General features: G+C 35.3%; 2 protein-coding genes across 3 annotated transcripts; both read left to right on the forward strand.

Annotated features, from left to right (window-relative positions):
* The first annotated feature begins 6,781 nt into the window (after positions 1 to 6,781).
* Positions 6,782 to 67,750, forward strand: LOC144436142 (ubiquitin carboxyl-terminal hydrolase 24-like). The gene is made up of 51 exons (XM_078124844.1): positions 6,782 to 7,135; positions 8,389 to 8,578; positions 12,726 to 12,937; positions 13,733 to 13,894; positions 16,061 to 16,132; positions 16,352 to 16,492; positions 17,144 to 17,302; positions 18,210 to 18,324; positions 20,618 to 20,721; positions 21,680 to 21,787; positions 24,033 to 24,290; positions 24,743 to 24,823; positions 25,279 to 25,434; positions 26,015 to 26,146; positions 26,423 to 26,614; positions 27,127 to 27,267; positions 28,015 to 28,181; positions 29,682 to 29,859; positions 30,781 to 30,879; positions 31,593 to 31,706; positions 32,231 to 32,385; positions 33,194 to 33,278; positions 37,381 to 37,515; positions 38,407 to 38,597; positions 39,261 to 39,480; positions 39,780 to 39,960; positions 40,358 to 40,516; positions 41,810 to 42,044; positions 42,730 to 42,791; positions 43,263 to 43,448; positions 43,860 to 43,971; positions 44,708 to 44,852; positions 45,423 to 45,542; positions 48,298 to 48,519; positions 49,256 to 49,338; positions 49,458 to 49,596; positions 49,940 to 50,059; positions 50,899 to 51,110; positions 51,416 to 51,555; positions 52,066 to 52,228; positions 52,623 to 52,851; positions 53,391 to 53,494; positions 54,936 to 55,049; positions 55,834 to 56,053; positions 56,229 to 56,333; positions 57,376 to 57,487; positions 58,261 to 58,388; positions 59,634 to 59,747; positions 60,356 to 60,494; positions 60,797 to 60,951; positions 62,386 to 67,750. Exons 1-51 carry the CDS (start codon positions 6,866 to 6,868, stop codon positions 62,665 to 62,667), a joined length of 7,818 nt encoding a protein of 2,605 aa, XP_077980970.1. The 5' UTR covers positions 6,782 to 6,865; the 3' UTR covers positions 62,668 to 67,750.
* Positions 67,751 to 92,577: 24,827 nt separating this feature from the next.
* On the forward strand, positions 92,578 to 128,176 carry LOC144436308 (GTP-binding protein Di-Ras2-like). 2 transcript variants are annotated; one of them, XM_078125061.1, is made up of 2 exons: positions 92,578 to 93,845; positions 126,456 to 128,176. In XM_078125061.1, the coding sequence occupies exons 1-2, from the start codon at positions 93,771 to 93,773 to the stop codon at positions 127,083 to 127,085; spliced, it is 705 nt and encodes a 234-aa protein (XP_077981187.1). In that variant the 5' UTR covers positions 92,578 to 93,770; the 3' UTR covers positions 127,086 to 128,176. The 2 variants fall into 2 exon arrangements, with proteins under 2 accessions (XP_077981187.1, XP_077981189.1); XM_078125063.1 differs by lacking the exon at positions 92,578 to 93,845 and adding an exon at positions 122,834 to 122,947.
* Positions 128,177 to 144,179: the final 16,003 nt, after the last annotated feature.

Genomic DNA, 144,179 nt, shown 5'->3' on the forward strand with positions numbered 1-144,179 from the left:
CTTCCATACATATTTTTCAAACATATGTCTTAATAAGGTTACGTCATCCAGTATTTATGATTTCTCTTTAATGTATTCAAAGAACTTGTTGAAAACTAAACGCAAAAGAAACTAATTTAAAACGTAAGCTTACTGAATTTATTCTTCTATATAGGTTATTTTTTTCTTAAAAACAAACGAAATATAATTAACCTCCACAGATGGCGCTAAGCTGCTTAACATTGATACTACAAAATATCTACACACGCATACAGTCAAGGTTATGGCAAAAAATGTCGACCGTTGAGGATATGTTCTAACCCACAGGCTGACCCTTACAAACAAATAACAAAATGATTTAGATAAATTGGTGGCAACAAATAAAGACACATATCCCTTTACTTCTATGTGACTGAATGGAGACATGATTTAGATAAATTGGTGGCAACAACTAAAGACACATATCCCTTTACTTCTACGTGGCTTTCTTCAATATTACTTGTAAACAGGATTTAAACGAAATTGGCAATATAAACACTACAATGTGTCTGTGATAGGCAGGAATTGGCTTGATTTTGATAAATGACCCTGAAGGTCAAGGTCAAAGATCGATGTCTCAAAAGCTAGCTTGCGCCTGATAATTTGGGGCAGACACTTGAATTTAGTCTCTATGTATTATAGTTTTCGAGTTATACTGTAAATATTGGTTTTTAACTACAAATATGGCCACCATTTGGTCAAATTTGCATATACCAAAAACAAATTAACGTGCACATGTCCCATATGATATGTCACCCTTGTGCCAAGTTTGAAAGAAATCGGAGAAGGACGGACGGAGCCCAGAGTAATAACCCTGGGGCTATTAAGGCCAGGGGAGAGGAAATGGAAAGGGGCGGTGGATAAGGGGAAAGCGAGATTGCAGAAAGACCATGATAGGAGAGCATTCACTCACAAAGTACGTGGTCAAAATTGGTCATCATAGCATTTTTTAGGTGTCCCACATTACGAAATGTAATTATTTACAGAAACATGCAAATTCATCCATAAAAGCTCCTTTCACGATTATAAAGCTGCACTTGACTGTGAAATATTTCTTTTGCAGCCTTATAGATTTCAACGTCGAAATACAGAGCCCTTTTCACGTCCGGGTCTAACTTCAATTCGTCGACCATTCGACGTGCTTTCACAACGTCATATTTGAAGCTTTCTTTGGGGCTTTTACATTTACTGTAAAATGGTAACTGGTAAACGTGCTCAAATAATTGGAAAGATAGATCGTAACTTTCAGTGATACCAATAACGGAAAACCAAGACTTTAAATTAGCAATAATGTACTTTAAGATGTCTTGCTTTTTCTTAGCGTCGACAAGATTCTTCAAAATTAAGCGATTTTCCATCCACGCAAAATTGTGCGTTCCTTCTTCTGCATTACCAAGAACTTGCCGACTCACGTTCAAATACTGCGGCTTGTCCCAAAAAAACTCAGGATTTAGCAAGAGCTGGTCAAATGTCAAACTATCTAGGAAGATGGCCCATTCCTTCACTGTCATCTGGTCGGCTTCTTTCAATCTGCAGATATGCGGTTTTTGTTTGCGACTACGGCACATGTCATAAGAAGCCACGACACGGTCGTACGGATCTCGTAAAATTGTGAAATACGAGCAAGGTTTGTCTATATACTCGCAAACGCCCATAGCCAAATCTCCCCAGTACATATCATTTGTGTAAACAATGTCACTGGAATTCAGCATATTTTTGTAGAAATTTCTCAACTGTTGTGGAACAGCACTATATAGACCAGTCGGTGTGGTTTTGTTCCAAGGTTCACGAAGACCTTTGATGCACTGTCTCATAGCTGTTCCGCCTGCTTTGGTATTGTGCACGAATACAATTGTGCCGTTCCTGTAATCATTGTTCGGTGGCCATTTCCGACCATTGGTTGATATCTCCCTCATGTAAAAATTCGGAAGTGTATTGCGTTTGGAGACCCATGGAACATCAGAATGCCATGGAAACCCCTGTTGACTGAATAAGAAATAAAACATACATGAAATGTGTTGTATAACAAATTGTGTGACACTACACCTTAGCTCTTAATAGCCAAGGCAAAGATATGATCCGGGATTCTTCGGCCTCAAGCCTTCACACAATGATTCGTCATTTTCACATTCTTGTTTACATTTCCCCATAGAGTACAGCTGTACAACGCAATGTCACCCTGCTAGTTCCGCAATTTGAGATAAAATTATTCATTTTGACGCTGAGGGCGTATGTTATTCGAATCACAATCGTATAACCTTTTATTTATTTGTGGTTTAAATGACCCCTAGGCCCTGTATATTACAAGGGAACGAGCAGAATTAACGGCAGCTGAGAAATGACGAGAAAATATGTGGGCCATGGAAAAAAATGGAGAGCAGGGGGGGGGGGGGGTTAAAATTCTGATGGTTTGAAGGGGGACATGAAATATTTTGCTCATAGTTTGAACCAAATTAAACCTTAAGAGCCGTCATTTTCCCTTGTACATTTTCAAAATTTCGATTACTATGGTTACTGTAATCTTCAAACACCATATAAATAATTGTTACATCTCCATAATGCAAGAGCGCGTTTTCCTTCGGTCTAACTGCTAATATAAATAACAATCTCAGCAGTGTTACCTTCGATGGGAGGGGGAGGGGGCTAAAAAAACTTTGACTAAAATAGTTTCTCCACGGGCACCTTAGCGTGCCCTTATTTGTTGACGTTTTATACATCAGATCTTAATTAAATTGTTTGTTACATTGCAAGTAACCAGATCAAGAATATAATTTTCATTCAAGAAAGACAAGTACCTCAGTGATCAAGGCATTATTTCAATTCTGGTGTTAATAATTGATGGGTTGGTTGGTTGGTTGGTTGGTTGGTTGGTTGGTTGGTTGAATCCGTGACATTAAGTGGCAAAGTGATATGCGATTTGATTTGTCATATTCAAAATCAATTTTTGCTTGGCCACTTAATGTCACGGATTGGTTGGTTGGTTGGTTGGTTGGTTGGTTGGTTGGTTGGTTAGTTGGTTGGTTGTTTGGTTGGTTGGTTGGTTGGTTGGTTGGTTGATTGGTTGGTTGGTTGGTTGGTTGGTTGATTTGATGATTGATTGATTGATTGATTGATTGATTGACTGATTGATTGGTTGGTTTATTGATTGATTGATTGATTGATTGATTGATTGATTGATTGATTGATTGATTGATTGATTGATTGATTGATTGATTGATTGATCGATCGATTGATTGATTGATTGATTGATTGATTGATTGATTGATTGATTGATTGATTGATTGATTGATCAACTTTTCATTCTTTCCATCACTATAGGCTGCTAAGGTGTCCTCTGTGTTTTCTTACTCTGAACGTATTGTGAATAGATACCTTTGCTGGAAATTACATATTGTTTTAGACATTTTTTGGATGTCTTTGTAATATTTAGTATACACAGATATGTACAGAGGGGCTGTAGCAGACACTAGGAGGATTATGATACCAGCTGACACCATTACATATTATACCCAGGATGTGTAACCTCTGACACCAAATATTACCAGAAGTTATAGCCGTTGTTTTTCGAACCAATATTAACTTGAACTTTTGACTCGGTCCGTTTGTGTTACTACAATGTACCGCGAGATAATATGGCTGTTTTTCTGAATCGCGTTCAGGGGGAGAAGGGACAGATTCTTCTTTTGCAACCCGTAATCTACTACGACAGTAAAAAAAGAAATGAAGCTTATATAATAAGCGCTTAAGCTTATAATGCCGTGAAAAGAGAGGGTGGGAGGCGGGGGGGGGGGGGAAGCATCGCCAGATTACATCTCATGAATGCCAAAACTCTTTCTTGATTTTTTGAAAAGTGAATTGCATGTGTACTGTAATTCTCATCTCGCGTGCCACTTTATATAAATATTGACATTCTGGATCAACGAAATAGCATAATTTTCCCCTCCTAGTACGTGTATCTAATACATATTTATTTACTTCCTCGTTTCCTAAAATCGCGTGTGTTTTGTAACTTCATATAGACCTGTAAGATAGTAATTATCGTCTGATATACAATAAACATTGCTACTCAAGGTCTGCTAATCTTATTGCTTTATATGTTGATATATTATAGACAGACAATATAGATTTGTTTCATATCGGCGAATTAGTTCCACGTCTGTGCGGCCTTCAGAATATTAACCGTCACATGGCACAATTCCAGATTAAAGCATATTCACAAATTTAAATTAACCATCTTTTGTGATCACCTACCTTTTTGCATCGATGTCCTCTTTGTGAAGTTTAGAGTGGGCAAGTGACAGAAGACTAACGTATGCACATACTCCTAAAAAAGCAAACACAGTAACGATAACAAGTTTGCAAGAGCTTGCTATCGTGTACATCGGTATAGTCCGTATGTGGATAAATTGTTCCATCATCCTGACTGCTCACAACAGGTGGCGGCTATACCATAAAGGTCATAAAATGGAGAACTGAGATTGGTAATTGTCAATGATCTGCCAGTTCATTCACTGTGTCCCAGTGTCTACACAGTATCTATGTAGATAAGTTTCACTTTTAAGAGTGAATGTCGTCTTCTCTCACCATCATAATTAACTATGCTCGCTATATAGCTAATGGTGTTTTTGTAAAGTGAAAACCACTCTATAGTCAGACGTTTTGCATCCCCATATAGATCACTTCCGGGGAAATATACACCCAATACGTTCATTGAAATACTCATGCAGCTGTTACATTGTCGGATGGGATTATTGCAATAAACACATATTCAACGTAGATTTTAAAACACAAAGTAAAAATACAAGTGATTGTTGAATATACCAGTCTTCATTTACATGATGTCGATTGCAGTGACCTATTTCTAGATTGATACCATCAATCCAGAGTCACTATACACGTCGAATTTATTTATTTATTTATTTATTTATTTATTTATTTATTTATTTATTTATTTATTTATTTATTTATTTATTTATTTATTTATTTATTTGAGATGTCTACAGGATTACCCCATTTACAGACACTCTGAAATTGGAAAGACTAAAATACATACAATATTTACAAAACTAGTAAAAATAGAAATAAAATAAATTAAAAGATGATCAAAATTGCCGAAATTGCGTTAAGTTCACACACCAACTATTTCATTTAGGACATCTTTTCTAAAAGTACTGAGACTTGAAAATATGTCAGTGTTTTGCAAGGTGTTGATAAAATTGAAGGTCCTAGGTAAAAACGAGTTTTTCCTTTGAATAAAATTAAAACGTGCCATTTTAACTGTGTATTGGGAAAGGAGATTCCTGGATGGTACATGAAACAGCCATTTAAGCATTTATATTAAAAAGACTGCATCCAGCAATTTCCTACGAGATTGAAGACTTTGAATATTAAAATACTGACAAAGATTACTGCAATCGAGGTTTACTCCTTTACCAGGGAACGATTTTCCAAAATAAAGGTAGTTGAGGAATTTATGCTGGACCCTTTCAATTTTAGTGATTAAATACTTCTGATGGGGTGACCAAACTTGTGGACAATACTCTAGTTGACTCCGTATAAGCGATTTATATAAATTAATGATACAAGAACTGTCATGGAAATGCTTGCAGGTACACTTTATCAAACCAACTAGCCTGTAAGCCTTTAGGACGATGTTCTGAATGTGTAACTCCCAGCTTAAATTAGTTGAATTAGGCAGCACGATGTTTTGCATGTCTCATACGGTACATCTTGTTATACATTACATATACAGACTAAGACAGCGTGCAGACATTTAGAATAATTTATCATATCTCAAGGAACACAAATCAACATCTCTGTCTGATATGATGAAACCAGGAAGGTTCAAACATATACTGTTTATTTGTGTTCACAGTGAGATAAAATGTAATTTGTGTATTTCATGACAAAAACGTCGTACCGCCTAATCATTGAAACAAATAGATGACAAATACTGTTGTTGTTGTTGTTGTTGTTGTTGTTGTTGTTGTTGTTGTTGTTGTTGTTGTTGTTGTTGTGGTTGTTGTTTTGTTTTGTTTTGTTTGTTTTTTTGTTTTGGGGGTTATCAAAACCTTGTATAAGCTTCATATAGCTTTACTTTAAGAAAAACAAAACATAGTACAAGTCCGTGTTTTATTGCAACTTGATAAATTGAAAAATATGTATACACTAGTCATCACTACGTCATGTCCGGTCTTCGCTGCATCTGTCGCCTTTCCATTCCTCACATATATGTATACATAGTTTGATTATTTGTGTTTACTTCTGATTACAAATAATATAATTTCTTTTATTTAGCTGGTTTACTATCAAACCATTTTCTGTGCGTACGATATCAAACTTTTAAAACCATGTTATGTTGTGTTGCAGTTGTTGTTAATGATGATGTTGTGGTTATTGTTGTTGATATTGTTTTCTATTTATTGAAGTAACAAACATTGCTTGACATTGTGTATAAGTAGAAAAGCCGCATAGTAAAGTTGAAAATAAAATGTCAACATAAATACGTGTTATAATTTGTAAACTCTCTCGACATTACAATAATCTAAAAACTATATTATCATGGGGAAAAGGTTAGAATGAAAATTGACGATAAATTATATAATGTTTCAAATGTTTTGATTTGGAAAGAACACTACCACACACTGAGTGATGACCTTAGATGTCACCTAAAATACCGCGCCACCAACGACAAGAATATGAAATTCTTTCAAAGTTTCCCATGAGTCCCTCTTCCAACATGGCTGAAACAGGAAGAGGGAAGTGTTGAATTTCTGTGAAGTTCGGGAGTTTTCAGAAAGAATTTATTTACCTCTGCTGTCAGTCGGAAAAGACGTGAAAGGAGAAAATGGAGCCGAATGAGGAGCACGTGCAGACCCTTTTAAATATGGGGTTTTCAGATGTTAGTGAGATACGCAAAGCGTTGCGCTTGGGCAGAAACGATGTCAATGAGGCAGTTGCTATTTTAACGAATGAACAACCTGGTTCAAGTTATGACACCTTAGACGATGTAGAAATGAAAGACATGCAAGGGACAAGTTCGACAACACATGGAGGGGGTACAGGTGGAGATCCACCCCCTCCAAGCTACGATGAAGCGGTGGAACCGGTTTCTGAAGTAAGGACATGTTTCATATTGCAAATCAAGTGTGATAATGCCATGTTACAGGTGTGAGTTGCGTGGGCGAGGTGGTTATGTGGGCATTGCCACCTACCCAAAATATAGCATTTAGTATGTTCGTGCGGGTACTGTTTAGCAAATGCAACGACCAGAGCAACAGTAGTTTGGTGATTTATAATAATTTGTATGTTATTGGATATCTCCATCAAACACGTGTTATCTAATTTAGAGGTCTGCAGCGTCACCAGGTTGAACAGAATGGGAGTTACCACGATTCACACAAAACAAACCCTGGCCCCATCTCGTGTATGTAGTTTCGTTTTCAGTGCAGGATCAATTTGACAATTCTTAAAAATCTCAGAGAAAAGTCATAAAATGTCTACTCCTCATACATTTTCTACACACAAATAACTCGTTAAGCAGTATTCATGCTAAAATAAATGGCGAGGTGACATACATCGTTTTGTATTTACACACGTGACTTGGTCAAGTTGGTGTCACCGTTCATGAATAACTCATCACAACAGTGGGGTATCAGCTTTGGAAAGGTTATACTAGTATGCAGATGTAGCTGCAATAATTGTAGCGTTTGATGTGATTTTGAGGGCTTTTTCGTCTGTTTTTGTGGGGGTTTTTTCTGTTCCGATGGTTAACCCGAATCAAACGCTACAATTCCCCTAACGCAAACGCAAATTGCTATTCAGGGTTTGAATTTAAAATTTGGACCATTCATATGTACAAGGAAGACCTGTTTGTGCTCCCCCTCCTATTTGTGTGTTATTTTTCATTTGATGTATATTAACTGCCAATTCAGAAAGGCTATTAGTTTCAATTGGGTGACACACTGTTTTTCACATCTTATTCAATCTTTTTGTTACAAATTATAAAAACAAAATACAGATACTTATATGCACACACATGAAATGTTACATTTTATCTCACTGTAAACACAAATAAACAGTTGTTTTTTTTGTGTTTGAATCTTCCTTGTTTCATCCAACAGTGAAGTTGATTTGTGTTCACATTAAAATAACATGTATCATTTTATATATTTGCACAATGTCTATTCAAAAAGAACCTCAAGACATATCTGTTCTCCAGAGCAATCAAACTATAGTAATACAGTGCCTCTGAACTCTACATCGTATGGAAACTGGTGCTTTATAAATTCACTGATTGATTGATTGATTGATTGATTGATTGATCATTGTGATTTGGTAGTATAACAGTATCTTTGAATTGGTTTTCAGGAAGATCAGGGCCAAAATGGTCATGACAAAGTAGATGAAGAATCCAGTGCAGCTGTATCCAAAGAATTTCCTACAACAAATCTGTATGAACTTGAAGGCAGGGTTTTCACAGAGCAGTGGTCCATTCCGTACAAACGAGAAGAATCCCTTGGCAAATGTCTACTAGGAGCAACAAGACTAGCTAATGAAGGTAAGAATAGAAAATATATGATAATAAGTCTGAACGTAGTCACAGGTCTTCAATTCTGATTAATCAGTGATAATGTGTATTAATAATTTTCCTCCAAAGTTGCATGATATCCCAATGGTACTTAGTTCAAATGTCTAGATCTCTCTTATGGTGGTACAGACGTGATTTGATACCAAGGGTACATCTAGACTATATGGTACTTAGTTCAAATCTTAAGATCTCTCTTATGGTGGTACAGAGATGATTTGATACCAAGGGTAGATCTAGACTATATGGTACGTAGTTCAAATCTTAAGATCTCTTTTATGGTGGTACAGAGATGATTTGATACCAAGGGTAGATCTAGACTATATGGTACTTATTTCAAATCTTAAGATCTCTTTTATGGTGGTACAGAGATGATTTGATACCAAGGGAAGATCTAGACTATATGGTACTTAGTTCAAATCTTAAGATCTCTCTTATGGTGGTACAGAGATGATTTGATACCAAGGGTAGATCTAGACTTAGTTTGATACTAAGGGAAGATCTAGACTATATGGTACTTAGTTCAAATCTTAAGATCTCTCTTATGGTGGTACAGAGATGATTTGATACCAAGGGAAGATCTAGACTTAGTTTGATACCAAGGGAAGATCTAGACTATATGGTACTTAGTTCAAATCTTGAGATCTCTTTTATGGTGGTACAGAGATGATTTGATACCAAGGGAAGATGACATGGATACAGATAGTGATGACAGTACTACAGAAGTGATGACATAGCTACAGATAGTGATGACAGTACTCGTATTCAGAACATCAAAAGTGATGACATGGGAAATTTGCATGACAAAGCTATAGTGTAGTTAGCTATTATACATTGAAACTCACTATACATACAAGTTCACCAATATTAATAAGGCTATTCATCAAATCACCATTTTCATTAATTTTCTAATGAATGCCATGGGCAAGGTTTTCCCCAGAGTCCAGACCTTTATATAGTGGTGGGTTTTAGCTTGAAGTACAATGTATCTTGTGACTTGTCACATTAGAAGTGAATAAACATACTAATGTACATGATGTACCTGTTTGCAGTGTGAATTTGGTAAAACTTGTAGTTGCCCATACATTCAGCATAGTGTTTTTGCTAAGGTTGGGGAACTCTGGTAACAAAGAGCTAGAGAACAGATATAACTGATAAAGTTTCCTTTACACTTCTGAAGTTCACCAAAATTGTATCAATAGGGAACCCCACTCACGTGACTATGAAACTGGGATAGATTTAACCTACTTACTGCCCATAACAACAGTACATGTATTATATACCAGAAGTAATAAAACAAGATATAGTAGTAATAACATCCTTAATAAAGTTAATATTGTGCATAATAATAATGATCATATGACTATAGTAATAATGATAATGATCATATGACTATAGTAATAATGATCTGATCACATGACTATAATAATAATGATCTGATCATGTGACTATAATGATAATGATCATGTGACTATAGTGTACTATTGTAATTCAATTGAGATGAATAAGTCTTATTAGTTTTATCAGAAGGTAATAAACTTGCAGTAAAACAAGAAAGAGGTCATAAACTGTTTTTCATTGAAGCTGTGAAAGATTTATTGATTTAATTGATGTAAAGTATGTATAATTCCTTTGTACTATAAGATGGACATTTTTCTTCTGTCCCATTTTGACAAAAATCATTGATAACTCTTAATTTTGTTTGTGATTTTGATTTTATGCAAAAAAAAAATGAATATACGCAATGTACATTGTAAATGTAACTTTCTTAATTCAAACAGTGAATGATTGAAATAGGTCATGTGTAATGTTACCTGTACAATACTACAGGACATTCACATGTGCCATACATGTACCTTGTACATGTACATGTCAGATGAAATGAAATCTAATTTGAGAAATGTGTACTCAGAAAGCAATGTGAACATAGATACATGTATCCATCCACATCTATTCCTATGTACATGTATAATGCTACTGTCACCTTTTCGTCAAATATAACCATCAGGCTTTGAATTATTTGTACCTGCAGTACAATTATGTCATGCTAGGGAGTCAAAATAGAACATTAAGGTCAGGACTTATTCTCATACATATGATTTATACATGTAGTAATGCGTGTGTAGTACATGTAGCAAAATCCATGGTGTCAACCAAGAAACTAAATGATTGTGATTTTTATGACTTGCACAGGTTGTAAACTTTCATGGTGTCAACCAAGAAACCAAATGACTATGATTTTTATGACAAGCCTAGGTTGTAAAATTCATGGTGTCAACCAAGAAATAATAACTTTATTACTATTTTATAAATGTGAATATTGTATGTGAAAGACCAGCACTGAAGGGTCAGTGATTTATTTGTTTCAAATACAAACACTCAATTCTATACTGTAGTCTGTACCTAACTAGTTTATCAGGATTCACTGCCAGCTGGTGCAATCATTTAGAGTTCACAGATGGGCTATGTAATTTATGTGATCGTGGGGCTAGGATTCAGGGGTCATGAAAGTAATCATATTTTTATTATTAAACAAGTTGCTCATTCCTTGTCATCTGTTATTTGTGAATTGTTGCCTTTCACTTTCTTTTTTGGAGTAAATGTAATGTGTAAATAAGAAATATTTCTAGCAATAAATACATGAAATAAAAATGTAGTTGTTTGACAACCAAGCGAACCGCTGTGTTTATTACAATGTAGAATGTTTTACCTGATGAACATACATTGTATATAAGCCCCTCCCCCCCCCCCCCAAAAAAAAAAAAATGTTTCTGGTCAGCGTGTGCATCACACCAATATACCCATTCGTCGGTCTTTTATTTCGTGCCTGTCCAGCCCACGCAGTCTGCTGATCCAGGGGGAACTGGTGTTGCAGTGCTGGAAATATGAATCAAAATGTTCCAAATTGTCATTATTTTCCCCAAGTTTTCATAACTTATGCTAGAGGAGCTGAGGTATAATTATTCCCCAATATTTTTCTTCATTCAGCCAGAAAATACTCGTGACCTAAGGCTTTGTCACTACTTGTCTCGTGACAAATGACTAGACCCCTTAGGTCACTCATATTTTCCTTGGCTGACCGAAGGAAAATATTTGGGAATACTATCTAAACATGCCGTTGACATATTGTCTAAAAGATTTAGACATTTTATGTGGCACTGATTAACAGCTAGGGTGTGTACATACATAAAACAGTCATATGGTTGACTGTCGGACTCTGGTCTCTACCACTGTGGTCGCCATGTTGTAACTTAGTATATCAACTCATTGTAGAATTTTGATATTACCACACTTAAATCTCTTCATATGAAAAATACACAATATTCATTTGCATTAGAATAGGGGATGTCATACATTGTATACATTAATACATGAATAATTATGATTTCATTTAGATAGACAGCATTCTACATCTTGTTCCTACAATTCAATTTACAATGTGTACTTTTTGTAGTTCAATTTCTCATAGAATTGCAGTGTTCTGTTATCAAATCAACTAAGTCTTTATGATCTAGATACATATGTACATGTATACAGATGTTCAAGTCATTCATCAAGAAAACAACAGGTGCAGATAGCTGTCAAACAGTTAACAGCTTTGTACTAAATTATGAAAGTCTTCTCCATATTTTAATTGTTTTCACAAACAATGTGTGTTAAATGTAAATGGCCAGCTGAGTTAATAGGATTTTTTATTCCTGAGTGGTTTAGGAAATACTAGTATACTGACTTGAAATACTCATGTACAAAAAATAGTGATTACATGTACATATAGAATCATGTATATTGCATAAAATATCATGTTTAAGATCAGCAAATGTACTATATAGCAGTAACGTATGAAAAAACTCAAAAGTTATCAGATACCAGACTTGGCCGCTAGTGTTGGCATTGATTGTTGAATTGGACTTTCCAAAGAGTGTAATTGTTTATATACAAGGGTTTTATCAACTGAGTTTATCTTGAAAATTGCAGTTGTGTCTATTCCTTTCACACATTGGTCATTTGAATTTGATAGTAATAAATCTATCCAATGTCTGTTTTCTAACATTGTGTCTGTTTTAATTGATGTAATTTATACCTTAATGGATTCTATCTAATTGTTTTCTCTATTCTCTAGGTTTGATGGATGCTGATGAAAACTGTATGAGGTTCATTGACAGATGTATGCCTGAAGCTTTCAAGAAGTTGATGACGTCTGGTGCTGTTCATCGGTGGGGAAGTGAAATACAGGATGGAATATATTATATGTTACAGTTGTTAATAGATCTTATAGCAACAAGATTAAAGCATGACCCCATACCTGTTGGTTTGCTTAATATACTAGGAATGGTAAGTGTTGTTATGGTAACATTGGTTGAATTAGTCAAATTGAAAGATACTCATGATAATGATGATGATGATATACGATGATATGATGATGATGAGATGATATACGATGATGATGATGATGATGATGATGAGATGATATACAATGATGATGATGATGATAATGAGATGATATACGAAGATGATGATGATGATAATGAGATGATGTACAATGATGATGATGATGATATGATATACGATGATGATGATGAGATGATATACGATGATGATGATGATGATGATGATGATGATGGTGATGACGACAATGACGATAATGATGATGTTGGTGGTGTTGACAACGTGATGCCATTATTATGTTGATATGTACATGTGATAACGCCAAACAAAATATGTTTGAAAATATTGTGTACAGTGCATAGTTTGATGGAAATTATTGAAATATGTGCAGATCAATCTTTTTCAGACAGCTTGTCCAACATTGTACATTGTATTATGGCTTTGAAATATGTCTAATAATTAATGTTCATAAAAATGAAGATATACACAGTTAACATTAACTTACAGTCATTACCACTCCAGATTTGTGTGATATGTATGTTTTTGTTTTGTTTTGTTTTGTTTTGTTTTGTTTTGCTTTGCTGTTGTTGTTTTTCTCTGAGGACAAAACTCGATTAGTTGTTTCGTCAACTATTTTTGCCCTCATTAAAATAAAGTATTATTATTATTATAAAGTATTATTATAATTACCACTTTACATTGGAAGTGATGATGTTAATCTGTTTTCTATTTGATCCACAGGCATTTGATCCTGAAACAGAGTTCCATTTTAAAAACAGAGCCAAGCGATGGGACAGAATCAAATATGAAGACATCTTTGGTCCTAACCAAAGCTATGCAGTGTGCCCTCCATTTAGTACATACAGAGAACCATATGGTTGGCTTGTTAATCTTATTAACAGGGTAAGGAAATAGCAAATTAACCGAGTTTTAGCATTTAATGTGTATGTGTATTCCCTAATTTATTTCCACTAACGAAAAAAAATGTTTGGTTCTGGTTACCCGACCCCACCTAGTTTTTCACACCAACCCTAAACTTATTTTTATGTATTTGGGATAAAAAATATTAAAGTCATGAAACTGACATCAACTGAAAAAGACAATATAAAAGTGTTCTTCCAATCTGTAATGGCTGTACATTTGATGAGAAGAAACCAATAACACAGAGACCATATGGAAAACAACAGAAAACATAACTAACTGAACTAGACACTCACACATGAAAAAAAAAATCTACCTACCCCACCTATTCTAAAATTGAGCACAATTCGAACCACATAATTTTTTTATTAGGCCTAATAACTAGGATATTACATTTCCTAAAAGTAACTACAGTAGAAAATTACAATGTAGCAGGTAAACAATATGTCTGTTTCTATGAATTCTATTTATTTTGCTGTTACTTATTTATTTATTTATTTATTTATTTATTTATTTATTTATTTACTTTATTTTTTGTGGTTAGATTCTATAAAGTCTCTAAACAAACATTATGTGAAAAGTTTATGAAATAAGTTTATAGACTTCTACAAAAATTCCACCAAAAATTCCTTAGAACTTTTTCGTAAAGGGACAATGGTACTTTTTGTTCGAGTGAAATTTCCCTTTTTCAGTAGCACACTTCCTTGCCCTACACTGTGAAATTTGAGAAGAGAAGTCCTTAGATATGATGAGCAGAAATTGCTCAAAGTAAATAAATAAAGAATTGAATTGAATACATCTGACTGCTTCACAAAGATCAAAAAGCAAGTTTGCAATAACTGCTTTATAATATCCACTATTGCCCGGTATATTATGTCAATTCATACACAAGTTCTCTTCTTCCACTTTTGATTGAGAAACAGGTATGTTTCAAAATCACCTGTCCTTCTTCAGTGTCTAAATGGATCTGACAGAATGATCCAGATCTAATGGAGGTGTTGAGTAACCAGAGGTGTGAAAAGGTTAGCTTCAATATATGTTCAGGTGTGAAAGTACTTGTCAGTTATGTAAATCTCAATCAAAAGTGGAAGAAGAGAACTTGTGTATGAATCTTAATGCTTCCATGATGAATATACATAGTATTATATTATGTAAATGTTGTGAAATTGGTCAGCTATTCACTCAGTAACTGTGACCATAGACCCTCCACCCACATAGACCCTCCATCCATGAGGGTCTATGCTGTGACCAAACTAAATGTAAGAACTATGCAGAAATTGTAAATTGAATAATGTTGATAGTTTCTTTATCTATGAAATCATCAATACTAAAATAATGCCATTGGGATGAAAATGTTTTGTAGAGTGGGGCTTTGCATAATGTCAAAAGAAGATTTTATGCAAAGCTTACATGTACTGTGATAGAGCTGTAGATATAGGTAACAAATAATTGCTTAATCACTTGAAAGCAAGCTACAATTGAAATAATAAAAATTCCAATGAAAGGAAAATTTATAAGAGGACAGATTTTTATATGTCATTGAATGATTTATTCCTGATCACTATAGTGCAAGTCAGTTTACAAGTATAAAAGGCTATAGGAGTGTGAATATCCAGTGTATACTCATATAAGAGGCTATAGGAGTGTGAATATCCAGTGTATACTCATATAAAAGGCTATAGGAGTGTGAATATCCAGTGTATACTCAAATAAAAGGCTATAGGAGTGTGAATATCCAGTGTATACTCATATAAAAGGTGTTCTTCTCTTTCATTTAAAACTGTACTAGGTGTAAGTAGAGGGACAACCAACATTATATTCACTTGAAAATTGTTAAAATACCCATACTAGACATCGTACATGTTAATTTGGTGTTGATTTTATCCATAAGTAGAACAGTAACATGTCAAAATCATTATTGCGTTAGCGGCACTGATTTTTGGGTGATTTATTATGTCTACAGTTACACAAATATGTTTACCTACAGATGATTCAGTATGTTCAACGTTTACTATATTATGAGTAAGTCATTAATCCTAACAATGTCTAATGATAAATATATATCAATATTTAATATCTAACAAAATAGTTTTTAAAAAATTTCTTGTTGACAGCTTTAAATTTTCATTTTTCATTTCTTTTGAACAGTTTGCAGAAAAAGAAGGATTTGAATCCTGCAGTACTAGAATGTTGGAATCAACAGATGAACTAGATGCACCAGTAAGTCAGTTTGAACCTGTATAGTTGTATTTTAGGATACAACTTTAGAGGGAGAGAGGGAGGGAGGGGGAGGGGGAGGAGGAGTGTGAATGACTTAGTGAGTGTGTATTATGGTCTCACAAGTCTGGAAATGGCATTTGATGTCACATTTCTTTGAGTAGTACATGATATAGTTGTGTACCATGAAGTGCTGATACAATCATTGTAATTACATTACAGTTGATGGCAGCATTACTGTATCCATTTGGATTATGTGCTGAATACCTGAATGCACAGAAAGTTTCAACTATACTGCAACCCATGATGGAAAAAGCTATCAAGTATGTACAGGAACTAGAAGAAAATGATCTCAAACACAAGGTAGGTACAAACTGTATAACTACCTAATTGTTCTATCACAGTTAGAGGTGCCACTCTCTCTCCTCAGTACAGTAACCTGTGACATTTCAGCCACATGTGCTTTTTGAAATAGTTAAAAGAAATATTGAGTAATCTCTCCCCCTCCCCCCCCCCTCAGTACAGTAACCTGTGACATTTCAACCATGTGTGCTTTTTGAAATAGTTAAACGAAATATTGAGTAATCTCCCCCCCCCCCCCCCCCCCCCCCTCCTCGGTACAGTAACCTGTGACATTTTTTTGAAATAGTTAAAAGAAATATTGACTAAGCCCGAGCTTCGCCTAACACGTCAACAAAAGGTCAGCCCTATGTGGTCGATGAGGGCGCACAGTACAGGGATACTGGGATACGAGTACAATTATGCAGTAGATACAAACAAAACAACCCAACTTTTAGCTATTTATGCGAAGCTCTGAAGACTGTGAGAGAGTCTAGATTGTTACCATAATTCTTCCCCTTTGTCATCAGGGTTTCTAAAAGTTAAACATCAGCATAAAAACACTAATAGAACACATCAAATAACAATCAAGTTGATAAAGGTTTGATTACAATTACATGATGATGTATATATAGCTTATTAATGTTTACTGGTATTCTCCTTTTATTTTATAAGAAATCTGGCAGTGTGTCTGATCTGCTATCTTCAATGAAGTTATTGTGCATGCATTTATGGACCCAAGATGTGACAGCAATTGATGATCTCAGACTAGATATTGCACTCAGGATGCTGAAATCGCCACATTTTAATGCAAAAATGAATAGTTTAAAAGAGGTGAGTGATGTAGCGTAGTGGTTAGTGCACAGGATTAGCAGGTTCGAATCCCACTGGAAACAGGGGATTTTTCTGTGACCGACCAAACCCAGGGTGAGTGTTCTACAAACTTGAATTACTATTGTCAAGTATGTGTACGGTTTACACCAATGCATGGGTAGCAGTGTTTTTGGAGTCTACAGTCACAGATGCCTACAAAATTTAAAGAGAAGATAACAGCTGAAAGTCCAGTTCTATGTTATATTTATCTGATAATGGTGGTAGAATAAATTTGCTTGACAAGGCAGAATTTAAGATACCATCATGTGATGTCATGAAAACAAACCTGACAGAGATTTTTAGGCCAATGATCTGTTTTATTTTCACCATTTCTTGCAACAAGAGTAGTACTTGACTGAATGCATTTGAGTGACATAAAATGATAGGATAAAACCTTCCCATCATCACTTGTACTTGTCAAGTTACCTAGTTGTCTTAAGAAATATTCAGTCAGCCATGTGAGGCTAAATAACTGGGTAGATTACAACTCACATGGCAAAATTGCTTGACAAATGATAGTGATTTGGACAATACCAAGTCTTGTCAAATTCATCATGATATTTTCTAAACACTAAAGTGACAGCCCTGCGGTGACAGTGTCTAGGATTTCATAGAGATATTTAGCTACTCCAGTAAACTCTAAAAGTAATCTTACTGTGGAACTACATATAGTAGTTTGCCAAGTAATTTAGCAATATTACAGACTATTAGGTATGCCATGCCATTCCACTCTCATCATCATCATCATGACCTCGTTCTGTGAGTGATGGCTGATAGGTAAGGCTCTAAATATCATATCTGATATATGGCTGCCCATTGAAGTCTTAAAAAGAACAGCTGTTCATTCTGTATCATACTTTGCTTACAGGTGACAAAACTCATAGATGATTCATCATCTACAAGGACGGTGAAAAATGCAATTCCTTCAGAGAAAATATTAGATTGGTTGGTTGACCATAAAGTCTTATCAATTGCCTTAGAAGGTAAGTCACAGTCAGAGTTCAGAAGTGTACATGTATGTCCATGATTCACTCCAAGGTTCTCATATTAGTGCTATCTTAGTGGAACTGTGAGGATATAGGTACCTGTTGTATTGTTTTCTTCAGGACCAACTCTATGTAAAACCCCACATTTTGATCTTAATTTGAAATGGGCCGTACAAGGCTAATCAAGATTAAATATGCTGTTAGATGTCTGTACTATGCTGGAGGGAGTTTCATCTCTTCACTACCTCAGGTGGAAGCTGTCCATTGAATATTGATGAAGTTTTGTTTTGTCAGCAAAGTTAGTGGTAACAATGGAACAATTATGAATATGAGTATCACAAAGTGGTAACTTTGGAACAATTATGAATATGAGTATCACAAAGTGGTAACTTTGGAACAATTATGAATATGAGTATCACAAAGTGGTAACTTTGGAACAATTATGAATATGAGTATCACAAAGTGGTAACTTTGGAACAATTATGAATATGAATATCACAAAGTTAGTGGTAACAATGGAATAATTATGAATGAGTATCACAAAGTTAGTGGTAACAATGGAATAATTATGAATGAATATCACAAAGTTAGTGGTAACAATGGAATAATTATGAATGAGTATCACAAAGTTAGTGGTAACAATAGAACAATTATGAATATGAATATCACAAAGTTAGTTGTAACAATAGAACAATTATGAATATGAATATCACAAAGTTAGTTGTAACAATAGAACAATTATGAATATGAATATCACAAAGTTAGTGGTAACAATGGAATAATTATGAATATGAATATCACAAAGTTAGTGGTAACAATGGAACAATTATGAATATGAATATCACAAAGTTAGTGGTAACAATGGAATAATTATGAATATGAATATCACAAAGTTAGTGGTAACAATGGAATAATTATGAATATGAGTATCATAAACTTGGTGGTAACAATGGAATAATTATGAATATGAATATCACAAAGTTAGTGGTAACAATAGAACAATTATGAATATGAATATCACAAAGTTAGTTGTAACAATAGAACAATTATGAATATGAATATCATAAACTTGGTGGTAACAATGGAATAATTATGAATATGAATATCACAAAGTTAGTGGTAACAATAGAACAATTATGAATATGAATATCACAAAGTTAGTTGTAACAATAAAACAATTATGAATATGAGTATCACAAAGTTAGTGGTAACAATGGAATGATTATGAATATGAGTATCACAAAGTTAGTGGTAACAATGGAACAATTATGAATATGCATATCACAAAGTTAGTGGTAACAATGGAACAATTATGAATATGAATATCACAAAGTTAGTGGTAACAATGGAACAATTATGAATATGCATATCACAAAGTTAGTAGTAACAATGGAACAATTATGAATATGAATATCACAAAGTTAGTGGTAACAATGGAATGATTATGAATGAGTATCACAAAGTTAGTGGTAACAATGGAATAATTATGAATGAGTATCACAAAGTTAGTGGTAACAATGGAATAATTATGAATGAGTATCACAAAGTTAGTGGTAACAATGGAATAATTATGAATGAGTATCACAAAGTTAGTGGTAACAATGGAATAATTATGAATGAGTATCACAAAGTTAGTAGTAACAATGGAATAATTATGAATGAGTATCACAAAGTTAGTGGTAACAATGGAATAATTATGAATGAGTATCACAAAGTTAGTGGTAACAATGGAATAATTATGAATGAGTATCACAAAGTTAGTGGTAACAATGGAATAATTATGAATGAGTATCACAAAGTTAGTGGTAACAATGGAATAATTATGAATGAGTATCACAAAGTTAGTGGTAACAATGGAATAATTATGAATGAGTATCACAAAGTTAGTGGTAACAATGGAATAATTATGAATGAGTATCACAAAGTTAGTGGTAACAATGGAATAATTATGAATGAATATCACAAAGTTAGTGGTAACAATGGAATAATTATGAATGAGTATCACAAAGTTAGTGGTAACAATGGAATAATTATGAATGAGTATCACAAAGTTAGTAGTAACAATGGAATAATTATGAATATGTATATCACTTATGTTGTGCAATACATGCAAATAGTATTTATAGAGATGCATGTTTTATTGAATATGATACATTATTGACTAAAACTTTATTGATGACAAACACTAAGAGTTCACCAGGTTGTAAAGATGTCCCTGTAAACATATATATTAAATAAAAGACAGATTTCCCGTGTCTTGACAGTTTTGTTTATCCATTGTAACTTCCAGGGAACATTGACCAATCTCAGTATTGTGATAAAATCAAGGGTATAGTAGAATTCCTAGGATCAAGGTTATCTCTAGAAGAACTTACCAAGATATGGAAAATGCAGGTAATGATGCCATTAGTGGAAAATAAACATCCCTTTGTGTAATGGTGGCTTTGTCTGTGAACTGTTTATTTTATTTATTTATTATATTTATTTATTTATCTTTCATATACAGACTTCATTTCAGTGCATAGCACTGTTCTCGCAATGAGACCTGATGAAATATGACTGTGTTATGTGGGAAAAACAGATCTAGGACACTGGAATATTATGTGATTCAGAAGTACATTTAGATATTATTCCCCAGTATTTTTCTTGATGCAGCCAAGGAAAATACGAGTGACGCTACAAGTCACAAGAAGTGCCAAAACTCTTTTAGTCAGCTGAATAAACAACAATATTGGGAAATAACATAATTATACTTCCTCAAGCACAGTTTTGTAAAAAACAGGAAAAATAATGTCAGTTTGGAACATTTTGACTCGCACCACAAAATCAGTGACATAGACATGAGTTATCACGATATAGAACAACCAGGGTATAAAATCCATATTTCTGTTCAAAGACAACTTGGCTTGAGTATGGTATAATAGATCTTGATAGTCTCCAGAACAATACTGAAAATTGTTTATATTATTATTAGTTTATTGTCAATAAACAGTGACTATACATTAGTTTATTGTCAATAAACAGTGACTATACATTAGTTTATTGTCAATAAACAGTGACTATACATTAGTTTGTTGTCAATAAACAGTGACTATACATTAGTTTGTTGTCAATAAACAGTGACTATACATTAGTTTATTGTCAATAAACAGTGACTATACATTAGTTTATTGTCAATAAACAGTGACTAGACATTAGTTTATTGTCAATAAACAGTGACTAGGCAAACTATATTGTACATGTACTCTGATAAGTAAGGAGACCACAACTTGAGTAATTATGTACCAGTTTTAAGATGAAGAAATAGATCATGGTTCCCAATGTGATTTGTTTTCTCTTATTTGTTTCATAGAATGGTCAGCAAGCCACGGTGGTGGATAATATTCATTCTATAATGGCAGCGGCTGCTGTTAAGTTCAGTGGACAGCAATTAGAACATCTTTTTACTCTCATACAAAAGGTATGTTGTATTTGAAGATGAAAATTGACACTGTGCTGCAATATTTGATAAGTGTTGACCCTAAATATATTAATAATCATGAATATTCATTGTAATTTGATGTGTTTATGTAGTAACAGAATGTAATGTTATGCATCATAATGCAATGTAGTATATGAAATATGTTATGTAATGCAATGTAATGTAATGTAATATAATGTAATGTAATGTAATGTAATGTAATGTAATGTAATGTAATGTAACATGTTCAGTACAGTGTAATACATTATGTCATGTGTCTCAGTCTGTTAGTCAATATTTCTCATGGCAAGTGGTCAGTTTAGCATTCAAGTTTTCCCATCTGCTATTGTATTTAAAGTCTTGTGGTTTATGTTTTTGTTATTTCAGGTTTAATTTCAAAATATCTCAAATCTTGCAGTAATAGAAGTAGAGTTACTGCTTTGTTTTCCTTTCCACATTTTTATTTTACTACAACAAAAAATGGGAAAATATTCTATGAACACATACACAAATATAAGTTTCATTTATAAAAATATTGTCTAAGTGCATGGTAAAAAAAAACAATTTAGAAAGACATTGTTTAGTTAGTATTGATTGAATGTATACATAGGAATCGTATACTCATCTAGTGTAGACACTGTCCTGTTATTAAACAGTCAAGTTGGACAACATCAATTTATGAAATAGTGTAGTACAGATACAAAGACGCACACAAATTTACCAAATACAGAAGTCAGCAATAATTAAATATAAATACAAATAAAATGATGGGACAAGCCACGTCGATAAATGGATTTTGAAATGAAAAATGACCCATGTCATGTTTTTGCTGGTTGGGGAACCAAAGCTGGAAACATGTTATGAGTGTTGCAGTTATATAAATTGTGGTATACATTACTTTCAGTTTAAGGTCAGACGATATTTCTCAGCCATTTCAGTGAGTTCCCGTACAAAATGATGGTACATGTATTAATAACTATGCCAGTTGTACCTCATCTCTTACTCTGTTATCTGGTTTCCTAAGCCATAACAAACTGTACAATGTCAAATTATGGGTATAAAGGAAACATCCATTTTACTCAAGACTGTATGTTCATGCAACCCATATGAGTTCATCTCCAGTACTTCAATGAAAGTGTGCTATTGTCACATTATGGTAGCAACGTTTATACAATATCTGCCTCTGAAAATACTACTTTCTACATCATGCTAACCGATAATCAGTTCAACAAAATTATGCCACACAGCTGTAAAAAGCTGTGGTGTCAACATGACATGCAACTATTTATAGTCAGAGCTTTAAATTTTAAATATACTCAGTCTGAATATGTCTATCATCACCTTTTATTTGCTCTGTAATTAGTCAATCCTAATTGCTTATTTGAAGAAATATTTGTGGAATGTGTACAAAAAGTGATCTCTGCAGTTCTTTGATATAATTATCCCGTTTGGTTGCTGTTTGAAATGACAGATTGACTGTTACAGTACTAACAATTTTTGTTGTTGTATAATTTGGTTTGAAATTTAAAAAAAAAAAAAGTTTTATCATTTGGGAATGTTAGAAATTTGTGATAGCATATTATGTAAAGTACCAGTGAGCATGACTTGGTGGATTCTAGGCGTTATGTTAATCTCTTTATTTATTTATTTATTTATTTATTTATTTATTTATTTATTTATTTATTTATTTATTTATTTATGTTCAAATAGTTTCATTCTCTGTAGAATTCTCAGCAAAACTTAATTTCATCAATCAACAGTGCAACAAAATATCAGAGTGTTCCAATATTTCAATGACTAACAGCCATCTTCATCTGGGAATGAGGCAATGATCTGCAAAGAAAGGTCATGGCCTCAAGCCTAATTATTTATTTATTTATTGTGTGTGTGTGTGTGTGTGTGTGTGTGTGTGTGTGTGTGTGTGTGTGTGTGTGTGTGTGTGTATGTATGTATGTATGTATGTATGTGCGTGTGTCTGTGTGTCTGTGTGTGTATGTATGTATTTATGTATGTGTATATGTATGTATGTATGTATGTATGTATGTATGTGTGTATGTATGTATGTATGTATGTTCATATATGGCTAGTTTGATTGTGTGTGTAATAAACAAAACTAGAGCACATCTACCACCAAAGATATGTTACTCAGCAAAAGTCAGGGCTACAAATTTATTATCATATTAAAGTAAGAAGTCAGAAATTACCACCATTTTTTCAGTAATGGTGTTTCTCATATTCTTTTCAGTCTTGGGAGATTGAGAATGACAGAATGAGGGAGAAATTACTAAGTCTGATAGGTAAAATAGGCCGTGAAGCCAGGGTGGGCAAGACCACTACGAAGGTGCTAGAGTTACTGTGGGATCTGTCTCACCTACCTGCCCTCCCTACACATCTAATAGAACAAGCCCTTGATGAGCACCTGACAATCTTGAGTGATTCCTTCTCTGTTAAAGAACAGGTCAAGAAAAGTTATGTCATCAAGTGTGTTGATGATATCAAGAAGGTGAGTTGAATAAAAAAAAAATCAATAGTATTTTCTCAGAATAGAAATGTATACCAGTTACATTATTTAACAAACAAAGATTTGTTGCAGTGTCTATATATATCCTGACACAATTATTCATTTTAATATCATTTGTATTTAGCACCCTCAGCCCCTCAAAAAAAAAGGAAAATGGGTATAGTACGTTCATATACTTTTTCAAATCTTCACATATTCTCTTGCTCAACCTTGACAAAACTATGCCCCCTTCGAGCAGACAACCAAATTGAACAGAGATAAATGACACTTTAATCCATACATGTATGTCAAATTTTATAAACAGTGCACTTCACTATGTTATCAATATTCCCTTTAAAAAATCATGCCATCCTTCTTGCTAATAGTACTTCCATGAAGTATCTTCAAAAGAATCAACTAAGTTCAAAACATTTTTCTTCATTTCATTCAAACAGGGTTTTTGGGTTGTGCCAGCTTTTAGACAATTACACCATATCACCAGAAGTATTGTAAAACAAACCTATCACAAAGAGAAGGTTAGTATGTACTTTTAAAGCTAAGATTCTATGGTTGAGAAACAAATTCATGCAGTCACCTGTTTATATTACTGCACTTAGTTCAGTGCATGGTTGAGTTTGAACTTAATAACATCTCAATAAAACATGGCCAGATGGAATGACATACATGTACTAGGATAGCAGTGAGTATCAGTGTGTTTAGGTAAAGAGTGGAAATGTTTTATACTGAAGTGAAATATAAGTTACAACAATCTGGCTTGCTTTCAAAGCTTGTTAATATACGAAAGTGTTGGCTATAATTGGGTTGCTGCTTGTAGACAAATGATAAAGATGGGAATAAAACAAAGAGAGAGAAAAAAGGCCATCAACTGACTGAAACTCATACTCCTATCTTTATATTCAGACCTTCATATTATGAGTATTTTGAATTTTGTCGGAAGTGAATGTACATGTGATTGTACTTTCATCTGTAGGGCATACTCCATGAATTGAATAAAAGTTATGAAGTGGTTAAATTGGTGACACAGAGTCTGGTAAGAAGTCACAAGTTAGCCGTAAATGCTGCATCTGCTAATGATTGCCCACTATCTCCTGATACAGTGGTTGACAGTCGCTATACACATTATGAGGTGAGTATATGACAAATTGAAAAATTAACAGCAACTTTATTTTAAAGTGAATTTTAATAGAAGAAAGCGCAAACAGAAAAAAACAAAAACAAGAACTTGTGGTCAAAATTACACTGAATGAACAGTACTTCTGTGCTAGGATACAGCTCAAAACTGCATGCATTAAAATTGCATGTATTGTACAATTGCTTAAATGGTACAATCTATTGCAAGTTAGTATTGACTGGCTGTGTTTGATACGACCACGTAGAGACCAATACAAAACTCCACATGTTGACTGGCTGTGTTTGATACGACCATGTAGAGACCAATATGAAACTCCACATGTTGACTGGCTGTGTTTGATACTACCACGTAGAGACCAATATGAAACTCCACATGTTGACTGGCTATGTTTGATACTACCACGTAGAGACCAATATGAAACTCCACATGTTGACTGGCTATGTTTGATACTACCGCGTAGAGACCAATACATACTCCACATGTTGATTGGCTGTATGCCTGTCTTTAATCATGTGTTTATGGCAGTTCGTATTCTGTACAAAAAATCTGACAGTTGCATGTTCATTTGTTTCAGTTTGTTATCTGTCATCTAAGATTTCTAGCTTTCATTCTACAAGAAGGCATGTTGTATTTACCATGGCACAGAGCAAGAGATATTTGGGACTGTTTAGTTGCCAACCCTGATGCTTGTGAAGTGGATAGGGAGGTAAGTACATTATCCCAGTGAGTGAAATGGAAACAAAAATGTAAAATAGTCAACAATGATCATGAAATGATGTAGGATTCTGGCATGATATGCATTCAGTGTATGCAACATCAACATTATGCTAGATTTAATCAAGGTTTTGTGTAAGAATTTTCACCCAAGTTAGAAAGGTTATAAACTCAGATTGTGTTTCTTACACGTGGAAGGATCTTATTATTCAAACATAATATTTTGTTAGGTGTCAGCTTATGTAATCTCTCTTCTGATTCCTTCTAGACTTGTGTTGATTGGTTCACCAAGGGCCTTTGTGATCTCGAAGCTGAAACACAACAACAAATGTTTTCACAGAAACTTTTGAAACTTGATCCAGCAAAATTGACTATGAGAGGATTTGCTTGCATCAAAGCATTCTTTGAAAATGTCAATTTATATGATCACAGACTTCGAAAGAGTGCAGGGTCATCATTTGTAAGTATAGCGCCCTCAATGTTCAATGGTTGATTTTACTTTATTTTCAAGTACAATGCCCACATTCTTAGGATGATATTCTTTTGAAAATCAATGGCTTGACTGTAAGAAAGCTGGTTAACTTCCTCTTATATTTTGTTGTGGAGGAGGTGGGGGGGTGGGGGGGTGGGGGGGGGTATCATGTGTGGCAGGAGATGGTGTTCCATTAGATTAAATGTCGCTACTATAGACTTTAAGTAAATTTGTTGCTTGGGAAGACTTTTGTGTGAAAAACTTCGGAAAGATTATAGCATTTCATGTGTTAATACCTTCTTTTTTTTTACCTTTTACTACTGACTGAAAATTTAGATTTTTGATTTCTGTTCCCATCTTTCTAATTCCAATTTTCATACCCATAACATTTGAAATAATTTGGCAACCTTTTTGTATTTATACAGTTCACTAATATATGTTTTCTTAATCAAATGCGTTTATTTCTTCTTCTTTTTTTGTCCTTCTACTTGTTCACCTAGGTTGTTGATAAATTAGAGCTATATGGTATAGAATACATGTGGCAGATAGCACTAGAGACACCCAATGAAGAGATTGCTAACATTGCCATTAGACATTTACTACATATGTGTTATAGCAATTTATCACCAAAACTTAAAAAGGTAAATATCAAAGTCTTTGTTTATAGGTGGGTATGGGTGATTTTTTTTTCATTAAATGCAGAGTCCATGGTATTAGTGGTGGGGGGGGGGGGGGGGGGGGGTTTGTTTTGAGTTGGGTTTGGGTGATTTTCTTTTCGTTAGATGCCGATTGTATGGTACTATTAGTGATTCTGTGGGGATGGGGGGAGGGGGTTGTTTAGAGTTGGGGTTGAGTGATTTTCTTTTCATAAAATGCTGATTGTATGGTATTAGTGGGATGGGGGTAAGGGGTTGTTTGTTTAGAGTTGGGTTTGGGTGATTTTCTTTTCATTAGATATCGATTGTATGGTAATAGTATTGCTGTTTGGATGGGTGGGTGGGTGGGTGTCTGGGTGGGTGGGTGGGTGGGTGGGTGGGTGGGTGGGTGGGTGGGTGGGGGGGGGGGTGTTGCACAGTGTTTAACATTTCCTGACTACCAGACTGCAATATGCATACATATGTACATAGACATTACAGAGGGTGGGTCAGTAAGATAATTTACTTCAGTCTGTAAACCAGTAAATATTGCAATCTTTCAAAATTTTTGTTTTTACCTATTACTAAATTTTAAAATGTACAATTTAAATTGGGACAGCTTCCATGCAAATGAAAGACCCCCACTTTTCATGAAAAATTACCACTAGGTAAATTTCTCTTAGATTATTCATTTAAAAGCTGACAAGAGAATACAGTAAGACATTACCCCTGTGTTTGTGTATTGTGTTTTAGGATCCTGTTAGTCTTCATAAAAAATTCATCACAGAATGTTACAAAAAATTAGAAGAGGCTATGATCACATTAGGTGGATCAGCACTGGCAGTTGCTATCAATAGAGCTACTAGAACACTGACTGCTGCAACTATACCAGAAGTGGCTTCCATGGCGAGTCCATCAAGGTGAGGGACACTGGTTTGTTGGCCATTAGTTGATACAACTTCACAGAATTGGATTCTGTTGTACAGACAGTCATCCTCAAGTATGCATAAAGTGATTTCATGTCAACTTGGCAGAAAGGACAATGCATATATTACTGTATAAATACAAATGTATGTTGCTTTCTAGATTGAACATTCAGATCTTTTGTCTTAGTGTGAGCTCCCTTGTGATCATTACATGTGTTCGCAAGTGAGAAACCTGAGCATGCATATAAATGAATAATTTATTCTCCCTTTCTTTCATGATTCAGTCAAATTTGAAAATGACTCAGAAAATTCTACATGTTTGTATTCACTTTCTTTAATTTGAACTGCTAGCTGTAAAACAACCCTGACTATATAGGGATATATCTTCACACAAAATACAGAAAAAATTTTTGGGGGGGGGGGTGTTACAAAAATGTAGATGCACAGAACAGTCTACAGATTACAGAGAGAATGTAACAAGCTAAGCTAGCAAGCAAAATAAGCTGTCACACAGAATTTCAAATAGAGTAGATGAACTTTGAAGATCTGATGTTGATGATTGATCACTGTCATGTGTCTGGTTATTTAGGTCTGTTAAGATATTGATGATTAATCACTGTCATGTGTCTGGTTATTTAGGTCTGTTAAGATATTGATAATTGATCACTGTCATGTGTCTGGTTATTTAGGTCTGCTAAGATATTGATGATTGATCACTGTCATGTGTCTGGTTATTTAGGTCTGTTAAGATATTGATGATTGATCACTGTCATGTGTCTGGTTATTTAGGTCTGCTAAGATATTGATGATTGATCACTGTCATGTGTCTGGTTATTTAGGTCTGCTAAGATATTGATGATTGATCACTGTCATGTGTCTGGTTATTTAGGTCTGTTAAGATATTGATGATTGATCACTGTCATGTGTCTGGTTATTTAGGTCTGTTAAGATGTTGATGATTGATCACTGTCATATATCTGGTTATTTAGGTCTGTTATTATAAGATATTGATAATTGATCACTGTCATGTGTCTGGTTATTTAGGTCTGTTAAGATGTTGATGATTGATCACTGTCATATATCTGGTTATTTAGGTCTGTTAAGATATTGATAATTGATCACTGTCATATATCTGGTTATTTAGGTCTGTTAAGATGTTGATGATTGATCACTGTCATATATCTGGTTATTTAGGTCTGTTAAGATGTTGATAATTGATCACTGTCATGTGTCTGGTTATTTAGGTCTGCTAAGATATTGATAATTGATCACTGTCATGTGTCTGGTTATTTAGGTCTGCTAAGATATTGATGATTGATCACTGTCATGTGTCTGGTTATTTAGGTCTGTTAAGATGTTGATAATTGATCACTGTCATGTGTCTGGTTATTTAGGTCTGTTAAGATATTGATTATTGATCACTGTCATTTGTCTGGTTATTTAGGTCTGTTAAGATGTTGATGATTGATCACTGTCATGTGTCTGGTTATTTAGGTCTGCTAAGATGCTGATTATAGAGAGACTATTGTTGTTAGCTGAGAGATATGTAACTACAGTTGAAGACAATCATTCATCATCTCGTACTATCTTACCCCATGGAGGATCATTCCAAGGCCAGCCAATAGTAATGCATTGTAATTGTGAAACACCCAAAGGAGACTTTGCTATTATGGTGAGTTGATATATGTATACTGAAATTAGTATATTCTGTTACTAGTGAGTTAGTAAATTAAGTATATGTGAAATACCCAAAGAAGACTTTATGATTATGGTGAGTTGATATATGTATACTAAAATTAGTATATTCTGTTACTAGTGAGTTAGTACATTAAGTATTTGTGAAATACCCAAAGAAGACTTTATGATTATGGTGTGTTAATACACTGAAACTTGAACATATTGCCTTACTGTAATGTTGTGAAGTGAAAGTGAGGTATTATCGTAACTGTGAACTTTCTCTATAATAGCTCTGTCAGATACTACTAAAATTAAGTCACTGTAGGATTTCAGTAGGCAGCATTATGTTTTTCACATCCCACACAATATTTTTAGTTACACAACACACACAAAATACAGACACTGAGAGTGCAAACTGCTTATAAAATGTTGTACTTTATCTCATTGTATATACAAATCAACATTACTGTCAACATGAGACAAGGAAGGTTCAAACACAAATCAGTTTTTGTTTAATACAGTGAAATGAAATGTAACTTTGTATGTCATTTGTAACAATAAATCTCGTGTGGGATGTAAAAAACACCATGCCACCTAATTGAAACTCAAAAGTTACTTAATTTTGGTAGTAATTGTTTCTCACAACAAATGTAAAAATGTGTACATGTTTGTTTTCTTGGTATAATTGTATATTTCAAATGTAAATTTGTTTACTTGTTTGTTTTCTTGGTAGGGTCACAAAATGATTGTGTATTTCAAATGTAAATTTGTTTACATGTTTATTTTCTTGGTAGGGTCACAAAATGATTGTATATTTCAAATGTAAATTTGTTTACATGTTTATTTTCTTGGTAGGGTCACAAAATGATTGTATATTTCAAATGTAAATTTGTTTACATGTTTATTTTCTTGGTAGGGTCACACAAATGAAACCTTGAGGAGTGTGAGGGAAAAGATAGCTGATCATCTCAAAACCACAACAGAAAATGTCCAGATAGCTACTAATGACAAAGTGGTAAGTAAACACAGTTTTCTTTCAAAGTAATAATACTAAAAATGTTGTTTTCTTGTTCTGGATTATATTTTGTAGTAGATCCGAACTCATAGCATATATTAATAATTTACCTAGGATATATTTTAGCTTCCACTGTTCTTGTACACGGTTCAGTGATGCCAACTTGACCAAATATAATAAAAGCTGAAGAAGGCTGATTAGTTTAACTGAAATACATGTATACTAGTATTTACACACTGGTGTTGGAAATTCTACAAAATATCACGTTCATGTTTACTGTGAAGACAGGTTTAAATTTTGTTTCATGCCAAGATCAATCAACTCATTAATGTAATTGCTGCTAAATAGATTTATTTGTAAATATTGTAATCTTTACTTACATAGATTTATTATTTGTCGATGAGTAAATGTAAACTATGTGGCTATGTAGTTCCTGTCAATGCAAAGGACATTTCATGTTTTTCATGACGAAAGTAATTATTGTTATTATTATTATTATTATTATGTAATCCTTTTGCTTGTCTTGCAAAAAAAATGAATTGAAAATTGGACATCAATAGGGTTCTAGTGTAATAATCACAAATCAAAGTCTGTTTTCAGCTAAAATCAAAATCAAAGGTTCAAAAATTGAAAATGGACACATCCTGTTGTGATGAGTTACAACTTGATAGACTCTTAAACATTGGTCTATAAATATCTTGATTTCTCATCAGTTAATGCCTTCCAAAGACCAGAAACTATTACAACAACTATTTTTTGAAGATGAACAATTACTTATTGTGAAAACCAATATATCTGGACCATCACCTCAGAGTAGAGCTGATGAGGTAGGTATCTATAATTAAGCAATAAATCCCCCTCCTCCTGGGGATTGTGTACCCCAAGGTTTTGACCAGTTGACGACATACACACATGATTGTCAGCAAATGCGTATATGGTATCAATTGGTCAAAACCAAAATATTTGTATAGGTACAAAGCATTCATAGAACAAAAGCAATGGACAAACGTAAAGAAAAGTAGGAGGTAAATGACGAAATCAGATTTTAACTATGATCAGATTGTAACTTATAGAACAGCTCTGATTTGGTTTGATGGATTAAACCTTATATCTTGGAGGGGGTAGGATCAATGATTAAACAAGACACTTTGGGGTTGGGGGGTGGGGGTTGGGGTGGGGGCAAGCGTTTGTTATTTTGTCCATAGCCAAGCCACCACAAGAAATGGAATTTGATGAACACGATGGTCCTATAGGAATCCATGAGGTATCTTGGAATTCTATAGGAATCCTATAGGACATTTTGGTAAGAGTAGAGCAGCTTCAATGACCCTATGTTTGTGTTTACATTCAGGATGCTCTAAGGATAGAAGAGGCAGGTAACTTAGAACAAAGCCGAAGACAATCCTATGCCTCGGAAACAGAGAAGATGTTACCTGGTGTTGTCATGGCAATTGGAGGACAGGCGTTTGAGATGCTGTATCAGTTAGCAGAACTAGATGAACCAAAGTGAGCACTGTAGGCCATCTTGAATGTTGCCTTATGGGAAATATATTGAAATGTTAATAATGTGAATTGTGGTTTATTTTGATACAGATTGATATGGATATTTGCATGTTCATGTTTGATAGTCACTATGTGTGTGTGTGTGTGTGTAAAGTGTATATAATTTAAAAATAGAATTTATTGAAATTGTAGATATTGAAGTGTGTATCAATAAGTCTAAAGTAATTTGTACATCAGTAATATCCTAAACAATGTTAAATTCAATGGCAATGAAAGAGACACAATCTAAACTTGAACATATGTCTTCAGTTTTCTCTCCGAAACATTTTCAGAAATTTGGAAACTTGTTAGTCATCTACTGTTATACTGTTGTTAAAACTGCACTTTTTATCAGACAACCAACAACGTATTAATTAAAATTTGTTATTAATACAAACAATTAGACATTGTACATGTTTATGAGTGATTGATTGTATTTAGAAGTATTACAGTAACATTTCAAAATTGTTATTGCATACGGGCATGGATTTTTGGGTGCGGGCCTAAAAATCAAATAAATTTTATTTATTTACCATATTATGTGTATAATACATGTAGCTAATTATGCAAAGTCATTTACCCACAGGTAATTCAATACCATTCAGAGTGTACAATATTTTGAGTAAGTCAATTATTTCTAACAAAATAGGTTTAAAAAGTTCCAGTTCCAGCTATAGTGCAGCTTTAAAGTGATTAACACACATGCATAACTAGTTTGTATAATTTGACATCGATAGATAATATTCTGTATTTCTAATTTTTGTTATAACAGAATTAGAAGTAGAGTTAGGAGTCTACTAATGCTGATACCCACAGACCCATCAGTTCTAGAAGCACTGGAGTCAGTGGGCAGATCTGTAAGTATACCAGTCTGTGTTAGATTTTAGACCCATCAGTTCTAGAAGCACTGGAGTCAGTGGGCAGATCTGTAAGTATACCAGTCTGTGTTAGATTTTAGACCCACCAGTTCTAGAGACATTAGAGTCAGTGGGTAGATCTGTAAGTATACCAGTCTGTGTTAGATTTTAGACCCATCAGTTCTAGAGACATTAGAGTCAGTGGGTAGATCTGTAAGTATACCAGTCTGTGTTAGATTTTAGACCCATCAGTTCTAGAGACATTAGAGTCAGTGGGTAGATCTGTAAGTATACCAGTCTGTGTTAGATTTTAGACCCACCAGTTCTAGAGACATTAGAGTCAGTGGGTAGATCTGTAAGTATACCAGTCTGTGTTAGATTTTAGACCCATCAGTTCTAGAGACATTAGAGTCAGTGGGTAGATCTGTAAGTATACCAGTCTGTGTTAGATTTTAGACCCACCAGTTCTAGAGACATTAGAGTCAGTGGGTAGATCTGTAAGTATACCAGTCTGTGTTAGATTTTAGACCCATCAGTTCTAGAGACATTAGAGTCAGTGGGTAGATCTGTAAGTATACCAGTCTGTGTTAGATTTTAGACCCATCAGTTCTAGAGACATTAGAGTCAGTGGGTAGATCTGTAAGTATACCAGTCTGTGTTAGATTTTAGACCCACCAGTTCTAGAGACATTAGAGTCAGTGGGTAGATCTGTAAGTATACCAGTCTGTGTTAGATTTTAGACCCACCAGTTCTAGAGACATTAGAGTCAGTGGGTAGATCTGTAAGTATACCAGTCTGTGTTAGATTTTAGACCCATCAGTTCTAGAGACATTACAGTCAGTGGGTAGATCTGTACGTATACCAGTCTGTGTTAGATTTTAGACCCATCAGTTCTAGAGACATTAGAGTCAGTGGGCAGATCTGTAAGTATACCAGTCTGTGTTAGATTTTAGACCCACCAGTTCTAGAGACATTAGAGTCAGTGGGTAGATCTGTAAGTATACCAGTCTGTGTTAGATTTTAGACCCACCAGTTCTAGAGACATTAGAGTCAGTGGGTAGATCTGTAAGTATACCAGTCTGTGTTAGATTTTAGACCCATCAGTTCTAGAGACATTACAGTCAGTGGGTAGATCTGTAAGTATACCAGTCTGTGTTAGATTTTAGACCCACCAGTTCTAGAGACATTAGAGTCAGTGGGTAGATCTGTAAGTATACCAGTCTGTGTTAGATTTTAGACCCACCAGTTCTAGAGACATTAGAGTCAGTGGGTAGATCTGTAAGTATACCAGTCTGTGTTAGATTTTAGACCCATCAGTTCTAGAGACATTAGAGTCAGTGGGTAGATCTGTAAGTATACCAGTCTGTGTTAGATTTTAGACCCATCAGTTCTAGAGACATTAGAGTCAGTGGGTAGATCTGTAAGTATACCAGTCTGTGTTAGATTTTAGACCCACCAGTTCTAGAGACATTAGAGTCAGTGGGTAGATCTGTAAGTATACCAGTCTGTGTTAGATTTTAGACCCACCAGTTCTAGAGACATTACAGTCAGTGGGTAGATCTGTACGTATACCAGTCTGTGTTAGATTTTAGACCCATCAGTTCTAGAGACATTAGAGTCAGTGGGCAGATCTGTAAGTATACCAGTCTGTGTTAGATTTTAGACCCACCAGTTCTAGAGACATTAGAGTCAGTGGGTAGATCTGTACGTATACCAGTCTGTGTTAGATTTTAGACCCACCAGTTCTAGAGACATTACAGTCAGTGGGTAGATCTGTACGTATACCAGTCTGTGTTAGATTTTAGACCCATCAGTTCTAGAGACATTAGAGTCAGTGGGCAGATCTGTAAGTATACCAGTCTGTGTTAGATTTTAGACCCACCAGTTCTAGAGACATTAGAGTCAGTGGGTAGATCTGTAAGTATACCAGTCTGTGTTAGATTTTAGACCCACCAGTTCTAGAGACATTAGAGTCAGTGGGTAGATCTGTAAGTATACCAGTCTGTGTTAGATTTTAGACCCACCAGTTCTAGAGACATTACAGTCAGTGGGTAGATCTGTAAGTATACCAGTCTGTGTTAGATTTTAGACCCACCAGTTCTAGAGACATTACAGTCAGTGCAGGGTAGATCTGTAAGTATACCAGTCTGTGTTAGATTTTAGACCCATCAGTTCTAGAGACATTAGAGTCAGTGGGTAGATCTGTAAGTATACCAGTCTGTGTTAGATTTTAGACCCATCAGTTCTAGAGACATTAGAGTCAGTGGGTAGATCTGTAAGTATACCAGTCTGTGTTAGATTTTAGACCCACCAGTTCTAGAGACATTAGAGTCAGTGGGTAGATCTGTAAGTATACCAGTCTGTGTTAGATTTTAGACCCATCAGTTCTAGAGACATTAGAGTCAGTGGGTAGATCTGTAAGTATACCAGTCTGTGTTAGATTTTAGACCCATCAGTTCTAGAGACATTACAGTCAGTGGGTAGATCTGTAAGTATACCAGTCTGTGTTAGATTTTAGACCCATCAGTTCTAGAGACATTAGAGTCAGTGGGTAGATCTGTAAGTATACCAGTCTGTGTTAGATTTTAGACCCATCAGTTCTAGAGACATTAGAGTCAGTGGGTAGATCTGTAAGTATACCAGTCTGTGTTAGATTTTAGACCCATCAGTTCTAGAGACATTAGAGTCAGTGGGTAGATCTGTAAGTATACCAGTCTGTGTTAGATTTTAGACCCATCAGTTCTAGAGACATTACAGTCAGTGGGTAGATCTGTAAGTATACCAGTCTGTGTTAGATTTTAGACCCACCAGTTCTAGAGACATTAGAGTCAGTGGGTAGATCTGTAAGTATACCAGTCTGTGTTAGATTTTAGCCCCATCAGTTCTAGAGACATTACAGTCAGTGGGTAGATCTGTAAGTATACCAGTCTGTGTTAGATTTTAGACCCACCAGTTCTAGAGACATTAGAGTCAGTGGGTAGATCTGTAAGTATACCAGTCTGTGTTAGATTTTAGACCCACCAGTTCTAGAGACATTAGAGTCAGTGGGTAGATCTGTAAGTATACCAGTCTGTGTTAGATTTTAGACCCATCAGTTCTAGAGACATTACAGTCAGTGGGTAGATCTGTAAGTATACCAGTCTGTGTTAGATTTTAGACCCATCAGTTCTAGAGACATTACAGTCAGTGGGTAGATCTGTAAGTATACCAGTCTGTGTTAGATTTTAGACCCATCAGTTCTAGAGACATTAGAGTCAGTGGGTAGATCTGTAAGTATACCAGTCTGTGTTAGATTTTAGACCCATCAGTTCTAGAGACGTTACAGTCAGTGGGTAGATCTGTAAGTATACCAGTCTGTGTTAGATTTTAGACCCATCAGTTCTAGAGACATTAGAGTCAGTGGGTAGATCTGTAAGTATACCAGTCTGTGTTAGATTTTAGACCCATCAGTTCTAGAGACATTACAGTCAGTGGGTAGATCTGTAAGTATACCAGTCTGTGTTAGATTTTAGACCCATCAGTTCTAGAGACATTAGAGTCAGTGGGTAGATCTGTAAGTATACCAGTCTGTGTTAGATTTTAGCCCCATCAGTTCTAGAGACATTACAGTCAGTGGGTAGATCTGTAAGTATACCAGTCTGTGTTAGATTTTAGACCCATCAGTTCTAGAGACGTTAGAGTCAGTGGGTAGATCTGTAAGTATACCAGTTTGTGTTAGAATTTAGACCCACCAGTTCTGGAGACATTACAGTCAGTGGGTAGATCTGTAAGTATACCAGTCTGTGTTAGATATTAGACCCATCAGTTCTAGAGACATTACAGTCAGTGGGTAGATCTGTAAGTATACCAGTCTGTGTTAGATATTAGACCCATCAGTTCTAGAGACGTTAGAGTCAGTGGGTAGATCTGTAAGTATACCAGTCTGTGTTAGATTTTAGACCCACCAGTTCTAGAGACATTAGAGTCAGTGGGTAGATCTGTAAGTATACCAGTCTGTGTTAGATTTTAGACCCATCAGTTCTAGATACATTACAGTCAGTGGGTAGATCTGGAAGTATACAGTGATAATGTGATATTTTTTCTTTAATATTTTTTTTCAAAGGCTGATGATAATACATCAACTTCAGATGATGGCAATTCCACACTAAATGAAAATTCACCAAAGACAATTCTAGAGAATCTTTTTAATCCTAAGAGTCAAGGAATGTCAGCTTTCCGAGTCCTGTACAATCTAGAGGTAAGGAAAATTGGCTATATTAAATAAAAGTTGAATGTTATATTATCTGTACACTGTATTGACACACATGCATACATACATACATACATACATACATACATACATATAGTCCTAACTTGCATCACTTACAAGGACGTTCTTGACTGCAGAGTAAAGTGATGAGCAGATCGTTCTCTGTAACTCTGTGCAGAATCAATATGTGTGTGTTGTAAAAACAAGCCTAACTGCAGTAAAAGTCAACAAAAACCAATGTCTATATTTGACAATAACTTTTTTTACAACAGTCTTCACTGAACATTGTTCTTACATTGGTTAGACTGACTAATTGATTATTATATCTATATGAGACGTTTTAGGGGAACAATTGAAATTTGAAAGTTGTTTTCAGCAAATTCCAGTACCTGCAAATGAAATGCCGTTAACAAGGAATTGGCTGTGTGTGTGTGTGTGTGTGTGTGTGTGTGTGTGTGTGTGTGTGTGTGTGTGAGTGTGAGTGTGAGTGTGTGTGTGCGTATGTGTGTGTCTGTGTCTGTGTCCGTGTCTGTGTGATTACATCAATCTCTCATACACAGCTAAATCTCCTGGACACTTTTTTTGTTGCATATCACTTATTTGTGACCGTTACATTTTTCTAAATTTTTCTCTGTGATTTCTCTGTAAACAGGCTAAATAAAATCTAAAATGTACCAGGGGATATCTCAAATATAGATCATGTGGTTGTATTGAAATGTTGAATTTTAGGAGTTTTACTTAAAAATGTTCACTTATGGCTGAATATGAAATTTGTATCCAGTAACATTGTCCTATCTATCAAATTGAATTTTTGTAAAAGACATTGAGGAAATTATGGAAAATAAAATACTTTCTCTCTTTAACTGAACTATTTTGCAGGTTTTAAGTGGTAAACTAATGCCAGCAGTTCAAGACATGACCTCATCAAATTCCAAAGTTTTCTGTGAAAACTTCTTGAATGCTGGTGGCCTGAATTTAGTTGTAAATGTCTTACAAAAAGATGCTATACCTAGTGATGTAGATTATGCAACTAGACAAGGCTGTTACTCTATAAGTTTACAGCTAGCAAGGTGAGTACTTATAATGTTCTTAGTACAGCAAGGCTAAGATCAGACAAGGCTAAGTTACAGCTAGCAAGGTGAGTAGTTATAATGTTCTTACCACAGCAAGGCTAAGATCAGACAAGGCTAAGTTTACTGCTAGCAAGGTGAGTAGTTATTCTTACCACAAGGCTATATTGTATATTGACACTTGCACATTATATTTCCTGAAAGTTGTCTTCATTTAGCCAACTAAAATATCAGTGACATATTACAAATTGTCTTCTTTCTATGAGACAAAGCCTAGTAGTGAGAAAACCCTTTCATTCATATTTTTCTGCTGAATGAATCAAATGTAGGGTGATATTGTGATTGTACCTTTGCTAAATTAGGAAAGTTAGGAAGTAAATTAGATTTCCCTATTGAGCATTACAACCAATGACGTAAAAGTGTACTGTCATGATGTAGAAAGAATAACTGTATTTTCTGTTTGTGTCTGTGTACAATACTCTCAGTCTGTGTACAACTTGGCTTTTACTTGATATAATAAATATGAGTGACCTAAGGGGCCTTAAGTGTCACCACAAGTCAAAAACAGATACTGAAAAGACGCACCCCTTACCCCTTACTACAAATTAGAGACAAATATTCCCATATTTTTTTGCAAATTCATTTTTTGTTTTTTCATGCTAGGTTTTTACTATGCGGTCAAAGTCTAATGGGACATAGTCCAAGTGAGACAGCACTCCATGACGATGCCATGGATACTACCAGTTGTGCAACTAGCAGTGCATCACCTGTAAAGAGTTACTCCAGTTCACCATCCAAGAATACATCATCTACAGAGAAGAATAACAAAGAATTAGAAAGTGTTACCCATGAAATCCCTTCAGCTGCAAAGTTATCTATTCAGGTAAAATTTAGCAAACTTCTGATCAACAGCCAATCAAAGAGCTGAATAGAGCAAACTACTTATCACCAGCCAATCACAGCCAAATAGAAGTATTGAAACAGTTTAGCAAACTGCTCATCATCAGCCAATGATCAAATTAGGTAAGCTCTATATCACCAACCAAACTGCACCAAAATAAATAACGTGTGTCTGTATGAATGTTCAGTGTACGTAATGGAGAGACTTATCATTCTCTTCAGTCATTCATAATGTACATAATGGAGATATTTATCATTCTCTTTATATTGCTTTTCACACAGACAATGTCAGTATCAGATTTCTCTGCCACTATTACTTCTTTCATGAGATTAACGTGGGCTGCAGCAGCTGGTCGAATTCACCTAGCCAGCTCATCACAACCCATTGGTCTAATGAAAGATAGTATCGGAGTCTCATTTTCTATAGGACCAGAAAGACGTAGGAGTCGACACAGTAGTACAGGTAATTCACAATATGAATAAACATGTACCTACTGTTAGTTTTATGTACTACTTATAAAGAGACAAGTCCTCCTTTTAAATGTATATATTATCTGATAAAACAATTGTATGCCCAACTGCTGGAAATAAACACATTTTCATAAACTTTGGGAGAGTCTTTTTTCTTGATTTTTCATCACCTACATTATGCATGATTGCCGTGAAACCCAGACTTGAAATGTGTTACTGTTCATTGGTCAGTTGAGTTCGTTACCATGGACACACATGCTCTCCTAGGAATGAACGGACATGCATATGTAATAACAATATGAACACAAATTCATAATTGTTTTTTGAAGTGAATAGATGTGTATTACACATGTTGAAGTTATGAATATTGAATTGTTTTGTTACTATAGGAAGTACAGGTAGCACATCAAGTGATCAGAGTGAGATACAGTCTCTATTTCCTGGTGTATGTGCAATACAAAGTGCAGTATCTAACAAAGACTCTAGAATAGCAAGGGAAGCCCTGGAACTACTGGTCAGATGTCTACAGCTCAGGACAGATCTATTAGGTAAGAGACACTAGAAGGTAATGAACTGTAAACTTACAGGTAAAACATCCAGAGATTGCCGAACGACTGTGCATATCATACACATTTTACGTTCCCTAAGAACAATTTAGATAGATAAGAAACAGGCTTCCCACAGACCGCTCAATACAAATATAAACAACATCATCCAACCCCTACTGATACACAGACACACACATCATCCTTGGAACAAACAAGCTATTGAAAGTTTTTTCATTGCAGGCTCAGATTTTGACACATATACAAGTGTATTGATTCAAAGTTTAGTGATATGTGTGTACACATACAGTGCCTGCTTGTCGGCAGGAATGTGGAGTTGTTCATATTTGTCATGAGTGGTCTGTCACCCACAGTGGGAAGCCTGTTTCTTATCTATTTAAATTGTTCTTTGGGAACATAAAATGTCTATGATAAGCACAGTCATTCGACAGTCCCTCAATGTTTTACCTATATGTACTCTGACAATCAAGGTCTCAGTTTAAGAGATAGATACAGTAAAACTATTATTGTTTGATGTGGAAGATTACACAAGTGTGTGATAGTGGTACCTCTGTTGTGTGGGTATAAATAACCCTGTAATCAAGATTGTGTACACATTAGAAGTCCCTAAAAATGCACCCTTCAAGATGATGGATGTTATCAGAAATTCCATTCTATCATGAGTACAATTAAACTAACATCTATTCAATATCTGTGATATCAACATGTTGCAACAATAGTTTTTAGTTTGTATTTATGTTTAACTTAGTAAACTGAGATAGTGATTGCCAGAGTACAAATGTAGTTTGTATTCTGGTTGTATATTGTTCACATATGACAGGTATGTATAACCCCCTCAACTGGGTAAATGCGACTACAACTGCGAGTCTCATAAACACTAAGTGCGACCATCTTTGCGACTGCTGTTGAGACTCTCAAAGGGGGTTGTAAACAGTGAATGAGTCAGAGTGAATCTGAGACCGTATTTGATACTGTCAACAGGCTCATAAACAGTAAATGCGACTCATTCTGAGACCATCCAGCTTCATATTATTTTGGTTCAAAACATACTGTATATTATTTATCTGTGGCAGTGTTTGTGCTGAAGTAAATAAGTGGGATTATTCCATTGATACATTCAAAAGAAGCATAGGTAATAAACAAATTTATTTCAAATAAATACATTTACTCACACAAGTGATGTGGCTAAACTGTAGTCAAAAATGCAACAGCCACCCCATTTCTGTTGTAGTGTTTATCATGTTGTTAACTGACATGTTTATTGTATCTCTACAGGTTCATTCTATAACCTTCCCTTTGGTAGTGATTTTATCATAGACATTCTGTTAGGTTCTCCTAATGCCGATGTTAGGAATGCAGCATTGGAACAATTTGACACACTCAGTCGAACTGAAGTGCGAAAGAAAGGGGTAGAGTTGCAACACCCATGTCATTATCTAACACAGGTGCTACTCAAAGCTCCAGTACCACTTTGGAATACAAGCTCCAATGTTAGAGGAGCTAGTCAGAGGTAAGAGTTACAGACGTGCTCCTATTCAGCAGTGCCAGAAATGTTTGCTCTATGCCAGCTTCACTTCTTGTTGAATGTTTCAAGTAACACTGCTATCAGTAGCAGCCATATTGGATTTGTCACTGCTATCAGTATTGGCCATATTGGATTTGTCACTGCTATCAGTAGCAGCCATATTGGATTTGTCACTGCTATCAGTAGTGGCCATATTGGATTTGTCACTGCTATCAGTAGCAGCCATATTGGATTTGTCACTGCTATCAGTAGTGGCCATATTGGATTTGTCACTGCTATCAGTAGTGGCCATATTGGATTTGTCACTGCTATCAGTAGTGGCCATATTGGATTTGTCACTGCTATCAGTAGTAGCCATATTGGATTTGTCACTGCTATCAGTAGTGGCCATATTGGATTTGTCACTGCTGTCAGTAGTGGCCATATTGGATTTGTCACTGCTGTCAGAAGTGGCCATATTGGATTTGTCACTGCTATCAGTAGTGGCCATATTGGATTTGTCACTGCTGTCAGTAGTGGCCATATTGGATTTGTCACTGCTGTCAGAAGTGGCCATATTGGATTTGTCACTGCTATCAGTAGTGGCCATATTGGATTTGTCACTGCTGTCAGTAGTGGCCATTTTGAATTTGTCACTGCTATCAGTAAAGTGTCTTTTCTCTGTTTGCAGGCTACTAGGCCAATGTAGTCAGTACTTTGATCTTAGATGTCGACTACTGGAGGGTCTGTCGAGTAAGTACTACAATTGTCTGATGTTTAAGAGCTAGGTTCGACTACTAGGGAGATTGACAATCTATTTATCAGTAACTAATAATATTATATGTTGTGTACAGTATTTGTAGGAATTGTAGTGTTATGCTGTTAGTCTTTATTTACACTGACTGGTAATTGGCATGTTTTGGTGGTTGGAAACACAATTTTTTACATAAATAGGTTTAAACAATTTTGAGTTATGTTTTCTGTCAACATTTCATCGATGTTAACTACAACATTTACTTTTGTGAGACAGACATTATTGGAATTACATAACTGTGATGTTTTCAAAAGTTATGTTTTCTGTCAAAAAATATGTTGATTTATAGGGGATTATTAATTAATAATTATTATTATTATAACAGTTATGAGTTAATTATGATTAAGATAACAGTTGATTTGGTTTTGGAGATTATGTCCATTGATATTTACAGTTTGTGTACTTTTTAGGTGCAGAACAAAAAAACCTCCAAATCAACTGTACCTCAATGTTAGATGATGAAATTGCATGGCTTGACAACTTTGACCCCTCAGAACATGATGATAATGGAGAGACTGAGGAGACTCTCCTAACAGGGCACCTTAAGTTAATGAAGACTTTATTTACATGTGAAGGAATCAACAAGAGAAAATTTGGTAAGTCTTGAAATTGACTGCTGACAGTGCTTTGTGTTTTTAGCACAACTGAACTAATATAATGGTATATAGGTGTAGTATTATTGTCTGTCTGTCTGTACATAGGTGTGTATGTATGTAGGTATGTATGTATATATGTGTGTGTGTGTGTGTGTGTGTATGTATGTATGTATGTATGTGTGTGTGTATGCGTGCGTGCGTGCGTGTGTGTGTGCATGCGTATGTATGTATGTATGTATGTATGTATGTATGTATGTATGTATGTATGTATGTATGTATGTATGTATGTATGTATGTATCATTTGTTCAGTATTAAACCTGCTGAAAGTATTTGTATACATGCAGTTGGGCTACAATGTAACACTTCTTGATCCTGAATTTAATATTTTTACATTTCTCTTTGTATTGCAGGTAAAACTTTGCTTAGCAATCTTTTGAATGAGTTTCTGTTTCCAGCTTCTAAACTGATTCTAGTAGGTACAGGCAATCAAAAACCAGTATCTGCGCTGGACTTTGTACCAAAGTAAGTTTACACTTCAGATCTATACTATAACAGTGGTGAAATATGTTTCCCACCATTCACTAATTCCAAGATTTGAACCTTTAGAATGCCATGTAGCATGTGACTGTATGACTCTTAGCCAATCCAAGCACAATAATATTTCCCAATGAATGTATATACACTACTGTAATCTACTTTCACTTTATGGAATTCAGGAATTTTCAAATCCAATGTTTTGTTTTGTTTCCCCATGCACACATGTTAAATGTCTGACATTTAAAAACACATCGGCTAAAAAATGTGAGGAATAGGTTTAGAACAATAATAACAATAGTAGATGACTTATTAAAACAAATATGTGATTGCTAGCTAAAATGGTCAGATGACTGTCAAGAATTTGTATAACAGTTAGATATGAATACAGAGACAGACAGACAGACAGACATACAGACAGGGAGAGATACAGACAGACGGAGAGAGACAGACAGACAGACAGACAGACAGACATACATACAGATGGACAGACATACAGACAGGGAGAGATACAGACAGATGGAGAGAGAGAGAGAGAGTCTGAGAGAGAGAGAGAGAGTCAGAGAGAGAGAGAGAGAGAGAGAGAGAGAGAGAGAGAGAGACAGAGAGAGAGACAGAGAGAGACAGAGAGAGACAGAGACAGTTGTAAAGTGTTATGATAGGACCAGTGCTTGTATGACCTCAGACTATAAGTTTAACAAACATTTCTTATCTTGTTTTACAGATGTTCAACTGTAGAATCACGAACTGCTGCATTTGAAATTCTAGTAGTTCTAGCTGATGGCTGTTTAGATAATTTACTAGAGATCTCTAAACAAATACTCACTATGCATCACCAACAAGACCCATCATCAGCCAAAGAGTGGGAGGTCAGTCTAACACAATTCATAAAGTTTCTTGTATTTGTTCATTTTAGCTAGACCTATGTACATTCATTTTAGCTAGACCTACATACATTCATTTTAGCTAGACCTGTGTGCATTCATTTTAGCTAGACCTGTGTACATTCATTTTAGCTAGACCTGTGTAACACTTTCATATGAACCAAGAAATTATTCCATATTAGAGTTACTAGCTAAATTGTAATATCCGAAATCTGATGATATCAGCTATTTAATGTCTGAATAGATTTGGTAATCCCAAATGTCAAATCATCCACAAGGCCAACAATCACAGCAAAGACAACAAATAAGGCAAATTTAAACCAAGTGAGAATGGATGTCAGATTGTGTTCAACACTAAAACCCATTTTTCTGGGGTATGTGATAAATATCTATAAGTTAGATACATCTTTCATGTACACATGCATCCCTTGTGAATGTAACAACTCTATCTGTATTGTTTAGTGAAAGTTTATATACATGAATGAAATTGTTGTCCAACCATTGTAATCCTTCTATAGCATTGGTACAAACATGATTTATTTTGCTTGATTCCAGTATCTTCCACCAGTAGCTGGAAAGCCGTGTCACCACTTTGTAGGTTTAAAGAATGCAGGTGCTACATGTTATATGAACTCAGTTATACAGCAATTATATATGACACCAAAATTACCAGAGGTATGTCTTGTTTGTATACCACTGTCTCTGTGTTTGTGTAACACATCTGTGTGTAGCTGTTGATGTGTCATAGATAGGACTGTGTGATTGTATGTTTTACAGATAGGCTTTGTTTGTTATGTTTATTAGCTCCGCTGTCAGCGAAAGCTGAAAGCGTAGCTTTAGGTATAGGTGGGTATTGAGGTATAGAGAGTAGAGTGAATCATAGGTGTCCGTCAAACTTTTATATTTTTACTATCTACTCCGGAAGTGACAGTCGGAATTCTTCGATATTTGGTGTGCGTGTTCCCTGGGGGGAGGCTATTCAGATTTGTTCATGCCAAGTTGATCTGTGCCATTTTCAATTTTTTATGATTTTTTTTCATAAAATGTCATTTTCATCAACTCCTTGAAAACCTCTTATTAGATTGCTTTGATATCTGGCGTGTTGATGCGCAGGGGGTAGCTTACTCAGATTTGTTAATTTCAAGTCAGCACATCCTCATTTTTATTTTTTATGATTTTTTTTTTGTAATTTGAAAAAAAAATGAATATGTTAATGAGCATAATGACCGACGCCATATTGGAAATCAGTCGACGAGACTTTAAGTAAACTGCCACTTTTCAAAAGACACTATTGACTCAAACAAGCAATGTAATATGTGCTATAGTCATAATTCTACGCATTGGGCGCCCAAATGACAAGCGTTTGTTCGAAACAGGGTTGTAAACTTCAAATCCAATTCTGCACCCTTCTACATAATCAGCCAGTCCGCAACATCCTCATTTGCATACTCTATCCTGATTCGACCAGAAGCTGTAGGTGACCTCATTTGACCGAGCGATTTTCCACAGCAAGTATCTTGAGTATCAACACAGGACGTTCTTGGTACTCACTAAAATCACACTTCAGACCCACTATAAAAGTGTGATGTTTTCAGATAACATGTAACTTGTGGTTAATTCTATATTGTCGTGCAATTTGGAATGACAGTGAACCAGAATTCAGACAACTTGCGTAAGGAAGGGCATGCCAGGCATGCGGTTGAAGTTATGGCCGACAGTTCACATGTAAAGTTAAACGACATGAACGTGTCTTGCCTTTCCAAAATGCAAATATTTGGCAAGTAAAAATAATTAAAATAATTACAACTTTAATTTGGCTTCAGACTTTGCATTATGTTTTGCGTATCTTTCCCCGTTTTACATGTAAATCCGAAAAGGTTCTCTCTCATCATGTCATCAGTGTCAGTGATCATACCGCGCGGGGCTGCTTTGAGTACGAGCGAAGTGAGGCATGTTGAGGTATTTTGTTGAGAATTATAAATATTGCGAAATGTCAAGTACAAGGTTTAAATACAATGGAATGATGAAAAAAATGGCAGAGTCTGCTGACAGGCGCCGGTCACAAGAAACACTGTGAATTAAAATATCAGACGATGTATGTATTAATCGCCGACAATCCACCCGTATGCACGAGGGACTAACCCGGAAGCAAGTCGTTGTCAGCCATACGTTACAGTGGTAACATCGTCCGAGAAATCGCCGCGTTCAGAGTGTCATTATTCACAGAATTGTTGTTTTCGAGTGAAAACCCGTCTTGAATTGTATAACTCTAACAAATGAAGACATGTCAAGTTATATTTTGAAAGTTGTATCGCTAGTTTGAGACGATTTTCTCACGTACTATAGTACTATCGAGGCTTACTTGGAAGTAGTAGGACCTTACTCCAGTTCATCGGGAAGTTTAGCCAGTCCGATAATTCTTTCTGGTTTAGTTTACAACACTTTTGATCACGCAGATTTTGTTATTGTGATGAAAAGAAATAAAAAAAAGATCATTTCAACCATTTCGTTGTGTTTTCTTTGTGAAAGGTAACCGAACATGAACGAGTGTTACCACTGTAACGTATGGCTGAGAATGACTCTCTTCCGGGTACTTGAGATTGTCGCCGTACGGAAACTAAGATGGCGATTAATACATTTCTACCCTATATATATCTACCACAACTAGTACAAGTTGAATGTTGTTGACTTTGTAAATTTGTTAGAAAATTGAAATTTAAATTGCCTCAAAATTATTTTAGATCCCTAGTTTATTTCATTCATCATTAAAATTTTCCAGGGTTACAGCTGTAAGACACTGGAATTATTTATAGCCAACCTCAAAATCCTCTTTTTTTCTTTTTCTTGTGTGCATTTCCCAGTCATTTTTTTCTGAGATTTTGTGCAATTTTTCATAACAGTAGATTTTTGTCATAAAATGGTGACTATGGTATAAAAGTACAATACATTACCAACTTCTGTGTAAAATGTGTTTTGTAGTGAGACATCATATGAAACCACTAACCAATTTATTGCATCGCTAAAACAAAACTGCATAGTGAAGAGCTGAAGACCTGAACCACTTCTACATGTCACCAAAATAAAAAATTAAATTAAAAAAAAAAACAGCGGAGCTATTCTGACCGATAGGTCGCTTGTAATTCACATATTTTCCAGTATGGGCATTTCTAAAACCATACTAATTACTTAAATTCCTCCCAGTGACAACTACACTTCTATAATTGTGTAGAAATATTGTCTCAACAAAGGTAAAACGCTTTTAAAAAGAATAAATAAGAATAACAATGATAAAAAATGGGTTTCGACTAAGATAGACATATTATACAAATCTCAGTGTGAGACCTGAGTAAAATAGACACAAACTAAAACACTGGTTTTAAATGTGAATGTGGTTTGTACTTGACTCATCAATTACTGTTTTTACCTGCAGGAGTTATTGAGTGTTGAAGTACCTGAAAACCCTGAAGAGAATGTATTCTATCAGATCCAGAGAGTGTTTGGTCATCTGATGGAGAGCAAACTACAGTATCATGTACCTGAGAAATTCTGGAGGTGTTTCAAACTATGGGGCCAACCTGTTAATGTTAGGGAACAACAAGATGCCTTTGAATTCTTTACAGACTTAACAGATCAACTTGATGAATACTTAAAGGTGAGGTCTACTCCACAAGTTAAACTCAAAGTTTTAGGTGAATGTTTAGTACTTCTACTCCACAAGTTAAACTCCAAACTTTATGACAGCCCGTCAGTTTGTGATGGATTACTACTGACGTGCGCCATTTGTTTGCGCTTCAACCACTATGGAGTTGAACCATAATTATTAACACCTTGAGTATTAACGGGATTGACTAGATAGTAGATGGTATAGTATGAAGATAACATAGTATGGAATATGGTCCGTCAGGAACTAGCCTACACTTCCAGTAACAAAGGGGACTTGTAAACATATAATACAGAGGAGATTAAATAAACAGACATTAAATTCATAAAGACATACTAGGAGTATAGTTGAACTTTGTGAAATATGTTGCACTACAATGCTCTCAGATTACTAAGATAGACACAAAACTAAAGCTGTTGTTGTTCAATGTGGTAGATTATACAAGTGGATGATACGTTGTAACAGTGCTTCTGTTGTGCTGATATATTCACCTTGTACTCACGATGCGTGTACGGTAGTGTAAACACTGGAAGTCCCCAAAGTGTACACTTCAAGATCATAGAAGTCATCAGAAATGCTACCCTACTATAAGCATTATTAAACCAACATCCATTCAATAGTATGTGTCTACATCATGTGACAATAATAGTGTTAGTATGTGTCTATCTTTTTAAACTGAAACCTCCATTGGTGCTCATATTTATTTTACACATACATTTTGTTTCAGAAACAAAATCACAAGGAGCTCTTCAAACCCAAGTTCCAAGGAATATTTTCAGATCAGAAAATATGTAAAGACTGCCCTCACAGGTAAGAATGTTTGAACTTTTGTTTCAGCTTATGCACATACTGTAATTGTCACTTCTTTCATGTAGAAAGCCTACTATATATATTCAAAGCTATCATAAAATTGTTCTCTTTGTGTACAGGTATGAAAGGGAAGAGCCATTCTTTGCTTTGAACTTGACGGTGAAAAGTCAAAATCTTGAGAGTTCACTGGAGCAGTTTGTGAGGGGAGAGATCCTTGAAGGTGACAATGCATACTTCTGTGAGAAATGTTCAGAAAAGGTAAGAATTGAACATATTGAGAATCTACTACTGACGTGTGAAATGGTCCCCCACCCACCAACCATTATCTATCAAACAGGGGTGCTCATATATTTATTCCCCCCCCCCCCCCGAGGAATACAATCAAGACACTTTGTATCAAAACCTTGCCACCTGTCTGCCCCCACATACACACGAATTGATGTCTCCCCATTGTTTCCTAGTGTCAGACTAATCCATTATCTATCATACAGGGGTGTTTAGACGTATATATTATTATTATTATTATTATTATTATTAGACTTTATTTAAACTCGATAGACTGTTGAGCCAAAGGCTCTTCTCTATTTATTTTTCTCCTCAGAGGAATACAATCAAGAGACTTTGTATCAAGACCTTACCACCTGTACTTGTCATACAACTAAAGAGATTTGGCTATGACTGGGAAGCCAACAGAGCATTGAAGTTTGATGACTACTTCCAGGTATGTACATTATTCAAATCAACCAATACACTGATTTAGAGATACATAACTGAGATTATAACTAGCTATGCTGTCAGCCAAATACAAACCCAATGCATTGAGTAAATTTTATTGTCAATATATTGTAAGATTGTTAATAATAATGATTTTTATAAATCCAAATAAACTGTGAATTTGTTGGTTGCCACTGAGTAATACCATAGTAGTGCCAAAGCTTGAGGAGAATGGAGTAGATAGGAAAAACCTATGCTGTTAGATAATAATAATAATAATGTTGGTTTCTTATATAGCGCTTTCCCACTCCGTGCTCAAAGCACTTTACAATTATTACCCCTGGCTCGGATCAGAATGGCACAACGGCCCTTTAGTCTTCCTCAACTCCCCGGGGAGCATACAATCCATTGCAGCCATTTAAGCGCATAGGATTAAAGCCTTCACATTGCAACCTACATCCTACCAGGTCCCCAGTTATACAGCTGGGTTGACTGAGGCACAGTCGTGGTTCAAATCTTGCCCAAGGACTTTAGCCACTCAGAAACAAACAGCAGGCAGCGACGGGGCTCGAACCTGCAACCTGTAGATTCCAAGTCGGTCACGCTAGCCATTCACCCATCATGACTCCACTCCAGATAGAGACAAATTGTTGAAATTTGAGCTCCAGATAAGTATCTATAGATATTGGGATATTGTAATGTTATCTTGTAATTGCTGAATGCAGTGCACCCATAGTGTAATATTGATTACTGGTATAGACATTGAATCAAATTTCTACTTGTTGGCATGTACATTTTTTCAAAAATGAAGAAAAAAAGTTAATTTGTGTTTTCATCTGTTGCCAGTTTCCATGGGTACTCGATATGGAGCCATACACTGTGGAAGGTGTTGCTAGGAGAGAAACAGAAAACATTGAAAACAACAACGAAACTGAGGAGAAGACAAACAAAAGCTTTAGAAGTTCAAACTATGATGATATGTATCAGTTAGTTGGTGTGGTAGTACACAGTGGACAGGCCAATGCTGGACACTATTACTCCTATATCAAAGATAGAAGGTGAGATTACCATATGCAAACATACATACACACACACACACACACACACACACACACACACACACACACACACACACACACACACACACACACACACACACTCATACATACATACATACATACATACATACATACATACATACATACATACATACATACATACATACATACATACATACATACATACATACATACATACATACATACATACATACATACATACACATAATGTGACATTGACAATAGCACACTCTTTTGTTCAGTAAAGTACACCATATTAAATTAAAATGTATATTATATTTCAGGAGTACATCAATAACCAATCCTACTAAAGGTAAATGGTTCAAGTTCAATGACACCATTGTGGAGGAGTTTGACATGAATGATGGGACACTAGAGGCTGAGTGTTTTGGTGGAACATACAGGGCCAAAGTTTATGACCAGTGTAAGTGACTTTGTTTATAGCTTTGTTTCAAGTACAAATCTTGATATTGGACAGTATATTGATGATTCTGAGAATTAATAGGACAGTCAAATATAGTTGCTTTGGAATGGTAATTAAGAAATGAATCCAACATTTCAATCCATCTACTACAGACCTTGATCACATAATTATTCAATTGATCAAACTAGTCAAAGTTAAATGTCTCTCACCGTTGTCAATTTGTACCACCAACCAAAGCAACACTCTGTGCACATTGTTAGTGCACCAAAAGGACAAATACCGAAAGGACAACTCTGTGGCACAATATAACACAGCATGCACTTGTGATTAGGACAGGTGTTATACTTATACAGAGGAGTTCAAATGATCCCGCAATGTCAGATTCAAAGAGCCATAGACAGTGGAGGGGTGTCTATGAAAGAACACACTAAAAGTGATAAGACCACTAGAGTTTGGGATTTTCTACTTTGAATAAAATTTACAAATACATAAATATTTGTTTGTTTGCAGCAACTTCTTATCCAGAAACAAGGCAGAGGTACTGGAATGGGTACATATTATTTTATGAGAAGATAGAGGGTACTAGAACCCCTGAGCCTTCCATTAGAAAACCACCACCAAGAGCCATGCGAGCTGCCTTACTCAAACATGACAGTGAGGGTGATATACAAATGTAAGTACTGCAGGGTATAATCACAAGACCAAATAATTTAATCATTCCCTCCTAGATAATTTACATTCCTTAGATTAGTCCACTTTAACATGAAAATATGGAATTTTGAAATTCAAGTGTTTTGGTTTCTTGTGATGTTAAATGTTGAAATTTGAAGGAAACCGAGAAAACATGATTGGCCTAAGAACATCAGTATTATGATTGTGAGAAAAGACTTTCATGGCAACAAGTTAGTGTTCATACAGTAGTGTGTCTGTCTAATGGTTAAATTTCAAGCTTATGTTAGGGGAACTATGAAATGGAGAAGCTTGTATCCCTTGCCAAACTAGTTTGTGTCGGCAATATTATTTCATGTGTATGTGTCTGTGTGTAATGTTTGTCTTGTTTCCTCCAGTGTATCAGAGCAGAGTTCACCTGAGTCATCACCTCGCCATGACTCTGATGGACTATCCATGTTAGCAGCATTGGTACGGAAAGGTGAAAAGAGAGGAATATTCCTGGATCAGATGCCAGCGAGCGTACAACAAGAAATCCGGGATGCAAATCTCCGGTTTATGAAGAACAAAGGAGTATTTAATGTGGAATATTTCAAGTTTGTCAGACAGCTAGTCTTGTGTAATGCTGTAAGTATTGCATACAAGTAAATTTAATATAGATATTGGTTCCACTGCTGTGAGGGAGTCTAGATGTTTAAGATATGTATTCAGTGTATTTCAGTGTAATGTTAACAATATCTGACTTTTCTTGATTTCTTTCCATCACACATTGATGGACAACATTTAAACACATTCATTTTATTCCATCACAAAGTGACTAGAAGTACATTGTACAATTTGAATGAGAAATGAGAGCTAACAATTGTTGTGGTAACCAAGGACATAATTCTGAGTGAACTAATCAAGTCTCATGACCAGACACATGTAAAATAAATACACATTTATACCAAAGTTAGAGGGTTAGAGATTAGGATTTGACTCCCTAGCAATCATCTTATTTGTATATCTGCAATGAGTTCTTTATGTGTCCTATATATACATTCTTACTGTACTTCTTCACCCTATTAACAAATACCAATATGAGTGTCTTCTCTGTATGTGAGTATAACAATTGATATGTAAATACACATGTATTGAACTTTTTCTATTTTGTGTTTGTTTTGTAGAGGAATAAGAACTCTAGTCAATTTGATGAGATAGTTGTCAGCAGTCTTCAGTTAGCTATACAATTCCTGTTTAATACATACTTCAGAACTAAGAAGAAACTCAGGTATGTATATATGTCATCATTGAATAGTTACAACCTGTAATACACAATCAATGTGATACCACTGGTATGTATATAGTCTGTAGTGTCATCACTGAATAGTTACAACCTGTAATACACAATCAATGTGATACCACTGGTATGTATATAGTCTGTAGTGTCATCATTGAATAGTTACAACCTGTAATACACAATCAAAGTGATACCACTGGTATGTATATAGTCTGTAGTGTCATCATTGAATAGTTACAACCTGTAACACACAATCAAAGTGATATCACTGGTATGTATATAGTCTGTAGTGTCATCATTGAATAGTTATAACCTGTAACACACAATCAAAGTGATATCACTGGTATGTATATAGTCTGTAGTGTCATCATTGAATAGTTATAACCTGTAACACACAATCAATGTGATACCACTGGTATGTATATAGTCTGTAGTGTCATCATTGAATAGTTATAACCTGTAACACACAATCAAAGTGATATCACTGGTATGTATATAGTCTGTAGTGTCATCACTGAATAGTTACAACCTGTAATACACAATCAATGTGATACCACTGGTATGTATATAGTCTGTAGTGTCATCATTGAATAGTTATAACCTGTAACACACAATCAAAGTGATATCACTGGTATGTATATAGTCTGTAGTGTCATCATTGAATAGTTACAACCTGTAACACACAATCAAAGTGATACCACTGGGTTCCAAAATAATGTATAGCATTCATATCAAGTTTAAAATAACACTATTTCAGTGGCTTTAATTATGAGCCCAGTATGTAGATACTGTAATTGTAATCAATCTGTAAACAAATTTAAATACTAGACAGGGTACAAAGCAAGTACATGTGTGATGACAGTGTCATGGTATGTAAACTAAATATGATCACAGTTGTGGCACTATCTATATCATTCACTTTGTACTTGATGTTGACAACATTGTTTTATGAATTGACTATACACTTGAAGGAATATACTGACTGGCCTTATTTGGAAATCCTATTATTTTACACTTTACTAATGCTATGAATGGTACACTGTGAAATCTCTTGACATGGGTTTGATAGGTTTTACATGTGATTACAAATTTATTTCTAGTCACTTTACTGTCATGATCTCTAATAGTCTGCAGTATCATTCTGTCATCACCACCTTTGTTGCTGCAAGAATGAAGGGTTATGAACTCCAGGTTTATAGCTATGAAAGGAAATTTCCTCATGTTGAGATTTTTGCCAAAACAAAAAATTAGCATTTGTTTCCCAAACCATGTTTGACTCTATGAATTGAAAATTAATTCCATGATCTATGCTGCTATTTTGAAAATTGCATTATTGTGACAATGCCTTCCAACTTCCAAGGCTACTGTATAAATTATGGAAGCAACAGATAACATTATCATAAATTCTTATCTTTATTGCAATGTTTTATAGGTTGGAGATTGGAGAATGGTGCACTTCAATAGAAACTATTGTTTCACAGAGTAAGAAGGCATGTTTCTGGTTGATAGAATACTTGGCAAGTAAACAAGGAAGTGCATATATCAAGTAAGTTATACTAACATTGTATTACATAAGGCTGTAAACAAGTAACCAGTACATTCATACATATTTAAGTGATTACATTACATACATACATACATACATACATACATACATACATACATACATACATACATACATACATACATACATACATACATACACACATACATACACACATACACATACATAGATACATACATACATACATACATACATACATACATACATATACACACACACACACACACACACATATACACGTACATTCAAGTGAAGAGATGGAAAAACAGACAGACAGACAGACAGAGACACACGTGCATGTGTCACAAATGAACAAGAAATGATATCAACATGAACTGAGGTACACATGTAAGAATTATTTAAACAATAATGTACGCCCTCCCAGCCCATAATGGACGAAAGCAAACTTTGAAGACATAATGGGCGAGGCGACAGCCGAGCCCATTATGGAGTGCAAAGTTTGCTTGAGTCCCATATTGAAGTCCCATATTCCTGAACTGAAAATAGAGTTCTTCTATTGGAAATATGTGTGTTATTATAATACTTTCATTTCTGTAAATCTTCTATCCTTTAAAGCTACGCATAATCGTTGCATGGTAGCCTCAGTGGTCTACCAGCTATAAATTATGGTAGCCCCATGACAAGAATTGGTAGTCTGTGGACATGGGACTACTGTTAAATTTGAGTCCTGATGTCTTGTGGTCTCGATGTCCATGAATTGAATGTCATCACACTTAACACTTCAAATTATTTTTATTTTCACCAGACCATTCCTTCTAGAATGTCCCACCAGGGAGGTGAGGATAGCATTTGGTAAGATCTTGGAATGCACACTACGTTGTTTCTTCCACCATGGGGGTAATGCACAGGTGAAGGAGTTTGATGAATTGGTGGAGATTCTACTAGCCATGCTAGACAAAGATGTACCAGATAATTGTAAAACGTGTACACAGTATTTCTGGTTACTAAATATGTATGTACATATGGTAAGTGAAACTGACAATTGGAAGACTTGTACACAGTAGTTTTATCAGATTTTTCTCTTTCTGTTACCATGGTTTCCCAACCTTGTCAAAAACAGTATGTAGCTTGTATACCAATATTGGATACTCATTTGAAAAATTGCTGACAAATTATGAATTTTGTGTTGATATTTTACAGGGTGTGAAGTCATGCCAACACTTGTTCTCTAGGAATGCTTTCCAACGTCTTCTAATGTTTCTGTTGGGACCCTCACCAATGACAGGGCGGGAGCTATCTCAAGATGTAAGTAACTGAAGTATTGAAGTTTTATACAGAATTTTACTGGTTTCATACCACATCCCATAGTCAGTGTATGTATTTGAAAGAAATTTTTTTCAGACATCTAATGTGCATATTATGAAAGTTGACTGTGTTTCTGTAGGTAGAAGCCTGTCATACATTTTATTTTACAAGCCTTGCAACAGTTGTTTAGAAATGTTACTGATGAGAATGTCATTTTAATTAATTAAAACTGGCTTTGTAGGTACTTAAAAGTCTTCTCCTTATCACACTATCAAACTGACATACATGTACATTGATACAAATAGTGAATGCCTCTGATGTAGATTCCTGCCTGTTCTTTTCAGTTGTATATGTCTGTCAAAGTTAGTCATATTTTGTATATGTCTGTCAAAGTTAGTCATATTTTGTATATGTCTGTCAAAGTTAGTCATATTTTGTATATGTCTGTCAAAGTTAGTCATATTTTGTATATGTCTGTCAAAGTTAGTCATATTTTGTATATGTCTGTCAAAGTTAGTCATATTTTGTATATGTCTGTCAAAGTTAATCATATTTTGTATATGTCTGTCAAAGTTAGTCATATTTTGTATATGTCTGTCAAAGTTAGTTATATTGCCATATACCATATGACTTATTTTCCCAGACAAACACAAATGTTGTTATTTTGTATCAATGTATGTCAGTTTGATAGTGTGATAAGGAGAAGACTTTTCAGCACATACAAAGCCAGTTTTAATTGTCTATTACTGATAAAACTATGTTCTGATCAGCAGCATTCTACTACTCATAAAACTATGTTCTGATCAGCAGTATTTCTAGACAACTGCTGCAAGGTTGTACTTGAATTTTTCATGTAAATTATACTCAAATGTAAAAGGAACCACACAGATTACCTGATTTCTCTTTCATATGACCAGATTTGTGAAATTGCCTCAAAAACATTAAATTTATGTGTAGTTAATTATCTATCTAACTATCTATTTATCAATTATGGCCACCTAAATCTCTGACCATTGTAATTGTGTGCATTATCTGTTTGTAGGATGTAATGCAGAGACGATGGACATCTTTACAAACTAGGGACTTTGGTCTTTTACATTCAACATTAGCAATACTAGTTCTACACTGTGATATATCATCACAGAGAACAACAGGTAAGGAGGACAAAGACGATGATGATGATAATGACGTTGACAACGTGGTGACAATGATGGGGATGTTGCTATGACAACAACAATGACAATGATAATTATTATTATAGGTTCCTGGTATCCAATCATGATGCTTCCTGGCACTGTCCAATGAACATGTGATAGATACGTTCTCTGGAAAAAGTGGGTCTTAGGTCTTATTATTACTTGTTATTGTTCAAGATGATAAACTACCACATCACATTCAAGTAGGGGAAGTGTACCTGGTTCTTCCCTCATATCAATCATTGCCAAGAAAAACTGTTATAAATATTCACTTGTATTCCCGGACAATCCAGAATGGCATCTCTTGCCATTGTCCTTTCAACAAGCAAAGATAATAGACAGTTTCAAATCTGCCCTCTCCAGCATTGATATCACTGATCTCATAGATCTTGCTCACCTGAACACGGGTGAGATCTAAAGGACGCCATCAACGTTACGTCTGTGTGATGATAATCCTTTCGGATGTTTACACAGTATAGAAGTAGAAGTAGAAATAACGAGTCTGTTATTTGTCAATTTTGATATTGTATGGTTATCGGTTAGTAGTCAGTTCCAAAGAGTTACAGAAGCGTATTAGATGAATGATCAATCACCATAGCAACTTTTATAACTATTTTGTTAGAGAAGAGTAATTGCATTATTGCATTGCTATCTTCTGTACAGGAATGATTAACATAGGAAAATGTAAATGAATGCAATATTTCTAATTTCTTATTTTCTGTATATTATAGATGGTAGTGACTTTACTCCCAGACCTCCACGATGTATCAGACAACCCCAGTCTTTGCTGTCACTACCTGAGGAAGTCAAAGTGTTTCTCTTCCAACAGCAACACGATACATTTAGATATGTTAGAGAGGTAAGATTATGCAACCACGACTCCTAAGTGCGTATTCCCTTCAGTGTAAAGTATATCTCATGAATATTCATTATTCAACAATGAATATATTATTTCTGTTGACTCCCCCCATGAGGAAATGGCTCACAGTACTCAAGATACCCCAAGATCAAGTTGATGTTTCTCTGAAATTGCAACTACAAAAATTAATGTAATTGTAGGTGATGTAAAAATTGGGAAATGACTCCTTATGAAAATGCTTTTATCTCCTGGAGTTGCGTTCCCCTTTAAGTGCTTACTACCTTCAAATAAAACAATCACAAATATTTATATGTTCTGCTATTACATATATGCATATTTGCTGACTCCCATAAAACAATGCATGCCCATGGCAAGGACCTCCACTGAACAATGAACAAAGAACAATGCCCAGTGTACATACAATTTAAGCACTTCGTCAGTTAACGTGTGAGATCCGATAGATTTGAAGAATGTCTAACAAGTCACAGTTTCAATGTTGATAGAATTTCAATCAATAGTCAAAGTATCCTATTGCCAGAAGTTTAGACTACCATGATAATTGCAGTTATGTATATGGTGCAGTCTTTGATAATCAGTTTTGTATATGGGTGCAGTCTTTGATAATCAGTTATGTATATGGGTGCAGTCTTTGATAATCAGTTATGTATATGGTGTAGTCTTTGATAATCAGTTTTGTATATGGGTGCAGTCTTTGATAATCAGTTTTGTATATGGGTGCAGTCTTTGATAATCAGTTATGTATATGGTGAAGTCTTTGATAATCAGTTATGTATATGGGTGCAGTCTTTGATAATCAGTTTTGTATATGGGTGCAGTCTTTGATAATCAGTTATGTATATGGTGTAGTCTTTGATAATCAGTTATGTATATGGTGAAGTCTTTGATAATCAGTTATGTATATGGTGCAGTCATTGATAATCAGTTATGTATATGATGCAGTCTTTGATAATCAGTTATGTATATGGTGCAGTCTTTGATAATCAGTTATGTATATGGTGAAGTCTTTGATAATCAGTTATGTATATGGTGCAGTCATTGATAATCAGTTATGTATATGATGCAGTCTTTGATAATCAGTTATGTATATGGTGCAGTCTTTGATAATCAGTTATGTATGTGGTGCAGTCATTGATAATCAGTTATGTATATGATGCAGTCTTTGATAATCAGTTATGTATATGGTGCAGTCTTTGATAATCAATTTTTGATTTATTTGTCCTACAGGCAGTGTTTGCATGTCGAGAAGTTGCCACGACGACTGCACCAATTGAAGACGTACTGCTGTACTGCTCTTTCTGTAATGAAAGTTTCTCAGTAGCTGTACTTATGATGATCAAGGTATTGTAAATCTAGTCAAAGATTCAAACCTTTTTTAGCCTCCAATGGGCATACCCAGAGGGGCTATTGTGTTCCATCTGTGTGTCTGTGCATCCATGCATTCACTCTCATATCTCTGGCATGCATCAACAGATTTCAATCAAACCTGGTACAAAGGTAACATGATATGTGAGACATATGTACTCCACTTTACATTGCAACCAAATCAAATATGGCTGAATGGTTGCCATATTTGATCCTTATTCAAGGTTAAATAGCAAATTGGTCAATAAATTATGAAGTTTTGTATTCAAATTTGCTCAATAACTTTGCCATAAAACACACCAATATGGGGAGGTGTGTCTTCAATGAAGACTTGTATATACTCATATACTGCAGATTAGATTTAAACTGTATTTCTTGTTAGATGCTCTGTTTCAGTAAAGTAACTTGTGTAGACAAAAGAATAAACAGTGATTCATGAGGTTATCATTGAAGTTGACAGACACAGGGGGCACACACCTATCCTAATTACCAATTGTGAGTGCTTCCCATTGTCACATTGAACACCAACAAAGCATACAACAGTTATGAAACCATGTACATCTTTTCTTTATATTTGGACATAGAACCAGATCAGCGTAGTTCCAGCCAATGAATTGAAAAGTGTTCTAGAACTTTTACTGGAATTGCTTCTACTAGAAGACCCATTACAATTAACCAGGCTGAAATGGACCATAGATGGTACTAATAATGATGGTCTTCTTTGTAAGTTATTTGTTTACCATGTTGACAGTTTCATCCTTTGAGTCAATTTATCAATATTGATTGAATTCACATCCCTGTAATCCAAACCAATAGAGGCATTTCATTCACTTTTCTGTTTTGTTTATTAATTACAGAAATATGACAATTAGAACAAAATGAGTTTAAAAATATGGCATAACAAAGTAGCTGTCATTTCATTATGTCTAAATTCTGCACAACAGCAGCAAACTGTTCACAGTGAAAATTGATTCATGAAAACAAAATACTCTACATGAAGTTTGAAAGTTTGTTTTCTTTGACAGCAATCATACGATCCAGTAATATCAACGACAGTAGAAGAGCATACCAGTGTATCAAATTCCTTGTCAATCTAGCTAATAGATGTCCTGTAGCCAAGGAACATTTAATGGCCACTTCATCAAGATGGCAATGGGCTGTTAATTGGCTGAAAAAGAAGGTAAGTAAAATTATAACAACGGGAATTTGAAAAGTAGGTATAGGACAGCATTCCTTGTAAAGGTTCATTGATGTTTGACATCATATAAAATTGGGTGGAGAGAATTTTCACCAGGTCAACCATTAGTTAGAAAGTGGACAAATCTCATAAAACCAATTTTAATTTCAGAATATTTCACAGAGTTTGTTTGGGATAGGATTAAATTTCACTAAAAACAACTTGTCTGGCAGAGCTATAGACAAGATTAGAAATAGAGAAAGAAATAGAGGTTTGGCTTCACTGATAAAATATCATCAGAATGTGAGAGATATTGCAAGAACCTGGAATTGACTTGTGGCCAGCTAAGATCTATTGACCATTGGCTAAGATCTATTGACCATTGGCTAAGATCTATTGACCATGGCTAAGATCTATTGACCATTGGCTAAGATCTATTGACCATTGGCTAAGATCTATTGACCATTGGCTAAGATCTATTGACCATTGACTAAGATCTATTGACCATTGGCTAAGATCTATGGACCATTGGCTAAGATCTATTGACCATTGGCTAAGATCTATGGACCATTGGCTAAGATCTATTGACCATCAGCTAAGATCTATGGACCATTGGCTAAGATCTATTGACCATGACTAAGATCTATGGACCATTGGCTAAGATCTATTGACCATTGACTAAGATCTATTGACCATTGGCTAAGATCTATGGACCATTGGCTAAGATCTATTGACCATTGGCTAAGATCTATGGACCATTGGCTAAGATCTATGGACCATTGGCTAAGATCTATGGACCATTGGCTAAGATCTATTGACCATCAGCTAAGATCTATGGACCATCAGCTAAGATCTATGGACCATCAGCTAAGATCTATGGACCATCAGCTAAGATCTATGGACCATCAGCTAAGATCTATGGACCATCGGCTAAGATCTATGGACCATCGGCTAAGATCTATGGACCATTAGCTAAGATCTATGGACCATCAGCTAAGATCTATGGACCATCAGCTAAGATCTATGGACCATCAGCTAAGATCTATTGACCATTGGCTAAGATCTATTGACCATTGGCTTAGATCTATGGACCATTGGCTAAGATCTATGGACCATCAGCTAAGATCTATGGACCTAGTATGGCATTGTCAACTTAAAACTTTGGTCTCAGACACATTTTGAAATGGCTTTATGTATGAAGCAAAGTGAAAGCTAATGTAACATGAGGTGTCAAGGGTTGATAGCATTTAGCAAATTTAAGTTTTTACAACCACAGATACTACTTAAACCATTGCTCTTAAAAATCGTTAGATGTGTCATGATATGATGACAAAACATTAAATAATTTACAAATTTGATTCTTTTGAATTGTTGATAATTGTGTATAGTGACATGTGACATCAGATTCACTTTATTCTCATCTCATTTCATCTACAGATGACTGAGTATTATTGGAGTCCACACTCCTCAGTGTCTAATGAATCATCATCAAGTAAAACCTTCCAGAGAACAGTGAGTGCCCAAGACACACTAGCAGAAGCTACGGCCTTACTCACAGAACTAGAATCACAGGAAAATGCTGCTGCTGCTGCTGCTCCGGATTCTACTATGGAAGAAAACAGTACAGAAGACACCCAGATTGACTACGATGTGGACACTGAAGTTCAAAATGACATCAACAATGAAAGTGTTGGTGACCTAGATGACATTGATTCATGATTGACAATGCAGCATTTGTATACTCTGATTTGATTGGTGCATCAGTTGAAAGTTCAAGGGATGAATTTGCATACAGGTCTGTGATTGGTGCATCAACCAAGTGAGCATGGAAGGATTTGCATACAGTACTCCTGATTGGTTTGTTCATATACAGATACAAAACTCCATTCTTTTTACATACAGAAAGTAGAAATTAGATTTGAAAACTTTTTACACAAATGAAACTGTAAATGATGTAATCGATAAAACTTACAAACTTGTTGATAGCAAATGTACAGTAGTTGATAAATTGCCACTATAAGGAAATACAAAAAAAATGAAAACTTGATTCTCATATTGAATGTGATATTTAGGAACGTGGTCATAGACCTCAACAACGGGACCTTTTTTTAACATTATCTCAGTGATTTAAGTTTTATTCTAAGAGACAAAGAAAAAAATATTTGCCAGAGGGGAGTCCTAGTATTATGTGAAACATTTGTGTTCTGTTATGTTGTCTTCTTTCATCTTTGTCTATGGATATAGTTCTAAAGAAAACAAGGTAGCTCCAGGGTGTTGCTGGTCAACTTAACACAATTTTTGCATCTTCATACAGTTTTCATTTACAAAGTTTCACATTGGAGAAAGTCATTAAAAAATTGACACAACATACAACATACATTTCACATTTCAATCCAAAGTTTGATAAAGGTAACGATCGTTTGATAATGATTAACAGTAAAAATAATTATGCATTCATTACAGTAAGTTCAGCCTGGTCTCTTTTTATAAATTGAATGAAAGTTATTGTTTGTCATTTGATAAATACTGATAATAGGGTTTTTTTAAAACACAACTATATGTTCATTCAACATTAAAATTTTTGAATTCAAAAGTGGGAAATATTCAAATTTATAATGTTGACTTTATCTTTATAATTCGTACAAGGTGTAACATACCTATCAGCAATAATTAGTCATTCTGAAATCATTGTTGAAAGTGAAAGAAAAAGCCATGTAATATCAGCAATATCATTTACAAGAAACCACTCAGCAAATGTATATTGTATATCTAGAGAGAGTGTGTAAGATAAATACATAGACTGCGTTTGTCTACTGATTGTGATTTGTATCCCCTTGGTGTATCTAGACATGAATAGTGTTTACCTATCATTCATACAAGCTACAATTTACATACACTGTCATAAACACTCGTGGCAACAGTATTGTATCCCGAGAAAAACTTGTTTCATAAGGACAAAAATATCACTCTAGCTCTCCAGAATTTAGACAGTGAGACAAACCAGCTTTACCAAAGGAAATAATTGAAAAAATGTTAGAGTAAATGGTTTTGTAAAATGGATTATAATAGTTTTCATTTAGCCGTCCCTGGTGAAAAACTAATATTTTGATTTGTGTTATTCTCAGTGAATCTATCAAAGAGCTATGATAGAAACTAAAACATTTCATACTAAGGGATCACATGTTACTGTAAGATATAAATTTGTACAGTGTCAAACTCCATATACTGTTCAGAGGCACTTCATAATGGATAAAAAAGAACTAAAGTCAGTCATTAAAATATGCGTACCAAAGAAGACACTTTTTATACACTGTTAGAACATTTGTCAAACTTCCTTACATGCGTTTGTTTACACAAAGGTTATCTTTTAAGTCTTGGGTTCTTACTCATCACTTTTATGATTGTTTGTTAGTTCCACTCACATTAGTCTGTAAGATACTCCATGATGGGGGCGCCCTCACACATCATTCAATCACATGTAATTGATATATTTGGTCTCTGTTGATTCTGAGCACAAAAATGGCCAAACAGAATTCAATATATTATGAGAGGCCTTTGTTGTTGGTTTGTGTGTGTGTGTTTTTGTTTTTGTTGCTTTTTTATGGTTTGTGTTTTGAGGGAGACAGGAAGGGGTTATTTTTTTTATGGAAAATTGAATGAGTTATATTATTTTGGTATTAATTGACAAGAATTTAGCAAACATGAAATTTTGCTGTGCCAAAGGAAGAATTCTTTTAAAGGATCTAACATGAAATGGATTTAAGAATGACTGCTTTAGTAACTAGCCTTGGGAACATATACAGTTTATAGACTTGGTGACCACCCAAACTTTCTGTATGAGTAATACAGTCCATTTCATATTACTGTTCATTGGCTGTGTTTGATACAACTAGACAGAAACCAATAAGATATTCTACACTTTAACATAGCATGGTGGCAATTTGCTTGCTACATTATAAAGCATTTAAACATACTGCAACCAGACACAGACATACAGGTACCAAGGTTTTGACATCTGCATTTGATGTCCACACTGTAGCTCATTAGTTCATTTCACTGAAACAAAATGTTGCAAAAAACTGTATTTATTCAATTTTGCTACCTTAAATTGTGGCATGTTAAGTTTCTTGATCATTTGTGTGTGGTTGTATCAAAGAGCCAGTGAATGATAACGTGACACAGCATTGAATGTACCACCTACCTTGTAGTCTCAGCTTGTTCAACAATACTGTTGGTGTCAAAACTGTCTACATTGTTGGATCTGTAACTTTGCTATGTAGAGCAATGGGGTCATGAATCCAGTCATGTAGACATGGCTGTTAGTGTAGGTGATAATCTCTTGACTGTATGTACTGTCTATATTTTGGTTTTGGAAATGTAATCATACTTTGAATACATATGTCTGCTTGGCATCACATATGTGTACCCACTTAAACTGTCTTAGTTATAAATATAAATTTCATACCATATTCACATACTGTAACATAAGTTATATGATTTGTCATACACATTAACTAAGGTAGTTTCATATTATGGTGATTTTGTTCATGTTTTCATATTATGGTGATTTTGTTCATATTTTCATATTTCAAATTACAGCTTTACAAAGGGTGCTGCTGATTGTTCTCTGCTACTTGTTACCAATATTCGTAATGTGCTGGTCAAAGGTTAAAACTTAGAGGTCAAAGTTCACCTGTCAAATATGTACATACTGTAGGTTATTGTCAAAGTGTTTAGGGTTAAAGTTCAAGAAAGAATTGTGTCTGTAGTAATTAGCGTAAAAACGCTGTGATGTAGTTTGGGGCAGAAATGACACAAATTGAAGTATTTTTGATAAAATGCTGTAAAGCTATACAAAATAGTGTGCAATGTGTCAATGTGAATAGTTGTAGAAGGTAGAAAACAGTTTGATATAAATGAAATTGAATTATCAGACTTTGTGTTTTGCAAATGCGTGCTGTAGAGAAGATAAAATTTATCAAAACAGTCAATTACGGCACTGGGCAAAACATTTAGAGATGGGGGGGGGGGGTGTTAGTTGGACTAATCAACTGAGTAGTTGTCTGTTTAAAATGTATGTTTATCATGATGTTATTATACTCCATTCCTGCTTTCATTAATCTACAGACTATAGCATGGTTTGAGTGATATATGCAATGGTCAGTGCTAAATATTCACAGTTAAACTTTAAACACTAAAACATATAGCAAATCATAATCCTAAATATAAAGCAAAATTTAACAATTGTGTTTGTGGTAACCTGACTGACCCTAGTTGAACAGCGAACCCTAAACATTTTTTTTAATTAAAACATTTAAAACACAAAGATAACAAACTTTTGTCTTCTTGACCTTCATGCATGTCTGTTTTGTTTCCCCAGCGATGTCTGTACATATTTCATCAAACTCTAACAGAAGGGGTATTCTGACTGACATTCCATTTGGTTGTAGGTCAAAGCAATTTTTTCAAATATAAAAACAATTAAAAAAGATAAAGTAAAATAAAATAAAATCCTGATCTACCTACCCAATTTTCTGAGTCGACGTCAGAAAAACACAATTATTTTTTCCCTCTTAAAATGCAATAGTCAATTTTCCATTTTCACTATGCTTTGCGTGAGACAACATTGCTGTAATATGCTCCAATATTATTTCACACTGTTAGATATCATTATTTCATACTGTTAGATATACAATATTTTAATTATTACCTGTATACTATATTGATAAAACTGATACCAGTTTAGATACAACCACACAGAAACCAATATGAAACTGTACATGTTACACTTTATAACAAGATTGAATGAATACTGTAACATCTTCTTGCTACATTTTACAATGTATGATGTCTTCATGGTGGCACATTATATTAGGTCATTTCAAATACAGACATCAAAACATTGGCACCCGTGTATCTGTGTCTAGTTACAGTATGTCTAAATGGCTGATTTCATTCGGGCTAAATGTAGTCATAAATTGAGATATTGCTATCTTAAAAAGTTTAGAATGTGCATTTTGTTTTGATTTATGTGTGGTTGTATTAAACAGAGCAAGTGAATAGTAACCAACAACATACTGAACTTTATTTTGCTTTACAGAGTGACTGTATCCCTCCACTTAATGGCACCGCTATGTAATGTACCATAATATGTAATAACGATAATGGCACCGCTATGTAATGTACCATAATATGTAATAACGATAATGGCACCACTATGTAATGTACCATAATATGTAATAACGATAATGGCACCACTATGTAATGTACCATAATATGTAATAACGATAATGGCACCACTATGTAATGTACCATAATATGTAATAACGATAATGGCACCACTATGTAATGTACCATAATATGTAATAACGATAACTGATCTTAGTTTACAGATAGTTTGATTTCCATATTAGTATTTCATAGGGTAACACAAACTGTCGAAAACAAAATCACACTGAATGACATTATATCTTAGTCTATCACTGGCCCTGTTGATTAAAAAGAATCTCTTCATGTGCTGTCATCATAATCCTAAGATGATAAAACCAGGAATGGAGTATGCCAAATCAAATCTATGTTTGTCGTTGTAGATTATTACAAAAAAACCCAACCTTTTTATGAATGAGATTTTAGATCTTGTCACTGTACAGTCTTTCTTCCTATAAAAAAAAAGAGTATGATTATGTAAAATGGAAATTCTGAATTTTTTATTTTTTACGTTTGTAAATTCTGTCTCAGTGTTGAGGCCATATGGTATGATTTTATATTTGTGATTTCTTTACTCCACTGAGTCTCTGGCAATAAATGAATGCAAATAATTTTCATTGTGGTTTCCTGGATACAGATTATTAAACATTTTTTTTAGAGGAATGTTTTGTCATGCACTTGAGAAGTGAATGTGTTATCTAGTCGGAAGATGAAGGTTACCATACTTCCCTTCATTGATAATAATTTGCTATCACCCTGCACTAGTTTTCTTAGTTTTGCAGTGCACTGCAACTACTACATGATGACGTCATTTCATTGCAGCATGGAGGCAATTTTGTTGTCTATTGAAGGTAAACCCCCACAGTACAACAAGAATTTACCATTTGTACGTGAAACATTTAAACATTCATGATTGTAGAGCTTGCTCCTAATAGGGGCTAGGTATAAAGTTCATCAGTCAAAGCCTCATGAATCAGATTATTTTGAGTCACTATTATTAAACTTGGAAGTGCTAGATCAAATTTTGAAAGTTAATAATGTACTCAGTTTGAATTTCAATCTTCGATATACTCGATAATTTCTTCACGTTGAAATCGAAAGATAGGACTGTCAAAAATGCTGTATTAGTGATGGACAACATCAACGCCGTACCACCGTTTCCATGGTTTCGGAGTGCACAGAGGAAAGAAGACAATGAAAACCTAATAGCCAGCGAGGGCGCCATGGCGTATTTACCAATATAGCATGTCCGTGCGGATTTTGAAATTAGGTTTTAACCTAGTTTCAACAGTCTGTTATTTAGAGCAGTAACTTGAAGCACTGACCGACTTTTCGAATCGATATCAGAGAACGCCGACACCTAATCCTGATTTGACACAAATTGCGTCGAGTACTATGCTGAATAAAAAAAAAATATTAACGCAATCTGGTTTGCCTCCTTAAATCCACCATTGTGTGTCAGTTACATTGTAATCAGAGCAATCAATATCGAAAATGCCAACCTTGTTAATTTCAGTCTCCCGTAATTTTATAAATTGCATGACAAGCTAAGCTCTCTTGTACAAATGTTATCCAATTCTCGAAGTAATTTCATGCCAGCATAGACCCTACACAGGGGGTCTATGATGCCAGTTTCTTCGAAATTAGTATTGAAACATTAGTTTTCCAGAATAAGGCAAAAATGAAGGCACATCGTTCAACGATAAGTAGTTATCATCTCACATCTGCCTGGACAGTATTTTAATACAGTTGTACATGCTAAGTTGAAGGCGCAATTGAATAAGCTCTTATTAAATTGATGCCTTTTTTATGGTACTCAGTACAGCAGGTCTTATCGCAGAAGTTTGACGAACGTGTTTAGCTATTGGAAACCTGCTAGTATTAAAAAGTTGCTCACCTTGAAGTAGTTTGCTCCCGGATATAAAGATCTTGAACTGTTGCCGGGTTTTTTCCAGAAAACCCAAACCCATTCTAAGTAAAGATCAAGTAATAGAAGTCAAAATGTCTGTGTCTGTGGGGGGTGGGTGTGTGTGTGTGTGTGTGTGTGTGTGTGTGTGTGTGTGTGTGTGTGGCATAGAGAAACCTTTGAGGAAATGCGCAGAGATCACGGGAAGTTGTAAAGTGTGGTGTTGCTGAATGGCAGTATGATCGAGAAAAGATAGTTGACATCAAAATCCGTGATTTGTTTTGTTAAGATGGTGGTATATATATATACATACATACATACATACATACATACATACATACATACATACATACATATATATATATATATATATATATATATATATTGGTTGGGTGATATAATGTCTGTGATCCTTCCTATGTTTGAAAATTGATCAGTGACCTGGTTTCTAAATCGACTTCGTGTTTCTCTGACGTCACTTTCATATCTAATTCTGAATAGATTGTAATGAAATAGAATAACGGCAGCTGAAGTCTTTTAATGATTTCTATTCCCCTTTTTTTGTTCGAATGATAGATTTGAAATGCGTGTATTTGTCGTCGTCTTCTTCCATTCATAGAGATTCAAAGACCTGATGATAACACTGTAACACAAAATAATCTACATTTCAAGTTGATAATCACATTACTAATTACAACACGGTCAACATACGATAAAGGATATTCACAGTTGATCAAATAGTGTACGCGACACCCTTTACAGAAACATCCTTTATCCTTCCAGCATAATGTTACTGGCAATGTTGTTGTCAAGGAATTCGAAGGGCCAGGGGGGTGGGGGGGGGGGTTACCGTAATTGTCGATGCCAAGTATGATATGCGATATCATCAGTCATTTTCGTTTAGAGTCGTTAGTTAAAATAAGTATGCAAATATGCTGGAATTTATCGTATGGTTATCATTTATATCAATGCTGCTTCTAATCACTTTTGATATGTTATTGATTGATTGATTGAGTGAGTGAGTGAGTGAGTGAGTGAGTGAGTGAGTGAGTGAGTGAGTGAGTGAGTGAGTGAGTGAGTGAGTGAGTGAGTGAGTGAGTGAGTGAGTGAGTGAGTGGGCGAGCGAGGGAGCGAGGGAGGATGGATGGGTGGGTGAATGAATGAATGAATGAATGAATGAATGAATGAATGAATGAATGAATGAATGAATGAATGAATGCTGATAAATTCATTTAATAAAGACGGACGGCAGACGGACGAGTTGACTGGTTTATAATTTACTTTCATACTTACTAGGTTGCGAAGTAATTTATTTATTTAATTATTTATTTGTGATATATCGTCTTTATCACAATTTAGAATTAATCTTTTCTTCCTTTAGAAAACATTCTGATGAGTAGATGGTTGGAAATTTGAATAATTTCTGCATCGGTTGCTTTCTTCGAAAATGATGAATCATGCAGTCATCTTACATAACTCGTTCTCTGTTTAATGTGAGCGGTGCTTTACGAAGAAATCTCCCGGAAGTGTTCTTACATGATTATTCTAGTGGTGAAACCGTGTGTGCATTACATCTATTCACACAGGGCAATACTTTCAAAACCAATTAAGATTTCAATGAGTCATTTACCAAATATGGTGATATTCTGACTCCTTCCGGAGAGGAAAGATGAAGTCATTCACACATTTCAACGTCATCAACCCTCAACATCGATTTCTTTAATGACATGACGTCACAAATTTGAAAAGCTGAACTTGACCTTTCACGATCTGTGGTCACTACGTACCCGAGGGACGACAAAATACAATTACAGTAATTAGAGTTTAAATATGAAACATTAGGCGTGACGGAGTGATTCATTTCCGTAGCGTCATAATGTTTTTATAACTGTATGTTTGTTTCTTTCCTATTTCTATATTCATCATATTTAATTGAGTATACCTTGGCCACATAAATATGAATTCATAATTATAAATGAGACACTCCAGCGGAAATGCCCATATAGTGAGTATTCCTTACCCAAAGTAATCAGTAACAACGAATTCTAAACATTGTGGAATGTACTAGATGTGTGAGACATAATTGATGCTGCTAACTGAGGTTCTGTACCGTTGTCTTTAAGAGAATGTTATTTATAAAATAAAATCTACACGTGACACCGAGAAACTGCAGGCCTAACCTTATTATTATGCAGTTTGATTACAAGATCTTAAATCAAATGATGTGAATATCAGAAATTGGAAAGAAGAAACAAACAAACAAACAAACAAACAAACAGACAAACAAACAGACAGACAGACAGACAGACAGACAGACAGACAGACAGACAGACAGACAGACAGACAGACAGACAGACAGACAGACAGACAGACAGACAGACAGACAAACAGACAGACAGACAGGCAGGCAGACAGACAGACAGACAGACAGACAGACAGACAGACGGACAGGGGTAGAGATATAATTATGTCAGACAGATAGACAGAGAGAGATGTCATGGCCCACTAAATTATGTTTACACACACACACACATACACACACACACACACACACACACACACACACACCCATATATATGTATATATTTATAATACATATGTATGTATATATATATATATATATATATATATATATATATATAGCTATCCTTGGTAACTATTTTAAAAGATATATTCACGGAATCATAAGCATCATTATTCCATTTTCCTTGATTTGTGATCTCTGTTTAAGGCTTTACTTTTCTCGTAATAACATTTCAATACAAACTGTACAAGCTATTCAGATAATTTCATTTCCCCATTGTGTCGCCTGTACCTTTTGATCCCATTAGTTGTCGCCCTAAGAAACACTGCACATTAATCTGCATATGTTGCTATGTCGTGACGTCACCTCGCAACTGTAGTCAATTTGTATTGTGTGTATCGATTTAAAACGCAGACCTACTTTACGTTTATGTGATTAGCCGATGTCTTAATTTTCCCTGAGTGTTATGAGTACTTTTATTTTTTTAATTCAATTATCATGGTTAACAGAACACGAGTTGTGTATAAACATTATCATGGTTAACAGAACACGAGTTTTGTATCAAACATTATCATCATGGTTAACAGAACACGAGTTGGTTAGCAGAACACGAGTTATGTTATGTTATGTTATGTTATGTTATGTTATGTTATGTTATGTTATGTTATGTTATGTTATGTTATTGTTTATTAAGGTGTCGAAGACCTAAAATGTGACTTCTGTCAAAATTCACCAGAGGATGAAGTACACTTTATGTTTTACTGTAATTTATATAAGTATCTAAGGAAAGCATTAATGGCTAAAACAATAACTTCAATGCCAAACTTTAGTCATATGGACATTTACGATAAACTATGCCATTTAATGTTAAAATTTCCCATTGATACTGCAAACATTTTACAGGAAGCATTTAACCGTAGGAAAACATTATTTACAATTAAGACGTGTGTGATATTTATTTATGTATTTTGAAATTTCTTTTTGTGTCCTATAGGGGGGGGGGGGCTGGATGTGGCGCTTTTGTTTGTAAATTTCATTTAAGTATTGTATAATTTAAATAAGTCCACATAGGGCAGAAGTCACATTTTAGGGCTTCGACTTCAAGTCCACAAAATCTACCTGTTTCTATTTTAAGTGCGAGTATGCCCAGTCTAAATTGGACTATTATGGAGCGTTTATTTGCACGGGACATTCCCCCTAGTAAATAATTTCCTTTTCCGAAAATCTTTTTTTGAAAGTAATATATGTTCTCAACTTGGGTTTTGAATTATTTTTGATTCCCATTGAACATTTCTTAATAATGTAGTTGTGCATCAAACAATGCCAGCCAATTTCAAAACCGAGGAAATAGTAATTCTGTCGCAATGCGCTAATTTTTTTTGCAGTGCAAAATGTTGATAATTTTACCAAGTGTTATCTGCCATGAAAAAAGCAACTGGAAAGTGTGGCCTTCGCTCAGTTATGTAAATGACGCCAAAAGCATGGCGCTTAAAATTGAAGTAGAAATCACAACTTGTAGCTGAGTCTCCTCAATTATTTTATCAAACCGACAAAAATCTGGAATTTTATCGTTACTAAAGAAACATCGATACTATATTGTAGTAATTAATACATTACGACAAGTATTCACATAATAAACATATTATAATCAAAGTTCAACATCTGGCTTATCCTTGGACAAACCCAGTTCCACCGAAATACGTGTACAAACCAACTTCACCGGTCAATCTTTTAATAGAATTCAAAATTTATACCTTGTTTAAAAATGATTTGCTAGTAAAGTGATACCTAAACCGTTGTTGATAAGCTTAACTTCACATTCTTTCAGTTTTTGGCTGAGATTTGCTACTAATGACAATCGACAAATAATTACGCATTTTTGGTTTAAAGCTGACAAAATGTTCATCTTTACATTATATCTATCTATCTATCTATCTATCTATCTATCTATCTATCTATCTATCTATCTATCTATCTATCTATCTATCTATCTATCTATCTATCTATCTAGTAATAGTATCTATATATTATATAAAACATAGTATCAAGCAAGATACACAGGAGCCGTTATAAAGTGTTTCACGCTTTTGCCATCATCAGATATATATATATATATATATATATATATATATATATATATATATATATATATATATATATATATATATATATATATATATATATATATATATAATATATCACCCATGATTTGTATTGTATGTCTTTCACATGTCAAACATTTGCTATGCCGTACCTACCATGCAGAACAATATTTATTCAAATGTTACTTTTCTAAATAAATAAACAAAGAGAACACAATATAAAGGCAGACGATTACAAACTTTGAGACAGAAAGTGTTTATAATACATAGAAATAGTAGAATAAGAGTGAAGGACGAGGGACTGTTAAATTACTGTGGTTTAAATTAAAGATGGAATGTTTGAAACAATATATTCCCTATGGTGTGAATTACACCGATGAACATTGTCAACTTTATTCCAAACCAGCTATATATTGTCAGTAAAAGATAGAGTGACCTTCTTCAGGTACGTATACATTCTTTATCGCGTTTATCAGAGCGTCAACAATGAATTTATGACTTAAGCAAATTGTACACACATTGATCATAATGATATTAGTGACATTCCAAGGCAATTCGTGACTTTTCTTTTCAGATATCACCTGATAGTGGGAGAATATAATCAACACACATCAAGTAAAATGTCAATAGGTCTATATATCGTGTTATATTTCGGGAGCTAAACAGCAGGCATGTCTGCGCATTTAATTTGTCATGATATCGGAAATTTAACGTTGATTGTGTGAAATGTACACTAACAGCGTGACTGTAAGAGGTGGAATCATGCACACGAACTTTTCAGCTGATAAATTTTTTTAGCAAATGTCATCGCTGAAATAAACTGACAAGTGACATACACAATATTGCCGAAACTTGAGATCTATTACATTAATGGCAAGCTCATACCTAATATCATTATAGTACATGTAATCTTTCCATTCCAAGTCTAATGTTTGTGCTGTGATGTGTCGTGTCGTGTTGTGATGTGCTGTGATGTGTTGTACTGTGATGTGTCGTGTTGTGATCTGCTGTGCTGTGATGTACCGTGTTGTGATGTGTTGCGTTGTGATATGATGTACCGTGCTGTGATGTGCCATGTTGTGACGTCCATGCTGTGATGTACTGTGTTGTGATGAATTGATGCCAAGTGTATGAATAGTAATGCAAATGTGACATGACTGTGTGTGAGAGGGTTGTAGGTGTGTGTAGGTGTATGTGTGTTGGGTGCTTGAACTGTTGTTCCGAATTTCATTTATGAATTGCATCATGCTGTATTCTATTTATTTTTTCATTTTGTTTGAGTCGTAGATATAATAGTGATGTCGAGGACGAATTTCATTTCATACTTAAATGCCCATTATATATATAGAGAGAATTACGAGTTCGTTTTATTAAGCCATATTATTGGGAAAAAACCACCAGCCTTCAAACTTGCACAACTTCTATCCATGGAAAATGTAAAGCAGCCTTGCAATTTATGTAGATATTTAAAACAGGCAGGGATCCTACATTCTGTTGATATATCAACGTAATTTGTATCAGTACATTCTCCACCACGTTTCCTTTGTGACATTTTATGTTTTTCTAGTTCTGTAATAGATGAGCAGAAATTGCTCAAAGTAAATAAAGAATTGAATTGAGTCAGTTAGGAATGAGGTTTGCATACAAGGCAACTTCTGTGACTGTTTCTACTGTTATTGTAATTGTAATTAATACGTTTAACGGAAGTTGCCTAGCAAGTGTCATACGTCACTTCCGCCTATTTTCGAATCGATGGTAACTCTACGAGCAAATGCGTGAAACCAGCGTCTTTTATTTCACTTCACATTCACCAAACGAAAGGAATTCACAAGGTATCCTTCCGCTCCACATTTATAGTAGTTCTTTATCACCAATGGATTCCATTTAGGATAAATGAGTGCCATATAACGGAGAAGAAACTATTTACATCAGCGTAGTTTTGAGAGAGCCAATAACTATTTCATTAGATAAGTAAAGTGGCATTCAGATTGATTGGGCACGCTAGAGGTTAAACGAATTACTAAGTCAATCTCTCAAAAGTACACGGAGACCGACACTAATTTTAAATGCTTTTAAGTAGAACGGGTGTCAAAGGTCAGTGTTCGGTTACCATGACGTTGATACTAATACATAACTCGGTGAGACAGGTCGATGCAAATTTAATGATTGTATTATTTGATAATCACTTCACTATATATTACTTCCAGACAAATCATGGAAAGTAAAGGGTTGACCAATGGGTTTGTTTCATAAATGTTCTGTATGTATGTATGTATGTATGTATGTATGTATGTATGTATGTATGTATGTATGTATGTATGTATGTATGTATGTATGTATTTATGTATGTATGTATGTATGTATGTATGTATGTATTGATGTATGTATGTATGTATGTATGTATGTATGTATGCTTACGTTTCCATTTATTTATAGTCATTTGTTATGGGGAAACTCTTCGAAAGCAATTGCCATTTATAGACAGATCATTACCTTTCTTTTTCATTTCAACCGTTGAAATTTGTTGATTTGAACATTTTCTATAATAATTTGCATTTGAATATACGCTATTGACAACTAAATATGATACAATGCCTACAAACAAGGCGACATTTCATACCAGGTTATTAAATAGCTTGAGAAATAGCTCTGAATGCATTGAACAAGACAAGGTTATTTTGCTGGCACCTTATAAAACGATATCCTGCCAAAAGCCACCAGCGGGCCCCTTAACTTAATGAGTATCGATAATCTTTCAATTGGTTGATTGCAATTGTCGCCTGAATGCACTGCTGCATTTGGTTAGTGTTTTTCAGTCTACTGGAATGCATGAATATCATAGCTTTCTAATTTTACCAGTCTGCAAAGATGAATATGTTTACTAATGTATGTCGACATCAGTTTCAAAGAAGGTAAGGTCTCCGTCTGACATCAGCACGATGGTTCTATTATTGGTGACTTTTCCCAGTATTTTGCAGAAGTACAGGTGATGGGTAAAATAATTGTGCTGTCGGTTGTTCCATCCAAGCATCTTAACTTGTTCTTGTTTTTTCATGCTAGAAATCTGTTGGCGTACAATCACTTGGTTGAACTGTCAAGTGATAAAACCAATAACTGTGAAAGCACATTTCTGTACTGGGGGAGATCTGTTCCATTTGTGATACCGTATTGTGGTTACATGATAAGAAACTTTAGTAATAGTATTGCATAGGGACAACATTTTTCATCTTACACTTACAAGTATCTCGAAATTTGAACCAACACAACGTTTGTTATACGATCTAATCATACACAAAGAACGAAATATCCAGAAGCGTTTGAATTGTAGCTCAGACACTACTAGAATATAATGGTCTGAGACTGCGTGCTTCGCTGTTCTTCCACTCTGGTTACGACCAACTTACTCCTGTCCAACAAATTGCGAAAATGTAACCGTGACATTCTATTCGCTTATCAATTTGCTCTTAGATGATATCAAAATTTAATTTTCTACTCCTAAGATTGTATGATTTAATTTTGTAAGAGTAACATTTTCACTTGATACATCTACCCGAAATAATGAGACACTGCAATCTAATATACATAGTATTATATATACCATAGTAGTCTACACTATATACATTTTTTGATTTTCACACCATTTGTAGGCGGATATCCATTTTGGAACATAATGGATATATCCTGACTAATAATCTGGAGTGACAAGCAATATCAAATTATGCATATCAATAACACAAATATTAAATCATATTAGTAATAACTTCCCTGTTCATTTATAGTGCTCCTCATTTATAAACTCGCGGGCCAGGAGAGAGTACTAAATTTACCTACCAGTAAAAAAAACTTGAGTTGAAGACCGGACAATAGCTAGACGTTGTCATCTTACTCGTGTAGTAGATGCTCTGAAGTCTTGAAGTCATCCTAAAGCTTATTGTATCAGGTAGGTTTCAATTTCTACATTATTGGTTGAGCTAAGATGGTGACTTCATTGCAAGTACACGCTTTCTTTGACAAATGTACGATGTACTCTAAATGAATGACAGTTTTATTGACGTATTGTCGCTCGCTAGACAGTCAGTTTTTCCGTTCTCTTCAAAAGAGTGGGTTCTTATTCATCATCGTATTGTTGCTCGCTAGACAGTTAGTTTTTCCGTTCTCTTCAAAAGAGTGGGTTCTTATTCATCATCGTAAACCTCTACACTGTTTTACGACAACACCCAAGTTCATTGCGTCAATGGATCCAGAGAAAATATGTTCTGGCTTGCGGGAATGCCGTATTGGGACTCGCTGATTTTACAATCATAGGTTGACGTAGCGAATGTATGAAAAAATTCCTGATTGTGACTTCTGTGTACGTTTCTGTTGTTTAAAATGGGATTCTTGTCAATCACTAAACATATTTCAGACTGGAATATTTTATTCCAGCGGAAACTTTCACAAGCAGTGAAATAACGAAATTACATGTCAAGCAAAAAAGCAAATTTTCCATTGTTTTCAGGAGGGATTTTTAGAAACCGTACGCTCTACCAATGTACATCTTTATTAAGATGCCGTGCCATTACTTGACACCACAGAACGTTTTATGTAAACTTCAGTTAACATATTAGTCGTTCATGATGTCTAGGTGTTTCAATTGGCTCCTTACAACTATTAGGTTTCTCAGCATGTTCTGATGACTTTACATATGCGCGGCCCATGTGGACGAAATAGGAAGTATGAATGAGGTCGTGTGTTTGCTTATTGGATGTAAGTTTGAAGTACTGTTCTATCGGAAGAGCTCCTTTCCAATGATTGCTTAATGGTTATTCTGGAACACCTGTATTCTAAGGGTTTCCAGTATAACCCCCCCCCCCTCATCATTGGCTGTTAAAGTACTAGTATTTAATTAAATGCGTGATATTGCTTTAAAACAACAATCTTTCTGACTAGATATTACGAAAAATAAAAATAACAACAAACCCAACAACAAGGAAACGAAACGAAGCAAACGCAAGACAACACAACACAACACAACACAACACAACACAACACAACACAATTTCCATAGACCCTACACCAACTATGGTTTTTCCAACTACCGTAATTCAGATAGCAATACCACGTACAATAAAAAATAATCTACAAGCTGTCATATATACAAATATCCGCATTGATAGGTCTTTGTAAATACAATACGTTCATGATCAAACCTCTAGCAATGTCATCTGAACGTTGTACCGAAAAATATTAAATGTTAAAGTTGGGAATTGATGATAAACCCAATAACGTAATAATGATAAAAGCAAGATATGTCTCTGAAAATCAAAGTATGTCACGGAAAACTCGAGTAATCGTGTGTTTTTTGCGAATCAAACTAAATTAGTGTTTAGTTTGACATCTCTGGGATGAATAGCAGACAACGTTGCCAAGGGCGAAATTCTGATTTATACACGTAGCTCATCAAATAATAATAACTGTTTTATCTTGATTCATGTAACCTTTGATTGACATTTCAACACACACATTAATCTTACATAGAAGAGTCGAGGCGGGGTGGTTTTTTAAAGAATATTTTATTATTCACTGTTAAATTTTGATCATGCCAATTCAAGTCTCTGTGACCTATTTAATATCCCTTACGCGATGCTCCTACTCAAAGAAAACAATTTTTCCCTTTCTTTTGCCTCTTATTAGTTATGATTGTATGGTTGTCAGCTTTCATAGGTTTTACTATTCACACTTGCTATTATTATGTCAACATTGATTTTCAACAGAACTGCTGCATACCTGGGTCGATATTAGCACTTAATATTTCCAATGTCCTGTCTAGAACGCTTATTTTGAATTGAAATGAGAATTAATACAGCTGCAAGCCTGACAAATATCAATACTCGTCTATATATATGTGTCCATTTTTGTACAAGGATATTGGTGTGTACGGAGTCATCTATTTTAAACTAAAAAAGGCCACTACTTGAAGGAGGCTTCAGTTTAGTAGCTATTGTAGCCAATCCCGTCGATATGTGTTCAAATATAGTTTGCCTCTTGAACTCCGGCGAGTAGCAATCCTTCGACCCTTAAAATAATTCATCAATTATATTTCTTGGCTATTTGTCACGTGTGCAGCCTGAAAATATGAGATGTGTCACATGTTACACACATATCTCAATCTAGTAATACACATGCACAACTATATGACACTTGTCAAGTCATCATCATAAATGACATGACTTTGACAGTAGTTTTGTAATCTAAATATTTCAAAGATATAAAATATATGAAACTGGCAAAACTAAAAATTTGGGGATTATTTCTCAGTAGATTTAGAGGGAAGGCACTAAACTGAATAATGGACAAACCTTTCTTCCAGTAAGCTATAACCATAGAAAATATGTGATGGGATGGCATGAATACTAGTATCCTGCATAAATTAGTTCCAATACGCCATTTATTTCTCTCGAGATATAATCACCGAACAGAATCAACGACGGTTACCAAGGTCGGAATTATTTGGTAAGAAAGATGCATTTGTCACTCTGTTAGTCAGCGGAAGTGGCTCCTATTCGGCATAATTTTTCTTGGAATTCAAGATCTCAAGGAAAAACTTCTGTTCACCTGCTTACAAAGACAATGAACTAGCACCACCCATGTAACCTTCAAGGGCTATAAGTTAACTGAAAGGTGAATTCAATTCGAAATAATTGCTCAATCTGACAAAAGAGCACATAATCTAATTAACATACCGGATATTGCATCACTAATATTTGGTATCAATAACTTCCGGTACTTTTGCCTTGTTTGAAATGTGGTAGCGAAGAGATGTTACATTTTCGAGGATGGGATGGACTAATTTTGGTGATATATTGATAATGTTTACCTCACCCTCCACCGAGTTTTGTTAAATATATGGAGGTACTCTATAACATTGTAAGTAGTTATTCACGAGGGTTTTAAAAAAAAAGTGTTTACAATATATAGCGAACGTCAAGTGAAAGGCAGTTCTACAGATGCAACAGAAGAAAAGTTTCTACTCCCTAAATATATGATGTGTTGTTATGGCAACTACAAGTAAATAATTACATGTATATAAAAAGATTATTCGAGATCACTTATTTGTTACATGGGATAAATATTAATTCACCAGTAAGGTAATACAGCAATCTCCTTAAATAAGATATAATCCGATGTATCCGTTCCTTCTAATTAAATAGAAAACCCAAAAACTTTACAAAGTGCAAAATCATAGAACTTAATAATTCTATGTATGAGAGTAGAACTTAACCATGTGTGACACCATATGTATTTGAAATCGACAAATCATGTGATTATAAGTAAATTTCGCCACTTCCGTGTACTTGCACTATGGCTATGCTACATGTGTGTGCACTCACGTGGAGAGAATATTATCATAAATAATGTTCTCATTTTATTTGTAACTTACACTGATCGCGCTTACTAATCATCATCAAGGGACTTGTTTTATTTTAATCAATCTAGAGAAGATGATATCGCCGCATGAACTTGTGTTTACGAATTAGGAATAACTAATTTCAAATTATATCATGATGATTACGTCAATGATCTGGAAATAATTTGTCTCAAATTATAAATATGATCATGATAATTCACATATTGGACATTCATATAACGTTTTCCTCATTTTGCTCGAAGCGCTGTACACGGTTTCAACCATTTTGCTCGAAGCGCTGTACCGTTTGAACCATTTTGCACAGACCACAAGGGCACACCAGTACAGCTCTGAATGTAAAATGTCGTACTTATATAACGCAACGCGTTGATATATCTTGACATCTGATTCGTGGTCAAGATGGTTCTAGCGTTTGGCAAGTTGTTGACCTCTGACATTAGAATAAGTGCACCAAAGAGAGAGAAACGAATGAACAAATAAGACGTTCCAGTGAGGGCGCTATGAGTGTTCTTCTCAAACGGAGTTGAAAGTCGGAACTATGTTGGGTTACAATATTTTACCCACAACTCTCCCAGTTATTATATCCGTGAAGACAGACGGCATATGTCACCAGTGCACTGGGCTTTGTGAATATAATTTTGTCTTTTTTTGGATCGTAGAATTGTCATTGTTGAATTTCTGAATCATGTATATCTATGATTTATCGTTGTCAGAGATTGCAATTTTATAACAGCTTTGCTTGAAAAACATGCAAGATATTTGCAAGCTAACATGCAAGATATTTGCAAGCTAACATGCTAACATGCAAGATATTTGCAAGCTAACTAAGGAAAATATATGCATCTGTTATGACTCCTCCAAAGAGATTGATATCTCTGAATAGGTTGTTAACAAAAGAAAATGACATTAAAAATTACAAAAATAAGGAACATCCAAGCATACAAATCAGAGAGAGTTGTGAGTAAAATCTACAACAAGGAATGGGTTACAGCTTGGCAAACATAGTCTCTGTGGGCTCGGACCCCCCCCCCCCTCCCAATTCAAAAGGTCTAATATACTGATGTGGTTGTCTTCAATTGATATGTAACCACATTCAAATGTAAGTTGTGATTGCAACTAGTGATTGCAATATTTAATCACATGTTTTATATTATTGCGCTAAATTAGTTCGGATATTAGAACAAGGAGTTCCTCTGTCTGTCTGTCTGTCTGTCTGTCTGTCTGTCTGTCTGTCTGTCTGTCTGTCTGTCTGTCTGTCTGTCTGTCTGTCTGTCTGTCAGTCAGTCAGTCAGTCAGTCAGTCTGTCTGTCTGTCTGTCTGTCTGTCTGTCTGTCTGTCTGTCTGTCTGTCTGTCCGTCCGTCCGTCCGTCCGGATATATATATATATATATATATATATATATATATATATATATATATATATATATATATATATATATATATATATATATATATATATATATATATATATATGCAACTTAAAAGCGTTCCCTATACACATTTAAACAGTTTGATAAGTCGTACAGATTAGAGTCCACTGAAGGCCATGGTCACCTCACCATGTGGTATCGACAAATTCCATATGCATGTTATCAACTAAAACAGTGCAGGTCAAGTACATTCCACCCGAGTTTTCTTTCCATATCACATAGTCTGTACACTTCTCCAGATGTCAGTAAACCTGACATTTGTATCCCATAATTTTGTAAACTACAAACTGTATATGCTCACACAAAGAGATACTTCTTTGAAAGAAAACAGCAATCGTCACAGAAACACATTATGAAATGGTCAAATTTTGAATATATATGCCTTTTGACTTTGATGTAATTAGACATTGCTTACGTCACTAATGGTATTCGTAGCACCAACCTTGTGACCTGCATTAAGCATTCTTTTTCATTCCATTTTCTGTCAGTTAACCAGATTAGATCCAATGAAATATACAACACTTTTTGGTGATTTCTAGTCATACTGGAGCCAGGGTTATTAATATTCAAATTGTCGGGTCGCGATGGTTGCAGTTCACTGGTCATCATTATTTTTTTAATGGAATATGCGATGTTTTCACGAACGGGTTGAGTTTGTCAAATGGAGATTTCGAACAAAAATTTTCATTAGCATCTGACTTCACATATACAGACAGTCTAAAAAAAATGATCAAATACATCAATTCTTACGCGCGCGCACAGACACACACACGCGCATGAACGAACGAACGCACACATACATATACAGTACATGTATGTATCATGTGTACATACATACATACATACATACATACATACATACATACATACATACATACATACATACATACATACATACATACATACATACATACATATATACACGCACGCACGCAAACACGCACGCACACACACACACACACACACACACACACACACACACACGCGGACGGACGGACGGACGGACAGACAGACAGACAGACAGACAGACAGACAGACAGACAGACAGACAGACAGACAGACAGACAGACAGACAGACAGACAGATAGACAGACAGACAGACTGAGGAACTCCTTGTTCTAATATCCGAACTAATTTAGCGCAATAATAGCGTCTCATTTGAAATGTACTTCTTTTTTTCCGCCGGCCTCTCGTACCATGATTTACACAAAATGTAATTACAGTGTTGTCATCTGCCCTGAAATCGCTAAAAACCATGATATACTCTGCTTTGGGAATATGTAGTAATAAGGACTATATCCTGTGAGAATTTGTGTCTTCATCAATTGATGAGGCAATTAAGTAAAAGCAAAAAGCTTGAGTTGCAACAACCTGAGATATTTCACTACAACGTTTCCAAATTGTTTGCGCTTGAGTAATAACTTTGTGATATACGATAAATCACATGATTAATTTTGAATACTTATAATCAGCGAAACACGGTGGATAATGTTGAACAGGTTGTATTTTGTACGATAATTCAAACTCGATGTCTAAAATTTGATTTTTTTCCCCCATTAATAAATGGACTCTTGGGATTGCAATGCATACATAGGTGGAATGCATGTCCATCAAACATCTGAAAGGCAAATACTACTCTCAGTTAAGTCACGATCGTACAGGAATAAGTCTTTTATTAACAATTGTATACGTTGGTTTAATCTATGTACTGACGTGTTTCTAGTAGATTTGAGGCATTCTTTGGGAAATCCTATTTGATACAAGTTGTTATACCAACCCATATGTGCATACTGAGAATGGTAGTTAATAAAATTAATGTATCCCATCTATCCATATCATCCATCCATACGGTATACTGACACACACACACATACATACATACACACATACACACACACACACACACACACACACATATATATATATATATATATACACACACATATACACACACATTCACATGCAAGCACGCACGCACGCACGCACACACGCACACAGACAGACAGACAGACAGACAGACAGACAGACATACATACATACATACATACATACATACATACATACATACATACATACATACATACATACATACACACGTACATAGTACGTACATACATACACATTGTCGCCCTCCATGCCTTCATTTAATCAATCAATCATTAAATTAATTAATCACTTTAATAATCAATTTACTAATTAACCAATCATTCAAGGAAGAAAGCTGACAATGAATGAGAAGTGAGCGAGGTTGTCAAATACTCAATCAAGTCGATTGATCTACCAATAATCGACCAATCAAATCAGGTATCATCTAATCCAATCTGTAATGGCTGTACATCTGATAGCAAGAAATGAACAACACATATAGACCTTTTGGAAAACAATGGAAAACCTGAATTAGACACTCACACATGAAAAAAAATAAAAAATAAAAAATCTGCCTACCCCACCTATCCTAAATTGAGCGTAACCAGAACCACATATTTTTTTATAAAACCTTATGGTCCCACAGATACGATAGCACTAATGCAAAAACCTCAGATTAAGTTTTGGGCATTGAACATGGTCTCCATTTTTTTAGAAGATTTCATTTGTGATTCCCAATTTGTAAATATGAATATAATATTGGATGTCATCCATGGAACCAAGAATATCAAAACATTGCACTGTGTCGTGGCTGTCAATAAAAATTTTAATGGCTTTCATAATCACCAACATGATCCAACAAGCCATTACACCATAGATGACGTGAGCAATTGATTCCTCATCCATGGATGAAGAAAAACAATTATTATTATGCAAATTATTTCAATTTGTTACACATGTTCAAAAATCGCTACTACCACTGAAGTGCCAACTTAATTTGACCAAAAGATGGAACATGACTCGTTCATGTTTTCAATCTGACAACTTATTTTTTGCCGACCTATGCAATTAAAATCACGAAATCCTGAAACAAAACGACGTCTGGCTCGACCAATATCTACTAACACTGCTACATTTTATCGTCAGGCTCAACAAATATCTAACCAATACTGCAACATTTTATCGTCTGGCTCAACAAATATCTATTTAACCAACACTGCTACATTTTATCGTCAGGCTCAACAACAAATATCTAACCAAAACTATTACATTTTATCGTCTGGCTCAACAAATATCTATTTAACCAACACTGCTACATTTTATCGTCAGGCTCAACAACAAATATCTAACCAAAACTATTACATTTTGTCGTCTGGCTCAACAAATATCTAACCAATACTACTACAATGTATCGTCTGGCTCAACAAATATCTAACCAACACTACTACAGTATCTAACCAATAGTGCTACATGATATCGTCTGGCTCAACAAATATCTAACCAACACTGCTACATTTTATCGCCAGGCTCAACAAATATCTAACCAATAGTGCTTCATTTTATCGTCTGGCTCAACAAATATCTATTTAACCAACACTGTTACATTTTATCGTCTGGCTCAACAAATATCTAACCAATACTACTATATTTTATCGTCAGGCTCAACAAATATCTAACCAATAGTGCCACATTTTATCGTCTGGCTCAACAAATATCTAACCAATTACTACTATATTTTATCGTCTGGCTCAAAAAAGAAAATCTTACTAACATTGCTACATTTTTTCGTTGTGATCAACAAATGTCTGTGTCGATAAGATTTTATATTGAGCAAGAAGATAAAAAGTAGAAGTGTTCGGTAAGATTTTGGTTGAGCCAAACGCCAATTATCTATGTAGCATTGTTGCGTTTTCTCTTTGCTTGCCCTATATTTAGGGATCTACATCTTAAAAATGGGATAAATTATAACAATTAAACTTTGCATCAGTGAAACTAACTGGTAGAATGTAGCAATGTTAGTAAAGATTATTTGTTTTCGCCCAGACGATATTCTGTTGCACGTTAACTGGTTTCTATTGTAGTTCATAAAACATACACTAAGACTCCGGTGATTGAGAACAATTCATGGCTGGTATAGAGCATAGACTGACATGCGAAATGATTATTCAACAATGTCAATATTTACGACTAAAGACAACAGGACACTTTCAAGTTAATTCATTAAAAAAAATAACAGTCAAAATTACGCGGCTTTTAAATTTTGAATATGATATGGACGATGTTGGCCTATAGTGCCGAACGATATAACTCAACCATTTTGGCCTATAGAGTCGAACGATATAACTCGACCATGTTGGCTATAGAGTCGAACGATATAACTCGACCATGTTGACTATAGTGTCGAACGATATAACTCGACCATGTTGACTATAGTGTCGAACTATGATATAACTCGACCATGTTGGCTATAGTGTCGAATGATATAACTCGACCATGTTGGCTATAGAGTCGAATGATATAACTCGACCATGTTGACTATAGATATAGAGTCGAACGATATAACTCGACCATGTCGACTATAGTGTCGAACGATATAACTCGACCATGTTGGCTATAGAGTCGAACGATATAACTCGACCATGTTGACTGTAGAGTCGAACGATATAGCTCGACCATGTTGGCTATAGAGTCGAACGATATAACTCGACCATGTTGGCTAGTGTTGAATGATATAACTCGACCATGTTGACTATAGAGTCGAACTATGATATAACTCGACCATGTTGGCTATAGTGTCGAACGATATAACTCGACCATGTTGACTATAGTGTCGAACTATGATATAACTCGACCATGTTGACTATAGTGTCGAACTATGATATAACTCGACCATGTTGGCTATAGTGTCGAATGATATAACTCGACCATGTTGGCTATAGAGTCGAATGATATAACTCGACCATGTTGACTATAGATATAGAGTCGAACGATATAACTCGACCATGTCGACTATAGTGTCGAACGATATAACTCGACCATGTTGGCTATAGAGTCGAACGATATAACTCGACCATGTTGACTGTAGAGTCGAACGATATAGCTCGACCATGTTGGCTATAGAGTCGAACGATATAACTCGACCATGTTGGCTAGTGTTGAATGATATAACTCGACCATGTTGACTATAGAGTCGAACTATGATATAACTCGACCATGTTGGCTATAGTGTCGAACGATATAACTCGACCATGTTGGCTATAGTGTCGAACGATATAACTCGACCATGTTGGCTATAGAGTCGAACGATATAACTCGACCATGTCGACTATATAGTCGAACGATATAACTCGACCATGTCGGCTATAGTGTCGAACGATATAACTCGACCATGTTGGCTATAGAGTCGAACGATATAACTCGACCATGTTGACTGTAGAGTCGAACGATATAACTCGACCATGTTGGCTATAGAGTCGAATGATATAACTCGACCATGTTGGCTATAGTGTCGAACTATGATATAACTCGACCATGTTGGCTATAGAGTCGAACGATATAACTCGACCATGTTGACTATAGAGTCGAACGATATAACTCGACCATGTTGACTATAGAGTCGAACGATATAACTCGACCATGTTGGCTAGAGTCGAACGATATAACTCGACCATGTTGACTATAGAGTCGAATGATATAACTCGACCATGTTGGCTATAGAGTCGAACGATATAACTCGACCATGTTGACTATAGAGTCGAACGATATAACTCGACCATGTTGGCTATAGAGTCGAACGATATAACTCGACCATGTTGACTGTAGAGTCGAACGATATAACTCGACCATGTTGACTATAGAGTCGAATGATATAACTCGACCATGTTGGCTATAGTGTCGAACTATGATATAACTCGACCATGTTGGCTATAGAGTCGAATGATATAACTCGACCATGTTGGCTATAGTGTCGAACTATGATATAACTCGACCATGTTGGCTATAGTGTCGAACGATATAACTCGACCATGTTGGCTATAGAGTCGAATGATATAACTCGACCATGTTGGCTATAGTGTCGAACTATGATATAACTCGACCATGTTGGCTATAGAGTCGAACGATATAACTCGACCATGTTGACTATAGTGTCGAATGATATAACTCGACCATGTCGGCTATAGAGTCGAACTATGATATAACTCGACCATGTTGGCTATAGTGTCGAATGATATAACTCGACCATGTTGGCTATAGAGTCGAATGATATAACTCGACCATGTTGACTATAGATATAGAGTCGAACCATATAACTCGACCATGTCGACTATAGTGTCGAACGATATAACTCGACCATGTTGGCTATAGAGTCGAACGATATAACTCGACCATGTTGACTATAGTGTCGAACGATATAACTCGACCATGTTGACTATAGTGTCGAACTATGATATAACTCGACCATGTTGGCTATAGTGTCGAATGATATAACTCGACCATGTTGGCTATAGAGTCGAATGATATAACTCGACCATGTTGACTATAGATATAGAGTCGAACGATATAACTCGACCATGTCGACTATACTGTCGAACGATATAACTCGACCATGTTGGCTATAGAGTCGAACGATATAACTCGACCATGTTGACTGTAGAGTCGAATGATATAACTCGACCATGTTGGCTATAGTGTCGAACTATGATATAACTCGACCATGTTGGCTATAGTGTCGAACGATATAACTCGACCATGTTGGCTATAGTGTCGAACGATATAACTCGACCATGTTGGCTATAGAGTCGAACGATATAACTCGACCATGTCGACTATAGAGTCGAACGATATAACTCGACCATGTCGGCTATAGTGTCGAACGATATAACTCGACCATATTGGCTATAGAGTCGAACGATATAACTCGACCATGTTGACTGTAGAGTCGAACGATATAACTCGACCATGTTGACTATAGAGTCGAATGATATAACTCGACCATGTTGGCTATAGTGTCGAACTATGATATAACTCGACCATGTTGGCTATAGAGTCGAACGATATAACTCGACCATGTTGACTATAGTGTCGAATGATATAACTCGACCATGTCGGCTATAGAGTCGAATGATATAACTCGACCATGTTGGCTATAGAGTCGAATGATATAACTCGACCATGTTTACTATAGAGTCGAACGATATAACTCGACCATGTTGGCTATAGAGTCGAACGATATAACTCGACCATGTTGACTGTAGAGTCGAACGATATAACTCGACCATGTTGACTATAGAGTCGAACGATATAACTCGACCATGTTGGCTATAGAGTCGAATGATATAACTCGACCATGTCGGCTATAGAGTCGAATGATATATCTCGACCATGTTGGCTATAGAGTCGAATGATATAACTCGAGCACGTTGGCTATGGTGTCGAACGATGTCGGCTATAGTGTCGAACGATATAACTCGACCATGTCGGCTATAGTGTCGAACGATGTAACTCGACCATGTTGGCTAGTGTTGAACGAAACACTCGACCACAGGAAATGTTCTACGTGATCCTAGATCTGGGCAGATGATATGGACCATGTTGGCCTAGTGTTGAACGCTATAACTGGACCACAAGAAATGTTCTACGGTATAGTAGATATGGACAGATGCAGTACCAATTTTAGTAGACGATATTTGTAGTTGTAAGTTTAAAAAGAAAATAAGCATCAAGATTTAAAATTCTTTTCACATTATCATTGAGTTCTTTATAAGTTCAGATGATTTTAGATGTAAATCAAAGACAGCATTTGCGGGCCGGGGTATAGCTGAGTGGTCCACTTTATATGAGTCAAACGCCATCTAACGTATAATATTGGCAGCTACATTAGTAAACTTCATGTGCCTATGATTATTACCTTTCATTGCTATACTGTACAGTAACATTTATTTTTGCTGACATACGCACAATTCTTAAGTCCTATGGTTGTACATTGTGGGGGATTTTTGTTCCTAATACCACAGGCTTATCTAAACGATACATTGACGTGTTTCTCTTTTTCCCAACTATAGACATAAGAGTACGTTTAAATGAATTTCAGCAGAGATCAAAACGCGATCTTGATGCTGTGTTTTACAAATGGAGTTACAGGGATTTTTGTATTGTGTTTAAAACTTCGGGGTCAGTCTCAATGAATTTTATATCATCTAGTATAATCAAAACTGCACGCTCAAGCAAAATTCGCTGTAAAGGAACACTGCGCTGCTGTCACTGTAAATGATTCATTGGTGACGGGAATGAAAGTAATGAGTTTATTGCGTTGATGGCTTGCAAAACAAATTTGAAATTAAGCCCCTCTGACTCTCGCCGTAATCTGAAAGGTAAATCAACTCCAAGATCATAATACGCTATCCCATTATCCTCTAAGGCAGCTACAGACATTCTAAGTGATGTGATGCAGTCTTATTTATTCAAAACGTTAGGTAAATTTCAACTCATCACGGTAGCGAGATTCGAGTCTGAGATTCCCAAACGAACTTCGCAGTTTGGAATGAACTGAACAGAAACGGTATATATATCTCTATGTGAAACCTCAGTGGATAACGCAACCATCGGAAATGTTTAATGAATCCGAGGTCATAGTTCATTTGACAAGCTTTTTATTTCTGTGACAATTTGCTGGTGAATATGGATTAATTACATGAATAAATCATATTTTCTGAAATATTCATGATACATAGATTAAATGCCATTAGCTCATTCGGGTGAAATAAGATCCGAGTGTTGATAAATATTTCACCTAGCTTCCTTTCCTATGTACCAAAATATGATACATGTGTATTGTTGAAGTATATATGATACATGTGTATTGTTGAAGTATATATGATACATGTGTATTGTTGAAGTATATATGATACATGTGTATTGTTGAAGTATATATGATACATGTGTATTGTTGAAGTATATATGATACATGTGTATTGTTGAAGTATATATGATACATGTGTATTGTTGAAGTATATTATATGATACATGTGTATTGTTGAAGTATATATGATACATGTGTATTGTTGAAGTATATTATATGATACATGTGTATTGTTGAAGTATATATGATACATGTGCATTGTTGAAGTATATATCTACATTTTAGTGACTGCGAATTTTTACCAAAGCGTTCAATATGATTCGAAAGTAGTCCCACAGGAGTGATTGTGATTTGTGGATTATCACGATTTGGAGATAATTCATTCATTTTAAGTTTCATTGTCATGGTAAAAAGAAACAGAACTGTTCTTTGCATCATATATCACATCAATTACTCAGAAGTTACAGTATTGTGTGTATGATGACTAGTAGCAAGGTCTCCCCCATCCCCTCAACCCAACCCCCATCCATACCCCCTCCCTCGACCCCTCGTATCACTACTGTATCAGTTACACCATACCATAGTGAACATTTTACAACACATGCAAATACATGCACTTTTCTTTACACAATTTAAATTAGCCTTTAACAGCAAAGAAACGCGGTTCCGAGCAATTTTTTAACAACATAAATAATTCTTTACTTATTTAAATATTAAAGCCATTAACTGAGACCTGAGAATAACAATAAATTGAACGCCTGGTCTGACCATGTCATAACTTATTGCTTTACTGGACAACATGCCCTGCAGGCGTGACTAGAGTTTTAAGAGAATTTTTGCTGTGTTATTATTGTATATCTTTACTTTTATCTTTGAAGCAACTGCTAGGTCATATCACAGAACATTCCAGTAACGGTCTAATGAAGGCTGAGGTAGTCTGTTTTGGGTGATAATGGCGGGGGATTGATATGCAAATTATTTCCATTTCGTGAAGCGTTTCCGTGCCAATCGTCAAGCACTGAGGGAGCATTGATCACTTTAATAGTACAGTAATCACTTAGTTGCTGTAATCACTAAATGAGATAACGTTTCCGGCGAATTTTACCGTTGCTATATATCCCATCATGCCCACACTTATTGCGAAACTACATCATCGTTATTACAATCACTCATAAATAAATCGCCAAGTAATCAATAATTTGTGTATCCACACATGCGCAGTGGACATCTTAATGTGTACGAGTCTCATTGCCTTGTTCAAAATCTCTCACATGGATTTGGCGCTCTGCCTTGAGGTGTGCAGTATTCGCAGTGCGCAAACGCAAATCACTAACGATGACAGTGACGGTCCGATATTACAGAGGTGTACCTTTTAATTTCGCTCACGTGCTGACCTTAAAAGCTGTCTAGGCAAATTAAACTGTTCGTACTGACAAACGGAAACTATTTGGTGGAAAATTGCACAGAGAAGGAGTGAACGTTGCGTGTTTATCTATCGACCTTGCCACAGTGTGAGCTGCATATCCCTTCATTCATTCATTCAAAGATCTAGTATTGGGAGAGTGACTGGCAGTGACATCGCGGTTTTCTACAGCGTTGAACCAACGTGAAGTACAAACGTTGCGGTATAATATAACACAACAACCATCTGACATCGAAACTATAAAAAAAAAATTGCGTACCGAGGATTATCATCGGAAAGACGTGTGTGTGTGTTCCTTCAGATATTTCTTTGTTAACAGCACGCATACAATGTCAACACACTAAAGTACGTCGTTCTTTATTTGACGATAATTGCAGTATATTCCATAATATCCTTATCGTCTCGAGAGTACGACCCACTGGTTATATAGAGTGCTAGGGATAGGAGAGGAGGCGACAGAGCGTGATAACGTCCGCTTTACTCACAGCCACCACATTAAACAGACGTTTGGCATTGAACGAAAACTGGGAGTACAAGATTACAGAGAAAGGGAAATTCACTGAAAACTATCGTATGAACCAGATTCGTCCATTTATTGTTGGATTTCTCAATAGTTTTACATCACTCGGGAAAAATATACCCTATATAACTATTTCGAGCGTTCTCTTTCAAATTATGGCAGCGATGTATCGATCTATCAACACGCTTCTTCGTCAGTAGGAAGCATCCCTTCCTACTTTCCAATACCTTTTTTTACATTTATCGATAAAAAAGATATATTTCCCAAGAAAAAATAGTTTTGATTTGAGTGAAGCCAGTCTCCTTACTAACTGGATTTCCGTCTAATCGGACGTAAGCTTTTGAGTCGAGGCAGTGAATTACTTCATCTGAAGCCTCGTGCTATACTCACATGCAAGGCTTTGCGGCTGAATTATTCAGTAGTTATTCCGACTGTATAATTGTAAGGAAAACACAAAGCCACTCTACGAAGGCAAGTCGTACACAGGTAGTGTTTCTTCGCCCCATCAACAACGGGGATTGCGCTGACATATCACGACATAATCCTTTCCATATCATAGTGAACCTGGTTGCAGACAATGGCAGCGGGGTCGAGGCGGACTGGTGTGGTGTCACGGGACAACGGCTTGGACATCTGGCAACCGAGAGACAAGGTAAAATTTAAAGAATTCTCTTGAAAAAGAGTTCACGTTTGTATAGGAAAACCCATCAAGGGCCTAAATCATATTCAGGCGATTTCTCAGGTTTTAATTACACATTAACAGCACATACACAAATAGCGTTCGTTGGGAGGACATTTCGTTCGACCGATGTTTTAGCTCATTGCTTTTTCGTGTTTCTTTTCTGTTCACAATATACGAACATCCCATTAGCAGTAGAGTCAACATTGGGCGTGTTTTAAACGGGTCACTCTGTATTGATCAGTATTTCAATGATAGTGGGACATGTTTTGGTAGAGTAACATGGGAAATCACTGTTGCTAAGGGGAAAATAGCATATTCTCTTTGAATGTTGCAGTTCACCGTCGTAATGGTGTACTTCACCGGTGTGATCATGCCCTAAAGACCCTGCGGCTGCCCATTACATTTTGTCGCTTTGTCTGAGTAGACATCGTAGTCGAACCGTGTATTTCTGGTACATTTTGTCTGCCATACGCAATAGCTATACCGGTGGTTTTTTTGTGTGGGAATCTTCCCGTTTATATCTCCTCTTTAAAATTAAAATATTCAAGCTATCGATTTTCAAGTTTTTTTACTCAAAATGTGTCATTTTAACAGTAATATGGTGAATTATAAATTTTATTATCATATTGACACTTATCGTCGACTCCGGTATCTTTGATTTACTTCCTATATATATCTGAGAACAATCAGATATATAACAGTGGCTTAACTTGTTTCTATTTGGTGGATTAAGTAAAAACAGATACATACAGGCGTGTTTCTTTTGAAAGCAAACTCTAATTCTAAGATTATGCTAAGATTTTTTAAATTGGTTTGCTGATTTTTTCCACACCTCAAACAATGCATACTGTACCACAATGACAGGGAAGCATTAAAATATAAACGGGTACTACCTACTTGAAACAATTCACATAATTAGTACTGTACATGTGATACTAGAATAGCTCTCCCTTTCTGTCTGTCTGTCTGTCTGTCTGTCTGTCTGTCTGTCTGTCTGTCTGTCTGTCTGTCTCTCCCTCTCCTCTCTCTCTCTCTCTCTCTCTCTCTCTCTCTCTCTCTCTCTCTCTCTCTCTCTCTCTCTCTCTCTCTCTCTCTCTCTCTCTCTCTCTCTCTCTCTCTCTCTCTCTCTCTCTCTGTATTTTATACTTCGACAACACAAGAAATCGAAAGAACGGAACTCAATTCCTTCTCACAGTACTCTGAAAGGAGTTCACTTCACAGGTTGATTTGTTGTCGTAATGAATCCTCGGAGCCACGTTTCAATGTATTACCACTTTGAGGACACAGTCCAATCAATACACCAAGCTCTGCTATGTACGCCTGGCATGGTTCTACTATTTTTTCCTCTTTTCTATTCTCTCTATATAATGAAGTATGAATTCAACCGAAATCACGTCTCAGCCACCACTATGGGGTCGAGTTGAGAGATGAATTTTTCATTGGTTCCTTTCATCTCTCGATCCTATTTAATACGGAGCATAAGCACGGCCGACTTTGTCGTTAATAGAACGAATCGCGTCTGTCAATCCACAGCGACTGGCTTTTATTGATCGCCCAACCATAATGCATACATTACGTGCAACGCAAATATCATCGTTTCTGCGTAAATTTAAGGACAACCTGACGAAATTTTATGTTTGCCATATATCTTGATGATTGCATGTGAGATACAGATCAGATTGATAATATTTGCATCGTGAGGATTGTCTCTTGAGTATGGACACCTCTATCACGTATGCAAACATGATACATTTGATGATCCACAGGGGACAACTTTCCATCATCTTTTTTTCTCAAACACTTTGAGTCCCTGCTCAACAATAAATCTTATATAAATGGCGATAAAAGTAACCCCAAACCAATACATAAGTTTAAACGCATACTGATCATATGATTGTAAAAGAAATGGCAATAATCTCAACTTTGCTAAAAAAAAAAAAAAAAAAAAAAAAAAAAAAAAAAAAAAAAAAAAAAAAAAACTTGCCGTTAAATGCCCACAGTAAATCCATAGGACAGGTAGTGTAATATGTAACCTTCAGTGAGTTTATGGTTTTGTCATTTTGTCATTTTAAAACGTGCAGTAATAGGGACCTATTGAAAACTGAATATTAATAAGCTACAAGAAGAGCTTAAGTTCATATTTAATAGGGTTGATACATTTCACACTATATCTTCACATTTACGACAAGTAACTTGTCGTTGCAGTACAAACATATAAATTAGCGACGTAATAACACCGATCAAAGTATACAATATCTATGTTAATATATCAGGTATCTTTGTTTGTGAAAGGTTATCTTAACATAATTGCGACCACTAGATATTTTCATCCAAAAATGATAAATCGTGCCTTAAAACCAGGCTGAATGTATTAATCCTTGTGTAGCTGGAGGGTAAGTTACCCTTAATTGTCTTTACAGCAATGGAAAAATATAACTTATGTCCTCCCATTTCACACATACACATGCCCATTAGGCAATAATTTTGAAACCATTACGGGACAATTCATATTTTGACCACTCCCACATTAGAATGGCTCATCCATCTCTCTCTCTCTCTCTCTCTCTCTCTCTCTCTCTCTCTCTCTCTCTCTCTCTCTCTCTCTCTCTCTCTCTCTCTCTCTCTCTCTCTCTCTCTCTCTCTCTCTCTCTCTCTCTCTCTCTTCTCTCTCTCTCTCTCTCTCTCTCTCTCTCTCTCTCTCTCTCTCTCTCTCTCTCTCTCTCTCTCTCTCTCTCTCTCTCTCTCTCTCTATCTCTCAAATTTTCATTGGCCACACCAACCTGACGGTAAATCTGTTATTCCGTTCAACTCTGATTACAATAAAAATCAATATTTTGTTCAATTTCGCACACACCATTGCACATATGATGATGAAATCAAATCGCACAACAAACAAACAAACGTTTCCACCTGTCTGTATACATCTGTGTTCATTTTTCTTCGTCACGTCATTGTATAGAGTCGATTATGGACATTACGCAGCGTTATGTAGTTACCGTATCAGCGTATCCCAGATACACGAAACAAGATCAAATAAATTGTGTGTGGGTAAAATTATTGTTTAAATGAGTTGCTATGAATTGAGTAGAACAGCAATGTGAGATAACAATTGACTATCTGATACATGGTGTAAAGCAATACTAGAAATACAAAATACTACACGATTCCCTTTCACTTAAAATAGTAGGCTCGAAAAGATGATCACTAGGTACGGGAAACTAAATATTTTAGGTGTGTTGCTAGAAAGCCAACATGTTGACCGAGTCAATTTTACAACAGGTTTGACTGCTGTTCCAAGTAGGAAAGAAATGATTGAAAAGAGGCTGAAATGGATAGTAAATGACGCCTTCAATAGAGTGTGAAAGGTGTACAAACAATGAAAACACAACCATTTATTCATGATCCAGATATGATGTCTACGTCATTGCCGGTTTCAACACGTTTTGTACTGAAAGACACACACACACACACACACACACACACACACACACACACACACACACACACACACACACACATACATACATACATACATACATACATACATGAATGCACTACACTAAACTAAACTACAATGCACTACACTACACTACATTACACTACACTGCACTGCACTACACTACACTGCACTGCACTACACTACACTACACTACACTGCATTACACTACACTACACTACGCTACACTACACTACACTACACTACACTACACTGTACTACAGAAAGTAATGGCACCTATTACACGTAACGTAAGTCAATGTATCTGAATAACACACGATATATAATACAGTACAATACAGTACTGTACAAAATGTCACTGTACCACACATCCACCACGTCACATTACAACGTAACACAATACAAAACAACTAATACATAAATAATATGAGTTAGTAACATACAGAACATAAAATATCACAGAATGAATTCAATTCTTTCTAAAGATCTCATTTTGTAGAGCCCGACATCGAAAATTGCATTTCCCTGACTCAAACTGTCATAATAGATAATGAATTCCGCTCACGATTGATGGCCTCGACGCCAGCTTTATACTACACCGTGTACTCAAACCTTGCTTCAACATATGCCCCACAACTATGACCTCTGACCCCCGAGTCCAACGCAGGGGAATACACATACACAGAATATACATCACTCTATGTTCTGGAATCTAGTACATAATAATATCAACGTTGGGAATATGTATTGTGCATTCAGTACGTACGTTCTAAATAATTCATTGTGCAAGGCATAGAAGAAGGAGGAGTACTGCTAACTGCCAGGCCCTGTCAAGATAAATCCCAGTCTAAAAGCAATCATAAAAGTTTCATAGTGCACTCACAGAGACCGTCGAAATTGTATCTTAAGGGATAGGTTGGATCACTTAATCAGGATTTCGTAAATTTGGAATATCAAACAGACCCGTCAACATTGAAGCGTTGGAATTGGTGCCCTAAAGGCATACTATTGTTCAGTGCAGATTGAAAGGGGAAGACAACATGCAAATATAACGGCATTGCATCTACACATACAATCAGCAGTGCTACTGATATGTCAGTCGAAGGCATTGCAATTTATTATCCACAGCGCGTAAGTTATATCAGTAAGACGTGCAGGACATTGAGAAAAGCTTGACTGTGTTTTCGATAAATATCATTTCATTTGGATGTATACATTAAAAGTACAATAGAAATTCTCAGTAGGCAGTATACGCAATTCCATGGTTAATTGGTGACCAGATAACGCTATACTTGTAAATCATACATCGGAGCGTTCATGTTAAGAATGAAATGCCTGCCTTCCGCTTGAGAAGAAATTCGAAATGAAATAAATGGAGACATCGTGAAATGTGACGTCAGACCACAGTTACTTAATATATCGGTCTAATGTGGCGAGAACAAGTTGTGCTGGGATAATTTATTTAGTGGGTTCAATTAACACAGTGCATGTCATTTCTTCAAGAGAGGGGATTTGCTAAAGGCAATTTGTTTGCAAATATCATACAACCTTGCAAATTGTAATGGCCTTATTTTGTAGTTTTCAATGATGTTCTGCCGCTAAAATGGAAAAACTAGTAAATTACGGAGAATGTGTTTGTCAGTACACGTTTCTTTACGCAATTGGTTGATTCATAAGGATAGGAGAGTATTTTTTCAGAAGAGCCGATATCAACTAGAAAGGGTACAATCCATCAAGACACTGTTCTACATGTTGAGAATTTGCATTATATACATATTGCCTCCTTTTATCGTGGGTGTGTCGGTTTGCTCAGGATTTATCTCTTGCATACCACGGCTTTCAATTTCCCACTAAAAAAAATGAACCCATTTCTCACCTTTCTGTAACTTTTTGAGTACACAGTCGGTAACTGAGGCTCATAGTAATAAATAGACATACGTAATTCAAACCAAATCTTATTTAGCAACACTGAAGCTTACAGATCGGCTTAAACATAATCACGATGTGATCATCAGAGGTACTTGAGTATACAAGTGGACTTCACGTTGGTAACTGCAAATGTAGTGTTTTCCGAATTTGTTGGTAACCCCCAAAAATGTGCCATTAATGTCACTTCAGATTACATGGCGAATACTCTACTAATCACCAGCACCCATACAGGTACAGGCTGTGCCTCTTTATGTACTTCACACATTCATTTTGATTGACATTAAAGAAAGCTTGCCTATCGTTGAACTGATACTAATACCTTGATCTTTAAAATATCGTAGATTCTTATAAACATGTAACTTTAAAATTTAGCCAAGTATTGCATTAAAAGTGGCGTTCACATTGCCATACGTGGGTTATTGGCGTAAAAGGAGTTGAGTCTAGTAGGTTTGTCTGTGGTGTGTGATTAGGGTAGACGTATTTCAATTCATCTTTGATATGTCGTGAATTTAATATCTAGTACTAATACTGCCAAATGAACCATTCTTTATACTGTCAGAGCAATCCTAAACGAGCAAATATCCGAGATATCCCCGACTGCACTTAGTATCAAATGAATGTCTCTTGGTCCAATTTAAATCTGAGACTAATCTACCATTATGACAAAAAAGACTGATTTATTGGATGTCAGACGGTGAAATAAAAGTAGGCAAGTCAAAGCAAGATATAGAGCAGCTTGGCCAGTCTAGTAACAGTGATGTCGTCAAAACATTCGAACCCAAATATGGCATTGCATCATTCGTCGAAATGCGACTGCGCAGATCCTCCCTCAGCTTTTATCCTTCGACTGTATGTAGCAATTATGAAATTGTTAATTCTTTGTAGCAGTTTAATAATAGGCATGATATGAAGACTGGATCGATAGATATTCAGTGTCAAAGTAAACATCGTTGTCAAGGCAGCCAAAGATGACAGGTATCCCTTATCAACCAGGTATGCAAATTTGTGCACAATCTCCATAACGTTTTAGCCAACCATAATCGTTGATCTATTTAATGCCACCTAGACTCTCTTCATCCAATCCAGTAATCTCTGTGTTGTGCATCCAGAATAGATAATAGTTGCTATGTGTTCAGTTCTGCACTCCCTCGTTAATCATCGTCTGTGGAGCTATCTTGAAATGATTCCATATGCAAGAAGCGATCATCTTGTTAAACCTTAGCCCAGTACATTCATGCAAATACAACCCAGGTCATACACTGGTCATTAGTCAGTCTATGCACAGATATGAATATAAAAAAGTAGAATGGCAACATCCCTCACCCTCGTCAACCCACCTTCCCCATTCATTCCATTTCTACCAACTATTATAAGGATAAAAGATTTGTCTTTGAATGTATCGGTAACACTGTATGAATGACTACTTTAACAACTAGGTATATCTCTCGACTGTACAGGAGAAACAGATCGCCAGTATATTTAAGCAGTTTCTCTGTCACATATTATACGCTATCATGGATATATACAAAGGACATCGAACCCAGTATATATGTCGAGCAAGAAAAAACGAATCAAAGTTAGCAAATGATACACATTGTGAAAAAATAATGAAAACAATTTTAATTTCAATACGATACAGCGACAGACGCTTCCGTGAATACTCATTAGTTTCGCGAGTATAGCTACAAAAAAAAACACGTAGAAAACAACGACTTGGATGCGAAGGCCATGATTTGCTAACGGTTTCCATTGACTAGCTAGCTGCTTGTTTCCATCTTCCCCGAGGCGTGATCAGTATTCTTGACTTATAAGACTATGACTCAATCTGAACAAATCGTCTGCTGCGATGCATGACTTTTAACAATAAAATTCGGCGGACAAGATTAACCATACTCTATCCCTACGTATAGTTACTGTTATATTTTATTCATTTCACGGGTTTTATTTCCACTCGACTGCACAATTGCCGCATTCAAGCAAACAACAATGAAATTGGTAAAATATTTTCCATAGCGAAAATCATGGTTGAGTGAATACGGCTTTTATTGGCAAGACGAGAAAGTGGAATCGTCATGTTGAATTAACCTGCAGTCGAGTAATAGTGAATGGCATATACGCTATTATGTAAAATACCTCCTGATTTGCTTGATGTAGCATTCCAAATTGAAAATAGCCAATCAGAACAATCCATGTATTACGTACAAGCGAAACTAGCCATTTCCTTGACTGCAAGATGGTATGTCGTGTGAATTAAATGAATATAGATATATACAGTCTGATTATTGTACATAATGGAATTTGAACTAAATCCCCTCCGTGTAACATAAAGCACTTACTATAAGCAGTTCAGGATGTCTTTTTTAGATTTGAAAATACCATGGCATAACATCATTTCGCTGAAGATGTAATCTTGTTCAGTAGGTAGATTTTGTCATCTCATTAATAGACAGCCTGACATTCTCACCATTTCAGTTGACATGTTTGGAAAGTGATAGGTTAATAGAGATAACCAAAAACTGTGCTTCTGAACTTTAAATATGTAATTAATAGATGAGACGATATCCAAATGATGATATAAGTTCCATATAGATACGTCCCACGTAAAATTAGATTGAAGACAGAATGAAAGCAAGTCCCACTTGTTAACTTTAGTGTATATATGTATAGAGTAGGTGGAACCCTAGAATAGGAAAATAAACATTTTTTTTGGATAAACTGCTAAATAAATGTTACTGGGTCGTCTTTCAGTTGTTGTGATTGACAAGAGTGTACTCTGAATAAAAGGTAATTGGCATGGCTATTGTACATGTCCTCTGGGCTATACATCTAGACCTGTATATCAGCTGAACGATTGATGGATACATAAACCAAGTGACACGTAAGTTTGAGTGGGGTGTATCAATTATTATTTATGCCTAGCATTTTACCCTAAAGTCACATTCTATTCATCTGAAAGTCACCAATATTTTGAGTTGTTCATACTGATGTGAAAATAGATTTTATATAATAAAAAGGGATTTTTTTCCTAAATCAAGTTTCCAAATATGGTGTGATTTTATAAACTGTATATTTATGTTGGTAAAATCTTGCTGAATGACACAAGCTTATAAGCTGAAAATTTGCTGAATGTTGAAAATGCTAACAAGACAATTAACGGACAAACACAAGGTGATGAGAGTTTTGATACCTTTGCAATCTGACATTTGCTATTTAAAGGTCACAATATCTACTAATTAGGTGCACAATCACTTAGTGCTATCTCATATCACTCGCTAAAATGAAATGTTACACTCACTCTACTGAGCTCCCCAGAGCTTGTGAAAAAAAAATAATATCAATTTATTTTTATTAACATGCAAATATACACACTTACACACACACACACACACACACACACACACACACACACACACACACACACACATACATACATACATACATACATACATACATACATACATATACACACGTTTCAATGGTATGTGTATATTTCAAATAAGTAACTACGAAGACCACGTGACTTCCCGTGAAAAGGAAATTTCAATGTGCTTTTCTTTAGAAATGTTATATTGTGTTTCCTTAACCCTCGGCTATCGGCTTTGTGTTGACCATATTAAAGTTATGGTACGGTTACCTGAATTTTCGCAGGTGCGATATAATATGACACAGCCTTTTTCATATTTCCGAGTCCAATTTTAAATATATAAATGCATGACATGTATGTATGTATGTATGTATGTATGTATGTATGTATGTATGTATGTATGTATGTATGTATGTATGTATGTATGTATGTATGTGTGTGTGTGTGTATGTATGTATGTATGTATGTATGTATGTATGTATGTATGTATGTATGTATGTATGTATGTATACACGTATTATTATGTTCGATTAGATATATAATTAATTTTGTATTTGAAAAAGTAACTCACGAGTAATATAGAACTTGCAAACCTCATTATAGCAAACCATGTACTTTGGGTATAAGTTATAAAAATGAATTAATTTTTCATACGTCTTTAATATCGGTTTGAAAAGGAGTCATGGTATACATAACAGATGTACGTTATATTGACACGATTGTTCGACCGTAGCTATAGTGACAAAATGGTCAAGATCGCACGGATACACCTGTCGAGTGCAGTTCAGTACGACATTATATGCAGCAAGATTGGTGTTCAAAATAGTCGAAGTTGAAAAGTGGGAAACACTCGTATTTAAAATTAATTTCAAAGTTAAGATTACAATTTTGTAGACAGCCTTAACGAATAAAAGTTCAGATAACACAACATTTAACATACATTCAGGTTAGAATAATGTTGTTGAAACTATTATTCACCGAACTGTATCACTGTTTGAACAGTGCAAATGTCAAGTGTCCTTTCTTACTATCAGCCGGACAGGACGACTGTTTAGACTGTTTAGACTTGCTATTTCTGACAAAATGAAAGTATGAAACTGCACAAAAGAAGAATTAGAGTGTCTCTTCTTACCATAAACTGGACATGACTATTTCTACGCGCTAATTCCGAAACATTGAAACTATAAACTCTTTTTACTATCACCCAGCTTTACAGGACTATTTCTACGCACTATTTGCGAAACATTATTTGCAAATGTTAGTGAAACTGTCAAAAAATGTATGCATTCCTTCTTACTATAAGGTGGACAGTAGTATTTTGAATGTCACCTTGATGCTACTTCTAAGCAGGGGGATGAAGCTATCACTGATGACGTCACCATTTAACGATCTTGATTACAATCACCTGCACTATGAGATTTGTGAACATCTGAGGTGATAGCAAACATGTAAATACAGAGTCCAAAGACACAGAATATGCTACTAGGACATGTACAAGGATACTGATTATCATCAATGAATTATATACACATTATTATACAAAGTGAACGTGTACTTAGTGAAAACAGCAATAAAAGGCAATTACAAAATTTACCTGATTTTTTTTTCTGGTAGTAAAAGGATCAGCCATGTTTTGTCAAAAAGTGCATATTATTCCATCTGAAATATTATATACCACGTACTCATAGCAGCTCGTCGGTATCGACACTATAAATTAGCAGTAATAATTCAAAACATACAAACTGTTCAGTCAGAACAAATGAATAGAGTTCTATAATGTTACATTTTTGGTAAAGTGTATTTGTCTGTCTGTCTGTCTGTCTGTCTGTCTGTCTGTCTGTCTGTCTGTCTGTCTGTCTGTCTGTCTGTCTGTCTGTCCTTATGTCTGTCTGTCCTTATGTCTGTCTATTCGTCTGTCTACCTATCCGTCCATCTGTGTCAAAGACTTATTGCCATAACCGTTGTACCAATATCTTTATTGGTATTTCTTGGGGAGGTTACTGTGGGTTTTTAACTGTGAATTTAAGTTCAAACGAGGGTTTAAAGTCTGCCTCTTAAGTAAACCATTAGTATAGTAAAGAAATGTATGGTATCGTAGTAACCATACGCTTAAGGTTGAGTTCACTCCATATGACTACATATAATTCTGACAATCCTTTGTATTTTAATCATTCTATAGCTATTTTTAATACTAATAGTTCCGATTTCAAGTTGTACACCAGTCAATTAGCTGCATTTTTTCAAAACAGAAACCTGGTAAAAGGAAAAATATACTTTTCATTTATATCATTGCTACCTTGCTTGACGATTCAGTTTCTTATAACAACGACTGATCTCCAATATCTTGGATTCTAGAAGATTTGTAAATTCCCTGTTGATAATTGCTTGAAAGTTCCTTGTCTTAGAAACACATGTTTCGCTCGACCTATTTTCATGACACAGTGAGAATTATTTCACCGTCTTTAATTTTTATCACATACGAACATAATCTTACTCAAAGAAGAGGACGCCTCTCTTCAGGGAAAACCTCAATCGTATATTTCTGATCTGATGACACAAATTTCAGGGGTTTTTAAACAAATATAATAATGCATAAGTTTCAGATTGTTTCGCGGCTGCCTAAGGTTTCTTCTCATAATGATCAGAGTTGGCCTCTGCGAGTCCAGGTCTTCCCCTTTCAAGAAAAACGATTTCCCTTGTGGTATTTAAAAAAAAATTTGAACCAACAATTTTCGCATTTGAAAATATCATTAATGTGGTCGATTGATAAAATAAAGCCCTGTGACTGCAGAACCGTTAGGAATATAGAACAAAATATCACAGGAAGCAGCGATATACGAAAAACAGAAACAAAATCAATTTGCCCATAATTCTATTTTTTAGATTTTTTTTTGTCTTTGTGGGATGATGAGAGTGAGGGTGTAATACTCTTCAAAACGATGTGAACTACTTCCTTATATTCGATATCAGAAATGTCTATTCAGATGATTATTATCAAACCAAGGAACATACACCTGGATGAATGTATTAAACCAAGGAACACACACCTGGATGAATGTATCAAACCAAGGAACACACACCTGGATGAATGTATCAAACCAAGGAACACACACCTGGATGAATGTATCAAACCAAGGAACACACACCTGAATGAATGTATCAAACCAAGGAACACACACCTGAATGAATGTATCAAACCAAGGAACACACACCTGAATGAATGTATCAAACCAAGGAACACACACCTGGATGAATGTATCAAACCAAGGAACACACACCTGGATGAATGTATCAAACCAAGGAACACACACCTGAATGAATGTATCAAACCAAGGAACACACACCTGGATGAATGTATCAAACCAAGGAACACACACCTGGATGAATGTATCAAACCAAGGAACACACACCTGGATGAATGTATCAAACCAAGGAACACACACCTGGATCAAACCAAGGAACACACACCTGGATGAATGTATCAAACCAAGGAACACACACCTGGATGAATGTATTAATAAGTAATAACGAACTGCTGGGTCCCTGTCTCTTCCAATTTTATTAGTTGCTGATAACGCTTATGCATAGCTCTCCTTGTATTTTCAAATTTGTTGTTTGGGTTTGATACGAAACCCCTTTCTGTAAAATCAACGCATTGTCAGATGAAATAAGTCGATAAAATAGTAATGAGTGGGTAAATAAAAAAAGTAAACATGGATAAATAAATGAATAGATTGAAGTGCGCGGTTCTCCTTTCATTTATTAGAATGTGTAACATAAGGATTGCCAGTATTTGAATTAATAGCTGTCTCCATATTTTTTTTGCCTTGGATACCCAGTGGCTGAAAAAAAAACACATTTAAGATTACAACGAATCGTACCATACTGTTCACCGGGGCGATACTTGTGCTGGATTTAATCCCCAACCCTACTATACACAAATAGCTGATGTGAATTCACTCTATATAAATGTCATTTCACATTTCTCTTTTTAGATTGAATGGATATTTTCGATCATCAACACGTCTTTCATCATGCAAACGCTTAATTAGACAGGATATTAACTCCAAGTTGTCATGACAACAAGGAAAATTAATCCAGCTACAATTACCGTCCTGCAAACCAGGTATGCGCGTGCGCAAATGCCCTTCTTCCGTACAGCGACAACACACACAGCGTTTTGTATTTTTTTTGTACTGAAGAATTGTCTTCGGATGTTAAAACATTAATCACGTCACCCACACTTTTCCCGCCTATTTTGAAGACATTTCTCGTTTGTATAATTTTTTCGGCGACTCATAACTTAATATTTTCATCTGAATCGTATATTTCGTTTTTAGAATTGTAAAAATTGAATTATAATTTGCAAGTTTGCACGAAGACTTTCATTCCAACGTGCATATCTATCTGCACATACAATTTATGGCAAAAAACCTGAATGTTGACACTCTCCTATACTCAAAGAAGTAAAGAGATGAAGAAACATACAGGAATGGACGAAAACATTACTTCAGCTTGCACAGGGAACAAAAGCTTACAGAATATGAAATTTTAATCGATATAGAATATGGCAAAATGAAAGATGGCCTCAAGACCATTACTTTGATGAAAATAGCATTCATCTTTCCTATCGTCGTGTATATATTTATCTATTTTTTTATCTGTTTTCATTGTGCCTGGAGCTATTACTAGACGGAAACATATCACTTTTCGATGGACAATTAGTCAATTGACAACATTCCATCATATTTCGGTGCAAATGAAATTAAAGAGATTCCGCCATCTGAAGCGCATGACAAAATCTTGAATCTAAACAGAACAGAGGTTTGCGCGTGAAAAATGTAATATCTAATCATTACCGACTCGGAGATGCGAGCGCCCAAGTTTAGGAGTTGTTGCTAGTTCTTGATTTACCGGCGTTTGGAAAGGGGCTTATTAATTTGAAAGAAGTGCAATTATTTCAACATATGAGTCTGCTAATTGCTTTGTGTTTACCGGAAATTCGTTGAGGAAATTGTCTGCCCTGTTTCTAATAAACCCTCGATAGATTCGTTTTTTCATTGCTGTACACAAACATTATTTTAGTAAGGACAACGAAGGCAGTTTCTCGTCGCAAGACACGTTCTTGTTTGCACGTGCTCAATGGCATAAAATGGAACACAAATAGTCAAAATATGTGAGCAGCCTTAAGATAGAATAATTGTCAAAGAATCGTGAATATGAATAGATGCGACTGCGCTGTGGACGACAGTTGATCTTTAAGAATCTACTAAAATTACAGAATCGATTACCTCATCAATTATGTATTATGGTTAAAATTCTATATTTAATTGCAAACGTAAATGACAGGGAAGATTTCGTATTATTTTACGTCAATAGTGTAGACGTATAATAAGGATATTTTTGTGTTCAAATATATATCGAATTGAGATATGATTGGAAAGTTACCCAAGTTGAGCCTGTTAAATAATAAACTACTTTAGCTTGAATTACCATATAATGCGATCACTTCTAAAGTAATCCATACGGCATTATGACGTAATCTTATCCCTAGGGATATTAAACGTCACTGATAATTCTGTTCTCGGTTTACGTCACAAAACTGAGTCCGATAAAAGCTGAAACCTTGAGTGTAGACAAAGTAGAACAATACACATCCTATACACGTCTGGTTTCTGGTCAGTTTTCTTAACGTCGTTGGTTACCGATATTGATCAATTAAAAATACCCAACTATCAAAATTTAATGATATATATTTAGCCAACTTTGCAGCTAAGTCGGATGTTTTACGAGCGCTAGTATCATCATCATACAATTATCGTGATGTACTCTAAAAATATTATTAGATAAGATATATGTTAACCAAAGCGGGTGGTAAACCAAGTTGGTATGACAACAGAGGTAGCTATCTATGAAAAAATAGCTCCGACTCGTGTTGTCTTGCAATGGAGAATATCCCTTTGAGTAAACCTAGCTCTAACAACAGTGTATGTTGATATTAAGTATGAATTTACCCTGGCAGTGTCGTAATGTACACCGAACTACATACTGATGAAATGGAATTTGTCAATGTAGACGGTCAGTGAACACTAATTTACAGGCAGGGCTAGTTTCAACATGACAGCAAGACTTTGATTCGAAAGTTTATTAAGTCTCTGTCTCTTCTTTCATGATCTTATGACACAGCTCCTTTCTCTTGATAGACATTTGGTGCATTAATTTTCGCTTTATTCGCACAGAAGGACGCCAAAAGATTCAGTCAATCATCCTCGACGACTCGCCAGGGATCCACAGCAACGAAGTAGCTGACGATGAAGTTCAACAAATATTTTAGTTGTCCTCTGTTGCCTAGCAACGAGTCTACACACATTAGATGAAGCTAGTGATTGACAGATCTCTCCGTTACTCTATGCTATTAGTAAGATGTGGTGCGCTATACTTGCATTGGGTGGCAATTTAGAGGAAGGGGTGATTTGTTCACATCGTATCTAGAGCTTTCAAAAGATTAAGGGGAAAGAATATGGACAATTTTATGACGAAATACACAGAGTGGATAAAGTGATTTGATAACGAAGTGGTGCTAGAATAAGTCTTGAGTACACCAGGTGAACCATGCTTGAACTATACCAGTGCAATAATGATTACCATAGAAGCCAAATTGTCTGGGCTGAGAAGAACCTTGCGCTATTAATGTAGACAGTATTCTCATCTAGCTGAAAGATGTTGTTATTTCCGATGTTCTATGCTCGTTTTCTTTTCACCTTGCGTCTCGGAAATACGTCACCTTCCATTAAAGCATTACGTTGTATGCCACACTGCTAACGGAACTATTTTTGTTTGACTAAGCGAACAAACCTCATCAGTAATATTTTTTTTGCCTGAAGTTATCCACGCTAATGGTCAAATATTGGTTTTCAAAATGGGATTGAGATCATTTTAGCCGTAACGTTTTCACTGGGTTCCCCTTTAAGTGACAAATGATCTCAGTGTGTTCTGCTCAACTAGGTTTGTAAAAGAGCTTTAAAAAACAACGACAATGATGTTCTAAGACAAATCTACTGTGCACATACCATACATTTCAATTGGATTTTAAAACACCATTCTGCTTTCACACATGCATTATTTTATAGTATGGAAAAAGAGGGAAATGAGAAAATTTATATTAAGTACCCTTATACACAAAATTAATTGAATAAATATGCGTGTTTAACGCTACTTATGTGATTATAACAAGTCTTAACATTTATGATTCAAATTTACAGATGACATGACACGGTTCACAATATGAAATGTTAATAAAAACAACTTACAAATATAAATGAGTAACAAGACCATGGGAAATTTAATTTCGGTCTGGTTTGTTATAAGGGTGTTTTCACTTAGATAAAATATGTAGTTTTAGTCAACGTCAACCAACTCTTATGTCAGGACAATCTTACGTTTTAATTTAAAACGTAACTGAATGTGATACCTGTAAGATATTAGACTTGTAATTGAATCAATGCCACAATTTGACTGTACGTTGTCTACTCTATCCTTTACTTTATCAGTCAACCTATTCGCCTTGTTATATGCCAGTATTCAACTAGATTACACGTCGTCTATATTAATGTGACCACTCGTCTAGCTACCACTCCATCATTATTTTCACTACTTTAATTTTATAGTCAACTCTCTCCTTCCGGGTGTATATCTGAAATACGATAGCGTTGCGAGTCCAAGTTAACTTCCGAATATTCATTGTTATTTTTGAATACCCAATACTAATTAGATATTTAATTTGGTGAAATATAGTATGTATGTATGTATGTATGTATGTATGTATGTATGTATGTATGTATGTATGTATGTATGTATGTACGTGCGTGCGTGTGTGTGTGTGTGTGTGTGTGTGTGTGTGTGTGTGTGTGTGTGTGTGTGTGTACAGGTTTGCATGCCAGCCTACCTGACATTCGTACGTATATACATACATACATGATCTCTGTCTGTGTCGGTGTGTGTGTATCTGCCATTTGAATATGCTGTGATTGTCCAAAATAAAAAGGTAACAATCCGAACAATGAAAAGTAATGTTTAATAAGTAACTCAATCTAACTGTTTTGTGTCAAGGAGCAAAGTTAGAATGTAATCTGAGAGCTAACATGTAATGAATAACATATTTAATGGATCAGATGAAATATCACAAAGAATTAAGATTCACCTCACACTGCATCTGTAAGCAAATCAGAAATTACGTAGTTTGTTAAGAAAGAAAGCAATTTGAAAGGGTTAAGTGACAAATGATAGAAGTTTTAGACGCTATTCATTAAAAATGATTAGTTTTGCTAAAAGTGACCTTTGATAGCGTTGTTGTACCTGCCTGGTTCCAATGAACCAAAGGTTGTACGTGCATAGATTTTTACACATATATGTATATCTCACTGATATAATAAATCATTGTGTGGGATATAATTTACATTGTGTGTGAGTGATTGAATGTTGGAGTGCGAAGTTTGTGTGTTTGTGTACGTGCACATGCGTACATGTATTTACTTGATATCAAATCAGGCGCCATGCAGTTGAAATAAAAATATTATACCTTAGTTTAGTAATTGGAACGTCTGGCCTCTATAAATTGTCTTTTTCATTTTTTAAAGCCAATAAAAAGTAATAACGTCTAATTTAACCATTTTATCACCATTTTAATAGTTTCTATTAAGCCACACTTTTGGCTGGATACAATCTCACTAATAAATGTATAGAAACTATTTATTAGAAATTTTTTACTCATTTTCATAACAGTACTTCCCCAGTAATTCACAGGTCTTTTCGTATTCGATAATTACCGTTTAATATTATGTGAAGAAAAGAAACACGAAATTTCAGGACAGGGAAATACATTAAATTCTGAATGCAGAGCGTTCTGGGACTAATAGACTTACTTGGGAAAGATTTGTCTTACACTTCTTACCACTTTAAAGGTAAATGACCCTGAAATTACGAAGTGCAAAAAAAAACTTTCCTTTTACCAACTCTCTCAAATTTGACAGACGTGAAAATGGGATAACGCCTCAACTCTGAAATATTTGTGGTCTCTAAAAGACATTTCAGTGTAATTAACTGCCGTAATTTCCAACTTGCTCCATTATATTTGATTTTAATATCAATGTATAATGCAGTGGAAGCACTCAAATTTGTCAATTTCTCGACCATTCTACGCTTTATTATATCTATCTATCTATCCATCAAACAAACAATATTCATGAAAATAATTTTTTTTCTTTTAAAGCATGCTGTTCAGTTGTATTTGATATGTTGTCAACAGACTGTATTACACAGCCAAATAAATAAAAGGCGCCAACACGTCCAGTGTTTCTCGGATACTGAAGTCATTCCCCTGCTGTAACCTGGTTTCGTTCTGGTGCCACATTGTCTGAGAATTGAATGACGAAAAATGATTGTAAAATATATAGTCCGTTGTAACAAATTCAAACATCCGCATATTCCTTTGAGGATTTCAGTAAAACTATACTTTACACATCCATAAAATCGATCGCGGTGATGTTTGAGAAACCATTGGGAAAGCAAGTGACAGCTGAAAGGTTCATCGCAACACTTCTTCTGGGGAAACGCTGTAGTCGTCTTGTCCACGGCCATGTAGCTGTCAGAAATTATTTCAAAGTTGAAGTGTAGGGTATGACCTTCAGTCAGTAATGCATGTTTTATAAGCCTAAGTGGTGTCAGTCACTTCTTCTCGATACACCCAGTACATCATCATCATTGTCAGACGTACAGTGTGTCATGAATTTTACATTGAATCACTAACTAATGATGAATATAGCACAGGTATTGTCCGCCATCATTCAATGTATGTTCTATGCTATTAAATAAACAGAGCGATGTGTTGCCAATACATGCTTGTCATGATTTTAGCGGAATTACTCTTCAAATTTGATTTTAAATGCAACGATTTGGCGGTGTTGTCATTTGGAGAGGCATCCACTTTCAATATAGCGTTGCATACATGACGGACTCATCTGCGCCATTGTCGCCTTAAATTACCTTCGAATTCTCCAATAATATATTATCGAAATTTAAATTTCCCAGAGGTCAGTTAGGTCACCTAACTCATTACGCATAAGTCCTTCATTGTAATTCTAAAGGTCAATGTTCTGAGCTGTTGGAAGATAATACCCGCAGGGAAATTCCGGAGCGGCTATCAGGCGTTCATAATTTCTTGTCATGACGTTGAAAATATCGTAAAATTCAACAATTCATTTTTTATAGACAATTACACTGTTGTCTCTTAAATTTTGGAAATAAAACTGCCATCAACAATTATTGTTTTGTCTTCGAAAACCAAGAGAGTAAAACACCCTTTACAATTCATAACCGCTGAGGGCGGCTGTCCGGTGTGTTGAAAGGGGAACGCTTGACTGGAAAGTAAAGCATTTCTCGTTTAATAGCAGTGAGTCTTTGAGTGTGTTGTTGCTAAATATATAACGTATAGTAGTTATGGAAAAAAATACAATGTTGACGTTTCTACGCTCACTGTCACCGGCAGGGACGCACGTTTTCAGTAGAGAGTCAACTCCCTAGGTTATACACGGCACTTACAAATTATCTACGGCGTATAACTTGTACGCTAGCCTACTGTAGCCGTTATCAAAAGTTTCATGCCCCAAGTATATAGCAAACTTTGCGACATTTTTCCCAAATATAGTGAATGTCATTTGGAAATTTTGGCTTAGCCATACTGTAAAGTAATGCCTCAGCATCGTTTCAGCCAGGGCTCGAGAATATGAAGTTCCTCACTTCGTTTAGTTCCCATGATGCCTTGACAAGTTTGCAGCAGGTATATTCTGATCCACCCATTTTCCATAGCTCTATTTAGACAGGTCGCATACTGCAGGGTTAGTATAAATTATTTTTTCTGTGTTCCATAAGAATAGGGATTGCAGCAGTGAGGAAATCAGCTTCAACTGTCTCTTACATTTACATTAAATCTCCAAAAATAACAATCAACTGTTTAGGAATTTCTTACGGAGCAGAGAAAATGTATCTTTTTGGTAATAAGACAGCAAAGCAATTAACAAACATATTTAGGTCATGTCTTTGACATTTACAATATCGACTTTTCTTCAGCTTGTGCTTTCATGTGTCAAGAACACACTAAATGGCTGAATAGTTAATGATCTGACGGCGAACTTAATCTAAATTGCTAACGTTCTTGTCAAATGAATATACATGTCATATCAAATCATTCGTCCTAAACTTTGTCAAATCCATAATGATCTGTGCGCACTATTTTAAATATTTGTCCTATAACGTATCGGATACCGATTGGTCGATTGCTTCAACAAATTTGCATAAGTAGGTCACTTTAAATCTCAGATACCAATCGATATGTGTATATATGCAAATATCGTCCTTTTTGCTGCGGGTTTATTTATGAAGAAAATGTGAAGTGAATATTTGAGCATAGCAACCAAACTCATAAAATTTATTCCCTTTCTTGTTTGAAAATTGTGTAAATTTCTTAGAAGCTATAGAAGCGATTTTAGAACATATCTTGTATCTTACTTGTCTCTGGTGGCGATTTTAGAACATATTCTTCCTAAAATAAACCAATAGAATCCGCGCAGATGTGGGTCCTGTCTCTTTAAAGTGATACCAAATAAAATCTATTAAATGTATAGTTTAATGTCAAATTAATGATCTTTTATATAAGAAATAATTACGTGACAAAATTTATTTGCTAGATCTAACATGTATGGTTTGTACCGAGGCAAAGTAACTTTGTAAGGTTGACTGTATTAGGCAAAAAATAAACGAAAATTGTGTGTTTCTGACAACCCGATGGGATCTAGGCTTGTTTAAGTAGACGATGTTAACATTTTTTTAAACAAAAAACGTTTAAAACGAAAAGATAAGAAATTCTTTGTCTTCTTGACCTTCATGCACGTCTGTTTTCTTTTCCCAGTGATGCCTGTGTATATTTCATCAAACTATCACAAGAGTATTCGTTTGGTTTTGGGTCGAAGAGATATTTTCAATATTTAAATAAAAACAATCAAAAATTAATGTAATATAAAATAAAATCCCGCCCTACCTACCCTATTTTGTGAGCCCATGTTATCGGAAACACACGATTATTTTTTGCCGCCTTAATTAGCACCAAGAAGGAATATTCAGTTGAATATTTTAGTTGATATTTTATGTTAGACCAAGTCATTTAGGAATGATTGAAAATGATGTAATTTGACATAGAAATAATGTACTTGTATAATGACGTGTTTAAAGTTATAAATACCATGCCTACGGTACCGGTATATGTTTATATTATGCAATCCATACATGTTTAGTTGAAAGGCTTCCGTTACGACACGGGCGGCAAGTTATTACGCACGCAATTAGTAGTTTGTACAAATAATAAGTGACGTCACATGGCCGTCAGAAACACACGCATCCGGATCCGAATTTGCCAAATTTAGATCAATCCATCACTCTTGTCGTTGGTGGCGCTGTATTTCAACTCTCCCTTGGTGACCGACATGATATCCTTCTAGCTCCTCAGGCTACTCGACCAAAGCTTCCTTTTATATATATAAAAAAGTGTCTAGCAACGATCTGTCGCCATAGAGGTGAAAAATAAAGAATAAGAAAGATGGCTCTATGTAATAACGTCTTCACTTACGAACCATGGGTAAATTGTTTTGGATGTTCAAATAATTTGATTCACTGTGTAGAATTCTCAAACTTAATTTCATCAATCAACGGTGCAATAAAATATCAGAGTCTTCCAACGGAAACTCTGGTATTTTATTGCACTGTTGACTGATGGAATTAAGTTTTGTTGTGAACTGTTTGAATTTTGACTACAGACTGTGCTAAAATGTTTTCGTCGCTTTGTATTGCATTTAATTCCTTTTACAACGATTTTTCCCTCGATGTGACTAACAGCCTAGTATCGACTTGTTATATCACACCATGTAATGTGATACTTACTGCATTTGCTACTTGTCTGATTGCATTTGATATCGAGGTCACAGTACTCAAAACTTCTAATGTCAATTTCCAAGAGGTTGGGGTCACGATATCCTAGCGATATCCGTTTATGACTCCAACGCCTATTTCAAATCCTGATAGCTATTTAATACACACTAATTCCTATTTACTCATGCTAATTACATGACAATTTTTCCGGCATGTAAGGAAAATATGCTATTCATTATGCCTAGCATATCGCAGCATAGTATTTCTAATCGCACAGAGTTCTCGAAATATTGCCAGTTTGGCTTCATTTTTAATACAACGTTACTGTAATAAACGATAAAACTTGATAGATTGGTTCCAGGCAAACGCCGTTCTAAAATTCCACATTCCCGCACGCTCTCAAAATTACCAAGACACGAATGCTACAAGTATCATAGTTTATCACGTACATCGCAAATAGACGATAGGGAGAAGTGCAGTAGTCACATCCAGAATAGGTTGCCGAAATAACCAGTCCACATATTCAACCCCCCATTTTCACCAAACTCACGACGTGAACAATTTTGGACACTCGATTTACGAAATCTAACGATATTAAACTTACGTACGCTTTAAGTAAATGGATTGATAAATATCATTTCTGGGATCCGTACCTAAAATATAGTTGATTTGAACTAAAAATTTACAGAAAAATTTAAAATTGTTTCATTTAATTTTGGAGGGAATGAGTTTCCTACTGTAGGAGTTAATTTGCTTGAAATTACTGAATTCTATAGCAGACTTACACGTTATTGAATTAACTTGTAAATCTAATTTGGAGTTTGCTTTGAAGCCTTAAAAACGTTAGCAGTGATGTAATTTGCCCAAGGCACAGCGTTCTTGCTATTGATTCTACAGTTTTCCTAAAATAATCAATGGATACAAGTGTTGTTATTTTTAGCTGTTATTTTATCAGCCGTTCCAGAAATCGAACGATGTAATCGTCACGACGGACTTGTTTTGAATCCCTTGGATCACAATTTTTATCTCATCACTCGTCAGTTGTTCTCAATCTACGATATCGCGATATCTCTGCACTAGGAGAACGACATGACTACGTGGACGTATGAGATGCGTGCGCAGCTAAAAAAGAAAACTGTTCCACTTTCCTATGACTGTACTCGTAAGATTGAACTATATCAGTATCGCACAGTCTCGGTACATTGACGCTTTCTACAAAAGTGCCCCATATAAAGTACAACCTACATGTATCTGATCCATTAAAAAATCGAACAAATATTATGTTAACGATCAAGGAGAAAAACTATAAATTTTAGCAAATGTACCATTATTTTCGTATAATAGTAGACGGATATAGGAAATAGGATTCAATACATTTACGGTAACGTATTTACATAAGTCTCAATAAGTAACTCATTAAGTCTGTATTTAGTATTGATACGAGCCTTGTATAAATTTAGATACCGTCAATGAATATATGATGAACACCTGTTCAAACTGTTGAGTTTTGGTAATATTTCATGTAGTTTTCCCACAGCAGTTTCTTGCATGACACAAGGAACACTTGTCACAACCAAAACCTACGTTCTATTCCCGCGAGTTTTGCATAATTCATATAATTACGCCTACCATCATCAGCGTTATCGAACGCATGTCTATGTTCCTATCATTTGGGCATCTGCATTGATATGAAACTCGTTAGATGTTTCTTTATATAGTGTAGCTAATATTGTTTCTGTAATACTTGCATCTATTAAATCGGACTTGTTACAGTTTCAATACCATGTTTAAGTCTAAAGATACAGGCAAAACGGATATAAGACAAGGCGCTGCTTTGGGTTAAATCGAAACTCTTTCTTCCAGAGGCGGATATAGCAAACTTTGGAAATATTACGCTCAGATGTACACGTTTATGTAAGTGTCGATCTTTCATTATTCTGTCTTTCAGTCATTTTACGTCAAATTTTCACGAGATCGGTATTTTACATCCGATTTTTATGAAATATCGGGCTACTGCGTCGGTACAAATCGATTATGCCCCAATAAGCTGCAGCTGTGGAAAATGGAGATATCTAACGACCGTAAAATCTATACCGTGATGTCGCATGACAGCTAAAACCATATAAGTTCGACCCTACTTCCGTAAAATGACCTATCAATGTAGTTCACCTGCTTCGTAAGGCCATCATACAAAGCAAGGCTGTTACAAACTGTCTTCGAAATCCATCTCTCGGGTGTCAAATGTAATATTTAGTGAGATCGTCATCAATTATTGATAATCACAAACCTCCTTATCAACGTAATTGTAAGAACGAATAAATGCAATTATGCTTTCATCCGAACCTGACTAGTTCAAGGATAATGTAGATTACTTTTAATATGATATAAAATATAATATAATATAGTGTAATATATATCCACTTACTGCAAATGTAAATTAGTCTAATTCAACGGCTGGATTACATTGTAAACTTGGCAATGGCTGGATTGCATTGTAAACTTGGCAATGGCTGGATTACATTGTAAACTTGGCAATGGCTGGGTTACATTGTAAACTTGGCAATGGCTGGATTGCATTGTAAACTTGGCAATGGCTGGATTGCATTGTAAACTTGGCAATGGCTGGATTACATTGTAAACTTGGCAATGGCTGGATTGCATTGTAAACTTGGCAATGGCTGGATTGCATTGTAAACTTGGCAATGGCTGGATTGCATTGTAAACTTGGCAATGGCTGGATTACATTGTAAACTTGGCAATGGCTGGATTGCATTGTAAACTTGGCAATATCATGATTATTGATAAATTTATCTGTTAAAAAATCAACATGGATGAAAAAATAAGTATAACCGTCGTAAGGAGTTTGATCCTATGCCATACGTGTCCGTTTCCGACAAAACGAGATTAGTCCGTAGACTTAGAAAAATTGTTAATTAGAACTATAACTTTTGATGAATTTGGAGAAAAAATAATTATGCAGACATTTGCTCTGAACAATTGTTTAACTTACAATTCAATAACATAATTAAGTTTAATCAAATAATAGTTTTTTTCGACGCCGTCTAAGCCTGTATAACGTTTCAGGTGTGGTCTAAATGATTTTTGAAAAAAGTGCAAATGTTCCATTGATAAAATAGACATTGCGAATCGTGTACATTTTCTAACGTTCGTTCTTTGATAACTGTAAATACGTGTATACTGGCATTTTGACGTAGCATCGTCTGATACACAACGCGTGTTGCTTCGAATCACGTCACTATGACGCTACGAGTATAGAACACACATAAATACACGCATCTAAACCTCTCTATTGTTATCGTTTGTTATACAACTGTGACACTATAGTTTTCAGGTAATTGTGTTTTATATATCTCGGTGCTGTTGTCTCTCACCCACGTTCCCTAATTGGCATTGTAACGCAATTGTGGGAGTGATTGACTGAAACCTAACGAGTTTACTAAGACTCTTCTTTAAACCTGAGTTGATGTGGTTTGTTCTCTTAAGTACCTGTCCTCGTTTATTATTTATTGACTAACTAACTAACCTCACTAACTAATTCATCTATTTCATCAAATATCCATTCATCTTTCTATAAATGTTGACAAAATAAGAATTTGGTCGCAATAGTCAAATGCCAAAATGAGTATTTTTACGACGACTGTCTGTTACTAAGGGCCATTTTTGTTCGCACTGTATATGACAAGGACGGTCAGTAATCTTTCATTACAGCACATGTGCAATGTTTGAAGTAAATTCTGGTCTTTCCATTTAGATTGTAGTGACATTACGTTACAAAATGACCTGTAATGTCCATTAATATTGTGATCGTTTTGATTATTTTTGTGTATTTTGTGGCCTGTCGTATAGCGTAAACTACCTCAGATAAGGTAAAGAGTTATTTGCCGTGTCTGTTGTCATAGCTACGTCCCATAGACTTAGGTATACTATATTTATCAAAAAGACAGTACGTGACATTGGATGTACGAAAACATTCTTCAATATTCATGAGTTTATCGCGGATTTTTCCGTAATTGTAAAAAAGTGAATGATCTAATCGATAGCGCCCCCTATAAAACATAACAGAAATTGCATGGTTCACCTCGTTTTGACCTTCAAACCTGAAATATAACTCTCAGGTTGAAACGTTGCTTACTTCACGATGCATAAGACCAGCATGACTGTAATACTAATTTGTGAATTCTTTTACGGTGCTATTCCATTCAATGAACATCCATCTATCATGAAAGAATACCATACATTTAACTGCTCATAATCTAAGACATTATTGTGGTAATGTCAGATCTGCGAATGTTTATTTTAATCATCGAATCATCCTTATTTCAGCTGTACCGTTCTCCTGGCACTAATTCGTCGTCATTATCCGTGTATCATTTCTCATTACAATTAATATTTGAAAATCAACGTTAGACCAGATCAAACTTTAACATGATTCTTGTCTTGTTAGGTGTGATTTGACTGAATCCGACAGTGCAAGGAACGTCCTACACCCCCGACTCACAGCAGACGATTCAATAATTTATATTTCGATCTCTGCAAGCTGGTGAGGAGGTGGTTCTGAACTTTATAAGTTGATAATGTCAAACCTATTAATCACCTTTGAAATGAAATCATGATATTTGGTAGGTGTGAAAATGGACCCTTTCACGGAGGGTCATCAGCATATTGATCAGACCTTTGGGGGTATCACATATGTATATCTCCAATTTATACTCGTATTCAATACAAATTTCCATCGATCTGTTTCAATTCAGTTGTGGTGTGTTCTGGAGAAAAATATCTCTCTGACCTTCTTCATCGATATACTCCACAAAGACAACCCCGCTTCTCCTCTGATTCTCGTCTTCATCTTCTTCTTCGTGTTCAAAGGGTATCTACAAAGATATCCCTCACACTGGCCTACATGGAACAATCTTCCTTTGATCTAACATCGCTAACATCCGTTCGTTGCTCGCCCAGGTCCTATTTCTTTAAACATTAATCTCAACCTTCTCAGTTTGCCTAACTTATCCCCTTGATTCAAAGCTGTGCCTCGGGTTCTGCTTGCAGAGATTAGGTATATTATAAATATTCTATGCTAACCGTGCATCCCGTTCGTTGACTGTTGATAAAAACAAACTTCCCTATTCTGGCTTAACACAGTCGTATGGTCGTTCAATTACAATTTGATTCTAAGAGTAATGATTTTAAAACGACGCTCTCTACGGCCAGATCAGAAAGGTTTTGTATTGTTACTATTGTATGGCGATACATCTCAACAGCTGGATGAACATTATCATTGACCTATCTATGATTTCGCTAGTATACCAATATTTTGTGAAGAGTCTTGATTTCGTTGGGTTATGTCTAAATTTCAGAGGTGCGATCTCAATCCATTGTATCGTTGAAATTTGGTACCAATAATGAAATGAATGGTTTATAGTTCCTTCCGATTTTAATTGTCATTTCAAAGGCATCGAGACTGTTGAAACATGATTGAATTGCAACCATCATCAACAAGTACACACACACACACATATACATACACACACACGCACACACACACACACACATACATACATACATACACGAATACATACACACACATACACACGCGCGCGCACCCCCCCCCCCCCCACACACACACACTTCTCTTTGAACGGACCGACCCATTTTAAAGGTATTATGACACATAAATTTTAATAAATAGGGTACGTCACTCTAACAGTAATACACCTGACGAAATCGTCTCTATCTCCGTTGTCACCAAATGTTCTGAGTTGTGATACCGAACACTTAAAACTTTACCAGTACCAGTATTATTGTAAAAGAGACACGTGCACGGAGCTTGGAAACTAAGTCACGTGGACAAAGTAATGACATGGACAGGATTATTATCCTAACGGACGGGCTGGAGGGGGGGGGGTAGAGGTGATTTTTATTTCCCCAGAACAGCATATCATATTGATAGGTACAGAATTCAAATTCTTAATAAGCTTTAGAATGGCATATTTAGTACATTTCAATCACTAAATAGGTTTATTTGTACATCAATTTATCAGTGTATTTTAATAAACTTCAAAAAACGTGATCGTTTTGATTATTTTTGTGTATTTTGTGGCCTGTCGTCTTTGTTTCTAAAAACACAATTATTAGAATATGTTATTGACTGCACCATCCCACACCGTTATGATGACAATATGACCAAGGAGGCGTGGTTTAATTTTTCCCTTTTATATGAGATACTGTGTTTTGTCTATTCATGACTGTTTGTTGTTTCTTTTGTCCACACATACGTGGGATAATGGCCTCCAGATGATACAAATCATTACTTGGTATTATTTGTATCTACATGTCTACAATGCATTAATTATCACAATCATAAATTGATGTATTATTATCACTAGACCATAGTGTTTACAATGTGTCTGTTTTTATCACACAAGTGTTTTGGTAGTTTTGAACAAAATGTTTACGTCTATATGAAGGTACATAACGTCATACACTTCATTTGTGACGACTGGGGGCACATGTATAATAACAAACATGGCATGAGGTCTGGAGCTACTACCAACGTACTCTTAAACTCGGTTGGAATATTAAGAAAAACAAATTCAAGCAATTGTGCAGAAAAATAACATGAGGGTTTGAGCAGTACACATTTTTCCAGCGGTGTGTGTTTATTAATCGTCTAATTTTACAATTATCGCAAGTGGATTACTTAAAATTGCATGCAGTCCCTCAATGACTTTAGTTTTCTACGATACTCCATATGGTGATGGTATACATAGTAGTGGATTCGCAAAATAACAAATGTTAGATCCCCTCGTACCGAATGGTTTCTTCCTAGTTGTGCGCAGAGCCATAAGGTGAAGACAACACGCGATGTGTAGTAGACAGTGTATTCGAACGATGGCTGTGACGAAATTAAAACCTACGTAATGACTATTTGGTCACAAATCTCTTCACAAATTAATGTAGTACTTTGATAGCGTCAGTAATGGTTTTCAGACAATGTTTCGTCAAATATGAAAAGAAAACAGCCTATGAAATATATAACTAACCGGAAGACAACATATTCTGCTATACTGTCCCTCATCAACGCTATGCTTCGTCTGTTGACCGGAATTAATTGAAATGGATTAGTCCTGTGACGTAGCGCCGTTAGCATAATTGCTAAAGGCTTGTCTTTAGCGGTGTAAACATATTCAATTCCATTCACACCGGCAACATTTCTACCTACGACTTCGAGCTGACAACAACTCGTCTCTCCCTATCTCTTCAGCGAGAAAAATTCATTTACAATCGTACCAAATGACTGTCACCAAGACTGCGACGTCTTCGTCAACAGTAGGTTTTGATTTTTACTTTTATTTCAGAGCTTTCATCTAATCAGTTTATTCATTGTTGACAATTTTGAACGAACATGTAATTTCATATTCCATCTACTACTAGTATTTGAGTGTCGTACGATTCACGTATAACTCTTTTTAACTCTTTCCTTTTGCATTTTCGGCTCCTTGCTAGACGCGATCTTTGTTAACCATACAGTATACAGTATGAATTCGCTCAATTTAGCTTTCAATAAATTAACAATTTATTGCTGAATTAGTTTGATCGACAAGTAGTGTCAGCTTTTCGACAACGAATGGTCGTGCATTGCTAACAATGAAAATTCTACGCCGTCGGTAATTTTTCTTGAGTAGACGCTGGTACGTGTGTCTTTACGAAATCAGTACATACTCTCCGTACATTCTCCACATACGTGCTTATCAAAACCTTGAAAATCATCTTTAGTGTACTGAACACAATCTTTGGAACTCTTACATCAGCTGCTCAGTACATGCTTGTCTCACAATTCGGCTAAGATTTGTTCAGGTTCATCGATGTGTACGCCAACACATTTCAATAACATGCCTACTAATTCATTATCAATAATGGATATTTGAAGATGATGAATAATTTAGAACTTGATCCTCCATTTTATCAAATGAATAATTTTCTTACGATTGTGTCAAAAATACGATATATCTGATATAACGATCATCCTGATAGCAAACATTTTGTTTTTCTCACGTTAATAGAAATAAAAACTCATTTTACTCGACCTTAGAAAGAGACGTGCAACATACACAGTAGCTATTATCATGATTATACCGTAAATTATTAGGTACATTTACATAATTACTGAGGTGATCGTCATTCACAAATACACTATGATTGATGTTATAATGGTCCGTTGATGACGCACAGAATTTTAATTGCCAACGTTTTGCCCACTTCAAATGTCTTATTTCAAAATGGTACTGATAAAATAAAGAGTTGCCATGATAAAAAAACCTACACAATTGGCAATCGCTAACATTCGCTATTTTGACCCATTTTGTTCACTGAAAGAAATTATCTGATAGTAGACATACATTTTAATATTGTGTTAATATCTATTATCTCTGTAAAGCCTCTATTTTTAAACATTTCTAACGAGTTCTTATTGATTGATAGTGATTCATTGTACTATATGTATAATTGTATATGTTTATGATATTAAACAGAGGAAATACGTCCTAGCTTAAGAAATGAACACAATTGTAGTTCTAAGTTATATCGTTGTAATGGGTATGTGTCAATGTATACATCCTGGTTGACGGCACTTGGTATCTTGGCGACCATGTCGTATTTCCGGGACTGTCAGCTTTCAAAAGATATAGTCAGTGGAAATGGGGGCTTAGAGTAAGCACGTAGTCTAGTACGAATGGTAAACATTTCTTCAATATTTCCTTGCCGTTTTTAGGTTTTATGACACCACTTGGTAGATTTGTGTAATTTGACTGCCTTAATGCATTATGTACATGTGATATGATAAGAACTCGCTACTCTTTCAGGCCACGTGAGTAATGTGTTTTACTGATTGGTAATTTCAATATTCGGCAATTTACGTCAAGTGTGATTCCGGTGAGAAAATTCCGGAAAGCTGACTTACACAGAGTTCTACGCAGAATAAAAATTTAAAAAAAAGAGATTTTTCTATAGTTGGCATACCACATCAATATTTGGTGTACATAAGTCTATTGGAGTCGATTGTGTATCACATTTCTCATGATACTGATACTGGCACGAAGGAAATTAATGAGTCAATTTGTGACGTAAAAGCATAATCTAAGCCCTCAAAAATAATCAATATACGACTTGCTCGCTTACAATACCACATCAATAACTCTAAAACATGTCAGAGAAAGGAAATCTCATTTCGTGAATAAAATTGCTCCAAATGAAATCAACATCCGTTCAGTTTAATCAGCGTGTATGTTTATTTCCTTGCTGATGTATGTATCATTCATCGATATCATGCTCAAAATCATGTGGGTTATGAGAATTTCTGAAAAGAAAGTCGTGACGTGCTTCATTTACTGAAGAATAGTCATCCATTGAGAAATCAAGTCGATGTACTCTCACAAACGGCACGTAGAGATGATTGTCAGTGTTGACGGATTGGATAACTAGAATCCCAAGGCTACCCAGACACACATTGTCATCTTTAATATACTAGCGAAACGAGAGAGAGAGAGAGAGAGAGAGAGGGAGAGAGAGAGAGAGAGAGAGAGAGAGAGAGAGAGAGAGAGAGAGAGAGAGAGAGAGAGAGAATTTATCATTTTCAATTTACTGTGACATTTCACATAGTTTATAATTTATTGATGCTTATTTAACAAGACATAAGCCAAAGTCCATTTGTGATGCTTAAAATAGTCGGTGGAATCGACGAAAATGGAAATTATTGATTTTCTCAATCATTTTACCATAGCTCAGTGCGATCAATTAATTAACGTTATATCAGGTAATGGTGTGCTCTGATTAACATATGCAAATATTTATCAACCATTTCATAATTCCGTCAGTTAATATTTTATCTAAAATGTTCAAATATTTGAACGAAATAAGGTTTTAAAATCTGTAAAGATTTCAATCATTAACAACGAAAGTAGAGACAATCCACAGTGTTCTTTGCAATATGATGAGAGAAGAACTATCAATCATATTGCCATGGTAACGACAACTTCAACTAAATATGAAATCGCAACATATCAACATGAATAGGGATATCGATCTTTTTTTTGCTTTTAATAAATTCGTGAATATTTTGTAATATGAGGTTATAGGATAGCTATGAGTTGCTATTCTTAGATGCTCTAATAATGACAACTTTTCGTAGCATGTGGGATTCCCATTCTTACACCGATGTACACTTGAGATATTCCGTCCAAAAAAGGCAGCATTTTGACATCAAAGGATGTAGTATATAAACTGAAACCTCGTTTGTCTTCTGTTAAGGTCGACAGGGGTCCACTTAACACCTCGGGATAACGGTTCAATGAGGGGGAGGGAATTAAAACAAATGAAAACGGCAACAGTGCGAAAAATCTTATCTGACTTACAGCAGTTCTATATAGCTAGTTTGTTTTGCAGAGCTCCGTTTTTAGGTTATAAGCTTTTTGAATGTTGTTTTCAACAGCCCTTTAATATTGATGTGGCCAGGGTCCTTGAAATTCAATTTGGATGTCTGAAGGAGTTCGGTCTAGACGTGCTATTTTCCAGTCGTTCTCTCTGTGTGTAAATTGATTTCTTCCCAACAAATCGAAAAACCTTGAAAAGAGACACAGAAATTTGGTGTCATAGTTTTTATCGACATTCGAAGCTTGGTAATAATATGTCCATGTAAAACAAATATGACTTGCAACCTAATACACCTGACATTTCAAATACTTTGGTTTTATTGAATAATGGATAAGAACACCCCTGTTTTTAAGTGTAACGTCGCGTCGCAGTCATACTAACGTTGCCTTATTTTCTATATTTCTTACAGTTACCAAAAGATCGAAGTATTCGACTGAGAGTAATGCCGGAACAAAGCAATGACTACCGTGTAGTGGTGTTTGGCGCTGGCGGTGTCGGCAAGAGCTCGCTGGTCCTTCGTTTCGTGCGGGGAACCTTTCGTGAGAGCTATATCCCAACGATCGAAGATACATATCGCCAAGTGATAAGCTGTAACAAGAACGTGTGCACGCTGCAGATCACCGACACGACTGGGTCCCATCAATTCCCCGCAATGCAGAGGCTGTCAATTTCAAAGGGACATGCATTTATTTTGGTTTATTCCATCACGAGCCGACAGTCGCTTGAAGAGCTTAAACCAATATTCGATGTAATCTGTGAAATTAAAGGTGATATTGACGGAATTCCAATTATGCTTGTCGGGAATAAATGTGATGATGCTTGTAGGGAGGTTTCAACGAAGGACGGTGTGGAAATTGCTAAGCAGTGGGGGTGTGCGTTCTTAGAAACTTCGGCAAAAACAAACTACAACGTGAAAGAACTATTCCAGGACTTGTTGCAGCTAGAGAAAAGAAGGACAATGAGTCTCCAGTTGGAAAGCAAAAAATCAAAATCCCAAAAAAGGCGCGAAAAATTAAAGGGAAAGTGTGTCGTCATGTGAACAGTAATTATTCAGAAATAGATTCGTTTCTTAATAAATGAAGGAAAGAGACTTCCGTTCGACGTAGCCAAGACATTGCTAGTGACAAAATGCAGACTGAACTGGACTACATCCGGTTACCTTTCGAATCGCTCAAAATGGTTACGTGGAAGGCTGATACTCAGCTGCCATTGGTTGAAAGTCACCGCCAGGAAAGGGGTGTTTCACTCACTCACGAAGTTGACGATGCCGGATGCTGGTTGTCCGGATTTGATACGCATATATAAACTTTGAACTATTAGTTGAGAAAATGTATATAGTGCCTATTTACATACATACTTTATAGAACTTTTTACCAAGGCATTTGCGTAATATTGTAACAGTATGTGAACATCTCCAAAGCATATTTTGAAAGGTTGCTTTTCATTGTTTTTGTCCAGAATAATGGTAGAGAAAACTGAAGCCAATTTGTGATGTAATCAACTTTAAATGAACAAGTTGGGAAGTAGGTTGAATTGGAAACAACAAATGAAAAATGTAGGATGTCATTGTTTTGTAGCTATAATTCGAACGACTGACCACGCGGGAAGGAATGCTTTAAAATATAGTCTTGTTTCAACTCTGAACTCTAAGTGCCTTTTTACGGTAGAATACTCGTAGAGTGAATTTTAGGCGATTTTTGTCCATTGGGATTATGTATAGTTAGTAGAGTGAAATTCGATAACGTTCACTCATCTCCCATTGTCTGTAGTTGCTATTGTATTGTGATGCGTTATTTCATCACTTTCAATTCTAAAGAGTAAATGCATCGTACTGGTATCGGAAACCGAGATTAGCCCGAAAGATTCCTATCAAAGGAATGCATCCGATGTTTCAAAGACTATTTGATTCCTAATCAGATCTGTACATACAACTCTCCAACTCAATCACACTAGTCCTGTCCAATATCATGTCGTTGTTTATTTGTCACACTTTTTGTTGGTTTTGTTTCAGTTATGCCTGACATTTGAAGTGTCTTGTCATAATAAAATGATTGCAACGAATCTTTCCATAAACTATCACTTTTATGGAAATTCATTTACACGACATTGTTGTACTTAATATTCCTGAACGAAGGTGAAATATACAATATTGTGGAAAAGATAACAGTTCAGATTGTGTCACTCTGTTTTCTTCCGTATTGAATGTTGTACGGTCGCAGTATGAATGGTTTGCATGACATGGCTAAGTTGAAGCATGGCTAAGTTGAAGCCGTGCAGTGCTATGCCCAATATTATGACAAGAGAGAGAGAGAGAGAGAGAGAGAGAGAGAGAGAGAGAGAGAGAGAGAGAGAGAGAGAGAGAGAGAGAGAGAGAGAGAGAGAGAGAGAGAGAGAGAGAGAGAGAGAGAGAGAGAGATTGAATAATTGACGCTGACGTTTTGGTACAAAGACCTGACGCTGTATTTACAAAGTCAGACTCCGAGGGGATTTTTGTTAAGTTCCCTTCAGTCACGTACCTCCTCCGCATACTTATTTTCTTTTTAAACTCTCCTTCAGACTGTAAACATTTTGAATTAGCTACGCTACCATCATCTGTACGAAAAGCACCAAAGGCTCAGAGTGTTCTCAGTGAAAGACCCTTCCCATCCACTTTATGCAGAATTCTACGACCGTCGTATTTCAAGGAGTGGTAGATACCGTACTCCAGCAGCTAAAACCAATCGTTTTAAATCGTCTTTCGTCCCATCCGCTATCTCAGTTCTTAACAGCAATCACTGTCGTTCTTTTTTGTACCGTGCTGCTGTTTTTAGTATGCTGTGTAAAACACGTTCCGTAATGCTATCTTTGGTATACTTTTATTTTTGTTTTTCCTGCAAGATCTGTCGTTTTAATTTCCCCTAGTGGGATGAATAAGGTAACTCTGATTCTGATTCCGATGTGTATGTTAACGAAATTTATCAAAGATGGAATATATGTATTTTTAAATTATTTTTAAAAACGGATAAGACAAATATTTCTAATTTCATTTAGACGTATTTAAATTTTACCCATCGTGAAATATTTTTGGTGCCTCATAAAAAGTATTTATCAAGGTTTGAAAAACTATTTCATATACAACTACTGAATTATGTCATTGACAACATTATCGCTCTTTGGCCCATCCCAACTCCACCAAACCTCACCCTACATTACCCTACCCAACCACCATCCAACCCCAACTCCACCCCACCCCACCCAACCACCACCAAGTCCCACCCAACCACTACCCAACCCCAAGTCCCACCCACTCCACATTACCCCACCCAATCATCACCCAACCCCAAGCCCCACCCACTCCACATTATCCCACCCAATCATCACCCAACCCCAAGCCCCACTCCACATATATTAACGCCGCATTAGCTATAACATTAAGTTGGGTCTTTATTGATAAAGAAATAGTGAGTGGAGATATACCAGACTCACTTTGGTTACCAAGCTTATTCTGCACATGCCCATCCAACAGTTTGCGCAGCATGCACACAAGTGGCTAGGTAACTGCAACTATCATAAAAATGGCCTTACAAATGAATAACATACGTCATGGAGAATTGTCTCACTTACTACTTCATTTTTGCCTGGCTTTCAATTTAATATGCAATATACATTTCATAAACCGGGATATTCTGTTCATTTCAAGTCATCCTGTTTAATAAAGCATTATTTCAGGTAACCCCTGATTTGACATAATTTTTATTTTAAGTTCCAATTTAATTCTCCCATCATACACTCACTTCGATTCCGATGTATGTGAATGCAGATTTGGCACAACATACGAAGGGAACATAATGAAAAAAAAATAGACAATTATATATCACGGGAAACATATTTAAGAGGCGGGTGGTAGAAAACTTTAATAAATAATGCACAAATTACTGAAAAATCAAAATCTAAAGACAAAGAAAGTAATAACAATGAACACTTCAGCATAGGTTTGATGGTATTTCTGTTTCTAATAAAACATTTGTCTTACACTAGCAGATTAGACATCCATAATGATATGACCGTCTAGCAATGAGAATGAGGTCGGAGCTAAAGTGTAAGAGCCGATCACACAGAGGACGAGTGCCGACAAAAGAATATATCTACAGTCACCCTCTTATTGTACATCAAGCGACTCCATTAAATTTGTATGTTTTCTCAAGTTACATAATGGTCGGCGTGGCTTTATCTCAACACACGTGTCGAGACACGTTGCCACAATTATCACTCACAGATCGATCGAGATTTCAACTTTTTTTCGTGTTGTTTCTTTTACCAAAATAAGGTAGAGGTAGTTGAAAATTCAATAAAGAATATTTACGTAGGTAACACATTCTTTCTGAAAAACACGCATATCACATAAAGATTAAAAAAAATCTGATTTGTGATAATTGTAAGGTTATCAAGTTTTACTACTCCTCAAACCCGACAAAAATCAACTTATAATACATCACATCTTTTGTTTTATTCTTTTGCAAAAACTAAGACCACATAATGCATGAAATTACATCATAGTTGCCGAAGTCTCTTTGTCTTGTCTCGTGGTTCAGTCTGACATTTACTGCTAGGTGTTCATACAAACTTTTGGTAGAAATCACAAAATGCCAGAATATATGTAAGTGCATTACACAGTACAATATGTTACTCACAACACACACACACACTCTCTCTCTCTCTCTCTCTCTCTCTCTCTCTCTCTCTCTCTCTCTCTCTCTCTCTCTCTCTCTCTCTCTCTCTCTCTCTCTCTCTCTCTCTCTCTCTCTCTCTCTCTCTCTCTCTCTCTCTCTCTCTCTCTCTCTCTCTCTCTCTGTATCTGTCTCCCCCTTTCTGTCTGTCTGTCTGTCTGTCTGTCTGTCAGTCTCTCAGCTTGGATGTTCCTTAAAGTGGCCATATGGATGAAAATTTGGTATTTATTTTGGATTTTTATTTGATAAAACAGCTTCACTATGTTTTTCTACTTGAAAAAATAATGCGAAATAACATATACCAAGTCCATGTTCACATCTCAATAAACGGCAAAATATTAAACAATGTGTAAAATGTTTGTTATTGTACGTACAATAACAAACTTTTTACACTTTGTGTATCTTTTTGCAATGTTTTGAGTTATGAACATGGACTTAGTATATGTTCTTTCGCATTATTTTTTCATGTAGAAAAACATAGTGAAGCTGTTTTATCAAATAAAAATCCAAAATAAATACCAAATTCTCATCCATATGGCCACTTTTTAACTTCTTTTTAATACCATATTTCTGAACATTTATGCGCCGAAAGAGCACAAATAGTTGTCTTTGTAGCCTAAAATTGTATTAACGACGAAATAATACACGTACATTAAAGTATGAATGTATTACATTCAACAAGTAGTTACCAATTGGGTAGTCAATCTGTACAAAGAGTTTGAACAGGTCAATTCCTTTTGTTCTAACCATTTACAGGTCAGTCAAAAATGTGCCAATTACTATCTCCTCCACCAAAAATCACTCATATCTGAATGGTTTTTTTTTTACAAAACCCTGTACACTGGTGAGATTTGCTTGAATTCAAGATGCTTCACAGAGAGTTGGGGATGAAGTAATGTACGACATTGCAGCTGACCTTCTTTGCAAGATTTCAAAGTGGAACTTATAAGTTACCAAGGTCCTAATTGTGTAAGTTGATAGTCAGCTATTATAAAACCAGAAATGAGCTCGACTGGACTTTCCTCTAAGCCGAAAAAGTCACTCCACCTCACTGATGGGTTTACTAAAATTAATGCAATATAGCACACGTGCATAAATGTTTGAAGTAAACTTACAAACTGAAACTGTGTTGTTCGAAATTATTGGCAGCGCTTTCTCCTAAAACTTGAAAGATGGTCATATACAAGTTGTTTATAACAAATGTAGAAAGTCATCCAGGGACTGTCTATTTATGAAAACCAATAACAATACCTAAATCACTGTGCTTGGAGAAACATAATGTCGAGTATCGATTTGAAAGTCGTCGTGTATATGTCTACTTCCAATGTTTTGTGATAACAGCTGACATAGAAAATATGGGTCAGGGTATATCCTAGTCAGTGTAGCCAGCCGAGTCTAGGGCAATTGAAGTCTGAAATACCATTCTACTTTTGACTATAGCGTACAAGATTATTTTCCATTAAGTCAAACTTTATGTTCATTTCGACATCGCTATGTTGAAGACTTGGCTTTGTAACTGTATACAACGATAAAATGTACAGTTGAGATGATCGCTTATCACATTTCAACATGCATGAGCTGCAATTACAGCAATCATGTTATACTTGGGGGTGCGATACTATGATAACCAAGCTGTGAAAAAAAGATGAATTATTGTTTGCACCGATGTATCACTAGTAAAATGACAACAATAAAATAACACAACACGACGATATTGCTTTTATAGTCATTGCGATTGCATTTAGTAGTATGATGATTGGATATATTGGCATGGTGATTGAGTATAACGACATGCCGATTGGATATATTGGCATGGTGATTGAGTACAACGACATGCCGATTGGATATATTGGCATGGTGATTGAGTGTAATGTCATGCAGATTGGATATGTTGCCATGGTGATTGAGTGTAATGACATGCAGATTGGATACATTTGGCACGGTGATTGAGGATAGTGGTACGGCGATTGGATATATTGGCATGGTGATTGAGTATAGTGGTACGGCGGATGGATATATTGGCATGGTGATTGAGTGAAAGGACATGCTGATTGGATATATTGGCATGGTGATTGAGTATAGTGGTACGGCGGATGGATATATTGGCATGGTGATTGAGTATAGTGGTACGAGTGAGTAGCGAGTGAGTGAGTGAGTGAGTGAGTGAGTGAGTGAGTGAGTGAGTGAGTGACAGAGAGAGAGAGAGAGATCGTTATGCTCCCAGACTACTAGTTGTTTTTTCAACATTTTATCGTGCGCTGTAATGAGAGTTTTGCTATAAATGTCAAAAACGTAATTGTTCTATACAAAAATGCGTTCTATTTATCTTGTGCATGAGACACTGAGAAATTACAAATGAATTAGTTCAACCGTCTCGTTGTCAGTCATATACATTATATTGTGTTATTCCAATCAGGGATTAGACGGTTCAATCGATCCGTTGCGCTATACAATATGTAGATCATGTGAACATAAACATATGCAGTATTGTGTAAAATAGCTTGTGTCTGAAATATGACATCCTCACAGATCCCCTCGTTGCACTTCGTTGTTCGCTCATAGACAGACATAGACAAACTACATCCAATACTACAAGTCGAATACATGTGCTTTTCATCACGATAAACTTGCTAAGCAAATGATACGACATACCTTATTGCATTGTACGTCTAGTGTCATCCAACGTCATATTTTGAAATACAGACTGTATTATTACCTCTCTCACAGAGAGATAATCTGATGGTGGTATGTCTGTCTGTCTGTCCGTCCGTCCGTCTGTCTGTCTGTCTGTCTGTCTGTCTGTCTGTCTGTCTGTCTGTCTGTCTGTCTGTCTGTCTGATTGTTTGCCTGCCTGCCTGCCTGTCTGTCTGTGTACACGAAATCTCAAAAACTACTTGGCTGATTGTATTTATATTTTAACCATATTTGCTATAAAATCTAACATTTTGCCTCATAACTCTTGGAGTTTACCAATACCCATATTATTAAAATCATGCTTTCATTCTTGTTCTTGACCTTTGACCTTAATATTTAATCTGTTTAGTCATATCAACATAATAACTTACACTTTCAACTGTTCGAAGAAAAGGCAACAGTAATCAAAACCACATTAGACTTTTGATCAGTAATGTGGGTGAGAGTTGCGAGTATTTTCAGCTGTACAACAATACGTGTGGTCAATAGTTGGTAGAGCTAATGATGACTATTTATGTAGTGTCATAACACAGCAAGAATTGACATTTACAGTTTATTTTGGATATCGCTGTTTGAGTCAAAACGTCATCCGTCTGTTCCATCCCACCGCCTAACGATCGCAGTTTGAGTCAAAGCACATTAGATTGTTCTTCACCATTTTTAGAATGTTCTTCACCACTTTTTGTTTAAAAAAACACTGACGGTGTGCGTTTTTGATTTTCTTTAGATTATACTTGTATTATTTTTGTTCAATAATTGTCAAGAACAATTGAGCCGAATGAAGATTTCATAGATAAGCTAGAAAGAACCACAAACGAGTCTGTGACAGTTGTTAACGGAATCGAACGGACTGCAAGACAGTAAGAAAGAAAGAAAAAACGGTCCTGACAAAAGGCTCATACATACAACTTTAAGGATCGCATTTATGACAATGTACTAATGCACTTCAAGCTTGATATGAATATAAGTTTGGTTATGTTAGGTACTATGATTATATAACGATGCCAGCAATGATGCTTTGAGGGGTTGTATAAAGTATCACGACATGGCATGATGTTTTGTCTATTCTTAGCTAAAGCATTTACCATATTCCATTAATATTACACAACTCTAATCCAAATCAATGAACATAGCGAATGCTAGGCAAGGATTTAGCAGACTCGATAACCAAGATACACCCCATTTCAGACACTCTTTCAAGAGATGGTACATATGACATATTGTTGACATCTTCCCACGATACTAATAAAACCCAGGTTTAATATGAAACATGTAGACAGCCTGGGGTCTATATGGTACTTTCAGTAGAGTAATAAGTTCATTCCATTCAATTAAAAGTAAAGGTACCTGGGGCTGATTCACTCACAATCACAAATATACAAACACATACACCCACACAAATACACACACTCATGTATGTATGTATGTATGTATGTATGTATGTATGTATGCATGTACGCACGCACGCACGTACTTACGTATGTATGTATGTATGTATGTATGTATGTATGTATGTATGTATGTATGCATGCATACACGCACGCACGCACGCACGCACGTACGTACGTACGTACGTACGTACGTATGTATGTATGTATGTATGTATATGTGAGTATATGTGTGTGTGTGCGCGCGTGTGTGTGTGTGTGTGTGTGTGATGTTTGTGTCCTTTGCATATAAAAGTACGTGCGTGATTGCATGCATATGTTTGTTATTTAAGCCTGTATCTGTGTGCCCACGCAACAGGTAAGTCTATAATAGCGAGGAATATGTGATTGGATTGATAGAAAACGTAGTCGTGGGAGGGTGCCTGAACGTTGACCAGTGACCATAAAACCTCGAAGCATATAATTTATTTCTGTAGATATGATTTGATTCATTTCATGTTGATATGTCACTTCTAGTTAACGAAATATTTTAATTCATCGAGAAATAATTAATAAATTATAATGTCAATTTTTCAAATTGAAATTTTTTTTTATTTGTGTTGAACTGAATGCAAATAAAGATATCGATGTTGGCTTTTATATAAAGTAATGTAATTTCTGCTCCGTTATAAATCTATATATCCAGGTATTCAATTCCAAGGCACTAAATGTATATACATACACTAAATTCAAAATCTTGTTGACAACTGAAAACAAATAATCGATTTTCTAAAGGTCGCAAGTTGTTGTTTTTCTAGTAAGGAAAAGCATGTGCTTTATCTTTTAAGTAAAAAAATGTTCGATATGCCAAATTTAGTTGCAATGTGGATCAAAATATCCAAAGAGTATAGATCTGAACAGCGACAAAGTCTTTGAAATGTCAACCTCTCCACATGTTTAGTCTACTTATGCTGCAACCCAAATTCGATGAACTGGGGGCATACTTTATCTTTTAATAAGTGTATTATATAATTATTTCTAATACTTTTATAAGATGAACGTTCTAGTAATACAGTGTGAATGACCTTTAATGTGAAACAAATGAATATGACAAATCAATGTTGGTGGTACTAAAACGTTTAATTTAGTGACCTGGTGTTCTGTAGGAATATTAGCTAACGTAGGTAGATTGTATAACTACTATTTATTTTCAAGTGGGAAGTTTTCAACGTCTGAGATGGTAAACGATAAGTCTAGAATATTTTACTCTTAATGTAGACAGGAAATAGACCATTCGATGGCAAAATTTGGTTTTAACTTTAGACAATCGATCACAGTAGTTATTATTTCACTATTGAATGGTAAAGGAAATTTCTAAATATATATCAGCGCGGAACTGTGATCAATTACAGTAGTATTGAACTAGATTATCATGAGAGATCTGCTTCTACAAATTTTCCCTACAAATGTATTAGAAAATATATATGTATGTATGTATGTATGTATGTATGTATGTATGTATGTATGTATGTATGTATGTATGTGTGTGTATGTATGTATGTATGTGTGTGTGTGTGTATGTATGTATGTATGTATGTATGTATGTATGTATGTATGTATGTATCTATGTATCTATGTATCTATGTATTTCATAGAATGATTCAAAAGAATGAGACCAATACAATTGAAAACAACACGAAGCACAATTGATTTGAACTTACAAATCTCAAAAACCGATAACAGAAATAACTTAACCTTTACATAAGCAAACACAATAACATGAACACTAAATCATTCCTCAGGGCTTTTGGTAATCAATACGATAAAATAAAAATTCTATATGCTCACTAAAGCTGTAATCGACACTGTTTTTTACAGATGTCTAGGTGGTATATTTAAAGCTAAATATTGTGTGTTAACAAGTAATAGAATTCCTTTTATAAAGCAGAGAAACATCTTGAAAGAAAATAATCGTTTACTGTCTGCTCCACCAGTGGGTTTCAATTACACGTACAGAAGGCGGCCTGCTGTAATTGCGATACAGTCTTCAATGATGGCCAATGCATATGTAAATTAGAGGATGTAGAAGATGAGAACCACTTTCTTTTAATTTGTTCAGCATATGATCAACTTAGAAGTCAATATAGATCGGAGAATGTACGCAACCAGCTCAGTTACAATGGGTGTATAATATTGAGTAATTTCTATCAAGATATCTGGCTCAATTTACACGTAAATATGTACACGCTATACATACATGATATATGCTGAGAACATCTAAAATAGTATAGCCTATGGAATTCATTTGATCTATAAGCAGATATTTCTCCCTTTTGCTGTCTGTACGACAGCAATGTTATTTCTCGGCAGTAATTTTCTGCACGTGGGTCACTATAAATGAATATTAAATCAGTCTTTTATTGAACTCAAGAGCTTGTGTTAAAAAAACCACAGAAATACAATATCATATTCTTACATATAGTATACAAGGATGCATGCTCAGTCCACTGTTATTTGTGTTATTTATTAGTGAACTCCAAAAATGAATCACAACGTCAGAATACTCAGGAATCCAAATTGATGAATTGTGTGATCTTTTCTACTAATGTTTGCTGATGATATTGTATTGTTTTCAAATACTGTCTATGGCTTACAAAGACTTATCAACATTTTGCAATGTTATTGTTTGAAATGGAAACTTAAAGTCAATCTAGACAAAACAAAAATAGTTGTATTCAAGGGAGGAGGCACCCTAGCCCAAAAAGAACCAGATTTAAACTGAATGCCTCCCGTAAGGGAATCACTAATTATGTAAATAACTCATTAAACTAAAAAACTATGGTAACAGGCTTTGTTTTTTGGACAAGCATGCTTTCTTAGGTTAATGTATGTAAGAGTGTATGATACTGCTTAATTACTGAATATCATTCATTATTCAAAATACTCATTAAAGGAAAAAGTTGTAGAAACAAACTTCATAGGACAGGTGCGTATTATTATGATGTACGTATCATATTATACGAAATTTGAAGCTTGCATTTTTAAGATACAACCTAGTTACCTAAAATCATTAATTATGCAAATTTGTCATTAAAACTAAGCTATATAAAAGATTTTATACGACATATCCGCTTTGTTATGGTTAACGTATGTATGTACTAAATTGTATTGAAATTGAAGTATGCAGTCTTAAGATATAGCCTAATTACCGAAAATCATTAATTATGCAAATTATTCATTAACAATGTAAAGTACATCAACTAACTTTATAGGACATACACAATTTGTTATGGTTAATGTATGTACTGAATTGTATTGAAATTGAATATGCAGTCGTAAGATATAGCCTAATTACCAAGAATCATTAATTATGCAAATTATTCATTAACACAGAAAGGTACACCAACAAGCTTTACAGGACATATGTGATTGTTATGGTTAACGTGTGTACTGAATTATATTGGAATTGAAGTATGTATTCTTAAGATATAGCCAAATTACTGAAAATCATTAATTATGCAAATTATTCATTAGCACTGTATGGTGCATCAACAAACTTGATAGGACATATGTGTTTTCTTATGGTTAACATATGTACTAAATTATGTTGAATTTGAAGTATGTATTCTTAAGATATAGCCTAATTACCAAAAATAATTAATTATGCAAATTATTCATTAACGCCGTAAGCTACATCAACGAATTTTATAGGACAAATATATGTTGTTATGTTGAACGAATATACTAAATTATATTGAAATTGAAGTATGCAGTCTTAAGATATCGATATTGCGTAATTAGTTGATTTCATTAATATGCAAATTTCTCTAATTAAACATTAACAGATCTGGCTCAAAACCTAATCAGGTCTAGCTATTACCCTAAAGATTATATATCCCAATTTCATTACAATTGAGTCAGCCGATGTTTAGAAAATGATGACACAGACACACAGACAGACAGACAGACAGACAGACACACAGACACACCTTCCCCTTTTAATACCTCCCGTACCCTTACCTGAGGTAAAAATGGTTCTATGATGGTAAAAAGATTGCCTGTGTAAGTTACTATAAATACCTTGGAATGTTATTTTCATGTAGGGGTTGTTGGGGTAAGGCAGTCACTACTCTCGCCCAACAAGCAAATAAAAATATGTAAATTCTACGAAAATTTCGCATGAAACTTAGAAACCTTTCTCTAGCTTTAATCCTTAAACTTTTTGATGCTATGGTGAAACCAGTTTTAATTAATGCTTCTGAAATCTGGGGTTACAAAGAGTACTTGAGTATTTAGAGGGTGCAGTTAAAATATTGTCGCAAACTTATTGGTGTTAGAACAAATACCTCCAGTAATGCGATGTTGGGTGAATGTGGTAGAATACCTCTTTTTGTTGATTACATATTAAACGTTGTATTAAATATTGGTTAATTTTGATTCACATGGATAACTCAAGGCTTCCCTGTAGGGCCTATAAAATGTTATACAATTTGGACAGACAAGGTAAAATAACTTGGGCAAGTCATGTTCGCAACTTATTGCAAATATATGGTTTTAATTATGCATGGATGGCTCAAGAGGTTGCCAATCAAGAATATTTTTTGTCATTATTTATGTCTAGAGTCATTGAAGTAGCACACCAGGAATGGCATACTGATATTCAAGAGGATAAAACACTTTGTCACTACAGAAACTTTAAGTCACTTTTAGAAATACATTACAGATTTACCAGACAAATATCTTATTTCGGCTATTGCACGTATTAGATGTGATAGCCAACTGGTATGTGTAAAAGGAAGACAGTTGAATATAGAAAGAAATGAGAGGATTTGTAAATTTTGCACTAAAAGTGAGGTAGATAATGAATTTCTTTTTATTTTGACATGCCCCTACTCTGAGGAATTACGAACCAAATATATTTTACCCCCTCATCTAGAAAACAAAACCTATTACACTTTTATTAAACTCATGCAGACAAAAGACAGATATGAAATTTATTTTCAAAAGCTTTAAGAAAAGACAAAATAATAGCGAAATATAATTTTTGTTTTGAATTGCTACCTATGTGTACAGTGATCTTATTTGTGAAAGTTCTTTTTTGTCAAGTAACCTTTGAACCTATGAAGTTTATGAGGCTGTGAAATGTAACGAAAGGTCAGTGGCCTAGTTTATGCAAATAACCCTTAATTGAAAAAATATAGCATACAACAACCTTGCCTAGTTTTGCATCCAAACACATGTTGATATACGGAAATAGTGGTATTTGCAATATAAATCTAGTCTCAGACTGAAGACTGAAGGTTGTTTACACAAAACAATAAAGAACAAATATTTTAATCCTTATTCAAGGTTTTGATTTCATTTTCTATCAAGTTAGTGGATAGCAATGAGGTTGAGTCGATTGCTACAGGGGTGAACGTGTGGCATTGTGTAGTAATATTTTAAAGGTTTCATAATTCGTACGAACAAAGGAGTAATAGATGATTTAGATTTTCAAATACCAAAGAACCTAGTCAATATTATTCAAAAATGTAGTACAATACAAAACGTCAATGTATTTTATTTAGTCCTAAGAAGGAGAGGGGGGGGGCTATCATTTTCCACTGAATTGAGACAAATCAATATATCACTGCATAACACAAAAGCATTAGTATATCGAGATTCCACTCAAGTGTGTAACTCCATGTAATCACATGGAAAATTTCTTGTAACATGGTGACCTTTGATCTTGCTCTTTAGGATATCACAATTAAGCCATTTTTTGCATATCGCAGATACTTTGTAGCTTTTATGTGCGACCATTGTTTTAACTCGTGTCTGAAGGAACAATAACAAAAGAAATATATACACATTATTGTTGGTGCTCATATCACTATTTACTGAATGGCGGATTTACAGTATAACTCAAAACATTAATACATATAGACTACATTAATATACAGAGCCTACATTCAAATGTCATTCATTATATTATCAGTAGTAAACTTTCTGTCAAGACGTTGACTTTGACCACCATCTTTTATGTGACACACACAAAATAAATATCAATCATATAATTTTATTATCATGTATTTACAAACCCATCACTTCACAATTTTTACTTTATTATAATTCAGTGTAGCTTGTGTTTTTAATAGAGTTCGATAATCAACACCCTAGTTCAAAACTCTTGCCCCAACAATTTAATTGGGCAGTTTCACGGATTGGGTGTAATATATATGGAACATTGTAAATCCTTCTCCATGGACGTGAGTCTCGTTTACCTTGTTACACCTTGATAGCTATTTAACCCTAAAACCTGTCTAGAGGTTAATGTTGTGAAAGAGAACCTCTACTTTCATTGGTATTTCTAAAATGATCGTATTATCAATACCTTGAGAAACATTACTTAAAATGTTAATAGCCGTTTTACGATTAACTATGTTATCAGGTAGGTCTTGATAACGGAAGGTTGACGACAATTGAGATTACAAACATTGTAGCCTTTATTCAAGGATCAGTTTCTCATTATCATGTCATTGATGTAGGCTATGGGGTTAAGTGAAGTTGTACAAGGGTAACTATCTGACATTGAGCAGTAGTATTTGATAAGATTAATTGTTAACTCATACGAGAGGAGGAAACACATGTGATTTAGTTTATCAGGTAGGTCTCGAGAACCCACTCTTTGTATTCAATGATGTTGTAATATTCAACTATTTAACAAATTCAAATTAAGAAAGTTACAAATATTTATTACCTTAGATAAATGATCCAAATATGAACGTCAGCTTTGATAGCGATCAACTACTACATTAAAACAACATAACAATCAGTCACGTTTGATACATGGAACACACGTGTTTCTTGTTATTCGAACAGAAATAACACCTCGGACTATATTACATAAACAATCTTATTCAATGTTGCATCAAATACCATGTCAACGCATACGGACAGTTGATAAAGCTTATAATTCCTACATGTAGAGGAAGACATTTTGGCTTTTACATTAGTTTTGAAACTAAGTAAAAAGAAAGTCGTCATTCTACTACTACAAAAATATAGTACATTACAAAACGCAAAACACATTTTAAAAAATTTGAATTTAGATAATTAGGAATATATAGTATGTATATTTAGTTAGTGTTATGTAAAAAGGGTTGTGGTCACAATGTGAAAAAGTAATCTCTATTTTGATCATTAGAGCTTCTAAAATGATCTTATTATTAACACCTTGAAAGATAGTATTTCGAATGCTGATGACCTTTTTGCAATCAACTACTTCATTGGGCAGGTCTTGAAAATGAAAAGTTGCTGATAACAGATTACAGAAATTGCAAGCCTTATTCAAGGATTTCATTCTCGTTATGTATGTTGTTGCTTAGTGAGGTTAAGGGTGTATGTCAAGTATTCTGTAGTAGGACTTGATAAGATTGATAATTCATAAACGTATAGGAATAGTTGAATGTTGACCTGGTAGGCCAGTATAATATCATGATTCCAATCCGGCAATGTAGTACAATACACAAATATAACGTTCAAATGAAGGTGATTATAATAGTGATAATACTGATTATATTATATAATTTACATGGTATGGTATGTTTCACATAAAACATATTTATGTTCAAATGGCAATACGGATTAGAAATTTAAAAAATAAAATAAGTAATGAAACAATCGTAAAGACATCAGTCTGATAATCAACCATGAAAACATGTATTCTAAATATAATAACAATTAAGTTCGATGCCCGTTTAATTATTATGAGGATCTCCGATACAAGTGGCCAACGTTGTATAATATTTATCAAGAAATAATTGTTACGTTGTTGACATAACGTGTGTGCCTTACTTTATAAGGTCTGTCAAGAGGACCTCGTAATTTGACTTAATTATCACAATTACAAATTGTAATAAACTTAAGTCTTTAGGAATTTACTAATTTAAGACATAGTGCAATTACTTCACCTGAAGTAACCTGTATGGCAGTAATAAATACTTCTGATATTAAATCAAGACTTGATCTTTTTCAGCACTTTACAGTACAAAACGTACACATATCGGGCATTGAGAAATACCTGTCGACATATTTGTATTTTCTCTAAGCATTACTTCAAGTATGTCTCAAGAACAAGGCATGATAATCACAGCAAGTGGGTAAAAAAGGCGAAATGTATATGTCAATCATTTGCAAAGTAGAATTTACTGAGGGCGTCAGTAGCTTTAAGTGAAACATAATTGCGTATGGCATGTAAGGTTTAATTTGAATTCGGTACCAGCAATAACATTCTACCGCACATTACAGGCTCAAAATAGAACGAGAGTTATTCTCACGCGCTCCTATTGCATGTGTAGCGTGGAGCGGAAATCTTGATGTCAACCAAGAAATCTAAATATCGTTATTTTTGTGACGTCCCTAGGTGATAAAATGGCATTTCAGGTATCGATAATACTTCATATCAAATATGACTGTGTGACATACTGACACCTACTCTAACTCTAATCAAAACGTTGACACAGTCTATTTCTCGTACTAAACCTCAAATAATTTATTTATGTCTTTTGATTCACTATGTTGTTGTGTATATACCAGTTAGACCACTATGTGTGAACGGAATTTAATACTTATTTTGATTTCACAACATCCCCGCTGAAAGCCACAAGGATATGTGATACTTCGTATTTCGTTGTTTTCTTTCGTTTGCTCTTTGTTTTGTGTACCTAGCATGAAAGTGGATGTATCAATTAACGTCTTGTATTACATATACTTACATCGATAACATGATATACATTTACCAATTTATGAATAACATATATACTTGTTTTGTCATTGCCATGGAGTCATTGTTTACAGTTGAAATAGCTGCTCCCGAAAGACTTTTATCCGGTTGGAACGTTAACCCCTCTAGATGTTGACCTTGGAAATAAACTAATACTTAACCGGAGACAGTTCTTAAGAAGTCATCTTGCCTATTCATGTTTAGCTATTATATTCACCTTTTGTCAAACAGACAACATAAGTAAATACATAACGCCATAAAGAATAACATATATTCGCTCAGTTTGTAAAATTATGGTAGAAAACCGAGTGAGATTATAAAGCGCTTTGAGCAGTGTGGGGAAACGCTATATAAATACCAATAGAATTATGAAAATAAACCGGATCAGTTCTAGCCATTACCCTGACATTGTGTGTATCAAATGTCGTTTTGAGAAAACGATTACACGAATAGACAAAGACGCAGACCCACGAACAGACAGACAAACAGACAGACAGACAGACAGACACAAATACACACACACACACACACACACACACACACACACACACAGAGGCACAGACAGACATCACTATAATGTAACGTTCCCTTACGAAAGGTAA

This window comes from Glandiceps talaboti, chromosome 6, assembly GCF_964340395.1.
Source record: "Glandiceps talaboti chromosome 6, keGlaTala1.1, whole genome shotgun sequence".
NCBI classification, from domain to species: domain Eukaryota; kingdom Metazoa; phylum Hemichordata; class Enteropneusta; family Spengelidae; genus Glandiceps; species Glandiceps talaboti.

Bases quoted from the DNA above. Each gene is read 5' to 3' on its own strand.
- LOC144436142 (XM_078124844.1), top strand. From the start codon at position 6,866: ATGGAGCCGAATGAGGAGCACGTGCAGACCCTTTTAAATATGGGGTTT. The intron at 16,133-16,351 runs GTAAGTCAGTTT...ATTACATTACAG, and splicing joins CAGATGAACTAGATGCACCA to TTGATGGCAGCATTACTGTA. The intron at 32,386-33,193 runs GTGAGCACTGTA...TTGTTATAACAG, and splicing joins GCAGAACTAGATGAACCAAA to AATTAGAAGTAGAGTTAGGA.
- LOC144436308 (XM_078125061.1), top strand. From the start codon at position 93,771: ATGGCAGCGGGGTCGAGGCGGACTGGTGTGGTGTCACGGGACAACGGC. The intron at 93,846-126,455 runs GTAAAATTTAAA...TATTTCTTACAG, and splicing joins TCTGGCAACCGAGAGACAAG to TTACCAAAAGATCGAAGTAT.